The 144,179-nt window shown below is 42.5% G+C and overlaps 2 protein-coding genes across 5 annotated transcripts; both read right to left on the bottom strand.

Moving 5' to 3' along the window:
* Positions 1-15,437: 15,437 nt before the first annotated feature.
* On the bottom strand, positions 15,438-47,375 carry DCLK3 (doublecortin like kinase 3). Of its 4 annotated transcripts, none has more exons than XM_076330883.1 (5): positions 47,288-47,375; positions 31,710-33,598; positions 23,466-23,598; positions 22,370-22,537; positions 15,438-21,496 (listed from the first exon to the last, which is right to left on the bottom strand). In XM_076330883.1, the coding sequence occupies exons 1-5, from the start codon at positions 47,355-47,357 to the stop codon at positions 21,300-21,302; spliced, it is 2,457 nt and encodes an 818-aa protein (XP_076186998.1). In that variant the 5' UTR covers positions 47,358-47,375; the 3' UTR covers positions 15,438-21,299. The 4 variants fall into 4 exon arrangements, with proteins under 4 accessions (XP_076186998.1, XP_076186999.1, XP_076187001.1 ...); XM_076330884.1 differs by having other exon boundaries at positions 15,438-21,493; XM_076330886.1 differs by lacking the exon at positions 47,288-47,375 and adding an exon at positions 46,118-46,121.
* Positions 47,376-74,493: 27,118 nt separating this feature from the next.
* On the bottom strand, positions 74,494-121,567 carry TRANK1 (tetratricopeptide repeat and ankyrin repeat containing 1). The gene is made up of 23 exons (XM_076330882.1): positions 121,434-121,567; positions 119,713-119,836; positions 118,187-118,337; positions 117,053-117,171; positions 114,446-114,529; positions 110,822-110,960; positions 110,063-110,194; positions 107,851-108,018; positions 105,866-106,024; positions 105,230-105,481; positions 104,198-104,374; positions 99,744-102,623; positions 98,931-99,130; positions 98,325-98,462; positions 94,384-94,524; positions 93,534-93,690; positions 92,878-92,966; positions 88,664-88,767; positions 86,890-87,022; positions 85,839-85,984; positions 79,651-82,727; positions 77,348-77,449; positions 74,494-76,115 (listed from the first exon to the last, which is right to left on the bottom strand). The coding sequence occupies exons 1-23, from the start codon at positions 121,565-121,567 to the stop codon at positions 76,003-76,005; spliced, it is 8,919 nt and encodes a 2,972-aa protein (XP_076186997.1). The 3' UTR covers positions 74,494-76,002.
* Positions 121,568-144,179: the final 22,612 nt, after the last annotated feature.

Below are 144,179 nucleotides of genomic sequence, written 5' to 3'. Positions count from 1 at the left end.
CTCTAGGATCCCATGTGTAGGATGGACGGATGGTCCTTCAGCTGAGACTATAAAACCTGAAACTGCACACTCTGCATGTACACTGAAGACCTCACAGCATTTTTCACTCAAGGTGCTCTTTGCTGCAAGTGTCTTTAGAAAAATCACAGTGCACAGCATTTTCAATAGCACCTTGGGAACCTGAGTCCCACTTTCACACAGTGATGCAATTTGGTGTGTCTAAGCCACTTAGGTGCTTTAAAATACTCCATCAACAGATTTTTTTTTACTTCCAGTTCTAGGAAGAAGCAGAAATTACAGCAACATGGGGATACCTGCACCTGGATAACAAGGCATGATATGAGAGGGATGCAGGAGTCAACAGTGCTCGCAAATAAAGACCTAAGACATCTGTGCTGAGAGGGTGCCTGTCCCAAAATTCATCTTGCCAGAAGGAAATTAACAATGACAAAGTTTGCCTAAGACAACAATCAGATGGATTAAACAGAAACGGGTGGGGAATTCCCAAGAGACTTGAGGAAAGGCATCAGCTTGGAAACAAGTGTGGAAAACACATGAAAATTTGCAGCAGTGGGGAGAAAAGTGGTAACAGCAGCAGGCAAACCTCAGTCCAGCACTGCCAGAAGGTTAGGAGGGTTAGTTATAAGAAGGAATTTAGGCATTTATAGGCATTAATTAACATCTTGTAAGTATCTAGTCCCATGGTTTATCTGTTGTATTGCTAATGCTGATGCTGAATATACAGTTCACCGATTCCTGGTTTATTAGATGCCCATAATGAATCAACAAAATGCTTTGATCCTGATTTGATTTAAACCATGCGAGTCAAGCAGTTTTTCCCCTGTGACACACCAGAAATTTTCCTGACTGCAGGGGAGAACATAAGAGGAGGATCAGGCTTATGGGTCCAAATCCCAAATCCTTCACTCATCTCTGAAAACATGACTCACCCAGCAGTAATGGTCTCCATCATCTAGAAGCTTAGAGCACCATTTCAGTGCTTCATGGAGTGCTTTGAGATAAAAGATGCCATATAAAAATATTTTATGTTTAACACTTTAGCAGGTGTGACATTCCATCTCATAAAAGATAATCAGAGATACATACGGGATAACACATTACAACTTTATCTTATGAATCAACCCCAACAGAGCTTAAGTGCTTATCCAGCAAGTCAGACAGAGCAAAACCAGAAACCACCCAGAGGATTTTTTTTTTTTTTAATTTTATATTTGATTCCCTTTCAAACCCATTTTGTTTTATTGTTCTTTTAAGAGCTGAAAGAAGTCAGATTAGATATTTAAACTCAGCTGCCTTTTCAAATGCGAACAGATAAACTCAGAGCTCAACATTTAAAGCCTACATAAACCTTAAGGGTTTCTGTAGCTTCAAGCAGAACCTTATTGCCATTTATGCTCCATTCAAGGCAAGACAGAGGCAGTCCCAAACCCAAATATGCCTGTATAATAAAGATTGCTATAAGCCAGGCCTTTTCTGAACTTGTGCAATCAGCTGATTCTCTAATAGACACTACTTGGCAGCCTTTTTTTTCCCCACAACAGCTTTATATATACAGATTAAAGGACCCAGTCCTGAAGTTTTTATTCTTATGAACTCATGAGTATGGCTGATCTCAACCCTCATAATTGTGTGTCAAAATTTTTTTCCTTCAGTAAGTTTCTTACCCCCACTGTTTTTTTTCCAGGGGATTTGTAAAGCTAACATTAAAAAAAAGCCCAGGAAGAGAGAAATTTGTATACATAGGCCAGTGTATCAACTGAGTATCAGCCAAGATTTGAAATATGATAGGAGTCAGTAAGATTTGGGGTTTTTTTCTATGTAGGAAACAAACTGCAGGAGAAACCTGGCTCAAAGCAGTACCTGTAGCACAGTGACAGGGAAAGAAGTTGAGGAAGCAGAGGAGTCTCTGGTTTGTCTTCTGAAGCTTCTCCTTGTTCTCCGAGGACGTAACTGGGCTCCAGGTAACGTACCACAGCAAAATTTGTTTATTCCCAAGATTCTTGGGCTAACGAAAACTGTATAATCCCTACAGCTCCTCAGTCTTGGATGCACTTGTGTAAAAAAAGGTGTCTCTCCAAAAGGCTTGCTTCCAAAATTTATTCCTTGTAAGCAACTCAGTGCTGTGCGTGGTCTATAAAACACGCTATCAAATCCACCTTTCAGTGGCCAACAAAAGGAGCAGAGCACCTACCTGCTCACAGATGATGTATGCACACAGATGCTCAACAAAGTCCCTTTTTTTAATACAAAATCAAAACCCTGCCCCTTGTCACTGCAACCTCAGCCCTGTCACAGGGACGTGCCTGACACCTGGCAGCTACCAATGAACTTTCGGGCATTGCAGTGACCTACTTTCAAATAAAATCTGCACAGCAGGTCTAGCAAGCTCACCCTCGTCATTCTCTTGGCCTGAACAGTCAGACCAGGTAGCAAACGCCTGTAGCACAGACACAGATATTTTCTTCATGGTTTCATGGAGTTCTGGCCACTTTCACCTCAAGGCGTGCAACGCAAATTATATTTCACATGTAGCTTTTTTTCCTTAAGCTATGCACATGAACAGCTCCCGTAACTCTTTCAAGAGCATCAGCAGAACATCATTTCTCATTAAAAGTATGTTCTAGACAGGAAATTTCTTTCAAAGCAAACTACTTACCAACAACTCAAACTGGCCCATTTAGTTTCCAGGCCACCAAATCAGTGCAATTATGATTCTGTTCAGTACCCGAATGTCCTTTTACTTATGCCAGTACTACACTCATGCATCCCTCACCTGCGCCCACATAGGCTCCCGCCTCCAGAGGCAGCTTTTAATGCCCACCAAAGGATTTCTCAGCCAACCCTCTGTTTAGAAACCCCAAGACCTAAATCTTGTGCCTTTTACCAAGAAACAGCTAGCAGTACCAAGAAGACAGACAAGATGCTGTAGGACTCACCAGGGAAGACAAAGCAGTGCTAGCCAAGAGCAAACCCTCCTGCCAGCTCAGTGCCCACCTCCAGTGCGGGAAGCAGGTCACCCCACAGGCCAGATGTCTGCAGGACTCGGTCCTTCAGGCACTGCCAGCGCAAGAAGGGCTCCAATTTCTACCTACAGCTGAGAACAGAAATTTTAAAAAAATTAACCTCCATTCTGCTCGTTACGTTCATAGAATTTTGTCTCCCCTTGCTTACATCTTATTTCTGCAACGAGCATTTTCACAAGAACAATGACTACCCGTGAGGAGTTCATCAAGTCTTAGGGCTCATGGTCCACCTCAGGTCACAAATCCCTGCCTCTGACTTCATTGCTTCCACAACAGCCCCATGCAGGGTCTCCACCAGAAATGCTGCCAGTTCAGGATCTTGGGTCCTGCTTTCAGGCACATGCTACAACCAGTAGCAGAGCACAAGGCAGAGACACACAGAAAGGGCAAGCATTATTTGCAGAACTGTTTACAACCTGAACTAGTTTCAGCTTCTGTGGAGCCAGCAGCGCTGTCATTTTGGTAGTTCAAGTTTCTGGGAATAAGACAAATATTTAAAATTAAATTTTTCAGTTGCAACTGAACAGTACGTTCAATCTCAAGAACTGGAAAGTCTTGATCTACTAGAAGAAACAGAGGGTCTACTAGGTCAGATGACCTATTTCCTGTCCAAGCATGATAACACTAATTCCATTTGATTTTAAAATCTAAAAACCCTAACAAAGTATGTTGCTAAAAGGGATTGCCTATGAAAAAAGATCAGAGGGATGCACAGAACATATCCCATCTTACTCTGGCATCATTTTCATTATCCAAACCACTAAACAAAAATGTGCAGAGGGGCTCCCTCATAGCTGGATATTTTATTACCAAATTCAGCTTGCCTGAGCTTTGGAAGAAGACAGGGAGACCTCTTGTGAAAGAACGATGTACTGCAAGCACACACACCACACCACCTTCTTGGTACGTTCCTTCTTTTCCCTTTTTGCATACTAATGGGCTCTTCAGTGAACATACCCGTCTCCTCTTCCTCATTGATTTAGTCTCAGCCACCAGCATCGTGGTGGGAAGAATACATCCAGGTCCTGCAGCTGACAGGGATGCACAGAGCCTCCGCATCCTTGGGAGACCCAGAAGGGTTTGGACCCTGACCAACGGCTTCTAGCATACATTAACTTTGTGCTCAAATAAAAATTTCTGTTTATTTCAACAGACTTGAAATCAGATCCATATATGTTTTCAAAGTGCTTTACAAGCACCTGAAAGTTTACCTTTTACATTTTCTGGCTCTTAAAGAAGGAAGAATGTAAGAATATAAGCAAGTCAGAGCCAGTGGAGGAAAACAAAACTATTGTGACAAGCAACAGACACCAAAAAAAGCCAAAGATGATGCATGGAAACTTATTTTCTCTAAAATGAAAAGCCTTTCTGTATCTTACAGAGCTTTGGCTACATTTGGTTGGTTGCAGAGCTGGGGGTATTACACACTAACAGTAAAAGTGGTTGATGTAGAGCGCAAGAGTATCTGTAAATCTGGCTTCCGTGAGGGATCTATGCACACGCACCCTTAGTAAATAGAACGCTACGATAGCATCAGGTGAGTTGTCTGCGTATTGGTGCTCAAAGAGCGCACATAACCTGACCCAACTCTAAAAACAGCTTCATTGTCATCACCGCCTTCCTCATCAGAAGGCTTTTTATACAGTGCGAGGCTAATTCAACAAGTCTTGCAAAGCAAATACACTCCACCGAGATTGGTGATGATACTTTCTTCCACAGGCTCAAACTCCAGCTTCAGTGCGCACCCCCCGCAGTCAGTGTGGGACAGCTGCCTGCAGTCAGTACCTCAGCACTGCCTCGCTGCAGCCGTGGATGACAGCAGCGGTGGGATGGCTTAAATCCATGACTTGAGGGATCAAGTCTCAAAACTTGGGCTAAAAAAACCCCCAGCAGAATACCTGGCATGGCCCAAAGAATTTCTGTCTCCAGGAACCAGAGGTGGCTGCAATTGTTTCTCTGGCCATTACAAGGGAATAGCTGAGACTCCCTGAGTACAGCCTGAAAATAAAGGAAGAAATAAATTTGCTGTCAGACACTGGCTGTTCATCGGTTAAGAGCAGTGATGAGCCATTAAAGGATGACTCTGCACACAGACACTCCAGTGTTTCATTCTGGTGTCTGTTCATTTTTAATGTAACCCACTACGACAGTAACATTGGTGGTCAATGTTTTCTGTATTGGAACAGCTGCTCCCAGGCAGCAATTTGGAAAGGCCAGCGCTGTCACAGCACCTGCGCTGTGCCCAAAATGAAAGCTAGTGACCATGTATTGGGTTGGCGTCTCCTGTGGTGGGGAGAGAATTACTCACCAGCACCTCAAAGGCCTTTTCTCTGCCAGGTACCTCATCTTCTCATGCCAACGCTGAGGTCTGTGGGGGCAAGCCGAGTGCAAGAACTTGAGGAGGCAGAGTGCAATAAAAATTCAGCATTTGCTCCTAGAGGAGGGAAGACATCAGGGGAAAAAAAGCTGGGGAAAGGGAGGCTGCTAAGATCCCAAGTCCTCCTCTGAGACCCCGCCTGGGGATAAAAACCCCTGTTCAGCTGCCTCCTGCCTACCTCAGCTGCTTCAGCTGCTTGTAAAAGGCTGGTCTAGGACCACGGTGTCCAAGCTCCAGCAGCACAGGGACAAAGCTCCTTGGCTGTGACTCAGAGGAAAGCAAACAGCCCACAGGGCTTAGTAAGATACAGGACAAAATAGCACATTTTCTCTCCAGCATCTCCATTCACCCTCCATCTATTTATTACTCAGAGACGTGACTTAAAGGACCGTCCCCTGTTCACCTCTGTCTGGATCCTCCTTGGTATCTGATGGCACCAAATGGCACCTCTCTGACAACTCTTCTGCTCATGTCGGCAACGGGCACAAATCTTGGTGTTTATCTCCAAAACAGACAAGATGAACAGGAGGTGAAGGCAAACCAGTGGCCAAAATGGCCAAGCCTTCAAATTGCATAAGAACAAGGTGTTGTTTGCTGTCAAAAGGTGTTTGCTACAGACACAGTTTGCACCAGTGGAACCATGCCAGGAAAAAAACAGGGTGTAGGGTTTCCCAACAGGGAAGCCTTGAGGGAGATCTTTGAGAGAAGGAGAGAAGACTGCCTTTGCAACCACATTCAAGGTGTCAGCCCTGTTCCCGCAGAGGCAGCCGAGGGGTCTAATGGGGAGCTGACACACGCTGCTGAGAGGGCTGCGACATCCCCGCTGGGACCTCCCCACCGGGACGGGCGCTGGGCAAGCTCTCCCAGGGCAGCCACTTGGGACTAGGAACGCGACAGGGGCTTCCCAGGGAGGCGGGCAGAGGGAAGACATCTCCTCAGTATTTTTCCCTGGGGACATTAAGAACAAAAATATCAAATTTCCACACCCACTGTCCACAGCAGCTGCGGCACGTGTCCCGAAAGCTATGCCGGCACACCCAGTCACCCAGTCCGCTCTCACACAGAAGTTGGGCATCATCAGAGCCCTCCTCTGGGCCACACTCCCTGCCGAGTGGGTGCAAGAAGATTCCCATTTTAAAACCAGTCTTTTTTTCCCCTGTGGAGGCACTGGAAGAAGATGTCTATATTTAAACCACTTTTTCTGGACTCATTTCAAAGTCAGGGGACTTTTGCGGATCCTGGAGAAAAACAGTTGTTCGTGTCAAAGTTCATTTGCAAATTAATGCTGCAGTCAAACCAAAACCTTTAAGTGAAGCTAATTCCCATGCAGAGAGCAGCACCCTGCAGCGCCCGAGTCACCCCATTTCTGTGCCGAGAGCACCACCCCGTGGCCTTCCCGGCCATGGCTCTCTCCCACAGAAACCATAATAAAACTAAAATAGTTGAAGGGGAAGGAAAAATCAGAAGCCTAGGGTTGTGCAAAGAGCTCTATGGATAAGCTGGGCAAAACCCCTGTGTGTTTATTGTATGAAACCCATCCAGTAAATGAGCAATGAACAAAATCCTGTATTATAGATGTCTTGTGGAAGAGGGAAGAGTCACAGGGCGGGTTTTGCTGGGACCGGCTGAATGTGTAGGGCTGCAGAGGCTTTGAGAGAGAAAGCTCCGGTCCCACTCACAGCAGACACTTCCCACCTCCTCCTCCAGCGCCTCAACCTCCCAGGAGAGCAGCCCTGCTGCTCGTGGGGGGCAAGTACCACCATCTCAAAGGTACTGCATTGCACAGCATCATGCCCCTGCTCCATGCACAGCTCCCCAGGCCATCAGCAAGCCGAGGCAGCTCTGATACCACTGGCCTGGGCAGCGATGGACATCCACCTCCCCATTTCTACCCTCCCTCCACTATCAGTTCACTTCTACACAGGGTGTTTCACAGGCTTACTGCATGTTTCTCTGAAGCTTTGAAGATCTTGAGGCCTAAAACTGAGCATTTAACACATGCTCATCAGTAGTTCTTCGCACATAGCTCCCAGGCTTTGGCTGGAGTTGTGCACTCATTGGGTTCCCTGGGGCACACTCACCAGAGAAGGCTTTCCTGAGCACGGTGGGGTTTCTGTGTGTATCGTCCAGCTATCTGAAGCAGGAATACATTAAATAATTCAGTCCTGGCAAGGGAGACAGCCCTGTGGGAAATAATTTATACAAGTGTTATTGGCTGTTAATGGAAATCTTCGGGGAAAAAAAAGAAAATGCACAACTTCTATTAAGATGAAAAAGGAGCACGTCCATCTAACAAATAATTCCCAGTAGCTATGCCACGAGACCCACATGCAAAGGATGAGAAAGCTCCAGTGCTTTTAGTATACTGCTCTGAGGAGTTCTTATCAGAGCTGAATGGATCAGAGGGAAAATTGAAATGGGTGCAAGAAAGCCACGCTCTGTCTGGCACAGGAGACCTTATCAAGCAAGCAAGTGAACTCACCAGTTACCTGAAGTACTAATAAATAAAAAGACCTCACAACAGTATGAGCATGAAGGAGGAAAGGGTCGGGCAGGGCTACTTTGGGAGCGAGCAGCCTACACCTAACACCTGCGAGCTCAGCCTGGCAAGTGCAGCACGTGCAAGCTCGGGTCACGCGATGCACCTTTAGCTCACCAGGTCATGGGAACCGTGGCAATAACATTCAGTCAGCTTACGCAGTCCTTCGCCTCTCTTTCTCTCCTCTTTTCATTTCTCTTTCCTTTCCTGTCCTTTCCACTTTTATTTTCCTTATGAGTTTAGAAAGAATGGGTTTTATGGTCTGTAAACAGACCAGCTGGCAGGTCATGCAGCCCTAGCTGTGACAAATACTACAAATGTACGACAAATACATCCAGCATGTACTTGTCCTGTTTATCTTCTGGATGTCACTTCGCCTAAATACAGCCACATCATAAGAGGCGGTTTTCTGCTAAAATATCAAAAGTGCTTTAGTAAAGCTAGAATTACCTAAAAGGCTCTTCACTTCAAGAGACACTTCAAGACACTGCAGCGCTGTAAACCTTTATCATTTTAGTTAATAGAAAAATCCTCTCAAGTGTTTTGTACTGTGAGCAGTATAGTTTCTGGGACAAGTCAGCATCACTGGAAAAAATGAGGTAAGTACAAACACATACAATCATTAGAGTCAACACGCACACGCGTGTGTTTGTAACAAAATGTAGCGTCAAGCTTTAGTTTCCTAAAATTGCAAGGGCCCAATTTTATAGGGAGACACTGAAAAGATAAGCCCACACTAATTTGAAACTTAGAGTAATATTACCTGAGTACATGCTTTTTCCAGCTGTTAGCAGCCATTTGATGAACATCATCATAGAAGTTTCATCAGAATACAAAAAAAATAAGGCAGAACCCAAAATCATCTGTCTCATGCCTAAAGCTCTGTGGGAATTTATTCAGATATTTATGTTTTAAAAAAAACATTCCTTTGTCCATAAGAAATGGCTGATCACAAAAGCAGCATTTGCTTTTAAAACACAGTAACATTATTGGATTTTACTTTGACGTAAACGTTCCTGTTGTCACGATATGTAAAGCAACATTTTCAACAGGTTAATACAGTTTCCTAAGCCGTATCATTTCCTACACACACTTTTTCATATTGTCATTTTTCCCCTCTGAAATGCATTTCATGCTGTAACACTTGTCAGCTTGAATCTACAGCCACATCTATTTTTCAAAGCCAAGTTTGCAGATTCTAGCAAAGGATGCAGGCGAGAAGATGGTTTCTCTGCAGCAATTGCAAAAATATTCCTTGCTGCTCACTTCAACTGTGAATTTCCACAAGGATTGCTTTCAGTAGTGAAATTTTGAAGAAAAGCATTGGATTTTTTTTGTTTATAAGCTGCTGTTTACATTCTGCTTGTACCTCCCCTAACACAACAAGAGTCCATCCTGAAGGGTCTCTGGATGCTGCCACACAGAAGGTATTTTAAGTAGTCTTTGTAGACCTCCTTTTTCTTAAAGCTCATAGTACTGATCTAAGTAAAGTACTTAAAATCTTCTTAAAAAGTACCACTAAATCTCAATTCTCAAAAGTATTTATCCAGCAGTAATGTCCCAAGCTATAAAGGTTTGTATATGCTGCAGCCACACATAAAGGAATGAGACTGGTGCAAAGGGGGAGGCAAGACCCAACCTGGAAAGTGCTTGTAGCTTACACACAGCACTGAAATGAGGTGTAGGCAGTGAAGTAAGATGAAACATACTCTTAAGCACTGTTGGCTTGATCAGCTCAAGCCATTGTTAATACCTGAGAAAATGACAGTAAGCCTACTGGAGAACAGACCTGAGGATGTCAAAACTTCTACCCATCTCCCAAGTATTTTCTAGCTGAAGGCATGAGCCAGCCCCATCACATCACTAGAGAGGTGACTGTGGAGGGAACAACATTCAGGTGCAGAAGGAGAAAGGGAATAACCTGTTCTCCAAACCCATTCTGGCCATGAGCAGAAACAATGAGCTAAGGTTTTGGCAAGAGAGACTCACTTGGAAAGAGAGGAATTAGGAAACACTTTCCGACAGTAAGAAGGGCAAAATACTATTACAGATTGCCTGAAAAGCATACGAGATCTTTTTCTTCAAGCTTTTAAGGAACAGGCTAGCCAGTGTCCATCAGGAATGCCACAGGCATCTTACCTTGGAAGAAGATGGAGTGGTGACCTCCTGAAATGCCTTCTAGTCCCCTGGAGAGTCACAGAAAATGTCTAGGGGAGACCGCGGCAGATAAGCAAGCTCTTAGCTACCCCTTTGAGCCTGGGGTTTTCCCTTGGTATCGCTTGCTGCCTCAGGTATCCCATTTGTGACTTTTTTCCCCTTCTCCACATCCTCATAGTAGACAGCCTGGACCTGCAGCACATGGGCTCACAGCTCATGGTGCTGCATCGCGTGAGTGTGCAGTGTACAGCCCGGGCTGCGGGAAGTGCAAAGGAGGGAGCTGAGTACATCAGTCCCAGACTCGTTGCCCAAAGTCTGGTGGATCTGTTCAGTAAAGAAGTCCTCTGACCTGAGCTCACCACTGTACCTGGCTGGCTAGGAAAAGTGAGTAATAATCATATCTGTTCACTGTATCCATGATACAGCTTAGGAAACTGTATTAACCTGTTGAAAATGTTGCTTTACATATCGTGACAACAGGAATGTTTATGTCAAAGTAAAATCCAATAATGCTTATAATGTGCATTACTATATGTGGTTATAACTAAAAATTGCCGCTTATCATTCAGTCTCCAACAGCCCTTAAACTCATGTGTCCCAGTCAGAAGATATTTCATCTTTTGAGTACCATCTACTGGCACTTTAGATACTAACTACCATTCAACACCACAGTAAGAAATGTTTATGTTGGTGCATGTCAGCCTTAAGCAGGTTACAGGCTGGCTTCCTGCAAGATGTGAAGGCAAGCTGTCATTCTCTAGCAAAACAAAAGTCCAGATGAGAGAGTCTGAACCCGTGCTTATGCACAGAGCAGCCTCCCTCAGTCCCTTGCTACTCTCCTTGCTATTACTACTGCTCCTTGCTAGTACTAGGGATTTTCTCTTTGCATTTCTCCTGTTGAAACAAACCCAGTCACAAAGACTGGCTTTTTAACTCCAGGTTAATTCAAGCCTCTTTGAAGATACTTTGCAGCAATGTCAAAATAGTTCTTGTGTCCCTGGCTGCTTTTAAAACCACCATTGACAGCCGCCCTTGCCTTTCCCTGACTGAGGATTTCCTCTTGCACTGTTTTTCTCCACTGCATAATGCTCCTCCCCAGGCTAACCTTTTTTAAACTGAACTTACTTGAGGGAATCTACCCAATTAGACATTTAAATCAATTAGGCTGATTGACAGCAGGATTATGTCTAGCATATTCTTAATTGTGAACGCAAACACTCAGCTGGAATAAATACCTGCCTCATAAGGACTTGCTGGGGCTTAATTAGTTCATGTTTGTGAAGAGCTTTGAACACATGAAACGCTGTACAAGCACTAAGCGCTATTCTCACCATTCCTAGTAGCTGAGGCTTCAGAGTTGGACATTGCTAAGGCGAGGTGGAAGGATTTCAAGGACAGAAGGTGACCCTGACCCAAGGCCGCTGGGGACCGCAGCTGCAGGAGCGAGAGGACAGACCGATGTCAGGCAGGGCTTTGCTCTAAATAAACATCGCTGCTGTTCTGCGCTCATGAAGCCTCTCTTGTTCCTCAGCAGGATGGCAGCAGCCCCTGACCGCCAGACCTCCGCACCAGCCCTTTTCCCCACACCAGACTCAGCCCCAGATCAGCTTGGCTGGCAGGGCAGGAGTCAATCCTGGATCCCCGCCGTCCTGCACCCCACGCTCTGGTATTCCTCACAGGAAGGAATTCAGGTTGCTGTGCTTTTATAGAAGGCCTTTTGCAAAGCCATTCACTGAGGCATCAAGGCACTAATGACTAATAAACAAACAAGAGCTAAAGTTCATTAAGGTCTCTGAGGATCCTCAGAAGCATCACTGTTATTATTACTAGCTAACACAGATGTAGGAAAGCTTCATGTTAACAAGAAACATCCACACACCTCAACAATGCAAAGGATCTCTTTCCAAAGAAGCATATATAAAGTAAGCATCACCTTGAAAACCTAAGTATCTGTGCTTATATGGGGTTAAATATAGAACCTGTTCTGCAAGTTGTATTTTTCACCAAAAAAGACCACACCTGAAAACCAGTAAAATAACTAAGTATAATAGCTAATATACCAATGAAAATAAAGAATGCTTTTTTCAGCCCACACAGAACTGTCCTATTCAAAATTGCAAATGTGTATGCATATGTGAACTGAAAAGCTTCTAGTTTGGGACTCACAAAATATAGTTTGGACTGGCATAAAAAAAATTCCCCAGAATCCAAACCATTGTGGCCTGCAAATAAGGAGGCTTACACTTAAAAAACAAAGCTGTCGCATCCTTACCCTTCCTCTATCAGTCCATTTGACATTAAAACCAAACTGAACGACAGCAAATCCAGGTTCCTGGTGATTTACCTTGCCAGAATGAAGCTGCTGAATTCTTCGTCTATTCTCCTCCCAGAATCCCTCATACAGGATCTGTCCAAGAGTTCATCCAAAGTATCCTCCTGCTAAAGGCTGATTAGTTGTTGGTACAATTCATAGCAGTCCCATCACTGATTCGTTGAAACAGTGATCTGATGACACTATTTTTGATAGCACGTTTTGAATAATAATTCTTTTCTCTGCTACGTGGAAAAGTAGTAACACTGGCAGATAGCTCCAAGGACTAACACTACAGAAGAGCCAGCACAGAATACAGCATTTATATCATCAAAACAGACATGCACACCCCACCCCCCCAGAAGCTGCTAACCTGAAAAGCCTCAAGCAATAGTTATGTGCAACTAAAGGGCAAAAGTCTCCCGCAGCGTACACCAGCTCAAACCCATTGAAACACACAGGAACGCCCTCAGGAACACCAGCAGATCTTTTAATTTCAAAATATACGTTTTGGAAGATAGTAAGTGAAGGAATCTTTGCTGGTGGCAAGTACGTAGGAGCCAAGTTTAATGTCATAGATATCTGTTTCTGTTTTCCTTAAAAACTGGATTAACAACCAGAAGAAAATATTTTAAATGGAGGGTGGGATTTTCAAAGCTAATTACTGCAAAAGCATAAATTGTACCCTTATTTCACAGAAAGTGATAATCTAAAACCCTTGTGGATGGCTTTTAAGATCCCACCCTCAGAGCTTAAAATAAATAAAAGAAATATTTCATCATAAAAGAAATACAGGATCATTTTCAGTGACCATCACATTCAGTGGTCTGTTTTGGCAATTAGAGAACCAATGCATTTTCCTGGTCATTAAGGGTCTTATCTGCATATCTTTGTTCAAGTTTTCCTCATATTTCCTGCAACCTTTCCCCAGGTGAACTGTGTATCTAAACACAGGTTTTGGAATATTCTAATTTTACAACCTTGCCAGTCATTTGCCATTAATTTATGTGAGGCTTCATCTGTCAGGAGGGGTTTATTACTGTTACCTTCAAGCATCCAGCTCTGACTATTTGTCCCTTGAACATTAACTGTGTGAGTTATGAAAACTTTTAAAAATAAACTTCCATAAAATTCTTGTGTGGCTGAATGATTACTCAGAGTTATTTAAATGGTGGAGAAGTTTTGCTTTTATTTCTTTTAAGGGATTCTCATCCTGTCCCGCTGTTAGGGAATTAGGATCCAGGTGGGGTACAGCTAGCAGTTGCTGTAGTGTCTGCTTGGAATCAGTTATCCCCAGACACACAAAAATAACTGGAGAACCATCACAAGAATGTTAGACACCAGCAAGAGAAAAGACATTTTTTATTTCACTCATAAAGCTTTGTTAGACTTGTCCACAGCATTGATTTACTTAAGAAAATAAAACATTTGGGAAAAAGTTAAGTTTTTCTTCAGCTTTTCCTCCTCTTGGTTTTTTTTTCCCCACACTTTTTTCTTTCATAATCTTTTTTCTTTTAAAAGGTGAGGGGCTACTTTACATGGTGTCTCTCTCCCTTTCTTTGTTTAAAGTACATAGAAATAATACCCTACCAGGACACGTGCTGGCCTTCAGCCGAACAGCCAACATGCTCGCGTTTTTAAGGACACAACAATACGCTTCCATTTGAAATACTGGTCAGTAATACGTTTCACCCATCAGTCACCATGTGAACATTATTGTGGCCAGTATGCTTCCAGCCAAGCTGAAATGAATAAAATCTATTCAACCCGTTTAGTTCCATCCTTAGACTAGGCACATAGGTTTCTTCTGAGCCTGTTACATGATAAGTTTATATGCCGAAGCATTACAATGTCATTAAAGCTGTCAACATTGCAAGCTGGGTAGTTGCAAATGCTTAGGATCACAAAATTGCACTCTTTTTAAAAATCCAGCAATAAGGTTTGCTTGACAACTTACCATAACAGTTAATGATCATACACTTCCATTTTCTGGAGAAATTGTCTTCATTGCTAAAATCCTTGACATTAAGCATTATCTAAAACGTTTTACGCTGAAATTCTTCATGAGAAATGCCTTCTTACAATACAATGGTTGTCACTGAAATCTAGAAATCTTTACCAACTAACACAGCAATGACAACGCAGGAATAACCTTTTGTTTATGATGGGTCACATTTTTCTAGTGATTAGAAGGAGCACCCCTTTATTCAGTCCTGCACCCTTTATCCAATACAGCAATCTCAAACCCTTTCAGAAGTTGACTGTTGTAGCACCTACTTATCCCTGGCAATGTACTGCACGGCTGGGTGTTCTCACTAGGTCAAATATTCTTACTGCTTGAATTGCAGCACTTACTACAGGAATAATCTTGTGTTTCTCTAAATTTTTACATGGTTCCAGCTCTTCGTTTCAGTTTCTGAACTCAGAAAACAAAATATATTTCCAGTGACTAATGGAACTAATCCAGTCCTAAGATTATTAGCTTTACTTTTTCTGTTTTTCCAATTGCTACATTATCAGAACAGCTCTAATTTCAAAAGATAAAATTCTGCAGGAATACAGCATCTGTTTATAACACAAGGCAACAGAGTGAATCAGCAAACTGGATGATACAAAGGGTCATGTCTTCTTTTCCAAAGAAATAGCATGTAGCAGTGACAACTTTAATGACCCATTTTAAAAAAAAAAACATTGCCGGACTCTGACTTCAACTCCTAGTAACACGGGAAACACAGCTGAATCCCACTCCCAACAGCAAAGCATTAAATTAGTTTTAATTAGCCGCCTATACATACCATTAAAATGCACTGCAATAAATGCATGTGATTATCATAGAAGTCAGTCATTCTGCAGTTATTCTAAGAGTAGTGGGGAGGCTGTGGTCTCTTAGGTACCAATACATAATAAATGAGAGCCTGTACTGATTCTCACTGGCAGCCACTTTATCACACATGCTCACATCCAGAGAAGGTGGTTTCTCTGAAAACACCATCAATAGATTAGATTTTTATCTAATTAGATTTTTATTTCCACTGCTTCAGCTGATACTGCAGGCCTGCAGGAAAACACTATTTTTAATAACAGAACTGAAATATACAGAAGCTACTAAGAAACTGTGTCCTTTGAAAAAGCCACTTTTGCAATCTTCTCAATTTCAACTAGAATGCCTGTTTCCACAAACAAAGCAAATCTTTTTCCAAATAAACTTGAATTTTACAGAATAAGAATTAATGATGGAAGAATTCAGTTCTGTGTGCATTAAGCTTCAATGAAACTAGCTCTGCTTGTCATGATTGCTCTGACATCATAGCGGACATGATTAACGCAGTAGAGGGACAAAAACAGTGTTAGAATGAATCTCAGCTCCAGTTTTGCAAAGAATTGTGTTGATTTTAATGGCATTACATACAGCAGCAAAGGAAAACACATCTGTAAGTATTCAGAGGACTGCAGCATTAGAATGGGTCCTTCTAAGTGTAAATGAAGGTACACACAACACTTAATGAAATTGCAAACCTTTTAAAACAAGCATTTCCCAAATAGATAAATTGTCAGGGAAAAAACAAACAAACCAACCACAACTCAAAATACTTGGCCACGCAATTGTTTCCCAATTTATTGGAAAGAATATTGAAATATAACATCCACTATATAGTTTGCCTTTATCAGCAGGGGGAACAACCACTTTTCTGCTGAAGTCCATAATGTATTTTAATTTAGAAAATTACACCTTCAGCCCAGTTGCAAATAAACCATACTGTAGAACAAACAGTGCCAATATACGCTGTTAGCCCAGTTAAAGTGCCCATATTCCTTTCAGGAGCAAGAATGTCAACAGTAAAGAGTTGTACTGGTGGACTCAAGAGAGGACAGAAAAATGCATGCCCAGCAACATAAAAAGTATTTTCCATACATTGCTTAAATTAAAAGAAATCTAGGCGACAGAAGAAATGACAGGAGGAAGATTTCAGACTGAAGCTTACTTGTCTTTGGGAAGACCAGTTTATAAGCACAGCAAATTAACTATTTTCTCAAGCAGACTGAATACTGCCCCAAATCCAGATACTTGCAGAAAAGCAAGCAGTCAAGTCCAGAAATTTCACCTTCACAGTAGGACCATAACCCAAAAGACTCAAGCTCAGAGGATAACATTCCACTACCCCTCTTTTACCCTACAGCCAAAAATTGTAATAACTGAGATACAACAAGATGCACCTATCATGCCAGTCAGAACAGTATACCGAGATGGCAAATTTAATGGTTTCCGAGTTCAGCTATTCCACAGAGTAGCTAAACAAATCTTAGACGAAGAAGAGGGGTCCCTGAGTAAGAGAAATTAGAGTGTCTGTGTCTCAGAGGAAATAGTCTCTGCTGTAGTGCTAAGTTTCCGTCTCTTGGGCACACATTTTTAAATATTAGGTGACTGAAGTACAGACTGGGACCAAATTCTCATTGTTCATTTTAAGGCAGTTAAGTACTACGCAATGCGAAATGCTAGTATCTTTTGCACACTTTCAGATGCCTAAATACTTTCAAAAAAAATTGCTCATTTCCTGCACTGACCACATTCCTATTTCCCATTTCTGATAATTATTTCATACGTGGCCAGCATGCCCTGAAGAAAAACATATTAATATGTGAAGATTTCACCACCTTTCAGTAATGAGTCATCTGAGGGGAGAAGATAGGTAGATGACAGTAGGCAGATGATAGGTGATAGAAAATAGGTAGGTGAGGTCTAGGATCAATGAAATGTAATAACATACATGGAAGCGAGGAAGTTGACCTTGGTGGACAAATGGAGGGGGACATCCAGGGACCGCTTTATCTTTAGAGAGTGGAAAGCGTATCACTGAAGAGAGTTACTACTTAGTTTGTCAGTCACAGGCAGCCACTAAAAGCCTGGACTTAATATTCAGAAACTCCTAACACAGTCAAGGAAAGTTTATAATGCACAAAGCTAGTAACACTGGCTTTCAAGGATGCTCAAAATGCTTTATAGGACTCTTCGTCTGATCTCTGGGAGTAGCACATCCTTACGTAGACCCCAGCTATTGTGCAGTAACCACTTTTGTCACTACTGTAGTTGAAAGCCTTGACTGTGATTTTAAGTGCTGACCCAGTAATAAAAAAAAACCCAAAACCAACTCTTACTATGAGGCGTGTGTGTCACTAGGAAATGAAATATTGAGGCCCCAATTCTAAATGTTTGGTTCTTGGTGCCTCAAAAGTCTGAGAAGTCTTACAGTTAGGGCATGAAAATAAAAGTGTGCTTAAAAACTGTAACAAGCTAGAGAATAGCCAAGTCTTTGGTTAAAGATAACAGATGTCGGGGTCTCTGGTTTCTAAAGAGAAAAATTTTGGAATAATCAATACCAGATAGTAATGAAATAACCCTGGAATAACTAGAACTTGGTCAGGATCTCTGGTTGTGAGACAGGAATCGACCAACACCTTCAAGAGGCATGAAAGGATTCCTACTCAGCTGATCTGCAAAAGCTTTCAGGAAACAAACAGGTTCTTCCTTTCTGTTGCCTTAGACCTAGCAAATTCTCTGTAAGTGGATCTTTTCTATTCAGGTCTGCAATATGAATTCATACTTTGCACTTAGCTTTTTGGGGTTCTTTGTTTTTCTGGGTGGTACATTCTGACTTTCTTCATTGTTAGTATCTAAAGAGCTAGTGACACTGTGACTAGTTTTACTTTCAGTGAAGTATAACGCCATATGAGAGTCTAAATCACAAGGATTTAATGAAGGGCAAGGAGGGATATTTCTTCTTCCTAACGAATCAGCAAGAACTTGCTCTCTGTGAGACTTTAATCTTCCCCAGCTTTGAGCTTCCTCAGACTTCCTGTAGACAAAGGAACTGATCAAGAAATGCAAGCATAAGGGGAAGATGACTCCAGAACACAAGGAGACAGTAATCATTAGAAAAATCTCAGGAAAGGAAATAAGAACAGCAAAAATCCTCACCCCTAGAGTGTGAATGTGGTTCATGTATTAGAAACTGTCTTACAGGGCGTAAAGATCAGGTCTGCGTTAGAATGTCATGCAGTGGGAAGAGAAAAGCTTGAGAAAAGGCAGTAGGAGATGAGGGGATACTGGAGATCTTTGAGACCAATATGGTATTTTCACCGGTTTTTGTCTGAGTCCTCTCTAATCTTACTAACTTTCAACATCAGCAAGCAATGCTTGAGGCTGAGCTCACCAAAATCATGTGTTCTCATTGTTTCAAGCAACTTAAACCATGACTGGGGACCTGCACTCCTTAGAGCAGCACAGAGGCAGAGCAAGAACACTGGAAGCAATGAGAGAAAAGAAGGAATATCTAAGCAGGAGAGAGAAAGAAAGAGGCAAAAACCCTGAGAAGCACCTGGAAGCTTTTTCAGCCTCCAACCTGAAGAAGGAGGGCCTAATGCCACATGTCTATTAGCAACACCAACAAACCAGTCCCCCAGCGCTGCCACAGCAGTGTCTGTACTTACAGATGCAATGCAGTGACAGCACACAACACAGTCCATGTTTAGTCTGTCTGGGAACCAGAGAACTTGAGAGAAAAACAAAATCTTTGAAAAAATAATTACTTTTATATTCATTACAAGCAAATTCTCTATCTTCAGCACTATGAATAAGGCTGTAGACAGGTTCTTAAAGGTGAAAAAGGCAACTCAACACAATCTCCAAACTGTCAGATTCATTGCTGATAAAGTATTCTTTTTGTCTCTTCAAACTTTATTCCTAAACAACTATATTAAAAATAAGATAATTACAATATATAATATTACAAGCCAGAAGCTATTTTTCCACAGCTTCCTATCCGCAATAGATTTAAACTAACAGAGGAGAAGTTATTACTAGTACTCAAAGACCACATAATGCATTTAGAATATGAGGTTACACATAGGCTTAACTCAGGAAAGCGCTTAAATCCATTCTTGTTTTCAGGAAAAGGAAAGTCTTCCTGACCCAGGGCCTCTAAAGCAGAGGTATGACATATCGTATACATAGTACTTGGGCATACAGTAAAGATTTGACTGGTTTGTTTCACAAATTCTTGAACTCCACAGCAAGTCTTATTCCAATATGTATTAAAAATAAGCCAGTTCAATTCAAAGTGCAATTCTCCTTTAAGAGCCAAGTCGTCTCTACTTTCATACATCATTCTTGCAGCAAAACTGTCTGTCAACTGTCATAAGTTGAAACAGAAACATGGTGACAGTACCCCACAGTTTTTGGTAATTCAGAAAGTTCGCACAAAATATTAGCACTCACCAAGAATAATATTCTGGTTCATATAGTTATGAAAATGTTCTACTGATTCTGAAATGCTTCTGACATTTCTCATTATGAAATACATAGGCAGAGCAGCAGCACTGCAATTGTAAAATACCCTCATTCATTTCTACAAGCTATGAATTCAATACTAATACCACTGATATTTTAACATCAATATTATTTACTAGCACATGGAACTCGCGGACAAAGCATTATAAAACAGACAACTCAAGTGCTTTTTGGATTTGATTAGTTAACCAAAAATTCTGAGATTCAAAAGCTGTTCTAGGTCACAGCCCTTCTCAGGACTGTATTTCCTCCCCCAAGGATTTCTTTAAAACTGCATCCAATCAAATTATAAAAAACATATGCATCTGACCCTTCCTCTGGGAGACCCTTCCATACAACAACAACAAGTTGTTGTTTTCCCCGAGCTGAATTTTAGTGTAATTTCATCCCATTGCCCATTCTCATGGAAGCAAGGAGAAAGAGTCCCCAGGGAAGGCAACAGGGGAAAAAAACCAAATGATTGCTAAACTACGCTGAAAAAGTATATGAAATTCAGCTGTGAAGTGTGTTGATGAAAAAGGCACCATGAAGGTAAGGGTTAATTTAAGTCACAAAAGCAGCTTCCCAGCTTTCTCTTCTCCATCAGCACGGAAGAGTCACAGATGCACATGGACTGTGCATCTTAGGATGGCTCCTAAGAAAAAAAATCAGTATGAAAAAATGCTTGGGTTATCATTCCATAAATACACCTTTGGGAAAAGAACCAAAGTTCCCTTCGAATTGCTTAACTTCCTACTTCCCAGAGTAGGAAGAAAAGCACTTTGAAAGTTTTTATTAGTCTTGAAAAGCTATCAGCCATGCTATCTTCCCACTTCTCATAAAGAAATGAAACTACCATACTACACAGCACTACCATAGTTTAACAGAAACGTTGTACAGTCTATTGTCCTGTCTACGAGAACATCCAATGAAAGATGTTGCCAAGGGAGATATCATAAAATATTTGATTTAGTCTATAAGGATTTTTCTTCCCTCACAACTTAATAAATAGTATCTTGCTGTTTATTTAACGTATCCTAAAGAATGTATTTGCTTTTTTTTATTCATTTACCTTCTCCATTGCTAGCAAGAATTGGTGAAAAGACAGTTTAGAGAATTAGCGCAGGATGTGTATGCAGACAGCTATTTTGAAAACATTATAAACACAGAACTCCTGGAAGGTATCATACAAAAAGAGACAAGAGAAGTCATCACTAGTGTCAGCCACAGAAGCAAACATTTGTCGTCTAAAAGATATACATTTTGTAACGTAAAAGCCCAAATCAGTATTTAAAGAAAAATAATAGATACCCTCCAGAAAATATCTAGTCCTCACTGCTGTCAACAGAGAGACTCCTAAGTAACATCAGAAGGAAGTGGATGCGAATTTGATCTCTGTCCTTCTTCAGAGTCTCAGAATCAAAAAAAAAAAAAGGCATGGCAATGGCCAGCAACAGCTATACACTAAAGGCCCAATTCATTTAGAAAAGAAAACATAAATTATTTGTTAATCAATAAAAAGACGACTAAACGAGCTTGAAGAGATTTCATGTGTCCTCATCTGCAGCCTCCTTTCGGCGCTGGGCCCGAAAATGACGCTCAATATTTATTGTCACTTCCCTCTGCAAATTTCTGCTGTTTGTTTTTCCAGCTGTTCTGATCCAAGGGTGCTGAAGTACTTGTCGTGCTGTGTAGCGCTTCTGGGGATCCACTATCAACAGCCTGGTTATGAGGTCTTTTGCTGCTATTATGAAAGAAAGAAAAGGAGAGAGGGGAAAAGAACAGTGACGTGATGATGCTGACAGTTAAACCTACAAACGTCCTTATTTTTTCTTATTAGTTTTACCATAATGACTTTTGTGACTACCCCAGGAGGTACTCTAACAACTGGATTTAGAACTAGTGACAGGAGATGTTAAACCTCCAGCATATCTTTTACTGATATCATTCTCCCCTTCAGAAAGAGAGGAGAAAGTGAAGGGAATTTAATCATGAAAGCATGCCAAAGGCATCAGGCTAGGTGTTCAGATTCACAGGAATTAACATTGGGTATCTCATCACTCAAGGAGCATAAAAGTCGTAGAACGCTGTTGAGCATGTTCTTTAAAAGACTGCATAGGGAGAGTGGGGTTTTAGGGTTTCCAATCTTCAAGAGTGCACAAAAGACACCATACTAGCCTGCAAGAAGGAGAAAACTACTATGTGCAGCCCCCATTGATCTCAACAGAAAATCCACACTGCATTCTGCAGAGCAAGGATTTCATTCTCAGCTTTTGAGATTTTTGCATACATCTTTACAACCTAACATAACCCTGGAGATTATTTTGGTACCTTTTTCTAGAGATACAATTCATGTAAGCAAGGTGAGGAAAATCCTTGCTCTTGCCTCAGAAAGGGAGCAGTCCATTAAATCAGTCAGACCTAATATTCAGATCACAGTCATCAATACTACCAGAGGACTAAATTCACATTTAAAGCAAACACAGAATCGCACAAAAGAGACCTGTAAGGCACCCCCAAGTTCATTGAGCTCACTGTCCTGAAAAAAAGGGAGTTCTTCACACTCCAGGGAAGAAGTCTGTCATTTCTCAGATCTGCTATACATACTGAATCTTACCTGCAGAAATATTGTCCCAGTATGGGGAAAGGAACTCATAGTGACCCAGCTGTATGATCTGAAACAGCTCTTCTTGATCACGTTCCTGACTGCGAAAAGGGGGAAAACCGCAGAGCAGAATGTAAAGGATCACACCAGCTGCCCACATATCTACTTCGAGCCCATAGCCTAAGGAAGAAAAGACAAACCAAAAGTCCTGTTTTAGAAAGACAACTCACAACTGGTAGGGAACTGTTTCTTTTTCATTCTGTTTTCCAAGAAACACAGAAGCTTTGCTCAGTTTCTCAAAAAGATGAGGTCAGCAGAAGAATAAGTGGCTGGTACACCACGCTTACAAGCTGAGCTGCTCTGCTTGTTAATAACTACAGCTCTCACAAAGTGCCTCTCTTCTACAACATGTTTCACAAACACTGTCTCAACAAGGCCAGTGCCAGCTGGAGACTAATTGAGAAAACACAGCATATATTTCTAAAATAGTCCTCCTCAGATTCCCTTCAAAAAAGCACTAAGAGAGTGCCAAGTTTCCATTGAAACTGGATATAACTGGAGATGTGCAACCCAGCTCCACAGGACAAAAACCAGAAATAGCTTTGCTTGAGTCATCAACAAAACTGACTCCTTCTCAGGTCTGAATCTTTTTGGATATGAAATCTCAAAAATGTCTTCTGATGGGAAACATGTTTTGGCTTGTTACATAAGTTTAACATACATGTTCACAATTTTTTTGCATCATTAGGGGCCTTGGAAAGTCGTTTGGGTTACAGTCATGAAATGGGGCTGACTACCCTCAGGTTGCAACACGAACTTTTGTTCATTTCCCCACTTCAGTATTTACCATCTATGATATTTTATGGCTTGTCTGCTAGGAAATCAGTGTTATATTACCATAGACATTAATAATGCAAACGTGACTGATGTCATGCTTATGTTTGTCAAAAGCTAAAAGGTTTCGTTTCCATTCCCAGATTACACTGCTAGCCAACCTCCTACCCTGCAAAGACGTATCAGTAGGTTGAAACATTCTGGAATAATTCCATGATTAGAAAGTTCAGAGTAATTGTATGATTTACGACAAACTATAAATATATACGCTTACCCTTCTCAGCAAGTATTTCAGGGGCAACATACGTTGGTGTTCCACACACAGTAAATATGGGTTTCGTAACCTGCTTTGCAAGGCCAAAGTCTGCTAGTTTCAGTGTAGTAGATTTATCTGCATTATGCTGAACCTATACACAATGAAAAATACATATATTTAGTCCAGATGCATTTTTAAGACAGCAAAAGATAAAGGAAGTCATTAATAATAAACAGGAAGAAGTTCTAATAATAGTGCCTTCAAGTAAAGCAACATGAAATGGAAACAGTATTTTGACAAACAGTATTCAGAAAGTGTTTTTCCCCCCCATATACTAAGAGGATGCATATATTTAAGAGGACAAGCAATAACTGAAAAAGAAAACTTTGCTCTACAAACTCTGGCACACTGTAATTTCCAAGAAATTAAAAGGAGGAAGACAAAAAATAACCAACAGTCAATTAAATGTTATTATTTCCTCTTGGGAAAGTAAACTCTTCCCCTGGAAAAGCAAAGAATGCTGTGGGCGTCTTTATGCTTAAATGCGATATTCCCAGGTAAGCTACTGACTTTACTGTGCCACTTGAAAAGCCTATCTCCATCCTACCAGTCTAACAAAAAAAAACCAAACCTGATAACAAACAAACAAAAGCTTTACTTTCTTAACAAATTACTCTGCTACTCTACCTGCTGCCCTGAAAATAAATGTGTCACAGTCATCACATAGTAAGAGTTGGAGAAATGGATCCATGCAGAATGTTCTCCTAAATGGGTCTTTTTAGCAGTTCCCATCTCCTACATCCACCTGGAAAGTAATCAAAACACTTCCTCCCATTCTAATTTTGCATGCATGAGTCTTTAGCATTAATTTGTAATGCAGTTAATAAAACATTATTTTAAGAAACAAAATATGTCAATGACAGACAGTGGGATCGAGTGCACCCTCAGCAAGTTTGAAGATGACACCAAGCTGAGTGGTGTGGTCGACATGCCAGAGGGACGGGATGCCATCCAGAGGGACCTGGACAAGCTCGAGAAGTGGGCCTGTGGGAACCTCATGAGGTTCAACAAGGCCAAGTGCAAGGTCCTGCACCTGGGTCAGGGCAACCCCCGGGATCAATACAGGCTGGGGGATGAAGGGATTGAGAGCAGCCCTGTGGAAAAGGACTTGGGGGTGCTGGTGGATGAAAAGCTGGACGTGAGCCTGCAATGTGCGCTCGCAGCCCAGAAGGCCAGTCGTACCCTGGGCTGCATCAAAAGTAGCGTGGCCAGCAGGTCGAGGGAGGTGATTCTGCCCCTCTACTCTGCTCTGGTGAGACCCCACCTGGAGTACTGCGTCCAGCTCTGGAGCCCTCGGCATAAGACAGACACAGACCTGTTGGAGCAGGTCCAGAGGAGGGCCACGAAAATGATCAGGGGGGTGGAACACCTTTCCTGTGAAGAAAGGCTGAGAGAGTTGGGGTTGTTGAGCCTAGAGAAGAGAAGGCTTTGGGGAGACCTTATTGCAGCCTATCAGTACTTAAAGGGGGCTTATAAGAAAGATAGGGACAAACTTTTTAGTAGGGCCTGCAGCAATAGGACAAGGGGGAATGGTTTTAAACTAAAGGGGGGTAGATTTAGACTAGATATAAGGAAGAAAGTTTTTACGCTGAGGGTGGTGAAACACTGGAAGAGGTTGCCCAGAGAGGTGGTGGATGCCCCATCCCTGGAAACATTCCAGGTCAGGTTGGACGGGGCTCTGAGCAACCTGATCTAGTTGAAGATGTCCCTGCCCACGGCAGGGGGGTTGGACTAGATGACCCTTAGAGGTCCCTTCCAACCCAAACTATGATCCTATATTCAAAGGCCAAGTCATGAAGAATGTAGCAGTATAATTAAACACATCAGTATTCTTAATACTGGTGACTGATGTTCAAATATTCTTTAAGAGGTAAAAAATGTCATGAATTTGCTTTAAATGAAAAATGGTCTGTCTCTGGAACTATGGGGAACAGATCAGCAGCTAAAATGTGTACAAGAAAGCCAAGGAAGTCTGGACTCCAGTTTTGAATGGACAAACTGGAGTATAATGCGACAGGTATACTCCAGGCTTTAACACCTGTCCTGGTTTCAGCAGGGATAGAGTTAATTTCCTTCCTGGTAGCTGGTACAGTGCTGTGTTTTGGATTTAGGGTGAGAACAATGTTGATAACACACCGATGTTTTAGTTGTTGCTAGGTAGTGTTTACACTAGTCAAGGACTTTTCAGCTTCCCATGCTCTACGGACTGAAAAGGCTGAAGGTGCACAAGAAGCTGGGAGGGGGCACAGCCAGGACAGCTGACCCCAACTGGCCAAAGGGATATTCCATACCATGTGACGTCATGCTCAGCATGTAAAGCTGGGGGAAGAAGAAGGAAAGGGGGGACATTTGGAATGATGGCATTTGTCTTCCCAAGTAACCGTTACAGTTGATGGAGCCCTGCTTTCCTGGAGATGGCTGAACACCTGCCTGCCGATGGGAAATGGTGAATGAATTCCTTGTTTTGCTTTGCTTGCATGCACGGCTTTTGCTTTACCTATTGAACTGTCTTTATCTCAACCCATGAGTTTTCTCACCTTTACTCTTCCGATTCTCTCCCCCATCCCACTGGGGGGGAGTGAACGAGCGGCTGTATGGCGCTTAGTTGCCGGCTGGGGTTAAACCACGACAACACCTCATACTTTGCCATCAGGCAGTGCTTGAGAAAGCTGAAAATTCGAGATGGTCTCTATTACAAGACAACTAAAGGCACAGATGGGACAAAATTTGCTCTGCTATATTACAACTGACTAATCCCCGTTTATCATCTTTATAGAAACTGTAAGCACTCATCCAATTCTGATTAAGCAAAAAGTTTGGTTTTTTCTTTTTTTAAAAAAAAATATTACATTACAAAATAATACAATATAGCCTACTAATCCCTTTTTATCTTCTTTATAGAAAATATAAGCACTCTTCTAGTTTTGATTAAGCAAAACATTTTGGGTTTTTTTTCTTGTTTTCTAAGAAAAAATATTTTTCAGTATGAAATTGAAAATAAAGTTTACTACAACCACTCAGTCAAAACTTCTGCAGGAGAAAGCTAAAATGCCATAGCCATTTTCTCTATTACATTAGTCAACTTCATGATGATTTTTTGCCATGATGCACTGTGGACACAACAGCTGACAAAAATGAAAAATAAATTACAAAGGTAACAATTACTTTCTAGAGCAGCATCTATCCACAGGATTTATATTCTAACAATAGGGGTAATAGTGGTAGAATGCTACAAAAACTCACAATTGAAATGCTCAATTTTATATGTGCTATGAAAATATGAGCATGAATATATTTTCCTATTGTATAAATAAAGCTTTTAAAATTACATAAGAAAATTACGTCATGTGGAAGTTCAACTAATACCCTGCATGCTACTGTACTAAGACAAATAATACTGAAATGTTTATATAAATTTTTAGAAACCAGCAGGGGGGTGGGGAGGGGGGAGAACACACTGATCTTAATCCCAATCCCAAGATCAGCAGGAAAGGTCTTGCTTTGTAAAACACACTGTTAATACTTTTTCTTTTATCAGGATGCCAGACTCCTAATCTCTCATCACAGCACAAGGTGGCAACACTGCACCATCTGTTCTTCCAGGACAAAACCACTGAGCTTTCATTTTACTTAACAACCGAACAGGTAGGAACAGCATGCACCGTGGCTACATTTTCACAGCTTTGTGACAATCATTTCAAAGACAGCATGTAACCCGTCAGCACGCCTGAAAACCTCAGCCCAGAACTCCTCAGCATCTTCACTAACACTATGCTCAGAACAACTCAAAGTCAGCTCGGGAAGAGTGAGCTTTCCCTTCACCCCCAACTTCGTACTCTCCAGTCTACCTTTCTGGTCACTTGGCATCACCTTGAGCATGCAAACATGCTTCACTGTAGAAACAAAAGCTTTTCAGGTTGCTTTTATTCTTTCCTGAGGCCAGACTACTTACTTATAGCAGTATCACAGAAATGTACAACCTGCTGAAGAGAAATCTAGCCTCTGACATCTACTGTATGTGCTCTGTGAAATGGTGAGAAAAAAGCAAAAATGGTAACATTAGATGAACATACTAGCTTTACTGTGACACCTAAAAGGCAGCTGTTTCTGCATTCAAGACTACAAAGAATGGTTCCAAAAGTCCATTTAAAAGTGCTGCCTTGTCTTACCTGCCTATAGAGTTAACTGAGATAAGGAAGACCAGTATTCAGTACATTTTCTATAGACAGCAAATTTAGGCCATATAGCTACTTGTGTCCTTCAACTGCAAGGGCAGCCAGTATCTGGTAGTCTTGGACTAAAGGCAGTCAGAATTGCTCACTACTCACTCAAATGCAGATGCCATAGCAGGATATTACAATATTGTCTGAGGATTTCTAGCTATCCCAGACATACACCCAGAAGATTATAATACACTAATACAAAGCCAAGTTCATCTTCAAAGAAGGGATAAACTGATCTTTTCCTTTTCTCCTGCCTGTTGATGATTCCCAGCTCTTCATGCTCTTGTTTGTTTTCATATCTACCTTGTGAAATCCATCAGGGTGTTTAAGAAGATGATTTATAGCATTAATATTTCTCTGTATGCACATATATATGGTAGCACAGATTCTTCATATAGCTATCATGAAAGCAAGCTAGCCCATGGGACATTTTGTATATTAGAAATAGATAGAGCTAAAGAAAAAGCACCGCTTACACGTTTGAGTTTCAGACATCCCTTGCTGCTAGCTAGCTAGCTAGAAGAATCTCAATGAAAAATCTTACAGAAAATTCCCTGTGTAGGTTTATCATACTGAAAGCTCTTGACAGGTAACTCGTTAAACAGGATTTTAACTCATATGCACTGGGAAACCTCTGACCATGCTTTGTGTATATGTAAATAGTGTCACAAAAGCAAAGTTAAAGGACAGAAAGGCTATACTTGAAGTTCTCATACATATATGAAAGCTTGAGAGAGAGAGAAAGCGGGGGGGGAAGGAAAAAACCTCAAAAGCATAAAAAGCTATAATACATGTTAGTTATAAAGCTGAGCCTTAAACAATTACCACATTAGCATGTTTGGGAAGTGTACAAGGAGATGAGTTTACAATCACAAATACACACACACAAAAGGCGGCAAGGATGTGGCTTTGGATCTCTTACAGCTATAACCTGGAAAAACAACACTACACTTTGAAATTAATTTCTCACCCAAAAGTCAAGAAATGCCAGCACCTGTAGAATTAAACAGTCCCTTAGCTAAAAACCTTGCCAGCAAATTCTGCTCCTCCAGGTAGCATTAAAGAAGTGACTGGCTTCTTTTGTGGGACCAAATACACCACATTGCTCATCCTTGGTAGCAAAGGTTTTCTTGCTGAACACCTAGTCCTAAATGAGGTGATTCTGTTAGCAGATGGGAGGGAGTCAGAGCAGCTGTCTTCACAGCAGCTGCCAAACAGATTTTGTTTTTGTAGCGCAAGTCATCACCCTTCTGCCTCACAGCTATGCTGCAAGGAGTCTAATCATTGTGAACAGACACAGTAGTGAAAGAGGGAGGGGGAAAACAAAAAAGGATGATAGTGGACTGTTACAGAAGTTTATAACTAGAGGACAGTTCCACAAGAGGAACAGTAGTGCAGTGAACTAATAATTAAACCAGGTTTCCAACTCTGTCCTGTGTCAATAATTTTCAATTCACTAGACATCAAAGTGTATTTCCACCTTTTCCTCTGTAGGGACAGAAGCAGTTTCCCTTCTTTCCCCAGCTGCTTATTTTCATGAAACTTAGGGAAATATTTTTTCCCCGGTCTGCTGCTTCTCTGTCAGCTCTGATGGAAACTAGCCAGTAGGTTCAAAAGTCACTATGAGCAGGGTTAGGTTCTCACACAAAGCAGGTTTACAGTGGACAAACACATTTCCTTAGTAAAACAGACTAAGGATCTTTTCTCTTCCATTCCCCATTTGCTGGAAAGGGTTAGGAAGTATGGAAAAACAGCTGACAAGAAAGGACAGGATTCACTTGACCAAAAGACGACACCAGAGTAGGACAAACAAGTAAACAGCCTAAAAGTACGTACCTATTTCTGTTCTCTGTGTACAAAGAAAGTCTAGGGAGACTAATTCAGACAAACATCCGCAGTGTAGGAATCTGAAGCGAGAGGTATCCCACAACCAAGGACATCCCTGCAGGATGCCAGCACTTCCAGCACTGTGCTTCCTCTCCAGAAGACTGCCCCCAGCCCCTGACCCAGCACCAGCAGACGAAGCCATGAAATTTGCTTCAACACTGTTTGGTATTGTTCAGCACTGGCTGACGTTAAGATTAGTGGCAGCTCTCTTTCCTACTCTGCTGCTACTGCTCCAGTCACTCTGAAGAGTCAGAGGCAGCACATTGAAAAGTCAGAAACTTGCTCAAATGTCCTGTATTTATAGGGATGCTTATTAGATAGCACGTGAGCAATCCAACACTATCAAGAGCGTATAAATTCATTTGGCTTGTTGAACAGACTAACTTTTCAAAAGGATGCTTTATGTAAATGATATTAATACAGGTGTTCATGGCCAATTAGCAGCAAGGTGAAACTGGAACAGGTACAATTTTCTTTCGCATAGTGTTTGGGTAACACTGCTCTCATATGACAAAATAGCTACAGGCTGGGGGCTAGTCTGTCCTTGAAAAATATTTTCTGGCTGTCAGAATGCACAACAGGATTATTTCAGTGCTACAAAACTTTGCCACTGCCAGCAATCTCTGCTTTGGAGTGCTGTGAACTGAATGTGAAAACAAACAGAATGGACCTGTATCATGCCTCTTTGCTTACCTGTATCACTGCGATAATTACATATTATAGAGGGAAATGAAGCATCTGGTCTCAGGTGTTTCACACGCACTAGCTTATTTTCAGCAAATAGGAGGGACCAGAGCCTGGTTCATAATGGAAAAATCACCTTCTGGAAGAAAGCCCTGCAGTTTTAAGTGAGGTTTTGGTCTAATGGCAAAAATGAGACATGAAGGCAGGGCCCAGATGCATACTTCTTCTTGCAAACCAGCCACTTGCACTCACTGTCTTTTATTTACACACAGACCACATATCAAGGATTTTCATCAGATTAAGCAGGATGCATAGCAGGACCTACTATAGATGCTATTGGTTAGTCAAAAGGTTTGGGAGCAAACCTTTCAGGCCCAGCCTTGTTCAACCTCTGCACGTCCTACAGGCTACACTGCTGCTTTCCTCCAGAAATTCAAATCAATTGCTTCCCAAAATTAATTCCCTTAAAGAACTGAACGGCACATAGGACTAAATCATCTATTACCTGGCCAACTATGATCTTCCACCAGCAGATCAAATCCGATATGTTAGAGAGTGGCAAATATTTGGTATCTATCTATCTGCCAGGAAATTTGGAACCCTAGTACAGGAGTGTAAAACACGATTAGCAAGAGAGAGTTGCTTACTGTTACTGCTCTACAATGGGTGTCTTGTCAAGTGTCAATACTGCAAATATTTCTACGCATATTCACACATGTGAGTAACTCTATTGACTTCAGTGTTGGATGCAAAGAATGTAGTCTCAGAAATATGACGGAAAAAAGAACTTTTCTCTTTGGCATGAAGTTAGTATTTGAGCTGACTTTAGTGCTGTATTTCACCAAAACACTCACATTTTACTGTCAGATTATTTCAATCAACCACATCGTACTTCTGCTCCTAAGAAAATAAATTGTCACAAGAAAGAAATCACTACAGTAGAGGACTAGCACAGCGCTCTGCAGGATGTGTGACTGCAGTGGACAAGAAGTCCACCAAATAAATAAGCTAAATTAGCAATTTTAATAAATTTTGGTCTGCAAGCAAGATGCCTTATGATTCAGTGCATGCTTCATACAAAAAAAATTCATCCTTGCATACCTAAAAGTCAGATGCTAAGTAACAGGCCTGATTTCCAGAAAAATACAAATGCTCACTACCGTTGAAAGCCATGTCATTTTTATTTGAATTTCTATCTGCAAGCACTGCTATCTGCAATGCACAGCAGATCTACAGGAAGTAAACTGTAATGGTAAATTCACTTCAAAATTGTACCCATTTTTCCAAACAGTCCTGCCGTAGCACATTATCTCTGCACAGTATTTGCTTAAAAATATTCAAAGATCCATAACTAAAAGGAAAATAAATTCAACTCCTGCACACATGCAATGTGTTTGCCAATACTTACCAAAAGATTCTCTGGTTTGAGGTCCCTGTGGACAATGTTCTTGCTGTGAATATAAACCAGTGCTTCACACAGGTCAGTGATCATGACAGCAGCATCATGCTCTGTGAACTTCACACTTTCTATGATTGCATCAAATAAGTCCCCTCCTGGGACATACTCCAGGATTAGGTATATCTCAGCTTCTGTCTCATACACTTCAATTAAGCTTACTATATTGGGATGAGAAAGACTCCTAATGATCAGAATTTCACTTTCCATCATGTCCTCTTTCCCCTTCAGCTTGGATTTATCAACAATTTTCATGGCATAGATCTGATTGGAGTCGCAGTGGCGACATTCCTTCACCACTGCAAAGTTCCCATCCCCAATAGTTCTGCCAATCTCATACTGTTTTTCCACATCAGTTCTGTTTTTAATGGCATGCCTCCGGCTTGTGTTTTCCAATCCCTGAGCCTTGTTTTCTTCTTTATTCACTCTGCGCTCCCCTGTTTTTTCTCGTCGTGTCACGTCACTCTCTCTACGCATGATATTCCCCTCTCTTCTGGCACCCTCCTCTTTAGCCCTTTGTCCCTCTCTGCCCTCCCTATGTGTTTTAGATGATTTCTCAGCATCCCTCGGAGTGTCTTTCTTTAGCCAACCACTTTGGTTCATTATGCAGCTACTTCCATTCTCTTCCTTCGCTTCATGAGTTAGCTGCAGCCCTTCTACAGCATTCTTCTTGATTTTTACTACTTCCTTCCCACGGTTTTCATGTTTCTCCACATCCCTTTCCTTCTCAATGCTCCTTTTTTGCTTCTCCAGCCCTTCATTAACATTCCTATGTAGGGGCTTCCATGTCCTCCTACAGCCATTATCTTTCCAACCAACTTCTTCACCTTCCAGACAAGTTTCTGAAGATTTTTGGCGATTCCTGATTTTTGCGTTTCTTTCTACATGGTACCTCTGACATGAGCCTCTGTTCAGGTCTCTGTTCTCAAATGAGGCCTCAGCCCGCCTTTCCCTTTGTAGCTTTTGTCTGGCCTGCCTTTCCTGTTCACACTTCTCACACCTCACCACCTCCTCTGAACTCTCTTCTAATCCCTCCTCAGGACTCCTCTCATGGTTAAGGTACCTCTCGCTTTCCTGGGTTTTTCTAGAAGGCTTCACTCCTTGTTCACCACCCCAGCTCTCTCTAGTCCACTTTTTTTTGGTTCTCATTTTTTCTTCTTGTTTTGTCTTGGCTTGACTTCTTCCTTCATGTCCAGCTACCAGTTTGGGAGACATGCCATCACTGCAGTTCTTGGTAATTTCTGTCTCATCAAAGCCACTGTCCACTTTCGAAGCCTTGTCATACAGTCTGCTCTTCAGTTTTTGGGACTGCTCCTCATTCTGCTGAACAGCAGCACTGGCAGCATAAGGATTTTCAGGATAAAGTTCTTGTAATACCACTTCCAGGTTCTTCAAAGTGAGGGGCTCCCTCCCCATAGCTATGAATGCATCACCTTCCCTGAAGAAGTCAGAAACACTTCGGATTTCTCTGCCTCTCAGATTGTAAAGCTTTCTCACACGGTCATTCTTCCAGCGTGGAAATCCCAGAGCTTCTGAAATGTCGGCCATCAGCTGTTCAAAGGTCTGAACTGATCTCCTGTTGAGAAGCAAGGTTATCCTTCTGAGTGTGTGTCCGCCAGGTTTCACCACTGTAATAATCCTTGGCTTCACAGGACTGTGCTCTGAATGTATCGTGTGAAAACCGTTACGGGGATTAAAAAACGGGGACCTGTGATTGCTTTCACTCAAACATGTTTTTCCATAGTTTCCACGACCAACAGGAGGACAAGTCCCGTGTAGTTTCCTCTCTTTTACTTTTGAGCTTGCATGGTGTGACGAATGGTCAAACAAGCCTCGGCGTCCTAAAGGAAACAAAGAGTGGGCATATTATTCATTTTGCACCATCAGATCTTTCTGAGTAACAGTTTTCTACATATCAGACTACGTGACCTCAGAGAGTAAGGGTACATGCATTCAATGCTTATAAAGAACTTTAACTGCCATAAAGGAGTAACTCCACATACATGCAACTACAAACATTTTCAAGTTTGTGAGAAAATGTAAATGCACATTGTGACAGAGAAATGCTATTAAAAAAATAATAATATTGAAAACAAATAGATCCTTCTCCTAAATCCTCCCATCTTCCAGAAATCCTCAACAAAACTGGGTTACTTGTGCCAGGATTGCATCCAGATTGTTTAGCAGCCTCTTATGAATCTACCTACCATGAACTCACTCAATTCCTTTCTGAACCCAATTACAGTTTTGGCCTCTGTAAACTCTGTGGCAACAAGTTCCACAATTACATTGCATGAAGTAAAAGTTACATTGCATGAAGTAAAAGTTAATTACTTCTGGTTTAAAATTGCTACCAGATGGCTATGTGTGTGCAACCTTATATTCTTATAAATAATTATCTCCTCCTCACTTTCCCTGGACCGTTCATTTAGTTTCTAGACTTCTATAACAAATTAAGTAAATGAGATTCTTTTTAAAAAGTATTACTTTTGCTATAATTTTACAGCAATTTTATAGTACATTTAATAGTAATGTAATTTAATTTTTTCCCTTAAAGAAAGGCCATCTTAGTTTTGTTTGATAATTGGAGTCCTAGTTTTCCAATATTTTGGTTTGACTTTTTTACTCTAAAAACTATGCAAAATCACACAAAGTCCTGAATATCCTCTAGGGACATTATCAATTTTCCCTCCGATAGTTCATCTTAGAACACCAACCAAAGAAAACAGCACCATTCGTTATGTGTAATTCTGAAAAGGAAGAACTGAAAACATAACACGTGGTTATGGACAAGCCAAGCTATAACATAATTCACTGTCTATAAACACAACAGCTAAGAATAAAAATGTCCCCTTAAAGTACTCTGATTTCTTGTACTTATTCAGATTAAAACTTGATTACAATGCAATTCTTTTCAGCCTCAAGAAATAAACTTTCAGAATGAGATCACAGAGTGCTTCCAACTCCATTTAATAGTCTTGCGGTTCAGTTGGGAACAAACATTCAATGTGTATGAACTAACAGGATCAAGACAAAAGAAAGCAGCCAGAATGATTACTGAACCATTACAAGGAAATTCGCATACACAAATGGCTTATCTCCCAGAAAATCCCACCCATTTTCATACATTACATAGTCACAGTGCAGTGGGCACATCCACAAAGGAAAATCTGCACATGTGAGCGTTCCTCTTGGTTCTAGGGTTAACAGACGCATGTTCAAGAGTTCTGGCAAGTTAGCCTACTACATTTTGGTTTTCAACTGCCAAAAAGCCATTTCCAGTATTTCAAGCTATGTGGTTTTATTTGTCCTTTTCATCAAGGCATAATAGAGCAAAGAGGAAATACGCCTCCTCACCTACCATAACAAACAAAAGGGAAAATTACAAGAATTGCTGCAGCATTCACTCACTCTGCCTCAAAAAATAGCGGATCCAAAATGCTGGGGGTTGAGTGGGGAAAGCACACGAGGAGACACTGCTACAGACCTCCACTCTGCTGTTGGCTTTGTTCGATGTACGATGATGGACTCTTCTTAGTTGTAATATTCTCACCAGCTAAGTGCTGTGTGCCCCCCCAGCACGTTCTTTAACTCTTGGCTTAATTTTCTTCCTCTGCCAAATGAGATAGATACTTCTTCTCCAAATAAATATTACAAAGAAGCTCAGCTGCCAGCATGCTTACTGAAGACGTAAGCATTATATAAAGAGCTACGTGTGACTAATGCTTGGTGGTTGTACAAGTTATTTCTGTCTTCATTCTGCTTGATCTCTTGTTATCAAAAGATGACTACATACGTGCTAGTGACTTTTCAGCAATCAGATATTTACATTCCACCCAGAATAAAGCCTACTGTGAATGGGGGGGGGGGGAGGGGGGGAGGAGGGCGGGAATTAATATGTAATAATAGTTCTCTGAAATCTAAATCAACCCCAGAACATGTTGGTTACCAGGAACTGCCGAAGCTCTGAATTTAATCAACAGTTCCCACTGTCATCAAAAGCTGTCATCAAAGCACTACCTTGCTTATGGGAACAGCGCATGACTTTTTTACTGCTTATAATCTTGGTACAACATAAAACCAATGTTGCACTAATAATGACTTTTCCCACAGATTATGTTTCTCCCAGCTATGCTGCTATTATCGCACCTTTCTGTAAACCATTCATTTTACGTGCCTGGCTGCACTGTTGATTGTTTCAATTATCCCAACATCCGTTATGTTTCCTTTCTTCACTAAATTGGCTAAGCTTTAAACAGAAACCAAGTGTATTTTTTAATTCTATAAATTCTAAGAGCAGTTTTATGTAGTTATTAAGACAATCCAGGAAAGTGTTTTTGTGCTTTTTAAACTGGCTGAATTCCTAGCCAAAACCAGTTTGACACAAGCCACAAGTTAATATATAATCATTTTAGGAATAAGAATGATACCACATATTTTTCTAAAATGAAAAAGGAAGTTACATGAATGCTTAAATCAATGCATAAAGGAATCTCCTAATGTTTTCTGAGAAAAGGGGAAGAGTCAAATTTTGTCAAAGTGGTGGTCACAATGACTAATCCATACATTACATAAAATAATAAAATCAATTTCAATTGCCTGTTACAACTATTGCAGTCATAATTTCTGTTATTTTCCAGTTATGCTATATTTATTTTAACTGATACACGTTAAGCAAGCCTCAATCTGTCAGGAAAGTGCACACGCTTAAAGCAGTAACAAGTATTTCTAGAAAGCCTTCAAAGGTCATACACATACACAAATCCTATAGCGACAATTTATATTGCTTCAAAATCTTCTTTCCATATTTATATATAAGTGGGAGAGGAAGGAAGAGGGAGGTGGGATCAGAAACACACTTCAATGAGTCTGAGTACTGGTGAATTATACATCAGAGAATAAAATGTGTTTTTTCTTTTACTGTGTTACTGAGAGCTAATGGTTATCAAATACACATATTTCTTCTAAGCGTTAATACGGATGGATGCATGCATGCATCTGTCTATTTTTTTCTGTATACACATCTATCTATATGTGCTTGTGTATCACCAAGTATCAATATATAGGATGATGCAAAAGATTAAGAAGGCAGAAAACCATAAGGGAGCAGCATGGCCGAGGAGGCTGCTGGGGACTGCTGCTGTGGAAGGGCAGGGGTAAGGCAGCATGGCTGGTCAAGGGCACCACGCGTGCCACCTAAGCTGCGCACGTGGGCACAGAGAAAAGAAAACTGGGACTCACAGAGCGATACAGAGCTCCAGATGATGAAGACATGATGGGCTTGTAGGGTAAATGATCACACCAAATCCCTAGAGAAGCAGGGAGGATGGGACAAACAGGGATTTGGGGGCTTGAACAGGTAGTAGGAACATGAAGTTTAGTAGCTACTGCCCAGAGCACAAGTGCTTCCTGGAGAGAAAGTGGTTGCTGCAGGGAGCACAGTTTCTGTGGTTCATTTTTAAAAGCCAATTCACAAACCATTTGTGATAGTCACAGTCAATCCCACTGAGGGAGGAAAGGCATAGGGGGGAAACCACAAAAATTCCTCTAGAAGACCTTTCCTTGTAGGGTTTTGGCTCATACTCTGAACCTGGAGTAAAATAAAATGAATTCAGAAGACTTAAGCTCTGAATAAGGTGTGTATACAGAGCTTCTACCAATCTATATCTTAAGGAATTGCCTGGCTAAACCCCCTACAACAGCAGAGTAGTGGGGTTTGCCAGAGGTCACCTATTCTTGCAATTAAAAATGTATTGCTGCCATTTCTCCTTCAAAACTTATCCCTTCCCTTGATCAGTCTATAAGTTTTTGTTCATTAATTAAAATATTTCCACTCATCTTGCATTCCTTCTTGGCTCTCCTGCTTGAGATCACAGTTTCAGTAATTAACTGAATGGTTTACCCAGCAGCTAATTCTGCTATCAAGTCATAGGTTGCAGCGGAATTAAATTTTTATGAGGAGTATTACAACGCAATTTAAAACAGAAGGCAACACTGAAATAGGATCTAGTTATGGCATTGCTTTCTGTGAATAAGATGGTGTTATTTAAGCCCTGCAGTTTATTTAGAGGGCCTTGGGTCAATATGAAAGCCTCCACTTACAAAAGCAACCGTGAAAACTCCCCAAAACATTAGCAGCATTCTTCACCCAAGTGAAGTTGCACATGACAGAAATTGTGTATCTGGGAGTCATTTTGATATATTGGTCCCAGTACAGCATAAAGAAAATACTGTTTCAAATGGGAAGGGAAAGAACAGCACTAAAAATGTCTCTCTTTTCCTCAAGCCCCAGCAATTCCTGCTGAGGGCATGCAAAACAAAGACCATAGGGGAAAAAAAATTAATCTTAATTGGAGCCCAAAACATTTAATTCATGTCGAAGTATCAACAAGTGTCTTAAAGTACTTGAGGGTGAAGAATGTCTCTGGCCTTTAACTCGGAGCAGCCAAGTATGTAGTTCACACAGGTTACCAGTGTGCATCAGCAGTTGGCTCCAGGATGCAATCTGAGTCCTCTAGAAGTATGCCTTCTTGCTGTAAATTATTAAATGTTGCAACTTTCAGGGCTAGTGCATACTGTTAGTGCCCAAGACTGAAGTAGTAGTACAAGTCTCAATGTACTAAATTAGTTACACAGAAACAAAATATGATCACAGGCATCCTTTTACAGCAAGTAAATTTTACATGGGCATTATTTACAGCCCTACTGTTGCAAACACCACTGGTGAATTTTTCTCTAAAGAGCCATAGCTGTAGCACCCTCTCTTTCCCTCCCTCCCGCCCATCCTTGCCTCCCTGCCATGCTTTACAGCATTTTAGGGCAGAGATTTTGTTTGAGTCAGGACTTGTGGTTATTTCAGCAACAACAAAAGGCAGTCACACTGTGCCAGTTTTGTCCAGATAAAATCCTGAGTAGAAAAAGAAAGTCAGATTTCACAAGGACTGGATCGAGACAGTATCAAACGTAGCAGGACAGTCCCTGCTAGTTCCAGCCTGAGCAAGCTCCAAAGGCTCACGCAGCTCAGAGGTATGGTGGACTTTGAGGACCCCAGCATGCTTCAAGCCAAGCTTCAAAAATGTCTTTTCCCCTGTAATAGCTACTTTACTAACTGCTAGACAAGGGTCAAGCACCAGAATTGAGAAGACAGCTTGTCTCTCCGTTCTCTTGGCAATCCCATGGCACTCCTCTGTGTAGAAGCTGTTTAAGTCAGACAAAAGCAGACAGAGCAGATCACGAAGGAAAGGAACATCTGAAAATGGGGCATTCAGAGGTATGCAAGCCATTTCGGTAGGTCAGTGTCTGGATGCTTTCAAAAACCCCACCAGCTATCAGGCCGAGACAGTAACGTTAATAAGAAAAAGTGGAAGTTGAACAGTTGAATCAAAAGTCTGGGACCGAGTAAAGGTGGCTGGGCTTCTCACACAGAGACTGAGAGTCAATAAGGGAAACCAAGGAGACTGGAAATGGCTTATCAGAAGGGAGACTGGAAGAAAACATGGAGCACGTGGATTTTGCTACCCAAGGAAACTAAGACTATAGACAAACATGTACAGAGACAGACAGACAGGACTAGGGAGAAGGGGGTCACTCTGTCCTCCCACGTGTTATGGAAGACAAATTGGCCCAGCAAAGAGACAGGATTAGAAATTTCTTATAAAACAGGGTATGGCAAAGGAATTAAAAATGGAAGTTGACTGGGGAAATGCCAAGGAGAGACACAATGCAGTAGGAGCTGGGAGAGCGAGCTGGAACTTGCAATGAGAGAAGAGGAGGACTGAGAATAGGAGAGGGAACTGGAAGGGGCATTGCTTTTCTGGTATCACCACCCAGAAGCCAGCCAGTGTGTAGCAGGGCCAGACCCTGAAACTGAAAAAGGAAACCTAGTGAAGAATTGGACTGGGAGGATAAGAGAAAAGAAGTTATAAGAGGGACTGGGACAGACTGCAGGGAAGGGAGCAAATAGGGCCATAATCAGACACTGTCTGACAGCAATTCCTATGAACTTTAATACTGGCTGATAGCAATGTCTATGAACTTTGCTGACACAGTGGAAGCAGATGGACACTGTAATAGGGAAACAGTAAAATGTGAAGGTGAGAATAACAGCAGGTTGGGAAGTCAGGTTGGATGCTGAACTTAGGCAAAGGGACGGGATTGGGAGTGAGCAACGGAACTGTCCTCACATGGTCTGCCCCCTTGCAGTTCTTCATAAAGGACATCTACCTGCTTTTGTTGTCACTTACCATATTAGTTCACCTTGATTTTTTTTTTTAAAGAACAGGAAAAACTACATGAACACAAACAGGTGACTACATTAAGAGAACATTACCAAGGTCATCATTAAGACAGGACAAAATTAAAGTTGTCAGCATGACTTGAATTCACCTCCTCCTTGCATACAAGATAGTTCAGAAGTACATACAGTTTTTCCTGTATCTACTCCAGGGTACAGTGGATCCTCTTTTACAGATAAACTGGAATCAGGACTGTGCCGTAAAAAAAAAATCTGTTGTCCATAGAGACCTTAACCTCTGTAATTAGAAGAGCTGAAAAGTATGTATTGAGAGAACACAGGAAGAATAGTTTCTCTGCGTAAGGCAGCGCAGCCCCGAAGAACTGGATTTTCTCTCAACCAATTCCATAGAGTTTCAAAGCAATCGACTTAATCTAGATTTCTCAGAGAGGATCACATTCTGGTGGCCAAAACAATATCCTGAGACCTGATCCGCAGACCTGCTCAGTGCTCACAGCTGCAAGAGAATAGACTGGAAGAGGTACTTCAGACACAAGGTAATATAACAGAACATAAAGATAATGCTAAGTCATCCCAAAATTCAGTACCTGGGCATCTCAAGTTGCATTATTCCCCGAATTAAAGTACTTTTGGCTTTATTTTTTGTACCTTGACTCCCACTGAATGCAGTTCAGGCCCTCTCTTTACAGGTATCACAGAGATGCTAATCCATGTTTGTTGCTGTAGCAATAACCATGACAGAAAAGCCCACAAGTTAATAAGCCTGTATTAACAGCAGGGTTCAAAAAGCATGCAGTGAAAGGCACAAACAGCCAGGGTAAACAGTAGGTAGACGCTCATTAGGTAAGCTTTGTCCATCATATGCACTGATGGAGCCAGAGACCCTGGGGGGAAAAAAGCAGCATCTGATAGCGTAATTAATGTTTATATCTTAACGCACAGGAACACGGGTTGCAGGGACAGCACTGCTAATCCATAGTCATAAAGGCTTGACTTTGTAACCTGAATGTTCGATTATAAGTACCTGGACTCATAGAAATAAATTTTTTTAATACACTGAACAAATACATTGAACAAATCATATGTGTTCAGAATACATTTCATGGTAAGGCAGTTATAAAATATACTATGCAATAAAATATTACTGTGAATCATATGGTATTGTAACCATGGTTTACTAAACCAAATAAAATAAGCACAATCTAAGTATTTTTAGAAGACCAAAGTGTATTTTATCCAATTACATTAAAATATTAACTCATCATGGTATTTGCACAAATTCTTATCTGCATTAGATACTGGTGCAGAAGGAAAGCAAAACCATGTTCAATATTACAAATACTGTTTATCAGCTGGAAGCTTTCAAGAACAGTTTTGATACTGTCATAATGAAAAAAGAATAAAAAGGGAATCAGTTTAATTTCTATAACATAATTTCTGCTACCCTAATGGGCATCTCCAGTCATACTTATGTCAGCACATCCATGTCCAATTTGCACGAGTGTAATGGAGATCAATCGCTGACCCAGTCTAACCCAATTTGTAGAAAACTAAAATCACTCAGCAGCTCAGGCACTATTCTAAGTTCAGCAAATAAAAACTAATCTGGGCTCATCTACAAAAAGGAAAAAAAAAAACCAGAATAATATCTCTATCTTATAAATATACAGTTTTAGCCCTAGAAGGTCCTATAAAATTAATATGATGGGATTCCAAGTTCATTATCTTTCACAATTTCACATCAAGCATGCTTAAATTCACATGCAATATTATTTTTCCTTTAACTGTCAGCCCTGCAAACTCAGCTGTCTGTCAAGTTGGGTTCCTTCTCTCTCACTCGTCACCAACAGAACTAAAGTTTCTCCCGGCCAAATATGTCTGGTCCCATTAAGTAAGTGCCAAAGTGTCAGCTGCAAGGAAAGAAAACGTCCTTAGTGGCTACTGCTAGAGTGCAAGAGTATGGGAGACGTGCACCTCTACCCACTCCCTGCCCTCATAAGGGCAGGCAAGAAGACTTCAAAATTTTGCATCATACACCGTATCTTCAACATATCTGCTTTTTATTTAAAGAATAAAATAAACATTCATTATGTCATGCAAACTAGAAACTAGAGATCTCCAAATCTTTCAGTCCCATAAACGCCCATTCTCATTCTTCCCCAGTCTTTCACTCCAGAAAGAAAGAAGGCAGCACTCTACTCCCTTCTCCCTGCTGATTTCCCTCACCCCCTTTTCGCTGCCAGTTTTGGGACATAGACCTCTTGAGTTTATGGGAGATCCTAGAGGGCAAAGAGTACCAGAGCAGCTAAAAAGCAGGCAAATGTTGTAGCAAAGGAGTTCCTAAGATGAGAAGGACTGTCTGGAGGGACAGCCTGGGTAGAAAACCTTGCAGCTGGCTGGACTTCAGCCGAGGGAGGGAGCCTGAGGGATGCCCACATTGGATCCCTCACTATGGCTAGATGAGCTCTGGATTTTTCCGTTCTGAGGATGGATGGTGCCTCTGTGTCACCCCCAGCCCCAGTGTGGGTGCCATCCTGCAGCAAAACGCATGTAGGAGGCTCAGCATGCAGCAGCATGTGACCGTATTTACTGTATGAGAACCACAAGGCATAAATGACATTTAGCAGCCACCTTTCCTTCTTTCTCCTCAAAGAAGATAAACTCAGGGTTTTCTTTGCCTCTTCCCCCCACACCCCCTTCTCCTTCACTAAATGTTCAGAGCCCCTTTGCAGCCTGCCCTGGCCCTTTCCTGTCCAGCTCCCCCTAGGATGGAGCAGCAGGGGCCAGACTGCTGCAGGGCAGCCTGGTTTGCTCTTTCAGTGTTACACTCCCTTTTCCAACCTGGCAGAAGCAGTTGGGCAAAAATTACCTTCCCAGGCACTCACCTCCTTCCCCTGCAGGCCACCCCACTGTATAGTTTCAGATTCTCTAAATCAAGCCATTTGTAATTAAAAAATAAAATATTTACAGCAAACACAGATGGCTATTGCCATGTGTTAGTGTTAAACTGAGCTGAATCACCCCCAGAGCAGCAGATGAAGGTAAAGATTTCATGTAGTCTGGTAATGAGTCACAAGTGCCATCATTTTTACCTTTTTTTTTTTTTTTTTTAAGAGCAGAACCCCACTTTCATTATCTTCTTTCTGACATTTTAAGGATAGCAAATTAAAAAGCAAGCATAAAGAAAGCCCTTTAAAGAAGTATACAGATGCATAATCTGTAAAGACTAAGTGAAATGTAAGACTGCACGTGAAATGAATCAGTGCCTTTGGAGGTGTGAGGCTCAGTTTAAGTTGTTACCCTGCATAAAACCAAAAAAAGAATATTATGAAACTGCTCATTTATTTCATTTCTTTCAAAGATGACAGGCTGTGTATTTTATTGGGAACAGCCATGGCTGCTTTCTGCAGTTTGACAGCTTTAGGGTCTGCCCTAGTAACCAGGGAAGTGACCTCTGCAGTCCAGGACCTTCCACCAAGAATCTTTCAGGAGAGGGCAGAACTGACAGAGGGAAACAAAAACATCTTAGACAACTGCGATATTTGCCAGGATGCATCTGGCAAAGCCCTCTGTGTGTTTCTCAAGGCTCAGTGTACAGGGAGTTTCACTTTCACGTTGATGCTCTTGACTCCTGAACTACCATATATTTCAAATTAATTATTCATGTTTCATCACAAAGTAAGCTTTCACTGCTTTTTAATCCTGTTAGCCAATGTTGCCTCAGTCAAAGGAGCAGGATTCTTTTTCTTCTTGTGGGAGATTTTATTTGCGTTGCTTCCTAAATCTCAACTTGATGACTAATCGGTTGCAACTGAGCAAACAGTGAAAATAAGAGAGCTTGCAGAGGTGTCACTTGAGGGTTTAATTTGGCTTCCAGGTCCTTTATTACCAATAACCTTGTTGTATAACTAAAGGAAAGACCCAGCTAGAGTCTGATTCTCCATCTGGTTTGCAAAAGGGGCAACTACCCAAAAGTTTGGAAATTTAGCACATTTAAGAGAGGTTAACTCGCATATAAATGTAGAATTCCCAACCTCATTATTACAGAACCGCTTTTTCAGAAGAGACTCATATATTAAAGTCAACATCGCAAAATAAATTGTTTTGCAGAACTTATAAAAGATAATGGGTTTCTCAGGGAAAACTCTAAGCCAGTGTTAATTAGACTTAAAAGCATGATGACAAGCAGAAAGATCAGGATTTTCACACCACCAGACATTTCTCAGCATTTCCATTAACTACATTATTTGGGGTGACAAGAAAACTAAAAAATTGGAGTATATGAGCAGGCTAGCAATACCAATTGAGTGGGAGATGGTGTTTTCAGAATGATTACTGAGAGCTTCTTCTAAGAATACATGACATAAATAATTGGTTTGCATTCTTACAATAATTAGACTGAGCAAACTATACTAGCAACAGAGGGAAGATGTAAACATGCCTGACTTTCATTTGCAGTGAAGGCAAACTACTGCTAGGTAAGATGAACAATTTGCATTACCAAAACTCCAAATTTACATTACTCATTTACAATCAAGGCAGTAGCTCCCCCTCTTTTTTTCATTGTTTCCAGTAACTGGTGAACACTCCAAAAGGACAGACCCCGTACCCTGAAAATGAGAAAAACCTGGAAAAAGAGTATACTGTTAAGAAGAGAAGTGCCACATTCACCTCTTTCAACTATTACATTTTCAGCTCTGATCCAAGTGGCACTGAAGCTAATTAAAATATTCACATTACCTTCAGTGAGATCTGGATCAGATCTAACTGAGGCTAAAGTCACCATAATGTTCTGATGGTAAATATATTTACAAGAAAATCTATGTAACACTGATTTCAAATGTTGTTAAATGTTTAGGAATCATCAAGTCAAAGGAAAAGAGGAAAAGCAGTGACAAAAACCAACTCAATTCACCCTAGAGCTGTTGGAAAAGAAGCAAGGACCACCAGCTTCCCTGATTTCTACAGAACTATAGCTGTTTCTGCAGAAAACAAACTAGGCTAAGTAATCTTAGAAATAGGGAAATGAATCCCACACAACTTCCCTTAGTCACCACATGCTGAAAGTCCTGCAGATGCCAAAATTGTGAAGCTCTGCAGAACATGACTAGAAAAAGCAGCAGTGCAGACAGATACAAAGCACATACTGACACTACCAGATAAAGATACATTCAAAACTCAGGTTAGCATGCCCAAGGTAATTAACTTGAGTATAAAAAAACCCAATAAAGACAAGGTAACTTTAGCACAGCTCCAATTCAGAGGCTTGAACAGTTGCCAATATCTTGAATTAAAACCAAGTTATCTTGTCTTTGCTGGCAGTTTAAGTCCAATTAACCAATTCAGGTTAACGAACCACAGATGGAGATTTACAAGAAGCTAGCTCTCAGGTGATGTGTCCTAACATCCTACAAGAATTTTCATGGAAAAAGACATGCCATTTCAGGAGATCCACACCCATTACGCTACAAGAAAGAAACTCTAACTCTGCAGGATCAGTTTTATCCAGAGCGCTGCAGGACGGCTTCCTGAGATATAAAATGCAGCCACCTCTTGAGAAGAGCATGACAGAGTTGCTATAATAACTGCACTTCTACTATACAAAGTAGCTGTAATATGATTTGTAAGCTTGGTTTCTACTTGCTGACTGTTTTGGGACTTTGTGCTGGTTCTCAACATTTCAAAGAGTCAAAACTGCATTTAGACAGTATAAAAAACACAAGAAGCATCAAGAGGAAAAAGGTGGACTAAAGAAAAAGGAGACAAGGAGGTGGGAAGACAAACTTGCATGTAAACATGCATATACGTACATTTTCATTTCTATATAAAACTAGTAGCAAAAGCATGCATGATGAACTATCAGGTTTGGTGACAAACTCCTAGATTATCCCCTCGCACAACATAGGTTGCGATCTAAATGAAGGAAGAAACCAGAATTTTGTTATACTGTTGCGAGGGGCTTGTTTGTTTTTTTTTAAAAAGGAAACCTTTCAGTACACACTGTAACAAAAGTTTCAGTTTATGGGACAGCGTCTCACAACCTGAAAACTTGTTCCACTAGCTCAAACCAGTGGCCCGTCGAGTCCTGCTGACACTGAGTACTTACTGAATGTCCCCTGAGGAAGGCAGAAAATAACGCTGCGCCATGAAGAGTTACGGAGTAGTTTTCCTATAAATATCTGTTCTGTTATTAAATAGGAGCAAACATAACCAATGTAACTACAGAAGTCAGGGGATAAAAGGGCCCAGCCAGCATTCTTCCCCAGAGAGGTTTGGCTACCACATGTCACAGCATCCACATCTGACACAACAGCCCTCCCCACCCTTTGAGCCTGTGCCTGTAACTCGCGTAGCTCCAGCTGTAGTAATTTCCCCACTGAGGGAAAATTCACAACCCTTAAGTGCATTTTAACACACAGTTGTGCAGCAGCCTAAGATCTTTACATCGTGTGCTATTTACTTTTTTGCAGAGCATCGGTGCTCTCTGAGCAGCCCACGAGCATTCATTCCAAGTGAACTATACTCACACCGACTATTAAGAATGCAAGTTACTTCTAATCTTCAATTTTTATTGCAGTACAGATGACACTGTGCGTGCCTTTCAGAATAGTAAACACTGACTTCACATTCAGACTTCAAAGCTTGCTCTTGTCTCTGGCACGGCTGCTGAGGTGGTCCCTCAGCCTGGGGAAAGGAGGACAGATAGCCTGACCCCCAGCACCCCTGTGGGAAGCAGCAGAGACTTGCCCTCCATGTAGTAGTAGCCTCTTGTTCCGCTTCCCAAAGGCTGGCAACGAATCCACTTCATTAATTTCCACTACGATACAAAGCCGGGAGGGCGGAGGGGGGGTTCTCTTTAATCAAAAATAAAAGTAATTGGAGGAGCACGGTGGAATAACCACCCCAACTTCGCATCTTTGTGGACCCCCCTTTTTAAAAGCCTTCCTTCCCTCCCAAAGCCCTCGCCTCAATCCCACCGCCAAGCGGGAATCGCTCCCTCCTCCGTCCCTCTCAAGCCCCCATTTCAAGCCCAAACGCCACCGAAAGCTCCCCCCGCTCACCGCAACCCCACAGACCCGCCAGGACCCGGGGAGGAAGTTTCGCCGCCGCCGAAGCCGCCTCACGCCCCCCGGAGCCGGGGCACGGCGCCCCCAGCTCGCCCCCCTCCTCCCAAAAGGACCCCTCCAGCCGACCGCCTGCCGGGCAGGGGGGCCGGTGATGGGGCGCAGGGGCTGCCCCCCGGGAAGGGGGGGGGGTGAGGGAAGGGGGCACTCACCCGCGCAGTGGCCGTAGGGGCAGCAGGAGCCCGCCGCGGGGTGCAGCGGGGGCGGCGCGGCGGCCGGCATGATGTGGAGGCTCGAGCCGGGGGCCGCCCGCACCGCGCCCCACCGCACGCGCGGTCTTTCCGCGCCGCCTCCCGGCTGCGAGGGCAGTGAGAGGGAGGGGACCCGGCGGGGGGGCGGCGCCGCCTAACGGTCACACCAGCGGTCACACCTCCACACCCCTCCCCGGCGCAGGCGGGCGGGGAGCGGTCCGCCCTCCCGGGGCAGCCCCGCGGGACGGCGCCTCCCCGCCGCCATCTCCTCAGGCGGCCGGCTGGCCGCCCGCCCCCGGGCACGCTCCCCTCCCGCTTCCCCCGGCGCCGCAACCGCTTCCCGCCTTTCCCCGGGCTCCCCTCCTGTCAGCTCCCAGCGGAGACGTCGTGCTCGGCCCCAGCCACGGAGAAGTCCCCGTTTCCCCCCTCAGCCGGACGCCCACCCGCCCGGGAGTTTGTTCTGTGGCGGGGCTTCACGCATCCCCGCGGCCGTTCCTCGCGTGGCGGGACGCCAGGCACAGCAGCAAGGCCACTCATGCGTGCAGATACTTTTGTTGTAGCCCCTCACATGCCAAGTAGACTTGGTAAGTCATTTAATTTGGCTTGGGCTAAAAAAGACAAGTGCTAAGCGATGCAAATAAAGCGTACGTTGGACGCAACCTGAAACAACAGGTTGCCCAACATCTTCATAAAGTCTGAGAAGGCGAGAAGGAGCAAGGAGTTAATTTTATCTCCCCGTGCCGCAGCATCCAGGCTGCCCATGGGATGCTGGCAACGCGTCTGGCACACGTAGTCATAGGGGCACATTTGAAAAAGATGTGAGAGTGAAGTGACGAGCCACAAAGCTGGTTTAAGGATTGCATAAAAAGAAGTTGGACCGCTTACCATACTAAGAAGGAGATGCAATTTGATAACAGCACGTACATACCTTCATAGGGGAAAACACTAGGAAATAAAGGTCCCTTTAATCTTGTAGAGGAAAAGAAGAACAGAGAGTCGACATCTGGAAGCTGAAGTTGGACAAATTCAAATTAGAAATTTTATCCATGGGATTGAGTAATCATTAGGACAAATTACAGAGGGAAGTTGGGTTTTCTTCTTCCCTGGAAATCTTCAAATAAAACAAGATGTCTCTGTGGAAAATATACTGTATCCCAATAGAAGTAGTTGGACTTACCATAGGTATAATTGGATAAAATTTAGTGGCTGGGGATATCTACTAGGTCAGACTAAAAGACTTAGTGCTCCATCATTCTGGCCTCAAATTGTATGAACAGGACAAAGCAGAACATGTTAAATATTAACATGTTTTATAAACAAATATAAACACCTTATACTCTGGTTTCTGTCATTTACTGAAAGTTTCCTCCTGCTGCCCCATTTAACTAAGTTTTCTTCTATAATTTTACTCCCACGGTTTTTCATCATTTTTGAGGCAATACAATCTGACACAAACACCTTTGTAAATGTAGATGTTAATCAATATTTATCCTGAAATGTGTTTCACTGTGCTTTTAAAGAGTAATAGGATGGACAGAAAGCTCAAATATCTTTTCTGGCTTTTTGACACAGAGATGAATGATGAATGAAGCCATGTAAAATAAAAGCGTAGACAAAAACTGTCATGTAAACTAGTCAAAACCCAGGTTGTCAAAACCTGCAATGCATTATAATAATAAGTTAGCAAGTTGCTATCTAAAAATTTGGCATAATTCAATTTTCATTCAAAATCTTCCAGTTTCTTTAAAATCTCAAATACTCTCTAATTCCTTTTTTTTTTTTTTTATTTTTGCCTTACCCCATTGTCTAGAGCTTGTTAATCCTACAGTCATCATTATCTGTTTGCCCTGAGTGTCAAAGTTATTTTCAAATAATAGGTCTTCAGGATTAGAACTGCCTGGAGGAGCATAACTAAAGTGTTGCTTTTCAGTCATTTTTTACACGTGCAGCTTGTATGGTATAACAGGCTACCTCTTCTATCACACTCAACGCCCATGTGAAATCTTGGCTTCACTAAAGTCAATGAGAGATTTCTTCTGCTATTCCCCACACAGTTCTTTAAACAGTGCTACAAGTAATTTCTGCAGTTCTTGGCATCTCAATGACTTAACACTCTCTTAAGAATTCAGGGACTGCGTTCAGTTCCTGGCTCTGGGACTCCTCCGTCAGGTTGTTCCACATTTCTCTGTGTGATCTTTTCCACCTGTAAAATGTGGATAATGACACCAGTTGAAGGGATTTGCTGTCTATAGATGCAAAATCCTTAGAAGAGCTAAGTATCAATCCTAATTACCTGGTATTACTCCCTGCAGTTGGTTTCCGAAATAAGAATGTAACGTGACTCAAAAGTCAACACTCATCGGTAGTACTCACATCTCTTATCGTAGAATGAAAAACAGATGAAGAGTGAATACAGACTTCTGAAGACATCTCATTTCTACTTGCCTCTGGAAATTTGTCACCTCTCTCTTCAACAGTCAGTGAAGCTGATTTCCGTTTAATCCACTTTTTAACCAGCCGGTGATCTCAACCACCCCATTCCTCTACTAAACCATCTGCAGCTTCCTTACAATGTCTTAATAAGCACAAACAAGAACCGCAAGATTTGCTTCTCAATAATAGCCTTTTAACCTGTAAGAATGCTTAATTTCACAGACTGAAATTACAGGCTAATGAGTGGCAGAAAGTTGTCAAATACATGTCTCCGTGTGTTGCACACCCAGGTCATACATGGTATCTACATATGCCTATGACTGACGACAGGTACGTTGGTACACCCTTGGAAATGGGTGTTCTTTTAGGAAGAAATCCTGCTTTCTTTTGACCTTGTTCTAAACCCAGTGATTTCCTTCTGTCTTAGAGATCACCTATTCTTTCCCTCCCTTTTCCCCTCCCTTGAGACCCAGGATTCTGCTGGCACCTGTTCTGTTTCAAGGGCTGTACTTAAATTAAAGGAGATCTGTAAAACAAAAAACCCTACTGATCCTCTTGAGGAATTATTCTCTCTAGATGATCATGCTCAGAGATTGCATTTGGTGTGTTTCTAATCATGTTCTTAGGAAAATATCAATAAATTAAGCTACTTTAAGCTTAATCAGTTTATTCACAAAGTCTGATGAGAGCTGTCTTCCTAATGTCCAGAAATCTAATCTAGAATATTGAAGAAATCAGCATAAAAGTAGCAGTTTCATAATGTGGTTTCAATAATAAAAATGTTAGCTTGTCATTTATATGTGAAAGTCATTCATACACAGTGGTTTTCCAGCTTGCTAATAGTCCTCGAGGAGGCAAATTAGGTTTGAACTCTCGAAGCCCAGCGCTATAACGTAATCTGTCCATAGTCTGTAAAGAAAAGTGCATGTATCCTTTTCAGATGAAGCTGAATACCCCACGGCACTGGGATATTCCAAACACCCAGGAGCCGATGGCTGCTTTGAGCACATTAAACTTTGTCATATCATGTGGCGTAGAGTAGCTCTCGCTGACACAGAGCTTGAAATACATACATGTGTGACAGGCATCCTGACGCTGCTGCTACTGGCAGAACTAACAGGGATGATTTCATATTTGCAAAAATATCTATATTGTAAATAAGACAGCAGTTAATATGTCTCCCTTTAAAAAGAGAAACCCAATGCATTTAGTATAAAAATAAAGACAAAAAATCTGACCTTTACAGAGGACTAAAAATAAGACTGAGTTCTCTCCAAACCATGTTTCTATCTCATGTTCTATGGCTTGAGTATATGAAATATAAGGGGCAAAAGATGAAGGAATTAATCTGAATAAAGGTGATAGTAGCTCACAGTCAGCTGCTGTTAGAACTCCAGAAGCAATTTTTTCAGACCTCCTCAAGAAGAAATCAAAAGCCATCAGTAAAATAAGAAAAATTACAGGCATTATTCAAACCACAAAAAGACAAATGCCAAACTATATGTGAACAATACAGGTTTTACCCTCCACCCTCAAAAATAAATAAATAAATAAATAAATAAATAAAAAATCAAAGAATTTACATCCATGCTACTCCTTAGATATATGCTAAATGTAATGAAGAAAATAGCTCCCAATAGAAACCAAGTCCTAATACCTGAGTGGAACCAAGACAATGTATCATTTTGACAGAACAGTGATAACACAGTCATTTACACAACGGCACTGAACAAATTCACAAGATTAAGAAAAAAGATCAGGATCCAAGACTTCCTCAGCCTCAGTCAGCAGACCAGCAGATACTCAAAGCAAAAACCAGACTTTGGCAACTTCTTAGTACCTAACCAAGAATGATGATAATGAACATAATTCTGTACTTCTTTCCAGAATTAACTTTTTGTTTAAAGGGCATATTTGGAAAAAAAGCACTGTAGGTTCACCAAAGTGAGTTGTGTTATCTCCCTCTAACATACTGCCTTATTTCAGTTTCTAAGTCATGAATATACTTAATCAGAAAAATAAAGATGGATGGGAAAAACAGACCAGTAAACCAGAAATATCAGTGCCAGTCTGACACAGTCTTTTACCTCAAGGTCATTTAATCTAACACAGGTCAGTACTGATGAACATGTCTGACTTCTGAGTGCCACCAGAGGAAAGCAGCTGCTTCTGACAAGGCAAGAGAGGCATCACTGATTTTCTGGGCACCTCTTCAGGTAACTTGATGGGCAATATATGTTTCTCTCCCCATGTTCAGCAGCTGGGCTTGATAACTAAATTCAATTCCTCACTTCCGTATTGAATGAAAAGGCTGGAACAGGGAGGTATTTCTGTTTCCAGGAGTAGGTGGACTGGACTCAAATTGCCCAACCTCTGTGCATCTTTGGGAAATGTGGCCACAGCCTGTCATGTTCATACACACAAAAGGGAGGGACTTACTGAGATACAGCAGTCAGTCTTCTGTGTAATATGGCTGTAGATCTTTCTTAAATTAATTCTCACTTAAATTAAAGCTTATCCTTTGAAATAAGGACTTGTCACATAAACAATGCTCTGGCTTATGGTTGGTGGGAAAAGCAAGAATTTGAAAACTGCAGATTCGATCTGAGAAACCTCCCAAATAATACAAAATGTGGGCTTTTGCATCATCGTAAGAAACATCCCATCTTCTGTGCCTTCATTAAGGACACTTGAAAACTGTCTCTTGCGCAAGGTCCAGTCTAACTGATGATGCTTCTTATTCTTAGGAAAGATGGATAAGGAATCCATATTTTCCTCCTCACTCTTGAATACATTCCACTGCAGTTAAAATTCAGACAGCAAACAGGGCACTATCACCATTGCTTTCTGCTTGTTTGCAATATCAATTTTTCCTTTCTTCCCCAGGACAGAACTTGTTGCTTCCCCATGCTTTTGCAGTGCTGACCATGGCAGAGTTTCTGGTCGCCTTCTCAGTCTCTCCGTAAGAAGCATGCATGACATGGAGGGAACTCAGGCACACAGGGATTCAGCATTTCACCACCCCTCCCCAAGGAGAATTCATGGGGTAAGCCTACACAGACGGTGATCTCATGGACGCAGACCTCAGTGGGACTCCTCGGCAATCACGTTAGGCAGGCCAAACCATCTGGGAAGACAGGCTATGGGACCAGCCTGCTCTTACTGTATCCTCATGAGAGCTGAAAAGAGCCAGACCTCTATACAGAAATATGAAGCCCCTGTAACAGGAGGTAATCTGTTCCTTTGTACCCAATAGGGAGGAGAATCCAGAGCATGTAACTTACCTTCACTCGTACTATCCTAACCCCCAAAAGATTGCCTTGCAATCCCAGTTATTCAATCCATTATTGTCAGAGTACAATAATACTGAGAGGCAATGATGTAAAGTGGCATATCTTTGCACCTGAAATTATACGAATGCATTGCGACAAACAGATCTAACAGTCTGGTGAGCTGGGTCCAAAATTACACTTTAATTAATTGTGGTTTGTCAGTTATAATAGGAAAAAAGGACAAGCTTAAACCACATGGAATAAGAATGTTTCTAATGGATTACAACCCACACAAGGAGAAGTTAACATATTTTTGTTTGTATGACTCATAACCCCTTTCATATCCACAGGAACCTGCATTTAGCTATTTAGTTCAGAAGAATAGGGAAATAAAGACCATTTGTGATCCAAGTCATAACAGAAAAAGAAAAGTCCTACAAGAGAGAAAAGTATATTAAAGAAAAGAATGTGGTGGGGAAAAAAATTGTATCACTTTGACAAGGCCAAGAGACAAGCCAAGCCTGTGCATGGTAAATGCATGGAGTGTTCACGCATTTACGCTAAAGACAATGTAAACACAAATATAGTTAATGAGAATATAATTCTCATGAGAGGTCACAGCAGCATGACAATTCATGTGTCTGAAAAGCATGTGACAAAGCAGAATCCTTGAAATAAATTACTCTTTTCTCCCCCTTTTTTTCCCTTGTCTCAACAAAGATTTTAACAACCTTGCATAAAAGTGAATGAATACCACTCAGCCATATCCCAAGACAGTGTTTTTCAAGTGGTTTGCACAGTTTTCTATATTTATTAAGTATTTATAATGTTTCCTTAAAACTTTGAGTTTTGTAACACCATATTAAAAATGCAACATTTTATTTGGGACCTTAGGATGCAGCAGGGGAGTCCAGGGAAGAGATTCTGATGGGGAGGCAGGAGACTGAGCTCTATTCTCAGCTTAGACACTGATCTGCTGTGGAGCCAGGCGCAAGTCACCTCATTTTGTGGCGCCTGTCTTTCCTTTTCCACTCTTTGCCTAATTAGCTATGATATTTTGGGTGAAAGGCATAGCAGGGAACTGGGGACAGGTTTATCTCCTACAGCATGTAGATACAAAAAATAGTACCTTCAGGCTCCACTTTCAGCTAGGACCTCTTGGTATTACTGAAGTATAAATAATAATATTACATTGCAAAGCACCCTCTAACATTTAGAGAAAGATGATGTGTAAAAACAGTCACCAGCTGTTCTTTTTCTGCATGCTTAGGACAACTGGTGCCACTCCATAACTTTTGGGAGCCCTGGTTAGAATTAGCTATTTATACTGGACTTTAATGGACAAGACACCAAATCAGCAAGAGAACCAAAACAGGAGAACCTGTTCTGGCAATTGTTTTTTTTAAATTGATTTCACAATATAACAATGATTTTTTGAAGCCTCAGCTATAGTTATATGAGAATTTGTATTACCATAAAAAAATGCTCAGCCCTCCTGATTGAGAAAGAGTATCTTGAAAGTATCAACCTTACAGGTTGAAGAAGGAGCAGACAAATACAAAATACTGGCATTAACTGTTTCAAGCCTGACTTCCCAAGGAAGAGACTTTTGAGGCTGTGATTTTTTCCACCTGTCTTATTTGGCACTTTCACTCTCCTCAACCAATAATTTTGAAACCACTGGCTAATTTCTACCAAAATTGACAGGAAGGTAGACATTTGAAATATTTGAAAGCTGTCTTGTATACATTTTGTGAAAACTTAAAGCTGGCTGGCACACAACAAGCCAAATTATTTTCCCTTATGAGAGGGCAAAGCAACTAGGATGTAGCTGCTCTTCACATATGTAACTGCTTACAGCCAACTGGCTTGGGTAACGATTACATGGGTCATCATCCATGGGTAGCTTCATGTTAGCCCTGGCCCTGTTTCTCAGGGCGAGCATCGACAGCTGCTGCATCAACAGCACATGGTGGAGAGCTGACATTATTCAAATTGGAGGAACGCATAAGGGGGGGGGAAGATAAAAGGCTGGAGGCAAAGGACAATTCATAGGAAACCAGGATTGCTTAGTCTCACTGCTCACAGAACAACTTGCTTAAATCTCACTGATTTTAAGATAGGGACCACACCACAGCACAGACACTCTATCAATTTTAGAAGAACACAGTAAAATGAGCACGTGGTGTTAACTTTGTCCCCTCAGAGAAGCATTTTAAAAGTCTTGCCACCTTTTTTTGATAGCACTTTCTTTTGCTTCCTGTGCCAATACGCAGTATTACATTATTTACAAGCTTTTGAGCTCTTTATGTATTAATTTCATTGCTTTCCTGACTTAGCCTTGCAAAACAAGAGTGCAAAAGATGCACATAACTGGGCAAGGTGAAAAATCATGAGAAAGTGTGTGGTTTTCCACTGGCCCTAATGAACTTTGCTCAACCCCAGAGAACACAGGGGAAGCTGAAGTACTGAAAATGCTTCTATATAGCTGCCGATCTACCCATACCCAAGTAAAGGAAAAAGATATAAAAGGCAAGAGCAGGCAGTTAAGTGCTTTATTAGGATTTTGATGGAGATGGTGTTTTAGCACACAGTCACATGGCAGCAAGCCAATTTTTTTCTGGTTTTGCTCTTCTCCTCGTGGTGTGATGAAAGTGGATAAAAAGTTGAGGGGTCTCCCAAACCACGGCTCCTCAGCCAAGAGGACTGTGCCTAGTATAGCCTTTCCTCTGCCATGTGTCCTTCAGACACAGTAATAAGCTCCTTGAGAGGGAGAGGGAAACAGTCTCCTTTCCCTGCTCCTGCCCACATACATTACACGTCAAATGGTATGGGCACAATCCCGCAACCCCCCTCCCAGCTCAGTCAGATCAGAGCTGCCCCTACCTCAGAGACATCTTGTTGGAACAGAACATGGCATAAGATTTTCTGGACAAGAAGTTTTCTGTCCCTCCTTCCCTGGCCCAGATTTGTGGTCCCAGCTTATTCTCTAGTGCTCTATCCAATGCTATTTGTAAGGTCTTGTTTCCACAGGAGGCTCGAACTCAAATGGTTAATGTAGGTGCACTGTCGCAGAGATGATCTGTTACAGGGTTAACTTAGCCGTTCTGCAAGAGATGAAGAATACCTTTCTACCAGGCCTCCACACAAATTTCATTCCTAAACAGCTAGGCTAAGCTTTTAAACTGCTCTGAACTAAAACACCTAAGACTAGATGAATTTTGCTCATGCTGAAAGGGATGAAATTTTTCTGTACATGCTGAATAATGAGGAATAGTGCATTGATATGAATGTTTTTTCAGTCTCCTCAGGCAGAAGACATGGATGAAGTATTAAATTTACAGACAATGCTATTTATTGTTACGCTACAGATGGCTACAACCTTTTATTTATACTTTTCTCATTCAGCAGTGTTCCTCACAGTCTCCATCTAAACCAAGGAAAACTAGGTTTGACATTTCAATGGTGAAAAGGTGACAAAAGAAAAATAGGTGGCAATTTCCTTCCCTCTGAGAAAATTCAGAGTCTCTTCAAAGCCATCTTAAATCCATTGCAGATCACTTCACAAAATCCCATGTGGCACTTCACGCAAAGGCACCACAAAACAGTGGGGGCCAGCTGCCTGTGTCACTTCATCTAGTCAAGCAGTAGTTTGTCTTGAAAACATGCTATGTCACACAAAAATTTAAGTTCACTTCAAAAATGTCCCCTGCAAACACCACTTTTGCCTCCCTTAAATGATCCTTAAATCCCTCTCAAATAAGGAAGCAGGAGCGAAACAGTTCAAAGTAAGAAAATGGTTTCTAATCCCTCTAAACTTGTTAGGAACGGGCCTGCGATGGAGTATTTCCTTGCAGCCTGGGAGCCTGGGGATGATATTTTGCTACCCAGGCAACTTATTCACATCATCGGTAAAGCCCTGTGGAGAGCATCTGCAAACTAATCTGAATGAAAAACCCTGCATCTCACCAGCTATGTCTTTTATTTACTTAACAAAATACAAATACAGCATCTGTCTGATGGTTTTTGTAAAGAAAGGAGTGAAGTTTACAGTGAAAACTTGATTGAAGTTTTTAGCCAATGCTTTATCCTCCCGTGACTGTGCTGAATCATAGAATCATAGAATCATAGAATAGGTTGGGTTAGAAGGGACCTCTAAAGGTCATCTAGTCCAACCCCCCTGCCGTGGGCAGGGACATCTTCAACTAGATCAGGTTGCTCAGAGCCCCGTCCAACCTGACCTGGAATGTTTCCAGGGATGGGGCATCCACCACCTCTCTGGGCAACCTCTTCCAGTGTTTCACCACCCTCAGCGTAAAAAATTTCTTCCTTATATCTAGTCTAAATCTACCCCCCTTTAGTTTAAAACCATTCCCCCTTGTCCTATTGCTGCAGGCCCTACTAAAAAGTTTGTCCCTATCTTTCTTATAAGCCCCCTTTAAGTACTGATAGGCTGCAATAAGGTCTCCCCAAAGCCTTCTCTTCTCTAGGCTGAACAACCCCAACTCTCTCAGCCTTTCTTCACAGGAGAGGTGTTCCACCCCCCGATCATTTTCGTGGCCCTCCTCTGGACCCGCTCCAACAGGTCCGTGTCTTTCTTATGCCGAGGGCTCCAGAGCTGGACGCAGTACTCCAGGTGGGGTCTCACCAGAGCAGAGTAGGGGGGCAGAATCACCTCCCTCGACCTGCTGGCCACGCTTCTTTTGATGCAGCCCAGGGTACGATTGGCCTTCTGGGCTGCGAGCGCACATTGCAGGCTCACGTCCAGCTTTTCATCCACCAGCACCCCCAAGTCCTTCTTGGCAGGGCTGCTCTCAATCCCTTCATCCCCCAGCCTGTATTGATACTGGGGGTTGCCCTAACCCAGGTGCAGGACCTTGTACTTGACCTTGTTGAACCTCATGAGGTTCCCACAGGCCCACTTCTCCAGCTTGTCCAGGTCACTCTGGATGGCATCCCGTCCCTCTGGCATGTTGACATTAGGCTTGCCAATGTGACGCCCATCTACAAGAAGGGCCGGAAGGAGGATCCAGGGAACTACAGGCCTGTCAGCCTGACCTCGGTGCCGGGGAAGATGATGGAGCGGTTCATCTTGAGGGCGCTCACAAGGCATGAGCGGGACAACCAGGGGATCCGGCCTAGCCAGCACGGATTCATGAAAGGCAGGTCCTGCTTGACCAACCTGATCTCCTTCTATGACCAGGTGACCCGCCTAGTGGATGAGGGAAAGGCTGTGGATGTGGTCTACCTGGACTTCAGCAAGGCCTTTGACACTGTCTCCCACAGCATTCTCCTAGAGAAGCTGGCGGCTCACGGCTTAGACAGGTGGACTCTGCGCTGGGTCAAAAACTGGCTGGACAGCCGGGCCCAGAGAGTTGTGGTGAATGGAGTTACATCCAGTTGGCGGCCGGTCACAAGCAGTGCTCCCCAGGGCTCAGTACTGGGGCCGGTCTTGTTTAATATCTTTATTGATGATCTGGATGAGGGGATTGAGTGCATCCTCAGTAAGTTTGCAGATGACACCAAGCTGGGCGGGAGTGTTGATCTGCTCGAGGGTAGGAAGGCTCTGCAGAGGGACCTGGACAGGCTGGATCAATGGGCGGAGGCCAACTGTATGAGGTTCAACAAGGACAAGTGCCGGGTCCTGCACTTCGGCCACAACAACCCCATGCAGCGCTACAGGCTTGGGGAAGAGTGGCTGGAAAGCTGCCCAGCAGAGAAGGACCTGGGGTGTTGATCGACAGCCAGCTGAACATGAGCCGGCAGTGTGCCCAGGCGGCCAAGAAGGCCAATGGCATCCTGGCCTGTATCAGAAATAGTGTGGCCAGCAGGAGTAGGGAAGTGATCGTGCCCCTGTACTCGGCACTAGTGAGGCCGCACCTCGAATACTGTGTTCAGTTTTGGGCCCCTCACTACAAGAAGGACGTCGAGGTGCTGGAGCGTGTCCAGAGAAGGGCAACGAGGCTGGTGAGGGGTCTGGAGAACAAGTCTTATGAGGAGCGGCTGAGGGAACTGGGACTGTTCAGCCTGGAGAAAAGGAGGCTGAGGGGAGACCTCATCGCTCTCTACAACTACCTGAAAGGAGGTTGTAGCGAGGTGGGTGTTGGTCTTTTCTCCGAAGTAACAAGTGATAGGACGAGAGGAAATGGCCTCAAGTTGCGGCAGGGGAGGTTTAGATTGGATGTAAGGAAAAATTTCTTTACTGAAAGAGTGGTGAAACATTGGAACAGGCTGTCCAGGGAAGTGGTGGAGTCCCCATCCCTGAAGGTTTTTAAAAGACGTGTAGATGAGGCGCTTAGGGACATGGTTTAGTGGGCATGGTGGTGTTGGGTTGACGGTTGGACTCGATGATCTTAGAGGTCTTTTCCAACCTCAATGATTCTATGATTCTATGATTCTATGACCGCACCACTCAGCTTGGTATCATCTTCAAACTTGCTGAGGGTGCACTCGATCCCACTGTCTATGTCATTGATGAAGATATTAAACAGTACTGGTCCCAATATGGACCCTGCGGGATGCCCCTCATCACCAATCTCCACCTGGACATTGAGCCATTGACCACTACCCTCTGGATGCGACCATCTAACCAATTCCTCACCCACCAGACAGTCCACCCATCAAATCCATACCTCTCCAGTTGAGAGAGAAGGATGTTGTGGGGGACTGTGTCAAAGGCCTTACAGAGGTCCAGATAGACGACATCTGCAGCCCTTCCTGTGTCCACTCCCTCATAGAAGGCCACTAGGTTAGTCAGGCAGGACTTGCCCTTGGTGAAGCCATGCTGGTTGTCTTGAATCACCTCCCTGTCCTCCATGTGCCTTAGCATAGCTTCCAGGAGGATGTGTTCCATGATCTTCCCAGGCACAGAGGTGAGGCTGACTGGCCTGTAGTTCCCCGGGTCTTCCTTTTTTCCCTTTTTAAAAATGGGGGTTATGTTTCCCCTTTTCCAGTCAGTGGGAACTTCATCGGACTGCCACAACTTCTCTAATACGATGGGTAGTGGCTTAGCAACTTCATCCGCCAGTTCCTTCAGGACCCACAGATGGATCTTATCAGGTCCCATGGACTTGTGCACCTTCAGGTGCCTCAGATGGTCTCGAACCTGATGTTCTCCCACAGTGGGCGGCTCTTCATTCTCCCAGTCCCCACCTTTGCCTTCTGTGGCTTGAGCGATGAGGCTCGAGCACTTGCTGGTGAAGACCGAGGCAAAAAAGTCATTGACTACTTCCGCCTTCTCTGTGTCCTGGGTAACCAGGTCTCCCGTTTAGTTCTGGAGAGGGCCCACATTTTCCCTCATCTTCCTTTTATCCCCTATGTACCTATAGAATCTTTTCTTGTTGCCCTTGATGTCCCTGGCCAGATTTAATTCTCTCAGGGCTTTAGCTTTCCTAACCTGATCCCTGGCTGCTCGGACAATTTCTCCGTATTCCTCCCAGGCTACCTGTCCTTGCTTCCACACTCTGTAGGCTTCCTTTTTGTGTTTGGGTTTGTCCAGGAGCTCCTTGTTCATCCATGCAGACCTCCTGGTGTTTTTACCGGACTTCCTCTTTGTTGGGATGCATCGCTCCTGAGCTTGAAGGAGGTGATCCTTGAATATTACCCAGCCTTCTTGGGCCCTTCTTCCCGCCAGGGCTTTGTCCCATGGCACTCTACCAAGCAGATCCCTGAAGAGGCCAAAGTCTGCTCTCCTGAAGTCCAGGGTAGTGAGCTTGCTGTGCACCCTCCTCGGTGCCCTAAGGATCTTGAATTCCACCATTTTGTGGTCACTGCAACCCAGGCTGCCCTTGAGCTTCACATTCCCCACCAGCCCCTCCTTGTTGGTGAGAACAAGGTCCAGCATAGCACCTCTCCTCGTTGGCTCCTCTACCACTTGGAGAAGGAAGTTATCATCGACGCATTCCAGGAACCTCCCGGATTGCTTATGCCCTGCCGTGTTGCCCCTCCAACAGACGTCGGGGTAGTTGAAGTCCCCCATGAGGACAAGGGCTTGTGAGCGTGAGGCTGCTCCTGTCTGTCTATAGAGGGCCTCATCCACTCGGTCTTCCTGGTCAGGTGGCCTGTAGCAGACCCCCACCATAATGTCACCTGTCCCTGCCTTCCCTTTAATTCTGACCCACAAGCTCTCGGTCAGCTCCTCATCCATCCCCAGGCAGAGCTCCATGCACTCCAGATGGTCATTGACATAGAGGGCGACACCCCCTCCTCGTCTCCCCTGCCTGCCCTTCCTAAAGAGCCTGTATCCCTTCGCCCCAACACTCCAATCATAGGAGCCATCCCACCAAGTCTCCGTGATGCCAATAAGGTCATAGCCCTGCAGGCATGTGCACGTCTCCAACCCCTCTTGTTTATTCCCCATGCTACGTGCGTTTGCATAGAGGCATTTAAGTTGGGCCCCCGATGAAGCTGTCTTACTGGCTGGAGTTCCTTTGTGCTGCTCTTCAGGCACCCTCCTGCTGACCTGTGTTCCTTCTCCAGGCTCTGGGCATCTCTTGCTGGCCCTGGCATCAAACTGGTAGGAGTGGGATGGATTGAGGTTCCCCTCCCCCGGCATCTCTAGTTTAAAGCCCTCTTCACCAGCTTGGCAAGCCTATGACCGAAGATGCTCTTCCCCTCCTCTGACAGATGGACCCCGTCAGCCCCCAGTAGACCAGGTTTCTCAAAGTGAGTCCCATGGTCTAAGTAGCTAAACCCCTGGCTGGGGCACCAGTCCCGTAACCATTTGTTGACTCGCCAGATTCGACTGGCCCTTTCAAACCCCTTCCCTTTGACCGGCAGGATTGATGAAAAAACTACCTGCGCTCCCGAGTCCCTTACCGCCGCTCCCAGGGCTCTGTAGTCCTTCTTGATAGTCCTCAGACTGCTCCTGGCTGTGTCACTGGTGCCCACGTGAAACAGCAGCAGCGGATAATAGTCAATGGACTGTACAAGGCTTGGAAGCCTCTCGGTGACATCCCTGATGCAAGCCCCCGGTAAGCAGCACACCTCTCTAGAGAGTGCATCTGGTCAGCAAATGGGTGCCTCCATACCGCTCAGAAGAAAGTCACCTACTGCTATCACCCATCGCCTTTTCTTAGTGGTGCTGGTTGTTATACGGGGGGCAGATCGGGCTGCATTACTTAGCTCCAGCGCTTCTCCTGGTGTGACAGGACTTTCCTCTTCGGCCTGCAGAGTGGTGAAGCGGTTCTGCAAGGGCACCTCAGGCTTCGGGGGAAGACTCTTCCTCCTGCTGGTCCTTGCCTTTGCAACTGTCCATTCTTCTGCATTATTGCCCGCCCCCCCCCCCCCCGGCTCCCTTCTGCATGTGCCAGTGGGGGGAGTTTTTGGCTGTTTGGCTGTGGGCTGCAGGTCCGCTGCAGACTGCACTTGGAACCAGCTATCTAGCTCCTTCTCTGCCTCCCTGATGTTACGCAGTCTTCTCAGATCACCTTAAGACTGTCAAACACACTCCAAGGATGCATTTCCCTTACGTGAAGCTGGTGCTGAAATATGGCATACCTTAGACCTTTGCATGAAACTGAAGATGTGATTCAAAACACCATCTTTGTATCAGGGAGTAATTAGAATTATCTGTTGAGTTTTGCCATCAAAGATGAATAGAAGAGCGAGTCAGCCTTAACTCAAGATGTAAAAACTCTTAGTGTGTTTGCTGAAACCAACCAAATGAGATGCTTTTATGGATAACTTTGCTCATTTTAGGGACAAACCTAGAGACTCTACTCTTTAAAGAGAAAATAGGCATTCCCTGTATAAATTCTACCCACTTCAAGTAATTGATTGAGGCTATCTGGAGTTTCAGACATTTTTAAATACTGAATGTATTAAATACATAGGTCATACATGTGCCAACGCATGCATTGGTCATACGTCAATACTGTCCAGTGCGTGACAAATTCCCCAAAATCAGAGCTGAGGAAATAAATTCAGTCTGTGCAGAACTATCTTTAACATTATGTTCTGAAACGAGTGCAGGCTAGCTGTTCCCCTGCCCTTTCTACTGGAAGATTTAAGGAGGCTACACCCATTATTTCACTCTACTCAGTGCTTCATGCCCTGTCGTGAGTGTGAACTGCACTTGAAAATCAAGACTATAACAAAAAATTGCCTCTCCAGCAAGTTGATAAGGTAAACAGCAGCACCATATGAGCAAATTCTTGGTTTCTGTTTTAAACTTTTTTTTTTAAGGCAGGAATGAAAATTCATTTATTTTAGACATTTTAAAAAATAAATGTTTTAATCAAATTTCTGTGTTACAGTAATACATGCACCTATATTCCAAGGTCATAGAAAATATCTGGAGGCAAGATTACCAGCTTAGCAGTTTTGAGTGTTCAGTGAGCACTCCAAAGGAGGACAATTTAGAGGAATCACACTGTGGTAAATACTGAAAGTTTTCAATAAGAATTCTTTCAGGGTATTTATCTGAGCCTAGGTTTTTCTAAGGCCACTTTTTGAGGTGAGGTTTTAGAGGAAAGCTGAATCTCTCTGTTATAAAGTCAACGTGTGGGTGCTGTTAATAACTCCAGTAGGTTGGGGATGATTGCACGTGACTTACAGCTTTGTTTATTCACTGCATATTTTTTTAAATGACATGGCATAAATCCAATGGGAAACAATTAGTATCCATGTGCTGAGAAACAAAGCAGTACCAGTTCTTTTACTCTTAGACTCTCAGAGTAGTGACCAAGATATAGATTTAAGAAAGAACTAAAAGCCACAGAAGTGAGACTTAAGTTCACCAAACCAAGATCACATTCTTGAGCATCTCCCCTTCCCCTTAGCCACCTCTAAATGCTGTCAGCACCTTTATCCAGAAGCTGTTTAGTGTAAAATGCAGAACCATTGAGAGGTGTGCAGGCTTCATAACTGAGTGATCCTAGAGGTAGGCTGCAGGGTCTTGGTCCCTGTACCCCCTCCCTGTCTCAACCAGTAAGTCTCTTAATGACTGCATGAAAGGGCCAGGTCCAAGAGGGAACCTTGCCTCCAGCTTGGATTTGTGTTGTGGTCTCAAGGTGGGAGCTGTTGGTCTGAATATCCTGGGTGAGGAAGAGGCTGACTGCTCCCATTTTGTGTCCAAATGCTCCCACTATTTCAGTGTTATCTTCAGGATGGAGCTTCAGGAGACGCTTTAGAGAGATGGATCCCATGTAGACACCAGGGCACCTCAGACAGAGGTTCATCCTTCTCTCCGTTATTTCCACATGCCTAGCTTGAGGCAGCTGTATGTTTTAGCTGACATCACAAATCAGTGTAATGGCTGCACTGGATTGCATCCTGAAGAGTCTTATTCTCTACATGAACTGCACATATTTCTGAACAGAGGATTTGGGATTTCATTGTGGAACCAAGCACCTAGTATTTGAGTGCCTAACACATTCACTGGACACATTGGCTTTAGTGTGCTTTCACTAAATAGAAAAGAGAGAGAGAAAGATGCTTGTTTGAGGTCACCACATCATTTGAGGTCATCTATTAGTTGTTCATTACTCAGCTGATACCAGAAAGAAAACCTAAAAAAATTAAATTCAAAAATGCAGTTATCATCAAATGCACACAAAGCCTACAAGAGCTCAAATAGAAAGGTAACATATGGGTAAGGCTGAAAAAGCTAATTTTAACATTATTTAGTTCAGCAAAGAACACATCCTGATTCAAAATGTGGCTTTATTCTTATCTCACATTTGTTATACTTAGTTATTTTTCTGAAGATTGATTCTCACTTTTAGCAATTATTAAGACATGCTGTTTTGCAAGTAACTGAGGTGTTTTACTAAATCTGGTACTTTTCCTTTGGTAACTAGAAGAATGTATAATTAGGTAACTTAATTTTTATACTGTATTCTATTAGAAAAAGGCAGATAATGCTTCTTAGTTCTAAGGGGATTCCTTTTTATTCATGATTTGAGTTAAGCTAATTTGGATGGATATTTCAATTACATTTAAAAAGGCAAAAACTTGATATGCTTTAATCAATTAAATATAATTATATGGAATACTATGAATAATAACAAAACATTTATTGAATTATATTTGAAGTTAAAACTGTTTGAGTAAGGAATTCTTCCTGGCCATCTGTCCTTCAAGATACCTAGAAGCAGAGGAGGTTAACTCCTCCTCTACTAGGTTTTGTCATTAGGTTGTTAATTTTCTTTATCCAGGTTCCAACTCCCAATCAACTTGTCAAGTTCTTGCATTGAATTTAGTTTTTCATGCAGCAAAAAGTAAGAGTATCTACATATAATTTATCACTTCAGCAAATTCTATGCACAAAATCACTAGAGGTGATTTCACCTATTTCATTGACTGGACTTTTGTGACTGACAAATACAGACTTTTTCCTAGATGTAATTTACAATAATTTAATAAATAAATCTAATCTGCAATATACGTTTTCATGGCAATATTCAGGTCATAAGCTGTAAACACATTTTAGTAGAAAATATGCATGACAATGGGCCCAGTTGCATTTCTTTTTTGAAGCCACCATTGATTTATTCTGTCTTTTCACACCAAGGCAGAAAAATAAACCCTCAAACTTACATTTTAGTTTCTTTGTTAATCTACTCCTAAGTTAGTCTGGAAATGGGTCAGTTAATGCTCTTTCATTCTGCTTAAGATATTTTTCTTATAAATGAAGCGAAAGGATTCTCTATCTTTGTTTATAAACCTTTTTGCTCAAGGCTTTTTATCTCTTCATATCAATCAGCCAAGACTAATATGTGTGACAGAAAGTAGGACAGAGATCCCCAAAGAGGGACAAAAAAATGAGATGCCAAATAAGCTGGAAAAGATGCAGGGTCATTTCCCTTTCAGCTTCAGTGAAATACCTTGCTTTATGAGTCAGCATTGAAGACACAAATTGTTTGCAATTATAAAAATAGTGAGATGATGAACGCCAGACATTTGCAGAACGTATTTTGCTACCCCAGTTTAGCAAGGCAGAAACAAACAGGACCGATTGGTCTGAGATATCACAGTTAAAAAGCATAAACCCAGGAGCTGAATCCATGTTTTGGATACCTAATCAGGCAGCCAGAACACCAGGCCCTTGTGTGACAGAGGCAGAATCACCTCACAAATAAAAACAGCCAAGAAGTCTAACGCTTCAGAAGCTTAGCTTAAGAAATCCTCATAAGCACGGAGACACACTCTCCTAGCCACAGAAATAAGCACTTTCTAGAACCTGAGAAAGAAAGCAAGAAGTTCGTTGCCCTACAGCCTTCACCAGCGGTTCAACACTATTGACGTCCAGTCAAACTGCCAAGAGAACATCTCTTTTTTGATTTCTGACTGGATGGAACAGGTCAGAATGGTTCAGAAAGTCCACCTCAGCTTGTACATTGAGACCTGACTGCCCTGCACTAAGACTTGAAGAATCTGACTCTGGTTTTGCTTGTTTTCCTTTTATACCAGTGAAATTCATCTGATTTTTACCAATTTACTCCAGTTTCCCACAAGTATAAATAAGATTAAAATGTTTCTGGAAGGGCTTATGCTGGGTGCAAGTATACTCACATAGTTATTTCCAGTGCATGGACAGCAGAACTTACAAATCTCTCTGAGCTCATGTTTAAACATTTCATCCAAATACGTATCTTCATGTAACCATGATTTTGACCTTGCTTTAAAACAGCAGTCCTTTTTTGAGGAAATGTGGAAAGCTAATTAATCTATATTGCAACAAATTATCAGACATGCTTTTTTCCCATTTAAAACAACTGTTGAGGGGGAAAAACTAAGATTTTGCAGGTGATTCTCTCCCTGCCATTCTCAGATGAGAAAATTCATTTTCCAGGAAAGCTTTAAAGTCATCAGTTCTAATGAAAGTGACAGGTAAATTAAGCCTGATCAAGGAAAGTAAATGACACTGTATTCCAGGGGAAGGCTGGGTCAGGCACGTATAGAACTGTCCATGTTAATGCCAGGCAGCTAGTCTGAGTCTGAACAACACATATAGGGACTGGGAGCAGAAGATGCTAGTAGCACGGGGTCCAGCCCTACAAGTCAATATTCTTGTGCACCTAAAGCTTGTCACATACTCTCTATTCCCGAATTTTTCCATCTCTAAATAGGAATGGTCAATACACATCCACTGGGGTATCATAAAGCTCAGCTGCCTAATGTTTGTAAAGCATTTTGACAGTCCCAGATGGAAGCTGCTCCATAATTATGGAGAGTTGCCTCTTCCTCCTTGATGCTGCTGCACTTTTTAATCCACCCTTTTATCGACTGGTATTTCATGCACCCTCCCTTGCAGCCGAAGCAGTGAGCGAACAGAAATGACAAAGTGCGCTTCCAAACTTCCCTCCCACTCACCTCTCCTCCATCTGTTGGAGAGAGAAATTTTATTTGCTGCAGAAGTGCTGTCTGGCTAAAAATGTGAGCACTTTTTACAGCATGATCCCACTCTCTCCTCCACACACACCCACTGCCCAAGTGCTTCATTTTGAAATATGACATCGCTTCTTAGCTAACACCCTGTGTAAGAAGAGGCTTCTACAGCACATTTTATTAGGTGCTGACTAAAAAGCTGCTATAAAACCCACATGGTGTTCACTGCTGATCATCTCCACCCTACCTCTTAGAAACGGAATGGAACAGAGGATGTCGGACAACAAAGACTATTTTTCTTTCTCTTTTCCCTGTCACAAACAGTCCAATTCAGTCATATGCCTCACTATTTCCAAATTTTGAGGTTTAATCCTGAGTCTCATGACCAATTGGTATTTCTCTTTAATACCTGGCTCCTGGAAGCAAATGCTCACTTCAAATTTTCTGTTTCTTTGAAAGAAAGCAGTGAGTCAAGCACCCCTGGCTAGGGAGGAAAATTAGGTTTAGCTGAAGACACTCTAAAACAGGAAACAAAGTTCAGTAAACAAAGGTACATAGAAAGCATCAAAACTCATTAAACACACAATATAATCCTTTGGTTTTAAGCCAGTGTGCAACACTTCTAAATCTGTGGAACTGGCACTATGAGGAGTGGGGAAAGCTAGTGGTCATGAATACAAGATTGTCCACCACGTGTAACTAAAGGGAATATAAAAACCTTCGTTCAGACAGTATTCTAGTCCAGATCTCACGGACTGGGCTTGAGGTACTGTTTAAAGAGAAAGCACAAGAGTAATTAGATGAACAAGGAAGATACTGCCTCATTTATCATTGAGGTAAAACCTCCCAATTTCGTTCTTATTCTGAATATTGCAGCTTTCATAAAGAGAAAGGTTTGTACAGTTTGGGACTTTTCTGAGTTCGATTGGTCAAAGGAAGTATCTTTCCCAAGTATGTATAATGGTCTATCTATCAATTGATCTAGGTAGATAGATAAATTTATCCCACATTTTCAGCTGATTTTTTAGCAATCTTTGCAGAATGAGTACAAAATGGGGATGGCTGGAAGATGAATGTCAGACAAGAAGTGGCATTTTCTCTTCTCTCTCACCCCAATTTTGGTTAGCAGGAATATGGAGATGGAGGTCCATACTACAGCTTTGAACCAGGAAAGATTGTGTCCTTTGTTCTAGAAGGACGCAATTTCTTCAGATTGTGCTCTAGCAATTCCTATCAAAAGGCTTCAACCAGAAAAGCAGACGCATCACTGATGCCAACTAAAGGCCCACGCAATATATTACCAGGTGATTACAGTTCATATTAAAAGCTCGTTACATCTAGAAGGGAATGTTTTCTGGTTGGGGAATGGCAGCCAGTCCCAAGTGGTGGCTCCAGCCTTGGACAAGCTTGAGTCAATCCTGACAGCTGCTCAAGAGAGTTGTAGGTCCTCCTGGCCAAAGCTCCCCAAAACACTACTTACTGAAGATTCGGCATCTTTATCTTGATGACTCACAAGCCACAAGAGCTTCAAAAAGATCCTCCAGCAAAAATAAGCAGAGAGAGCTATTTCTGAACTAGACAACACAAAATGGGCAAGGTGAGGGCATGAAGAAAGACTTATGTCCTTAGGGCTGGTGGTGGAAATAGGCAAAATTCTCCTCTCTCTACACCCATATTCACAGTTCAGTAACAAACAGCGATCTAGTGTTAATACCCAACACAAAAATATTCCACACAACAGCCAAAGTCTTTCCTTCCTCCCTGCAACAAGATTGCTGCAGAGCACGGAGCTATAAATACCCCAGCTCACAGGTACAGTTTGTTGTACTACAAGTTTATTCCCTTTTTAAACATCAATGACTCCTCCAGCCAAAGTAGAGTGGTGAGAAACTGTGAATGTAACATTGGGAAATTCCTTCCCATTAGCTGGTGTTTAATCTTATCTGAACAGCATCGGATTGAACAGCAGACACATTCAGAATGACAGGGTCAAGAAAAAGGGAGAGTTGCCCAGGCATGTTACTCACAGAGGCAAGCAGAGCGTCTTGGAAGCTGACAGTTTTTTTATTACTTACTTATTCACTTCAGCTTGATCCCTCTGTTCTTCATGCAGGTCTCCAGCCAAGAGTTCCTTGTTAACTGCTCAAAGTGCATCTTTAAGGAAACTTGACCATGTTTTATCCAGGAACTGTGGAAAATGTGATTCTGCATGATTTGTTAAAACAAAGTATTTATATGCTTTATATCTGTCTGATAATCATGGTTCAAATAAATACAACAGCACTGATAACTTACTCCATCACTTTTAAGTGAAAAATTATCATATAAGGTTGCAAAGCACCAGTTGTCCTAAAATTTCCCAACTCTAAAAATCAATGGAGTTATGTAGGCAATATTACTATCGGCATTTAATGGACACAAGGGCAGGAGTAGCCTCATCACCATGGGGCTGGGCTGTGAAACAGCATTCCTTGCCTTGAAGGTAATGTCACTTTGAACTTGACCCTGCAAAGGAGCAGACTGACTCCTTTCTGAGAGCAGACTGACTGACAGGCAGAAGGGAAAGGGCTTCAGGAGAAAATGGGTGGGATTAGCAATTGGCAATTGGCCAAAACCAAAACCAAGATACCTGTCTGCACCACCCTTGGTCTGAGCCAGTATCTCCATTATACACCCAGAACTGCCGTATTTTGACAAGGTTGAGCAGCTCTGCACATTACCTACCTGTCAGTCCCACCAGGTTCCAGAAAATGCATCTTTCTCATCTTCTGCCTTAGCCCAGTAAAGTACTCCCCCAAGGTTCTTGCACACCATGGGCATCCCCATAAAACATAGAATGGTCACTATGGACTAGCCTCTGAATCAGAGCGTTCTCCCAGGGAACAGGAGATCCAGGTTTAACTCCACATCTCCAACAGCTTAGCAGAGGATGAGCCTGGCTACCAGGCTGCTGGCATTTCCACCTCTCCTGCTGAAGCTGTTTCACTGCGCAATGACTTCAGCAGTCACTTCTCAGAGACAGGGGGCTCAGCCCTGCCCTGGTGACCAAGCACCACTAACACTGGAGCTGCAGGTCCCCTTCCAAGGGCTGGTTGCTTTTTTTAAATGTAGGACTACTAGTGTTGACACCTGCAACTGCAATGCATGTCTTCCCTTCCTGAATGGGTCCCTCTTCCACCCTCTCTCTGGCCCAGAAAAATCCTGAATTAAGTCGCCTTCAGCAGCAACTGTAGTGAATGTTCCTCTAAGCAAATCAGCACATGGCTCAGAGCATCCTCCCGGGAGGGGCGAGTTTGAAACCTGGCCGTCTCAGCAGCCTAGAGAAGTAGTCCAGCCACGTGGCTGTTGCATAAGTACCCATCATCACGTCCTCCTCCAAGTAAACTTTTCTCTGTCTGTCTCCCGGTGAAAATAAAGAACTCTGATCTGTTCTTTTGACAGAGAGACTACTGAAGGTTTCCAGGCTGCACACTTCACACGCTCTCCTACTCCAGGACTCCCCCAGTCTGAGCTCCAAAGATACAGAGGGTCTGAAACTCACCTTTCTGCGTGTCTTTTGCAGACAAACACCATTTCAGACCACCTGTACCTCTCAGCTCAGTGCACTTTTGCTCCACATACCACATTGAGGTACCCAGCTTTCTCCATAGGAAATAGGCACCTCATCCACTTCTGCTTCAGGGTCCTTTTAGGCAGCTCCATGTTCAAGGACTCTTCTCTTTTTGGGGACCCTGTCCAAGACTACTTGAAATGTAAACTTCCTGAGGGAAAGGCTGTATAATGCATGTAGCGCGCTCCAAACTACAGAGATACTTTCACTGGGACATCACTAACACTGGAGTAACTCAAAGCTCAGCGTATCTAAGCTGACAAGGCAAGCCAGCAGCAAATCTCCCTAAAATGTTTTGCTCTAACCTGTCTATTTCTAGGGAAGCAGCCAACTTTTAAACAGCTCAAATGTTCTACCCCTGATTGTTCGAAGGTAAAAATCTCATCCTGCGATTTCATAAAGCATGTCTAGCACAAGACAAGCAAATGTTACAATGAATAGTTCACAGGGAAGCACACAGCACTGAACTGGTGTGACGTAGCTTCAGTAAAGACCTACTCACCCCTTCACAAAAGGGAATTACAAGGATTTACTTCAGCAAGATTTAATGAAAACTACTTTCTGGCATCACTATTATTTATTTTCCTGCAGAATGTCTTAGAGGTAAACCTAATTCTGTCAATTGTTTGCTAAAATTTCAGCACTGGTATACACAGGACAATTTAGAAACCAGTTGATCAGAAGCCCAATGAAAGTAACTTAGAAGCGTCTGGAGTATTGATAATATTTAAAGCGCTAGCAATTGCATCTTTCTTTAAACCATGAAACTTTGTGTGCAGACTAAATGGAAGATGGGCTGTAGGTAGATACGTCTTCTACCAATTTCTTCCCAAACACTATTTCCACAGACCAAGCAGCACAGAACGATTGCAACAGATTCCAAAGACACCGCAAGCCATCCTCTCGCAACAAGGCAGGATCAACACAGCAAAGACGACGATATGAATACACACCATCTACGCACATATACATACCACGCTCAGATCACAGGCTGAAAGCGGTATCAGAAGTCCACGTCAGAAAACTGAAATAAATGCTCTAATTCTCGCAGAGTATTTGTTTGTAATGGCTATTGATCTGAAAATTCATCTGCTTTGGTGTTTAAGTATCTGACTCTAAGTGTTTCACATTGACCTTGTTTGAGTATTTGTACAGTCATAAAATCTTGGCATATAAATGTAGTAATAAAACCTACAAAATAAAGCATGTAAACTCTCCCACTCCCCACCACACCAGCTCTTACAAATGGGCATTAGGGAAGACACTCAAAATTTCTGACACCTACTACACCAAGATAAACAAGTAAAGAGTACGGGTGTTGCCTGGTACTTTGCTAATACATTTCTGAGTTACACGCTAACTGAAAGCCCGGACAACAGATGTGCCATCCATCTAAAGCACTGCAAGACCCGGAGACACTTCAGTAAGTGCAGGTGTGAAGGTTTTCGTGAAAACTGAATGCTCCAACAACAAAGGTAGAAGCTCGGCAGCAACGGCTGTGGTCCCCTTTCATATAAGGAAGGGTGCTTCATAATTGGTTTTCAGCAAATAATGTCACGGGGATTGCTGGCAGGAAAACCTTTTATTTTATTTACACTGAGATAAGACAATTTCTTCCCTCCTAAGTTTTCAGTGAGCATAAAGGCAAAAGGTTTCCCTTTAGGAATGAAAGCAAATACTTAAAAACCAGCAAGAGTTTAAATGTTTTGCTGAGTCAGAGTTTGTAACTGCTAATTGTTAGGAAAGTGTTTTGGAATAAAACTGTGGGCAATATTACGAAACAATGCTTTTAAGAGGAATAAAGGAAAAAGGTGGAACCCATCACTTACCACACAGTCCTTTGTATTAATATGAGGTTCAAGCAAGGAAGAGATTTTTTTCTTGAGGAGTTTGAAATTTGGAGAATTGTCACCTTTTAGACCACACCCCTGTCTTCCAACTACAGTAAATAGTTCCTTCTTCTTTTTCATTTAGGTGTCATTTTTCTATCTCCAGGGAGAGAGATTTTAAGTCACCGGTTCCTGTGCTTTTGAAGCCTTTTCTAAACTCTTTTCAACTCAACATGACTTAGACAGGCAGAAGTGGGTGGATTAGCTTGACAGCCTGCATCCACTACTCAGCTCCAAGGGTTTCAGTGCAATCCGCACCTCGCACGTACCAAGGCACCTGTCATGGCTCCTAAGCCCTTTGAGTCAAAGGCGTTAGCTGGTGCCAGAACGCTGGAGCTTCCATCAAGGGTGAGAAAGATTTTTAAATGAACAAAAAAACCCCCTCAAGGGTGTATCTGGACAACCCCTTTTCGCTAATTAAACATTCAAATAGGATTAATGCACACAGATCATTATTATCTGAAGAGACTGCCATGGAAAAGAAAGGTTTATGTTTATTTATGCATACCATCATAGGGGAAAAAACCCTTTAAGCACCAATATTGGACTGGAGATCCAACTAGACTGCCCATCTCCGCGTGAACATTACTGAAAACTTGGCCTAATATAGCTCTGAAACCACTGAACTGCCATTAATTTTGGCTAGCAGTCAGTATTTCACATGCTATTGAAATAAGCTCCACCTGGGAGTGCTGATTCAAAGTCGGAGAATGACCAGTGGTTTGTATTGAACCATACCGAGGATGATGGGTCCCTGCACCAAGGAAATGTACCCGAGATGAAGTTCTTGATGCAATGTAACTTCTGTTCTTACTTCTCCTTCTTTGTTTTCTCTTTGCTTGGTGTTTTGCAATAATGTTTTTGAAGCTTGATTCTTCCCATAAAGAGAAAGAAAAATATGATCACTAGATCTTTAAACTGTGGCCAGCAAGGATTTTCAAATTGCAATTGTCCTTAAAAACCTTAGGTAGCATTTACTGCCACAAATGTAAATACTGAAGTCAAGAAGCTAATCGGGAAGTTTCTTGGAGTAATCTCAAATGCAAAATATACATCATTATAGAAAAAAAAGCCAAAGAAGTTACACTGATGATCCAACTTTCTTAGTTCTTGAGTTCTATAGAGTGCAAATGACTAGCATTACACTTCATCAATGTACGTTTTTAAACTATCTCCTAGACACTTGCTTAAGCAATAAGGCTTCTTTAAGAAGCAGCGCTTAGTAAAGAGTCTTCTGGCAGACAACAGCAATTACAATGCAATAGATAACTATTACTGCTGCCCACGTTGCTCCATTCTACAGTAGCATTTCATTTTTACCCATGTAAAATGTCCCACTTCCACGACATTGAGCATAATAACAAGTCATTAAGTTTTTGGCAAAAGATAATTGCTGAAACAATTTGTTACATATACAAAGTGGCTCCCTTTTCAAGACAAAATATTTCAACAACAAATGCATTAGTTTAAAGTGTTGCTAAAGGAGACTACAGTATGTTGGAGACATTGAAACCCCAGAAGTAAAACAGCGTCAGTATGAACTGATACTCTGGACTCAAGTTGTATATCTCACTCACGCAGTCAGTCACATACAGCTTTCAGAAAGCATTCAAAAAACAAGACAAGATCAAGTGATTTTAAAAATCTTACAGGTTTTATAAAAACATTATCATACATTACAAAAAGCCTTTTATCAATTAAAACTTACAAAACACTTAAAATGTGTAATACTCTTTTAAAGAAAGATTATCTATATTTCAATATGTACAGGTGTGGCGGTGCGCTCCCCCCGCTCCCCGCATAAGCACTGACCACCGGTGGGGGTTGTGATGGCTGCATCCAGCTTATGCTGGACTTTGGGGACAGATGGCAACACCGCAGCCAAGGGCTGTCTGGCGTAGGGACCCAGACGTCCTGCTGGTATGCAAATATGACTATAAGTCCATCATCTTACTCCATAAACAGTGGGCAGCCCAGGGCCCGTTGAGCTCTCCTGCACGGCAGCGGGCTGCACGCCGGGATCTCCCCTTGAGTAGGGACGCCTCTCCAGGTTACTCCTTGAGGTTGAGAGATTCCTTGCCGCAACAGATCCTCGGTAAGTGACTAATAGCATGCTAAACTTTAAATCTTAGCTAAGTGATAGAAAAGATTGATTGCGCATATATAATCCTTTAGACATAAACTGTTGACCAAGTCTGGGACTCGGATTGGATCCAGCCGCACCTGGACTCCTCCCTGAGAAGGAGTTTAGAAAGCAAGGGGGTCACTTCTGAATGTCACAACTCAACGGGGGGTCTCCCTGACAGTTTTGTCTGACCCTGTCCTCTACGCAGTAGATAATCAAGTGTACCTTGCTATCGAATCTTGTTAAACCACTGGTGCATTTACCACTGAACTTTGCTAACTCGTTTTATATCAATAAAGTATACAGTTGCTTCTCTCTTACGAGTGAAGTGCACTCTCACTCTATCCGTGACAACAGGTAACAGTTTATATCAAAACTTGATCAAATAGAAGACAATCCATAACTTTCATACCTATCCAATTAGAAGTATGTACACTGTCAAAAATATGAATGTGTTTAGAAATTACTGATCTTGTCTATAAAAATAGAAAAGAGAGATACTGTAACTACCTCACCTGACGACTGAAAAATTTCCAAACATAACAAGACTCAGAACACAGCAGGCTTACAATGGTAATCTAAAAACACCGATTAAAACCTCTTAAAATCAGAGAAACTATGCTTCTATTTTTCTGAGTATTCCAGCTCAGAAGAATGGTGATGTAAATTAACAGGGAAGAAGAAAAAGACGACTGAGTGGAAAAACACCCCTGAGATAAGGCAGAGACATTATTATTTTTTCCTACTTGTTTGTTTCTTTGGCTTTTTGTTACTTTCAAGCTACCACATAAGTTTAAAAGGAAATCCGTCCCATCATATTTTAACAATTATATCATCACCACATAGGTAATTATGCTGACATAATACAAGTGATAAAAAAACAATAGCATAAGTTGCTCTTTTTCTTCAGACTCTTCCCATTTCTGACCCCACCCCTCTATTTTTTTTTAACAATATTTTTATTCTAAAATTAGATTGTTAAGAGGATAGAAGAGCCACCTGCATATTTTTTCTAATTACCATTTCCCACATTTTCCTTTTTTTCTTAAGAGTTTTTTAGAGACAAGTTCTTCAAAAGCCATGCTTTCATCTTCTACTTCATTTTCCAAGTCTCTATCATGCACAAAGCCTATATTAAAAACAAGAAATTAATGCAGAATGGAAAACCTCAACACCTTTCCCTCTTAATAGTATGACAAGCTATGTCATTGATATTTTATATGTCAGCAATATACCTTCATACGTGTATAATTATGTTTAAGAAGTATTGGGCTTAATACGACAATGTGCTTAAGAGCTTTGCTAGGAAGCAGAGCTTCCACTAAGCCACTTGCTGCACTAGTAATTAATTTTTACACTGAAAATCTGTTTCTATTGGTATTGCTTTTGACTTTTTTAAGAAGTATGTATCTCCTCTCTCAAGGTTCAGTTTCAGCAGACAATACATTTGCTTACTGACTTCAAAGACAGACTATAATGTTGCTTGTGAGACTGTGAGAGCACTCCCATGTAGTCTTATTAACTATATCTTTCTTGGAATAGGAAGGTGTAACACAAGGCTTTATCACAATCAAATTTTCTAAAATAGAGCTACTTTACTGCTTTACATATAGTGCAATTTGTAAGCCTGATCACTTCGTTGCTGACTTTTTATGCAATTGTTGCAATCCTGCCACCTAAATATGTGCTTAAACCTAAACATACAGGTAGGCACAATGAAGTCTTAAACTTGTCCTCAGAGGTCTGTGATGCAACAGACTGCATCAATGTATGTTACTTTTGGTGTGAAACCACGTGAAATGGAAGTGAAAACAAAAGAAAACCAACCGCATACACTATTTTTCCACAGAACTCTTAAGAGCAAGCTAATGATTAGTTTTGTTAGGAAGCTGGTTTCCAAGAACTTGGTCCCACACTGCCCGTAAATGCACTGCTGCAGCGGTGTTAAGAAACAGCACTTTCTTATGGGTGAAGACAGCTTCTCTTCTGCCCCCCCCGCCCAAGTTTATATCCTGCACTTGACGCATAGTTACGTGTGCATCTGCGTGTGCCTGCGTGCACAAACACACATACTTTACGCAGGCTGGGATCCACGGAGGGCCAGGGGAGGAGGCTTGCTCCATTCTGGCCACCCAGTAACCAGCTGTGAGGCTCATGCTCTGTTTTTGAAGAGTCACTGAGGAAAGACTGGTTAACTCATGTTTTCCAGAGTGCCCCTATGGAGGTGCCCGTTTCTTGTTGCCTAGAGGGTAAGTGAATATCCACAGCACTGCTGACTTGGAGACTAACGTGATGCTAAGAGACCATTACCGAGCAGCGTCCTCTAGGGGGCACAGAAACCTGCGTAATTTGAAAACATACCTTCTTCTTTTATCCTATGAGAGTCCATTTTCTTCAGCCACTTATGAGCCTCATCAATGGTGGCAACCAATTTGTTGGCATGTTTGGTTATTATTTCTTCAGCTGAAATGGAGCACAATTAACATTCTGTAAGAACACTAGCTGAGAGATGGACAGCAGCTAAAAGCCAAGCACAAAATGAAGTTACACAGAGCTGTGCTGTATGATGATGCTGCGAAGCAAGAAGTCTCAGTCACCAGTGATCTCATGTGCAGGCAAATTCACTACTGGGGATAAGGATGCTGTATGTATTACTCCCCATTCCAATCAACATTACTAGCACTATCAGAGGAGAAGCTCTCCATCCTTGTGCTGTCCCTTTTAAGGTATACCTGAAACTCCTGAAAACATTCTGGTTTATCTATTTTTGGGTATTAAAGTTCCTGGCTTTCATTATCCCTCTGAAATTATACAAGCCAAAGTAAAACATGGACCCGAGATGTTGCAGCCCTTGCTTAACTGCACCATTAAGGACTTGAAAAATGTTTGTTATAAAGTGAGGGAAAAGTAATCTCAAAGGCAAATCATTTCTGTAAATATATTTTCACTGAGTGGAAGAACAAGGTAACATTCATCAAGCAACTGTCATAACAAAATCAAGTGTTACCTAATTAAGCCTACTACGTATATCATATTCATCACTATCATGGTTCATTGAGCAGAAAGCCAACTAAATAATAAGCAAAACTTTATGGTCTTCATCCATATGTAAAAGCTTTCCACTAGGAGTAAAGATAAAGCTTACACACAAAGACCACAACCTAACTTTTAGTTACAAATTTAACGTCTTTCACTGATCGCAGCTGATGAAAATATCAAATATTACAGTTTTTCATTACTGTCAGACATCACAGGCAAGTGACAACTTGACAGGGTTGGTGGATTTCTACAACTAAAGCCAGTAACAATGTTTTGATTTAAGATGTCACTTTTCCACAGCAAATATCCCGAACAATTTTGCGCCTGGGCCACTCATTCATTGATTCAATTTTGCTTGCAAAAATCAGCATAGAATAATGCTTTAAGCATATGAGCGGGGAAAAAAAATCAAATATCAAAATATGTATCTCTTAAGTATGATAATTTACTGGACTTTATAATACCAGGGTTGCCTTTGAGTGCCTGACACCCCACAGGTTTGTAGTTAAGTATCCAGTTTTGTTCAGCCCTAGCAAAATTACAAGTTCAAGGGCAGACTAATCAGAGATATCCTTAACCAAAGACTCCAAGAACTCCTAACACTCTACCCCTGCATATCCAAATTACTATGGCTGGCAGAACTAAATAAGTAGGTGTGCTGGTTTTGGCTGGGATAGAGTTAATTTTCTTCATAGTAGCTGGTATGGGACTATGTTTTGGATTTGTGCTGGAAACAGCATTGATAACACAGGGATGTTTTCGTTACTGCTGAGCAGTGCTTACACAGAGTCAAGGCCTCTTCTGCCTCTCACATCACCCCACCAGCGAGCAGGCCGGGGGTGCAGTTGGGAGTGGACACGGCTGGGACAGCTGACCCCAGCTGACCCCAACTGACCCCAACTGACCAAAGGGATATTCCATACCATATAACGACATGCTCAGCATATAAACCTGGGGGAAGAAGAAGGAAGGGGGGGACATTCGGACTGATGGCGTTTGTCTTCCCAAGTAACCATTACGCATGATGGAGCCCTGCTTTCCTGGAGATGGCTGAACACCTGCCTGCTGATGGGAAGCAGTGAATGAATTCCTTGTTTTGCTTTGCTTGCGTGCGCGGCTTTTGCTTTACCTATTAAACTGTCTTTATCTCAACCCATGAGTTTTCTCACTTTTACTCTTCCAATTCTCTCCCCCATCCCACCAGAGGGGAGTGAGCAAGCAGCTGTGTGGTGCTTAGTTGCCAGCTGGGGTTAAATCACAACAGTAGGAAATAGTAAAAAAATCAGTAAACATCACCTAGTCTAATGTAACAGGCTGCTGTAAGACTGCATAAATTCAGAGAACAGTGCATCTGATCATGTAGTTAAAATTCACTTTACTAAAATTCACCACTGTTCACTTTACCTGTACTATCTGATGTATTACTTTGTGTTTGGAAGAGGTGAGAATATATTTTTTAATATTTTCAACTGTCTCAGTTCTTCTTTTCCTTAGCTACCTGAATTACCTGGAAATACCTTTCCTCTTGACCACATTAAGATTTTCAAATGGAGCTTTGTCAGGTCTAGAAGTTTGGCCACAAATGACATATTAAATTGTTTAAAAGAAAATTGGAAAGGTCCTACCTTTAGCCCAGGCTTTTTTCTCATAGATTTCCTCTACTGCATCTGAAATCTTCTTAATATTCTCTTTGATTTTTCTCTGGCATAAGTTGGAACCTTCTTTATATGCTAAATGGTCTCGGGTGTACGTCTTTTCCTTAATGGCCTTTGCTACTTCCAGTCCATCATATATTACTGGATCTATCTTTCTTCTGAAAAAGTCAGCGTAGTATTTGTAGGCAGCATTATTATTTCTGTGTTCATCTGTGCTTCTGTGCTCTATGTAAGCCTCACTGGCCACAGAAATTGCATTTCCTTCTGCATGCAACTTTTCTTCCCCACTGATCTCTGTTGGTGTCACAGCTTCAAAAGTGTCTGCCTCCATGTTTTCTGACTGGCTGAAATAGTTCTCAGAGCTCTGGATAAATCTGACTCCACAGAGGTCACACTGGGTTTGGTCAATATCTGCTTTTTTGAAGATCTCTGATAAAAATTCCTCTCCTTCCATTGCAACAGGCTCAGCTTTGGAGCAGGCCTTCCTTTTCCACTTCATGCACAGAGAAACGAAATGGAAGACACGATGCAGCTGGCGTTGAGCAGATGCTTTCTGTTCTTGCTTCTGTTGCTTGCTGAGTGCAATGACTTCCAGGGGATCCTTTTGGTCCTCTAAGCAATGAACCCTTTCAAATTCCTTTTCTACCTCATCAGTGTATTCCATCTTATCCAAAGAGGTCATAAACCTGTCAAGGTTTATGCTTTCATACAGGATGCCCCGTATGGGTGGATGCCCCTGAGTGTACGCAGAGTCCCACTTCCATCGGCAGTCAACCAAGTACTCTGTATCTCGCTCTGTCAGAAGCTCTTGGAGGCCTGCAGCAATTTCTCTTACATGTGTAGCATCACTCACTTGTTCCACAACCCTTAGCAATCTTTCAGGCACTTTAGAGGGAGAGTCTTTTCTCATTGATTTCAGCATCACCTTGATTTCAGGAAAGTGGTGGCATAAGAGGGATCTATATTTAGAATTCTGCACCTGGTCAGCATTCAGTAACATCACTAAGCACAGCACTACAGTCCGCTCAGCCTCCCCTGAAGTTATGCAGTCAGGATCCTCGAAAGCATCCAGAAGGACATTGAACTTTCCATGAACTCCACACAACACTTCTGCTAGATAACAGAGATGAAATCTGAAATTCTGTACAGCTATATACGCGTCCTTTGGTCTATACTCCTGTATAATAGAAAATGTGTCTCTAAGTTCTTTGTTATGGTACTTGCTTCTGAACAAAAACTCCCAGTAATGAATGAGAGCAATGTAACTCTTTGGAAAGCAGAGAGTAATGTTCTTGGAGAGACGCATCAGGACAGCACAACAGAGAATATACTGGAATTCCAACAACATCACCGTATTTCCTATGCTTGGAATCAGGTATCTTGTGCATTTCTTGACCAGGACATTCATAAAACGGAAAAAAAACCTTTTACAGTTTTCCGGGTTCTTATGAACATAGAATTGCTCAAGTGAATTTTCAAGAAGTCGAATGAAGCACAAGTGTGTTCTCCCTGCTTTTTCAGCATTTTTGTCAGGTAGCAACATACCATGTCTGCCCTCTATTCCTTTGGTCTTTCCTCCTTGGCCTTTACTCTTTGGGGAGTTTCTTCCCTTTGACAAAGCAAAGTTTAGCTCTTTGTTATAATCATCCTCTTCCTTAAAAAGAAGTTTCTCAAATTCTTCAGGATATCCCGAAGATAAGATGAAAACTTGCATGGCACTTAGCCACAAGTCAGTTGATTCTCTTCTGGCTGCAGTGTCTTCATTTTTAAACTTAAATGTGATGTACTCCTTTAACACCGCTCTACAGGGTTTGGAAATAATGTTACTGAATTCCAGTATTTCTTTGCATGCCTTTGGGTTCTCAGACAGTATTCTCAGATGAAAATGATTAGGAAAAAACATTTCTAGGAGAGCTTTACACGATGCATATTTGTCAGCAGTCAAAATGTCATCAAAGCTTTTGCACTGATTCAGTAGCTCTTTAGGGAAAGTGTGTGTGGCTTCCAACAGCAGTCCGTTTATTGCCACCAGATGCATTTTACACTGAAATATTGTCTTTGCTTCATGGCGCAACAAGGGCTTATGGTAATCCTCACAGGTTTTATCTTCACAGTTCAAGCCAACAATGAACTTCATACAAATATCAGGGTAATGCTTGTTCAGTAACTCATGGGTGATAGAGCACAACCTGCTTAACAAGTGCTGCTTCAAAGCTGATTTTACCTCCTCTGTGCTTACTGAGAAATCACCTTTTGTTTTCCTTTCTTTTAGACTTGGCTTGTCTGACAAAAACTTGAGAATGGGTTCAGCTTCATTTTGAGACACCTGGCAACTGTCACCTGTTGGGACAATCCCAAAATAGGCAAAGCATGACTTCACCATATCTTTCTCCGCGTTGGTGGCTGCTTTCTTCAAGCCCCTAACCAGACTCAGAAGAGCCATTAAGCCGCGCATTGCCATAAAGAGGATGTTCTGGCTAGGAGCGCTGCAGCGAGATAATGCAAAGAGAGCTTCAACTGCACCAGCAGAATGATTCAGAGATAGGAACTGACAGTATGCGCTGCTCAGCTTTGCAAAGTCTCCCTTCAGAGCTCCCTGCAAAAACACAGCCTCAGCAATGCCAGACTTCTGCTCAGTTTGTTCACAAAGTTCGAGGGCTTCTCTTAGGATGACCTCCATGTCCACCGGGTCTGATTCTGAACAGCGAGTCACACTGGCACGTGCGGCAGCAAGCAAACACGATGCACGAAACTCTTTTATAGCTGTGAGGTTGGCTGCTTCCAGAGCAAACCCGTGTTGTTTCATTAACTTCGCAGCTTCTTCCTCTCGACCTTCCCTTTTCAGTAAGTCTGCTGTTTGGCGCAAGCATCCACGTGACTTCAGAAACTCAAGCTGATCCTCTATATCAAGTTTTGAGAGGACCTGCATCATTTCCTCAGTTCTGTTCATACTTAGGTACTTTGCAGCTGCTTCCAAATACAACTGATTTGCTGTACATGAGAGTTTGGAAACCATTTGTCCTTTTGTATTTAACATCTCTTCATATCTGAAATAATAGATACATCAATTTACTACCATAGATGACTAACCTAGGCAAAAAAATACTGCATTTTTAAAAAGCCTCCAAAACATTAAACAAATAGCTGCCCCCAGAAGCCATTCCTTCAAAAAGGCCAACTATTTCAAGTGATATGTCTGTCGTGAAAAACAATCACATCATCTTAAAAGATCTACAGAAAGAATTTAGTTACAACATAAGGCTGTCTGAAGCAAGATCATTAAAACTTCTGGTACAAACAAGATCACAAGGTTTACAGCATTAGTGACTCTCCATGTTGTCAAATCACTGTACAAATTATTTTAATCACATTTTGCTAGTGATAATCTTCTGTTTATTAAAGTAAGCCTCAATATAGAATGGTTGTTTACATGAACAGAAGCCAGAATGAAATAAATCAGAATTTCAATGAATTCTGCACAGGCCAATATAGATAATATTCTGTAAAATTTACATAAACTGCTCAGTTTAGAGAACTCTCTCAATTCTGTCCTATGTATCTACATATACTTTACTGCTTATTGAGTGCCTGAGCGAAGTACCTGGTTGCATCTTTCAAAACATGCACTTTAAAACACTTGGTTATTAATTATTATTGGCTGATGTGAAATTATTAAGATATCCCCTAAGCCGGTCTTGCAAAAGTATTCTCTCTTGCATGCTGAGAATGAGTAATTTTTTCCTGATGGGTGAGTAAATTATCATTAACCTTTCATTATCATCTTTTTCATGATAAACGTGGGAGTGCAGATTTTTGTACCTATGCTGATGAATTTACATGAATGATTTGGGGAGGCTGATTTTAAAAATGGTTAGTTGGTAAGGTGACTTTAATGCTTGAACTTTTTGATCAAACTATCTCTACATATTAAAAAATCTTAGTCCTTCAAAAAACAGTTGCCATTATTAAAGGTACATCACAAAGGATTTCAGTGAAGGTGTGTAAAAAAATTGAACGATACAATGGACTGTTAAAGACTCCACTGAGAGCAACGGGTGGCGGGACATTCAAACACTGGGACACACACTTAGCAAAGGCCACCTGGTTAGTCAGCACTAGGGGGGTCTGCCAATCGAGCTGGCCCTGCCCAGTCAAAACTTTTACGTACTGTAGAAGGGGATAAAGTCCCTGTAGTGCACATAAAAAATATGCTGGGGAAGACAGTCTGGGTTATTCCTGCCTCGGGCAGAGGCAGACCCATCCGTGGGATTGCTTTTGCTCAAGGACCTGGGTGCACTTGGTGGGTGACACGGAAGGATGAGGAAGTCCGATGTGTACCTCAGGGGGATTTGATTTTGGGTGAGAATAGGCAATGATCTGAATTATGTGATGTTAAGTGCTACGTAATATTATATGCCATACTAATAATATTACAATAAGAATCACCCAGATTAATGAAGAATAAACTTCGATGAAATCAAGGAAAGCACAGCGATGATGGTACCAGAACTGACTTCAGCATGAAACAATCCAACACCGCATACCATCTCCAACTTTCCTGCCCTAGAAGATTATTACGACAGATGGAGCCCGAAGTCATGGACTAAATGATCTCACCGAACATTTTAGAGGGATGGCCCATAGAGTAATGGAATGATATCTCTGTGTGTGTATATATATATTAAAAAACAGGAAAAGGGGTGGTGATTAATGGAAATGTATTAGAAAGTGTGGGACTTGGGCATGACGTAGATGGTATAGAATAAGGGGTGGATACTGTCCTGGTTTCAGCAGGGATAGAGTTAATTTCCCCCTAGTAGCTGGTACAGTGCTGTGTTCTGGATTTAGGATGAGAACAATGTTGATAACACACTGATGTTTTAGTTGTTGCTAGGTAGTGCTTACACTAGTCAAGGACTTTTCAGCTTCCCATGCTCTACCGACTGAGAAGGCTGGAGGTGCACAAGAAGCTGGGAGGGGGCACAGCCAAACTGGCCAAAGGGACATTCCGTACCATGTGACATCATGCTCAGTACATAAACTGGGGAAAGCTGGCCGGGGGGGCCACTGCTCGGGGACTGGCTGGGCATCGGTCAGCGGGTGGTGAGCAATTGCACTGTGCATCACTTGCTTTGTATATTATTATTATTATTGTTATTTTATTCCAATTATTAAACTGTTTTTATCTCACCCCACGAGTTTTTCTCACTTCTACTCTTCCAATTCTCTCCTCCATCCCACCCGGGGGGGGGGGGGGGGGGGGGCGGGGGAGTGAGCGAGCGGCTGTGTGGTGCTCAGTTGCTGACTGAGGTTAAACCACCACAGTACATCACAAAGGATTTCAGTGAAGGTGTGTAACTGTAGGCCTTGCTAGAATTCTAATTGGTGTATATATTCGTTAAAAGTCATCAATCAATTTAGGTGTAATGAAAGGTGTGGCCAATAAATGAACTGTTTACGGAAGAATGGGCTAATGAGGTCACAGGGATGTTGCCAGATGCATAGTTCTGTCAAAAAGATACTAATAATATCAGTTTATCAAGCACAGTGCGAGACAGTTCTTAACTGCCCTGAGCCCACACAGGGGAGGTGGTATGGAAAAGTTCACCTCAGAGACTGGGACCAAGAATCTGTCAGAAAGGCAGCGCAAGCCAGTGATTTAAATTACTATTCTTTGCTCTAAGTTAGAGATTTTGAGAGACAAATAGTTCATTTGCCACAACGACTACTGCAATATATACCACACGTCTAATGGTTATACTCCTACAGAAGACAGTGACTAAGTGGCTAAATCCATTACTATTTCACTCTTAAAAGAGAAGTATTTAATACTTCTAGTTAAATGTTTTTGTCATATTTACCGTTAGAACCTAGTTCAGAGGACTGGCTGAAGGAGAACTTCCACGACTAGTAATACAGACTGGAAAAAATTCCCAGGAAAATGAAGCTAGTCACTGCTCCAGCTGTGAATGCAGTAGAATGCTTTCACTGTGTTATCATTACCCAAGTGAGAATTCTGACAAAGTTAATTTAACTTCCTATAAAACAAAGTCACCAGCCAAAACTCTTGTGAAAATTTTATGGTGAACCAGCTGTATTATGTTGAATTTGGAAATGGAAAAGATAATTATATTCCAGTACCATCTTGGAAGACATACCTTTCAACTGCCTTTGCTGCTTCTTCATAGAGTTCTTCCTGACAGTACATTTTAATTGCCAGATCAAACTCCTCAATTTGTTCATAACATTCAGATGCTTCTTTGTAGCACTGGCTTTTCTGATAGTAAACTGCAGCATCTTTCATCTGCAATGCGGAAGTCAGTAATTAAACTGAAGTGCTCTAAACAGTCAAATCTACATGAATAGAATAAATTTAGTAATTCCATCATGTAGGTGTCTCATTGAGAAGCACACTTTAATAAAATGTAATTAAAGTATCTGAATGTAATCAAATACATATTAAAGTAACCATCATTAAAACTGAACAGATTTTTAAAAAACCTTCAAAATATTTGTGTCCGAAAAACTAGAACATAGAATTAAAGCTATTACACAGGATTTCCAAAGTACTTTTTATTCACCCAGCTCTGCCTGTTCTTAAAAACCACCACACACACTTCTGTTGACTTGCAAATTTCTCAGAATCAACAGGATTAAATTAAAACAGTTATGGATGCAGAATGGGAACCCTAACCTTGTATCTTAAACTTTAAATATTTGGGAACAATTACTTTACATTCTTTTAGTGGAAATGCACTGCAAATAAAAAATGTTAAATATCCTCATACACTTAGAAAATTATTGTTAGTACATTACTTAATCCTTGCAAGTTTCAAGGTTCCATTTAGATGGCTATAATCAGTGAAGTTTCAATATCATCAGAGTATTGAATGAAGTAACAGCTTAAGTTTCATGAAACCAGTCATTAATTAGCTTTCAACTGCAAAGCAGAAATGACTGATGGTGACATTTGAGGAAAGCCAAAGAAATAAACTTAGACTGCATAATTGCATCATTGGCCTCTTCATTCCTCTTCTGGCTATTCTGTGACAAATGCTTCCTCTTGAACGGCCCAGCTTAAAGAGCTGTTTTAGTTCAGCTACTACCATGTCACAGAAAAATACTATTATCTTATGAGTAATACGAGCGGGAAAAAAGCTGTAGGAAAAGGAAAGTGATAAGAAGAGGATAGTTTAGAGGATTTAATACCTTTCCTAACTTTTTACACAGTTCTGCACAAAGCCGGAACTCCTTTGATTGAAACAGACATTTTAGTGACAGTTTTGGTTCTCCACATTCCAAGTAAGTTTTAGCCAATGTCATATATTCCATCTGTTTTTCCCTGTAGAAAGTAAGAGAAAATAACCGCTTACATCCAAATTAAGTTTAGGATCACATGATCTGTCACTGAACCCAACCAACACTGACATCATGTGTTCTTCTTCATACATAACCTGATGAGGTATTACCTTACAATTAGTTATATTTTGGGCTGACACTGTTCTGTCCCGAAGTCTGCTCCAGAATCTCATTGTTCTGGCAGTAAAAAGCTTTTTTTTTTTTTTTTTAATTCTCAAACTACGTATACTAGTGTGGTTTTGTGCTGCTTCTCTTCTCTAGCTTAACTTGCTCTTTCTTCCCTTCTGCTGTTTAGCCCCAATGCCATTAAAGATAATAATCAAATTTGTTCTCAGCCTTTGTTCTGTATAACTAAACAAGCCCAGCCTTTCTGGTATCATCGCAGCATGTCTATTTTCTTCCCAGACCTAGTCTGAATTCATCATTCTTGAGCCTGGAGGATCAGTACCGTACAGAGAATTTCATATTATAGAGCACACAGGAATCTTACTTATGTTTTGTATACCAGCATTAATACCTCTACTAAAAAAAAGTGCCACTTTCATAGCTTCATTATTACATATGTACTGTCAACTTAACACATCCTAGTTTCTTCTCCTCAAATTTTATCCAGTTGACAAGCACCCCAGCTTACAGCCAACTGAAAAAAAGTTTTTTCAGTCCCATCAACAAATTCTCTATGATCACGAAATTTCATGAGTATCCTTATACTTCTAGCCAGGGCCACTAATATAAAACAGGTAATTAAAACGTAAAACCTTGATTAACTCCAGTCATAACATTTCTCCAGACCTTCCCCTTCTCCCTTCAGTGTTAGCTTCCTCTGCTCTAGTCATTCCTTACCCACTCTGCTATCACTGCTAGTTTTCAGCCTCCCCAGCATGAACACGAATTAATTCACCTAGGTCTAGAGTCCTCCCCATGAAGTTTTTTCCTGTCTTATTTGAGACAAGTCCCAAACAGTTTTGCAGCTTCTTCAGGAAACTGCAAACTTTCTCCCATCAAACCATTGAGCAAATATTTTGCCCAGCTGACAGCATGAACTAAATGATTCATCTCAAAATCTGTCCCTTTAGAACTCCCATTTGGTTCAGACCTAGTTCTGCTTGTTTAGTTTAGATTGACTCTTAACACTAATTCTACCTCAAAGCTCACTTTTTGTTAGCAGCTTTTCTTCCCCAATGTACAAGACCATTCCTTCTTCTTTGTTCAGTTAATCCCACTGCATATTCACTTGAGTTGAGCACTGCTGATAGCATATGCTCTTCTAACTGTATCTAAGAATATAAAACCTCTTGAGGTAATGCAAATCCTGTTGCTTTTCTCTCACATAACCAGCAAGCCCTTTCAATGGCCACATTCGGTTTGGACAGCCGAAGGCGTACAACTGCTTTCACTACTCCCCAAAGGGAGCAATGCCCCAGATCCTGTTGGAGCTGTGCTAGACTTTCCAATTTCTTAAATCTCTTTTGCCACCCACAGACGAAGATGCGAAGACACCTCGCCCACGTGGTTCTCCTATGTCTCCAGTCCAGTCCCACACTGTGGTGGGAATCTCCCCCTCCACACACCCATGAGGTCTGGCACCGCAGAATGACGCTCACTGATCTGCATTTACACTTACCTGGGGCTGCTTTTCTTTGAGTGCACTTTGAGAACGGCATCGTGTGCTAGGGCCAGTTTTGACTTCTCAGCTGCTCCTCCCTTTTGGTAACACTTGGCTGCCACCTGGGGTGAAATCATACACAGCATTCACACATGTGCATCCAGCCCATGGCTTATCACATAAAAGCAATACTTAATTTTACAGTCACTGCAATGGAAAACAGAAAGACTGGCAGGGTGCCTGGAAGAAGGAAAAGGTAAAACATTGCAGTATATTTTTAGGACAAAAAGAAAAGCTTTAAAGTCAGTCCACATGTGACTATCACAATTAGAATTTTAATTACAATGTTTTACATGGAAGTAGTAAAAGCAAAATTCCTGGTAGGCTGATAGAACAAATAGCATATGCAATTTGAATGATGGCCTAAACCATTAATTGGTAAGTCACCAGGCATCTGCCACATAAATTCTATTAACAAAAGTTAGGAAAACCAATGTGTGCAAAGTTAAATTGAAAAACATGGAACATTTATTCATGCTTTTACCATACCAGGCCCTTTCTGTGATAAGCTAAAGAGAAGCATCAGGAGTTACCATGCTCCTAGCAAGGTTTGCTTCATTATCACCTCGCTCATTCTGCAACACCATTATTTCTTTATTCTATCCATTAATTTAGTATTTGCTTCTGTTTGGAAATTGCACATTGCAAGCCACTCTTAGAACTGCCAAATTCACTAGATAATTTCTTCTTAATGTAGCAATAATAAGCAAAGATCAGGGTTATAAAGAAAACAGAATAGCAGATAATATAGCTAATACATTTCCGATTTCAAGATGAAATTTTCTCAGCTGTGTGTTTTTTGTCTAAACACTTTCCTGTCCGTTTAGGAAATTGCCTTTTTTTTTCAAGGGGAGATAAAGACTGTATAGTGGCAGCTGATTATTTTAATTTTTGCCTTGTTATAAATATCTATTTTCCATACAAAAAATGGTATGTTGCTATCAGCAAAAAATAAAAGCCTTCCTTCTGCCATGATCAAAAAAAGTATCCAAAATTTTATTTCATAGAATCATAGATTATCTCAAGTTGTAAGGGACCCATAAGGATCATCGAGTCCAACTCCCTGCTCCTCGCAGGACTACCTAAAACTAAACCACATGACTAAGAGCGTCGTCCAGATGCTCCTTGAACTCTGACAGGCTTGGTGCCATGACTCTGGGGAGCCTGTTCCAATAACCAACCACCCTTTTAGTGAAGAACCTTCTCCAGTCCAGTCTGAACTTCTCCTGACACAGCTTCATTCCATTTCCTTGTGTCCTGTCGCTGGTCACCAGAGAGATCAGCCCCTCCACCTCCACTGCCCCCCTTGAGGAAGCTGTAAACTGCGATGAGGTCACCGCTCAGCCTTCTCTTCTCCAAGCTGAACAAACCAAGTGACCTCAGCTGCTCCTCGTAAGTCTTGCCCTTGAGACCTGGTCACCCTCCTCTGGACACACTCTAATAGTTTGATGTCCTTCTCATACTGAGGCACCCAAAACTGCACACAGTACTTGAGGTAGGGCCGCACCAGTGCAGTGTAGAGCGGAACAATCACCTCCCTCAACTGGCTAGCTATGCTGTGCTTGATGCACCCCAGGACACGGTTGGCCCTTTTTGCTGCCAGGGCACACTGTTGATTCATATTCAACTTGCCATCAACCCAAACCCTCCGATCTCTTTCCACAGGGCTGCTCTCCAGCCTCTCATCCCACAGTTTGTACATATAACCAGGATTACCCCGTCCCAGGTGCAGAATCCAGCACTTGCTCTCGTTAAATTTCATAGGGCTGGTGATTGTTGCCAAGATCTCTAGTCTATCCAGATCTCTCTGTAAAGCCTCTCTACCGTTGAGGGAGTCCACAGCTCCTTCTAGTTTAGTATCATCAGCAAACTTACTTAATGTATATTTGATTCCTGCGTCCAGATTATTTATAGAAACATTAAAGAGCACTGGCCCTAAAATTGAGCCCTGGGGAACCCCACTGGTGACTGGCTGCCAGCCTGATGTAACCCCATTTACTGTAACTCTTTGAGCCCAACCCATCAGCCAATTGCTCACTCAATGTATTATGGACTTGTCTAGCTGTGTGCTGGACATTTTGTCCAGATGGATACTGTGAGAGGCAGTATCAAAAGCTTTGCTAAAATCCAAAACCACCACATCTACTGGCTTCCCTTGGTCAACTAGATGGGTGACCTTGTCATAAAAGGAAATTAAGCTGGTTAAGTAGGACCTTCCCCTCGTGAACCCGTGCTGGCTATGACCCATGACTGCATTGCCTCTCAAGTGTTTTTCAGTAACTCCCAGAATAACCTTCTCCATAATTTTACCAGGCACTGAAGTGAGACTGACAGGCCTGTAATTACCAGTGTCTTCCTTCTTACCCTTCTTGAAAATTGGGACAACATTTGCCAGCTTCCAGTTGACTGGGACCTCTCCAGACTCCCAAGACCATTGAAAAATAATTGAGAGAGGTCCTGCAATAAAATTGGCCAGGTCTTTCAGTACCCTGGGATGAATCCCATTGGGCCCCATAGATTTATGTACATCCAGCTGGAGCAGCAAGTCTCAAACAAGTTCAGAGTCAGCTGGGAGTTTATCGTCCCCCCTCAGTCTCGATCTTCCAACACAGGGTTCCAGGGGTCTCAGGGCCCATCATTGGTGTCAAAGACAGAGGCGAAGAAGGCATTAAACGTCTCTGCTTTGTCTACGTCCTTATTTGTGAGGTGACTGACCTCATCAAGTAATGGACCAATGTTATCTCTGACCCTCCTTTCGCTGTTAACGTATTTAAAAAAGCCCTTTTTGTTGTCCTTCACAGTGCTGGCCAGCCCGAACTCTAACAGAGCTTTGGCTGCACAAATTTTCTCCCTACGGAGAGAAAATTCACTGTGGCAAACAGCATCTCTGTAGTCCTCCCATGTCACCTGTCCTTGCTTCCAATGTCCATACACTTTCCTTTTCCACCTAAGTTCCAGAACAAGATCCCTGCTCAGCTAAGCCAGCCTTCTGCCCCTCTTGCTTGACTTCTGACACTTTGGAATTGCCTGCTCCTGTGCTCTTAAGAGATGGCTCTTAAAAAGTGACCAGCATTCATGGACCCCAATATCTTCAAAAGCAGATTCCCAGGGGACCTTACTAACTAGCTTCTTCAGCAGCCCGAAGTCTGCTCTCCCCATATCCAGGGTTGAAGTTTTGCTGGCAGTTTTTCTCCTATCACCAACTATTTGAAACTCAACTACTTGGTGGACAGCAACCAAGACAGCCACCAATCACCATTTCACCCACAAGTCCCTCTCTGTTTACAAACAACAAATCTAGGGGGGCACCTTTGCTAATCGGCTCCCTTAGTACCTGTACCAAGAAGTTATCTTCAATGTGCTTCAGAGATTTACAGGACCTGTTTGTGTCTGCTGTATGATATTCCCAATTGATGTCTGGGAAGTTAAAATCACCCATAAGGACAAGGGCAGTTGATCTAGAGATATCCCTTAATTCCTTGTAGAATAATTCATTGCTGTCATTGTCCTGGCTGGGTTTTGCTTCCATTCCATTAACTGTCATCCCATACCTGGATTGCATTAACTATCAATTTAGGAAATAAAAGACTGTAAAATCTCCATGTTCTTTAAATAGTAAGGGAACAAAACCATAATTTTGCTTCTCTTTCTGCGGTTTTCTTAGTGCTCCCTTGGTTCTTACATGCTGTTCCTTAATGTGTGTTTTGTATCCATCCCTAATTACTGTCCAAAAAACCATAAAAGGGCTCTGAGATCATCACCCAAATCATTGTACTTCCAAGAAATGTTTTTGTTTTCCTACAGTAACGTGTAATGATATCGTCAAGCACGTGGTTTAGATTCACAAATCACAGTTGATTCCAGTTGTTGCTAATAATTGTTTTTTGCAACCATCCTTCATTTGTGCACATTAAAATGTTTTTCCCCTCACTGGACTGCAAATTTCTGGGTAGTGCATTTAAGATTCCAGGTAATAGGCCTGCTCTCCCTACTTACTTCTTGCAAGTCGTTTACAAGTAGTCTGTAGACACCTACACAACTACAAACCACAAACTAAGATACACTGCTACAGAGCAACTGAAGGTTTACAGATAATTTTATAGATGCAAAGAAAAAAAAAAAGGTTTCAAAATAGACAAGAATCCTTATTTCAGATAAACATATGCTCCTACCTCCCAGAACTGATGTTTAGCATAGTAGTCTCCCTGTGCAATCCATTCTTCTGGAGTTGAAGTTTTAGCAAACATGCTGTCATCTAAGTCTAGAAGGTCAAGGGTAATCATTTTATGTTAGAATGGACAAAGAACAGAAACCACTTGTCATGTACCAAAACTAAGCATTAACATCTCATAAGGTTCCAAACTCTTTATGATTTGTGCTCACACCAGTAATGGTAACTATAAGTTATTTATCACTTTCAATCAGCACTGAAAATCAACAAGTTGGGTTTGGTTTTGAAAGACCTTTAAAAATCATGCTTGGGTTTTGGACAAAACTTTGAGTAAATCCATTGTCTTTACAGAAAGCAAATTCTTTCATTTGATAAATCTCTTTTAGCTGCGGTGGTTTTCCGTGAACAGCCTTCATTACTGTGCATGCTAATGAATTAGCAATGAAGTTATGTATTAACATATACAACTGATCTTTAGAGCCAAAAGGGCCATAAGACCCACTGAAATCCGTGGAAATTTGCAAGGGCAGTTATCAATGCATACTGTTAGAGGGACCAAGGAATTTAACCTTTTTTATTACACAGCCTAAAAGCAAGAAAGCATGAGTAGGCTGTCCTGTCTGACAGTCTTTCAAGAAAGTTTTAGGATAACTTTACCTTCCTTTTCATCTGCTTTGACAACCTGAACAAATTCTCTTTCGATGAAATACTTAAAAGCTGGAGCCCGTTTATCACTGTCTTCATCGAAGATCCAAAGATTGACCCTGGCTCTTGTAATGGCAGTATACAATTGCTTTAGTTCTCCATTCAGCATCTGAAGCAGAACCAAAAAAAAAAAAAAAGACAACACACCAAAATAAAATAAATGAAATGCCAGATGAGCTAAATTGTTAGAAAGAAACATACTTTGCAGTTATAAGAAAACAACGAATATATATAGAATGAATAACAAATAAGAAAGTATCTTTAAGTAAGTCTAAATAGTAAATATGTGATTTTTCAATAACATAAGCCATTGTCCAGCTAATTTGTATGCAACTACTGCTACAGCAAATCTAGCAGCTGCAGGTGTGACAGTCCATTTTCCTTCTGATCACTTGCACATATAATTACTGATTTTTTACCATACAATCCTGAAAATATCTGACTCACTAGATTCTAAGAAGTTTCTTTAATTTTAAGGTAGTGACACCAATCTGAAACCAGATTAAAGTAATAATAAATATTGACAAGCTGATTTGCTATTTGCTTTAACCATAGCTCTTCTGTAAATATACCTAAAAGTCTATTACAGATACTTTTTATTGTCTTATCAAATTAATTTGCACAATCTTCTCTTTCAAAATCAAGGTTATATTATACAAACATGAACAACCACCAAAAAGATAAAGCAACCTTGATAAACATGGAACTACAGGATGAAAGTATTTCTTGAAGACATTTCCCTACTTCTAAGATTTAAGAATTTAGTTTATCCTTCCCATTCCCAATGTTATGAAAAACTTACCTTGTACATTTCTACATTAAAAGGAGTTCTTTTCTGCACACCAGTAGCATCCTCTAAAGGCATTTCGATTAGCAATTTGCCTCCTACTTGCACATCCGAATCAGGAGTATAAGAAGAAACGATCTTCCATTCTTTGCTAGCCTAAAATGTCAAGAGCATGAGGTTACTTGTATGCAGCAATCACTACTGCCCACGTATGCAAATAAGGTCATATGTTGTGACGGACCAACACACCCCCACAACTGAAGAAGGCTCAGAGGAGATGGGCGGGAAAAAAAAGTATTATCTCAGGGAAGAATGAAAAGACTGACCACCAATTTTCATCAAGAAAGCTGAACTTCATCTCAATACAAGTGGTACTGGAGGGTAACCTTTGTGTGAGATACACAGCTGTACCAGGCAGTCATCAGGTTGAATAAACAACTTTCCCTGAAATAGCTAGTAGAGAGTAATGTCCTCCTGAGCCAGCCAGACCAACATGAGGGAAGCGAATACATGGCTCGGCCTAGGGCGTGTAAAAACTGAGCAACAAACAAAACAAACCTTGCAAGAGTGCAAGAGAAGCCAGCTTGAGCTGGCTTCAAGCTATGTATTACTTCCCAGGGACTGGGGATGCCCAGCATCATGATGGTGGAGCATATAGGGACTGCTAATGGGAATCATGTTTGTATTGTGATTTTGCTGTATACTGCCATTGTTATATTATGCTTGTCTTGTGATTTCAAGATACTGCTGTATTACTCATCTAAATCCAGATCACATGCAACGCCTAATGTAAATAAGTAAATTTGATATTAAACATGAAAACCTCCTTGGGTGGACTACAAATTTTCAGCTAAACCTGGAGATACACCCCTACAATGGATAACCCATCTATGGGGAAAAGGAGCAAATCAGGTTACCCTCACTATGGATGAGGCTTAAGGTTTAGTCCTAGGACTGAGGATTCTCCTACAAACCCCAATACCACAACAGGCAGAGTCACTGTGGGGGTGTGCTGTCTGCTGGGCCAGGCTGCTGTCTGCCAGCCCAGGGCAGGGTGAAAGGTAAATGATGGTGGGATAACGCTCGTGAGCTGCAAACCGTCATGCTAAAATCTGATATCTAAGACATGTTGGATAGATCCGAGCCTGTAGGTCAGGACAGGCAGCCACCAAGCTCAGTGAGTTGTAGGCCAGCTGGCCCACAACTCACCGAACCTCGTCCCTGTAGCACCAAGGAGACTTGGAGCAAGGAGGATCCATACAAGCAGAGGGAAGTGGCTGCTGTCCTTTGGATGGTGCGCTGAAGAGGCAGTTCTCTGAACAGGACCCGGATCATTCACCTTGGCAGGAAAAGGCAATGGATTAAGGAAAGGGCCATTTGGCACATCATCTTTGGCATGCAAAGATGCAAAGATTACATCATCACTGCTTATGTAAACCATGATGGGGGGAGTGGGCAGGCATGGCCATGGACAAAACAAAAACGTTGAAGCCATGAAGGCGGACCCACCAGTATCCCATACAGGCATATATTCTCACCCTCACTGTGCACAGGCAAGAGGGCTGGTCATTCATGCAATGAATGTATTAAGCTCACTGTGCAACACCAGTAATTGCTAGTGCTGGTCTGAGCCAGGGAGTGGAATGTCACTGGCCAACACACTCACCTTGGAAGAAGGCTCAGAGATGAGCAAAAAAATACTCATGTGGAATATCTAAGAAAGCGTGGTCAGACAATATTGGCCTTTGACATATGACGTGAGAAATTTCTATAAATGTGCACAAACATGCTTAAACATATGTTAAGTGTGGCAGCAGATTGGTGGCGTGCACTCTCATGCCATGTAACCAATGCCAAAATGCCAGGGCCTGATCACACCGTTCCACAGGTTCCTGATCCCACACAAAACTAACAACCCAGAAAATCATAAGCATATTTTAAGTTGTTATGTTTTCCCCCTTTTTGGTATTTAATGGAAACCTGATTACATAGTGCCAAGTTTCTGGCACAAAATGAAAAATATTCATAATAAGGCTGAAATAGCACTCTTTTTTAATTTTTATATATATATACACACACACATAGTTCAGAGCTTTAAGCAATCTGATACAGGTTAACTGTCTTCTTAATGGGAAAAAATGAAGGAAGGTTTTCTTGCAAAATGTATTTTGAAGTTAAGATTGCAATAAATCATCAGTCAAAACACTCCTAAGCCCGTCATGGATTACAAAATGACAACCAGCTAATGGTACCAGTTTGGTCAACAGCTTGCTGGGTTTGGGGGGTTTGGGGTTTTTCCCCTTTTTGAGTCTTCATTCAAACATGCTTCATGAAACAAGACTCATTTCAAATCTCATTTTCAAGCCCAACAGAAAGAAAACTGAACACATTACAAACAGCACACAGCCACATTTGCTGTGTTTACAACAGTTCAGAAATTCAGCTTTTCAAAACTAGGAAACCTCAGGGTAAGTTGCTTTCTTGCCTGTTTGTTTAACTGCTCAAATCAACTCAATTACTCATGACTCACAGGAAAACGGAACAATTGTATGGGAACATTTCTCCAGACCTGACATACATTAGTCTAGCTGAATTAGAATGCTTCAACACACTCAACTCCAGATTCTGCTATTAGTTCATTGTTTTTCTGAGCACAACTCGCATCACCAAAAACATATCAACTTCGAGAAATCTATCATGACAGCCACTATAACACTGTCCCCGAATCTCAGTAAGCCAGATTCAAGGTCATTCACCTCAAGTTCCTTCCTTCTGCCCTCATCACAATGTCTACTAGCCTCTATGAAAAGTCACCAGTAAGCTGCCCTGTTTTCCTTTATACATCTGTGGTTTTCATCTGCTGAAAGCCACATCTGAGACACAATTTTGAGGGCTAGAGGCAGAAGGCATCTGCAACAGAGATGTTCACACTGAATGTTTAATTGCAAGGCAACTCTGTTGTGGGCATTCTCGAGTCTCTGCAGGCATGTTCAGTAAGGATGCTGCCTACTGCCTGGCTGGGGTGGGGAGGGGGGGCTCGGTGATGCTCCAGCAACAACAGCGAGGCTTCTGTGGTTGACAGTTTTTTGCGAGGAGCCTCAAGAACCACACCCCTGCCAGGTCTGGAGTTACAGGAAACCCTGAAGGGGCAGGGTCTGAGCTCCCTGGAGAACCACTAAGGGGGAAAAGGAAGTACATAAAAAACACAAAACAAAACACCTCCAGGAAAAAAGCCTTCTTCAACCGAGGCCATTCTATGGGCGATGGTCTCTGCTATAGAGACCATCCTGTTTCCTGACAACTCCTAAGCTAGACCAGAATGAGTTTTCTGGAGCTAAGCTGTGGATGGCTACAGATCACACCCTCTCCCCTCCCCCCAAACACATACACACACCCTTTCATTCTAAACATAATTGTTTTACTAAGCTTTTAATTAAAAAAAAAATCTGTTTCATTTTGTCTGGGGCTGACAAATGATTTCAAGTCTATGAGCTAGCACACCAAAAAAATCACACTGTGAACAGAGTGGTGATGCAAAGCAGGGGGTCTAAGGTTTTTTTTTGGAACCCAGAACCCCACTGTAAGATAAAGGGTATGCGAGGGTGATGGAGTGTCCCTCCATCAACTGCTGTGACCTGAACAGGGAGCAAGTATTAGGGACATGCTGTAAGCTAGCGCAGTAGTCTTGGCATGTAGCAGAAGTATGTGTGTGTGTGCGCGCGCTGTTGTGTGAACCCCAAGGCTCTCCCTTCAACTGCAACATCCAGTCTGAAGGAAATGCAGCACTAAGGGAAGAGGCGTTAATTCATAATCCTATGAGTTCCGTTTTCTACTGTGATGAAACCAACCATCTTCAGAGAAAACAATGAATCCTTCCCCCGCTGGAAAGCCAATTGGACCACTTGTAAAATCAAGACATTAACAAAAAATGCAGAAAATGGGTAAGAGTTAAATACCTCTGAGTCTGTGAAAAAGTTGTAAAGGAGTACATCATCAAATTCCAACCCCTTTGCTTCATAAACTGTCAGTACAAGTGCTAAACTGAGTTCCTCGGGTATCTTTTCCTTTGCAGTTTCATTTGCCACTAATACCACCTGTCACAAAATACATTAATGAAAAGAGCATATTAGGAAGCAAAAAAAGGTAACAGCCTCATAGAGAGAGCACACAAACATCACGATAATGGAAGAGCTTTCTCAAAACCAGACACCGTTTAACACAGACATTCCAGCACACTCTGCAAAAAAGGTCACAAAGCCGCCACTATAAGACTGACAAATGCATGGTATGAGAAGACAGTCATAGATCTGGTGTAAGAAAATTTGGAGTTAGAAAGGAATGGGGCAGGAAACACCTGATGCAAAAAAGGACAGAAAGAGCCAGACGTGTGTTAAGAAGAAACAGAAACCAACACAATAAAGGTTTCTAAGTTTAAAAAGCATAATTTATCAGTGAGATACAAGAGCTTAAAAAAGAAAGTTGTGGGCAGTCCATTTAAAATGATAATTTAGCAACAGAGCTGGAAGAATCTGCAAAAAGCCGTATACCTAAGAAAAGCAAACCTGATGTGCTCCAAATTCAATGGGTTGTGTTTTCCTTTTGTTGCCCCTCAGCAGAATTGCTAGGTCACTAATACTGCAGGACTCCAAGACCGTAGGTTTTGGTCCATCAAAGAGACCGCAGTCCTTAGGAAGCCTATCAAAAGATTCTGGGAAATAATGCTGAAGCAAATCAACCACTCCAGATGCTAAATGGAGAATACCTGTAATAAGCAGAATACAGATTTTAAACTTCAGCCTCACTGTCTCATACTCTCTCGCAAACACACTTTTCAAAAATTTTGTTAGAATTTTGAAATCAAGAAATATCATGACAAAAACACTAGTCAGAGAAGAGAGAAGCTGTAAAGTCCACTTTATGTTTCTGCCATTTTGAGTGGACTTCATTCTTGGGCCTGTAAAGATCAGAAAGCATGCTACAAGGGCTTAGCAGCGTCCTCACAAAATGAAGGTCATAAATGAGAAACAAGTAAGAAAAGCAGAAGTAGTACACCAATGCTGCAAAGTCTAGCGATTTGGGGGAATGGGACAACAGAAATCGGTATGATTATTTGTTAAGTTTTCCTTCAAACAAATACATTCAAAACATGCAGTAAGCGCGAGTGTTCAAAAAATGACAATTTAAAAAATGTTCATTCTTGATTTTCCATTTGAGATGTCAAAATACAGAATTCGCATGTCAGAAAAAGCTGACCATCTGATCTCTTAAAAAAACAGGCCGCTTAAAGATGCTTTGAACTGGCCAGTAGAAAACTTCAATCATTAGTGACACCTGAAGAGCACAGGTTCAAATCATAAATAAATTTGTTACTCTACCTGAATGGGACCTGTAGTTCTGGTACAACTGATATATCCTTTTTGGTTTTCTAACACGCTGCTTCTTGTTCATGGAGTTCTTGCTTGCATAATGAAACAGTGACCTCAGATCACTAAAACGAAAAGCAACTCCTTTCATTATGCTCTGGGCAGTGTCACCAGTTAGAAACATGGCATTAGGGTCATTGATGCATTTCATTAACAGTGCTAGCTCAGCTTGGGTGAAGTCCTGTATCTCATCACCATAAAACTCATGGATGGACCACGGCAGCTCCCTGAGCTTTGAGAGTCTTTGAGATAAATTATACAGCAAATCTTCTTCATCAAAATAACCTCTCTGCGATCGTATCTGCTGATAAAGACAAAAGAGGTGATAGATTTCACTCCTGTCTTCTGTGAAGTTCGGTGATCTCTTTCGGCCTAGCTTTTTGTACTGCTCTTCAGTAAGTTTACCCCCAGAGCAACTCAGTGCCTCAAAAGAGCCTTTCAGAAATGATTTTATTTCTTTCCAAACCAGTGCTGGATTGTACAAGCTTTTACCTTTTATCATTTTTGGCCATATTTCATTTGCAAATACATCATAAGTCACAAAAGTCCGAGCATCACTTTCCCTAGAGTACGCATCTGCAGCTCCTTCATCATCACGATATTCTGCTTCAACATTACCTTCTTCATCCTCGTCTTGCCAATTTGGTACCACCAAGTCTTCCTGAGGACTCCAACCAACAATGGTTCTTTTAAGGCTTCCATCTTCGTTTCTCGGAAAAAATGGGTCAGGCATGGATGCATCCAGTAACAGCAACAACTGCTTGGAGGTGACAAACAGTGGAAAATTTTCATCTTTAACGTCTTGTAGCTTGTGAACATTTCGCTCCAGAGGCTTGAAGTGACTGGTTACCTTAGAAGACTTGCTAAGTTCAATGAAATTCTTCTGAACTTCTTGGCACAAGACAGGATTTTTTGTCACGAACATCTGGTGCAGGTGCTCCAGCCTGTTCGATGCTTCTGCGCTACACTTTTGGTCTTCTTCATGGTCGTCACATGAATTCATTTCTGCACCAGCTGTGCCCGCAGGAACGTTTTCATCCTCGCTGTCCTGGTCATGCTCGTCGCTCACCTGCTCCTCACTCGAATCATCACTGTCCTGTTTTAGTTCACTCTCTTCATTCTCTAACCTAGCCTTTTCAACCTTACTGCACTGTCTTTGCTGCCACGTTTGCCTCTGCAGCAAAGGACCATTTGCCAAGGTGGATTTTTCCCAGTACGAATAGAATTTCTTCCAAAGCCTATACAAGCAGCAAGTCGTCTTCCCTGTCCCACTTCGCCCAATTAAAATGATTGGTTCCATGGGCTTTGGATTGAGATCAATTACTGCATACTCCAACTCCCCAACTCGGAAAGGGTATTCCACACAAGAATGTACATCATTTATAATGTTAAGCGCCATGTTAGTACTGAAGCTGTGAAATTTCATTATATTGTATTCCAATTCTGCTGCACTGGCTGGAGGGAAATACTCAGGTATGGTACGTTCTTCTGATTTTTCTGCCTCTGGGTCTTCAACATAACAACGTGGAATGCGCTTCTGTGTTGTCACATTGTGGTTCTGATGTCCTTCGTTTATGCCCTTGAGCTTTTTCCTCAAGATGCAGGATAACCCACGATTGTAGGAAATACATATATTATCTAAGACACGGTTCAGCTTGCAGTGGTCGAGAACAATGGCCCAAATTCTGATTATTTCCGTGTAAACTCTGCCTGATTTTTCTGGAAGACTTTTTGTCTGTTCCGTCTCCATAATCTTTTCCGCACTCTCACTACAACGAGGAGAAAAGTCGATCGCAAGTTCCCATAGCATTCTTGCACCTTTGCCCAACTTGGCTTCATACAGCTGGATATCAGCTTTCAAGTGCTTCAGTGGCTTCTGAAGGCCCCTAGTCCATTCCCCATTGCCAAGCTGCTTAATTGTCATTATAGTTCTAGCTTTCAGAAAATGAGGCACAGCTTTGCTGCCCAATGTCTTCAGTATTTCAGGCGTGCACTCTATTTCCCAGGTCATGTTATCAAACTCCTGCACATACGCCTCAATATCCAGAATCTTCCCCTTCTCTTCCTGTGGTTCTTCCTTCTCTCCATTAGGCAGAGCCATACTAAATTCCCCTGCTCCCTTCTTTTTCTCCCAATTATCCCCTTTTCCTTCAGGATAAGCTATGCTTCCACAAGGTTGCAAGGACTCACTTTTTCCTTCTTCCAAATTAGTCTGAGCTGAAGATGGCTTTTGTACCAGAGGATGATCCTTTCTTAGGGTATCACCCAACTTCAGTTGTTGAATTAAAGCTGTGATTGCCTGCACTAGACTTTCCTGCAGTGTCAAAGGGCTATTTATTCTTTCTGTTTCCTGCTTCGCCAACTGATCTTTCTTTGTCTTTACAGAACATGGGGGTTTTAAATCATTATGTGCTGCGTTGCCAGATGGTGCCTTTAATGAGGACCCAGATGAAGAACGCCCTGTGCTCTTTGGCTGTGAAATCTCAGAGACTGAAATGGGCTTAGATGTTTTAACCAGCTGCCCTGCTATATCCTGCCGGTACTTCTTTTTCTCCAGTGCAGCAGTATTCCAGGCAAGTAGCAGTGGGTCATTTTTTTTAATTCTATGCTTCACATCTCTTCCTAATTTGTTTTTTATATTAAAGTTAACATCAAATTTTGCCAATGAATCTATTATTCTCTTAGCCTGTTTTGAAAATCCTCTCTGGAAAATAACATGCATCACTGTATTTCCATTGTTGTCTTGTATGTTTGGATTAAGATATGGAAAGTCAGAAGGTCTTGAAGCAAAGAGATCAAGTAGATAGTTCAGGATGTTTAAACCAGTGCCATCTGAAAGCAAGAGAACATACAAAAAAATCACTTGCTTTACAAGGCTGCTTTGTAGGCCAACAATTTTTAATACTGTTTTTCTGCAGCTATTAAGTGAAAATCAATTTGCTTTCAAAAGAAAAGAAAAATCTACGTTTCATGTTTGTAAAACATGCTTATTTGAAATGGCTCAAAACTGAGCTTTTCTAACATCCAGGGAAAACAAAGCAAGGGCAGCAAAGCTTTAAAAATCCCTAGTGCTGCAATTGTGCCTGTAGCATCAGTCAGTTTCATTCCTTTTTTAACCTCCTGGTGCAGACAGATTCGTTCATCTTCCAACATCAGCCCTGACTGGTACCCAAGCATTAGGCTGGTGACTCTGGTCACCTGGACAAGCAGCAGCTCTGGGTACTGCTCTGGGGTCATTTGAGTCATTTTAATATGCCACCCAGAAGTAACCTGTTGCAGATAACTTTGGTTTACTAAAATAATCTGTGGCAAATCCCAATTATTTCCTGGTATCTGAGGCCCCTAGAGCAATTTCCTACAAAATAAGATTAGTCCAATATATCTCTGGGGAAAAAAAAACCAAAAAGAGATATTCTACAGCTTTCTGGATTTAATCCAGATAATGTATGTGATTTAAACCAGATAATATATGCGAAACATTTATTTCCTAACCGCAAAATAGTAACACACCAAAATCATTATAAAGAAATTCCACCTCAAAAACTTTACACACTGAAAAATACTTAAGAGAAGATATTGTCATTGAACTTCTTAACCTTTTGATTTAAAATTTACAACTGGCAGTATCTATGCTTTTAATCTCTCTAAAGCTATTAAATGAAATGTGTGTGCTTTAAAAATGCGTAAGTTCAGTATTTTAAATTATTTTAATCCTTCAACTCAAAAATGTATTTTTTCTTAATTTAAAATCAAACCTGACTTTGGGGCTTAATTTGATAGTTTACCTGAATTTCTTACATTTTTATGTAAGCCCTACAGTCCTCTCACTGACTCCTCTTCTGAACAAAACTTTGCTTGATTGAGAACTGAACAAAAACTGGGAAACAGATTTCAGATGTCACTGTAGGATTTCCTTCAAAGTCTGCTGCCATTGCTCTGCCTTTACCTTTGTTTCTTCCTAGATCCTTCCCGTTTACTTCATTCCCACCTAGTACATATTTTACAGGGTTTCAGAGAGGAGCCTTCCCTTCTAAATCAGCTTGATTAAACAAGAGTACGTTCACAAAACAGTAACTGATGGAGACATTACAGCTGCTTGATTCCCCTGGTCACCTGAGCTGCCATTAACTCTCCTCACAGTCCCAGCCACTGCAACCAGAAAGCAGAACACATCAGCTTAACAAAGATTGGTGCGTATCCTCTGGCCTGCAAATTCTGGGGGCTGAGACACAGTCAAACATCCTGATCTGCTGCCTCTGCTATCACATCAGTAAACAGCAGCAGAAGGGGCAGTGGGCCAGACAGGTAAGAAATAGGGAAGTTTTCAACAGTTGCTGTGAAAACGGATGGTGCACATCTGCTAGAGCCCTTTGTGTCCCCTAGGCCCGAGCACACAAAAGCCTTACCTCTATTATTGAAACAGATGGAAACTGCAGCATGCAAAGGAGTATCTCCTTGTGCAATGGAGACATTTTGAGGATCTGCACCTTTGGTCAGCAGCAAATATACAAGTTCAAAATAATTATTTTTGAGGCATATTTGCAATGGTATTTCAGAGTTGGTTCCAATCCCATCTGGCAGAGCTGGTGTGAAAGGACACAAAAATATCAGGGGTTAAATCTGATATGCCAGATCTGCAAAATACAGAAAGTTCTAAACAGATGAAGGTACGCCGACTGCTGAGCAGGCCACTTTTTTTTTTTTGTCAGCTTTTTACATGTATCTGTTAAAGAGTTATTGACTAAGAAAATCTTCAGAATCTCCTCTTATCTCCCATTGTTGTGATAGGAAGACAGAAAGGCCAGAACATATCTTCTTCAAGTAAGTCAGTCACTGACCAAAACAAGAAGCCTCCTTGCACCTCTGGCACTCACAAGGCCGCAGCAGGACGGTGTGTCCATAATTTATAGCTAACATCAAGTTATAAGATGAAATGAAAAATGCTAGAGTAATCCTAGGAATAAGTCTCATGCAAAACAAGAAAAATTATGATGCCCACACTAGCCAAAAAAAAAAAAGGCATCTGGTCATGCCTTTGAAATCACTGAAGTAGTCAATTACTTGTAACATAACAACAGACTGAACCCAAAAACTGTGGCATACAATTTCTACCAGGATAATATTGTGGCTGAAGACAGATAAATTAAAAACCAAAGAAACTACAAGCAAAGGAGCAACAATAATCTTTGGCCTCTTTCCTTTTACCAGCCCTGAGAGCCAAATTTAATTTGAAAAACATCTTTCATCCGATGTAGCCTTACTAGCTTCCCCATGTCGCACGCAGTGGATACAGCCAACAGACTGCACTCCAACAAGCTGCTGCACTTACACAGAGCCACAAAAAACATGTGTTGGTATTTCTGAAACTATGTTGCTCCAAACATGCCAAATCAAATATCGGATCTATTATAACACATTAATATTGCACAGTTTTTCACCTCCTCGTTCAATCAAGCATCTTATGAGGTGCACTTGCTTATCCGATCTGTCACACCGTTGGATAACGTTGCCAATGTCAACATCTGAAAGACTGCAGTTTTTGAAGAGTCCTCCACCTGAGGTGTTTTCCCCACTGGCTTTCCCTGTTAGCAGCAGCAAAACTTTCTGCCACATTTGCTTCTCCAGCAACTGTTTTATGAAGTTGTTAGCACAGGCATGGGAGATGTTGCAAACCACCCCTTCAGGGATTTCTGCAAGACAGTCAAGACAACGTAACTTACTCAAACCACATAATAAAATCAATCTCGCTGTAAACTAATTTCAGAATAATGAACTCATTAAATTGAAAGTACAGAACAGCAAAATGCAACACTTGCATCTTTCTGTCCTGATGCTGACAGCCAAGTAAGTTTGAACATTTTGATTCATCATACTGAAATTTTGTGCATATCCCGGTGGTTCTACGTGCAAAACACAACGGCAAAAATAAGTAAAAGCACATTGTTCCAGTACTATCAGTTGCAGAAACAGGGAAGGGAAGGAAGGGTAAGAGAGCAAAAACAGTACGTTAGCATCAAACACATTTTTCACAGAGATTAAGTTTCGTGAAGGGGAGAAATGGGAACTCGCTGTACCTTTCAGAGAAGACAGCAGTTTCAGAAACCGCTTAACTGCATCTTCCTTCAATACATTTTTATGATGTGCTCCATTTTCAAGCTTGTAGAACTGGACGAACTGTTCAAGAACATCCAGGAGAGAATCTGTATCAGCTATGGCTCTGCTTTCATTCCCCCCTGTAAAACATTACAGAAATTGAAAATCCAGTTCCTTGCTGGCATGTTTTCAGGGCAAGACTGTAATATGTTATATCTCAGGGCTCTGAGAAATGTGTAGTGGCAGGTTAAAATCAGATGGCTGAAACTCTTACTGCCAAAGCCAGTCCTGTGACAGACTTCATATCCCAAGGGATATTTGATACACTCATCGAATACACTCTTTACCATAATACACTAAGCTGAAAATTGTAATAGTTCACAAGTTGATCTGCATGCAGGCAGGACACTGCTGCCTCACAGTGATATCATTATTCAGAATTTTTAGAGTAGATGACTAAAAACAGTCTTATTGGACTGTGAAAAATAAGTCCTGGACATAACAAGACTTATTTTTCAATAGGAGTCTAAACCATGGCTTGAAAAGATCAGCTGAGTTTCCTCAGTTTCTGAACCTCCTGAGTTTCTGAACCTGAGAGTCCTGCAGAAACATCTTGCCTCACCGGCCAGTCTGTCAGTTCTCATGCGGATACCCACAAGAGCTGCTCCAAATGGCCTCCTACGACTGAATCCTCTGCTGGAAATGTCTGTGGCCCACTACAGTCTCTTTCAGAGCTAGAATGTAAGTAGCAGCCAAGCTGTAGTGCCATGCTGCCACGAAGATGCATCCTGCAGAGACCCTCCAGTCCTGAGGATAGACAGCTCCCATCTCCTGCCCCAACTAATATCTCTCCGACCACACTGCGGTACAGGCGGCTCAGGCTTGCTCCGTTTGTTAGGGCAGACAAGAAACTACATAAGGGTTAGCCACTCTCGATACTGTCACACTGGGGTGGTATTGCACAATTCGTATGTTTTCTCATTCTCATTTATTGGCGTGGAAGAGGAAATTCCCATTATTTGCGCAATCACACCTGATACATTAGTTTTCAGAATGGAAAATGATAACAAACCAGACAAATCAGAATCCTTTTCAGAACTGACAGGCTATTATAAAAAAGCAGACTGGAAACCAGTTTATCACCCCAGTTCATGAAATTTCATATTAGCACTGGGACAATTAAGATTTGTGTCTTTCTGTATGACAACAGGTCCTTTGCAAACTGCCTAGAAATATCATTAATAATTTTTTTAAACATTCTTTGAAATTTCCCAATACTCCAAGAGTGTAACTAAATTTTAGTTCCCCTGCTTTGGTTATGAGAGGCTCTCATAGTTTTAGTCTGATAGTCTGCTCTGCTACTCTTTTCCCTTAACATGTGCAGAGGCTAAAATTTTCCAAGTAATACAGGAGTTTTAGCTGCGTATCACCGACATAGATCAAAGATGGCCAAAACTTTGTGAACAAAGAGCTCTTACTAAAATGCTATTTTGTTTTTAAAAATGTCAGCAACTTTTCACTCACATTTTCAACACTTCAGAGCTTCCCTTTATCAATATTTTTTGTTATTAAAAGCATTTTAAATATGCCACCAATACTTTAACAAAATGTTTCATTTTCCAAAAGCTAAAGTGAAAGTAAAAGGTTAAAACTGAAAAAGCATCAAAAAGAAGCAGTTTCTATGGCGGTGGGAGCCTCATGTTAAGGGTGAGGAAAAAAACCAGTGGCTTATAGTAACTTAGAGCAACTTGTAGTTACTTATTGCATGATATACTAAGAACATGTTGGACAGCAGTCACCTTCAGGCAAGGACAAAATGTTCATCATTGACTGATAGGAGATCAGGGTGACAGCTCATAGGAGAAGTTACATAAAAATCACCTATTATTACCAATTACAAATAAAACAATTTTGTATCTAAGGGATATAATTTTAAAACAGGAAAAGCACACAGTCCATGTAGTACCTCTCTGTTTCTCAGTGGAAGTGTGTTTCTCAATGTGATTGCTGACTGCTTTTACAGCATCGAAGTTTTTGTTCTTTTTCAAGATATCTATGACATATCTTGACCGTGCATCTGGAACAGTGGGATCAACCCCAAAATCCAGGAGCATGATCACATCTTCTGTTTGGCCTAAAACATTAAATGAATAAACATTAGAGGAAGAATAATTCTCATTGTTCAGGGGTTTTGTTCTGTTTTCCTTTGTATTTTTAATTTCCTGGCACAATTTCTAGCATAATTTTAATTTAAAAAACAAAAACCTGAATTTTTCCAGTGTCATAAGAATGAGGTATCATTAGGTATTTTTCCCCAAAAGAAACCCCTTCAAAAAAATTAAAACTCTATCTTCATTATTATTAATCAGGAAATGGGAGCACAGAAACACAAAGTGACGAGGTGCCTCAAGCACCTCACAGGCCAGAGGCAGTACGTGGAATTCACCTCCTCCCTTATGCCCCAACCCTGTTCTCCAGGCTCTAGGCAAACTGCTCTGTACATAAAGAAAAAAACTAAGGGATTTGGCTACTGTTTGGAAGGTGACTCAATAAACCAGAATATTTCACATATTCGGGCATGAATATACATAGCTAGGCACCGAGTTTCTTTCCTATGCAACATAAAACAGGATCTTCTTGGTAACAAGCCTTGTAACAAAGATACCTAGTTTGACTAACGATAGGTACCATTGCTTGCAACAGAAACTACTATCCTCTATAGCATTTCACCAGTATTACAGATCACACATAAACACAATAAATATAATGGTGATTTAAAGCCGTGACACAGTATCTAATATTCTGGAAGATGACATGCTCCCTTCTTAGTATGTCACAATGCACTACCAGGGGAAACTTTACAGCCTTGCAAGCAGCTGCCTGTACTCCTCTTGCCTCAAAGAGGCACATTTGCTATAAGCCATGCCCTCAGAACAGCTGGGAGAGTGCAGGAGCACCAAACCACCAAGTCACGCAGGAGAAGACTGAGCAACGGTGAGCAAATAAGTGTTAGACCACCACGCTTCCCCCAGGCGCACCACCATAGCACACAGCTTCTGTTACTGCATGTGCCAAAGGCAAAACCTAGATGAGGAAAAAATGATGCAGGCTAACACAAATGTCTTGCTTTGTTTGTCTAAGCTTTACTGTTCAAGCTATTTTAGGGATTATTTATTGTTAACAGATGGGTACAAGGGTTTATTTTTATATATATATTTATAAATATACTCTATATATAATATATATACTATATAAATATAAATAAATAAACTTTATTAAATAAATATATAAAAATACATACTCTATAGATAATATACACACTATATAAATATAAACTTAAATACATATAAAATATATACTCTGTATAATATCTATACTATATAAATGTAATTATAAATAAATAAACTTTATTTAATAAAGATAGACAGATAGACAGATAGACAGATAGACAGATAGATAGATAGATAGATAGATATACGGTCTCTTCTGGAAATGCGAGTCATTTAGCAACAGATGGAACTGCTGCAAAAGACATGTTACACCTTTCCAGAAAATGAAATTATTTAGATATGGGTTGTGCGCATTTCATTCGTACTGTTAACGAGAGCCACCAGAATGTCATCGCATTTAATGACCTAAAAGTCTGTTGTTACCTTGGCACTGATGCTTATTTCCTGTTGCCACCTAGTGGGCAGAGTAAGAAATACAAGAAAAAAAGCCAGGCCAAGTTAACACGAAAGAAATCCCACAGAAAACGTGAAGGAAAGCATTTCATTTTCCTCCTCTGACTTACACTGCTACTTAGGTTCTAAATCTTCACCTATTTAAAAGAATAGGATAGGTTTCCAGGTGGTCTAATATGATTTTAAGGCACATCAAACTTTAAAAGGTACCTTCTATGATTCTAAAAACTGAAGCATACTTGTGGGAAAATTATAACCAGTCAAACCAAAGAGCAAAGAGAATGGTCACAAATCAGGTATACAATTTTAAAAGGGAATTGTTGAAATGCTTAAATATTAGTTACCATTACAAAGTCTACATTCAGATAACAGAACTTTCTCATTTTCTTCCTTAGCATGAAATAGTAAACAACGGGGTCTGAAATTTTCTTCCAATATCCATTTTTCCATATGAAAACAAAACACCACACACACACAAAAAAGAATTGTATTTACTGCGTTTCTGGGAATATTCACTGGAAGATGCCACAATATGCAGGAGAGTGCATCCATCTCTGTCTTGCTCGTTGATCCTATCCTTCAAGTCTGGCCTCTGAGTCAGTAACCACCTGAAGAGATGGTTCTTTCCTGAAATGATCAAAAAGCCCACTTGTTATAAATGGTAAACAGAGATACAGCAGAAACAGATCCTGTTTTTTTCCCCTATGGAGTGGCAAGATGCATCTGTATGAAACCTTTTCTCAAACACGGGGAGTAGGAGAGGGAAGAAATATGTAAACGAAATCATGGCAAAAGCCAGCTGCAATGTGGGAGACATGATGCTATGTTCTCGCTGACTCGCAGCATGCGCAACTGTGACGTTGACTCACGACTCTTTAGCATGTATAGAAACTGTTGCTCCAGACTGAGGTTGCAGGAAAAAAATACTGTATTTTCTTCAAAGCTGATATATTCAGGTTCTGAAAGACCCACATCAATCACACTTTCGCTTCAAACCGCGAAAGAGAACAACCACATTAGTGGTTGTACCACTGGTACAACCATTGTACCACTGGTTTGTACCAGAGTCAGGCAGAGGTGATCAAAGAGAGTGTTTACAACATTTTTAAAATAGTGCCTTATTGGCACATGCAAGGTTATACCTAGATGATCTGATTTTATTAGTTTAAAAAAAAAAAAATCTAAAAAACCTCTAGCTGTCAGTTCTCTGATGAAGGCCACCATTGTTTTATTTTAGCTGCGGATGTCACTCACTTGCTTTGATACACAGTCTGATAACAGCATGAAGCAGATACACTCCAATGGTTTCAACTTTTGCCCCGATGGAAATTAGCCACTTGACTAACTCCGCTACTTCTTGCATCTTCTCACCATGCCCATACAACTCAGAAGTCTGATAACAAAGAGAACAATTACAACACATTATTTTACATACACAAAAGGCATTTCTTTTTTAATCCTATTTTCATGGGTTTTATGACAAGAATCAGTGGAACAATAACAATCAAGTCATATCCACTATAAAATGAAACATTTACTATACATGTAACAATTCCAGTAGAAGCTCAAAACAAATACTTTTGTCCTATGAAATGCTCATGAATTTTAAAAAGAATCTTGTTCTGCTCTGAAGAGCACTGAACCTGAAGTCTGTTTTATAATACATACTTCTGTATTTCTTCTCTGCAATTGACTGCAACTTTCTGCCTTACATTTGTCTATTAAATGTTACTGTATCTCAGTGCAAATACTGCTGTAACTGGATATTGTGCCTTTGAAGCTTGGATGAGGCAGCTTATGCAGACAGTTACCCCAAAGCAAGAAAAGGCTGGAGAAATACTTGAAATTGGGAAAAGGGAGTTAGAGATTGGGGGAAGGAGGTTTAGGGAACTCGGGTAACCAGTCCTTTTACAGCTCAGGAACCTCGTGGATGGAGAGCAGGACAAAGCCCAGCTCAGGAAGCATCTGGTGTTATTAAGACAACAATGATAATATGACTGCTCACGCAAAGAAAAGCTGTTAAGCCTTAGGAGACAGATTTTTGGCCAGATAAATTCCTAGAAGGTGATCTCATAAAAGTATGGAATTTACAGGGAAGTTTACGGACCAAGATTGAAAGCACACAGCCTGAGCAGAAGGCGGCTGAACTGAAAAAGGATGTTCCAGCAAGGACTTAATGAACATGAAGCACAGTCTACAAGGGGTACAGCAATATGGGGAACTCTGGAGGTGGGCAGAGGAAGCTCAGACAGAAATTGAGACAATATGCCAGAAGGATCAGGACATGAGGGGGTGCTCGGAAACAGTGTTCAGACATAATTTCTCCATTTGTGCCAGTCATCTTCTTAAATAGCAGTCTTCACACATGCTTCCAACATCCACAAATACATCTTTTTTTCTAACACCTCATGCCAAATTTTGACTGGCAAGAATTACTGTTTGTGCACAGTTACAAAATCAAAATACAACAAATTACAGGGAGTATGTAGTGTCAGCAGGGAAAGTTTGAGCTGTCAGAAAGCCACATTTTCTAATTTTTGCAAAAGAGAAGCAGTTCTTAGGGATCTTTCATCTTGATTTTTTCAGTCTTCCACATGTACAACAAAGCCACTAGAATAGCTAAGACTGGTGGGGCCAATTCAGCAACTAATGACATTTTGTAAAGGCAACCCACTTTTATCCTCCTCTCTCAATGAGGCACTTTGATTTGCTTGCCTAGGAAGCAAGGTTTTTTGCTAAGACACCCTACATGTGTCCTCTACTGCACTGCCATGCTTTACTGTCAGTGTGAGGAGCATGTTCACCCCTTGCAGGACTGCTTTGCTGCTATGCCCCAGGCCAGGCTGCTGCTAAGAGCTGTAAACCACAACAGCAGCAGTGGGCACCTTTGCTTGGGAGCTGCTTTAATCGGAGGCTCTCATGCCTTGTCCGCACCACAGCTAGGCTGCTCTAGCACCACAGCCCTGCTGCTGCCAGGCCATGGACCCGGCTGTTCCAGGACCGAACCCTGACCCACCCTCCCTTCCCTCAAAAAACTGAGCAAACACACGAGGGATGATGACGGGTAGCATGAAGTCCCATATGGGCTACTCTGCTGGCACTAACACAGCATACCTGCCTAATGATAGCTAACCAAGGCATGCTTGCATATATTCATGCACTAATTCTTCTGCTATCACTATAAACAAGCCTATGAATAGATGTTGATTTATTTCCTTTGCATTACCCTTTTTTTTTCAGAATTACTCCCACTCACTCTGTCAGGCACCTAACTGAAATACACTTACGGAAAAAGCCCCAACTTGAAATTATTATGACAAAAGTACCACAAGCGCTGTAACAGCCACATGGCAAATTCTGGCATATTCCATCAATATGCCCTAAACTGTTAATTTGCCAGCCAGTAAATGCCAAGCAAATGTACTGTGTAGCCTACAGTTAACATCTAAAGCTTCCGTCAGGAAAACCACAGTGCTGTAAGAAATGTAGTATACTTCAGCATAAAGCGTAATGGAATTTCTCAATGAGTGTGTAACCGTATCTTTTAAAAGTAGGTTACATACAGCAGAACTATAGTTAATTAACTCATACACACAAAGAAATGGAAGAATAAAACAAAAAAATGCATACGGAGAAGAATTTTTTTAATGGTCCATAAGAAATGCTTTACTTAACTGCAATTGAAACAGGCTGGGCATCCACTGTGTGGTAACAGACACATACACTGTGAGATGCCTTTAGAAAGTTGGCATGTTACTGCTACGGACACCGGCTGTTCCTGAGTGGCAGAGCTAGTCAAGTCCCAGCAGCTCCTGGCTCACAGTCGGCCTCCAGCTACACCCTGGTTCGCAAGGGGCCAGAAGCAATGGCTGCACACCCCTTAATGCATTCAAAGCATTTTGGCGGGATACCATGCACAAAGGCAGGGGCAAGCAGCAGCGAGCCCTACAAGGCCACCTAGCTCACACAGCGATGTGGGCAGAGCCTCTGGGGTGTACCAGCATGCATGGCACGGCACATGCACCAGGCAGGCACAGCCAGCCAGCAGCAGTCAATGTATGCATGAGCATGGCAGTTTATGACAGCTGCAAGATTTTATTTTATCCTGCCAGCATGGAAAGCTTTGGAAGTTCTCAAATGCTGCAGAACATGAGGAATCACAAGATAGAGAAAAGACCAAGTTTCAGAAGAGCAACATAAAGATCAAATTCTGCTGTCTTCAAATGTCATCATCTCAGTGAAAGGCATTAGGAATTGTGGCTACTTGGTCTACGACTGCATGTTTCCATCTTGCCAAAATCCTCCAAGTCATCTGTAAAGTGTCAAAGCCTTTGAGGAGAAAGTTTAGCAGGTGCTGCCTAGGTATAAAGCAATCTACCAAAATTTGGGGCGTTGAGGGAAGGGAAAATTCCAACACTGCACCCAGCTGAACTCCCTGTAATCACATTTGGCATCATGAAGCAGTCCAGAGACAGGCTAGCAAAAGTATAATAATACCCTATCCCAAGGATATCATAAATTGTTCTGGTTGGAAAACATATCCAACTTAACTGATGTTAGACATTTTTCAGCATTAAATTCTCAGGTTCCAAGCATGACATGAATAGCTTGCTGTACTTGAGAGGAAGATGATTTCTTTTGACCAAATTAAAGGAAACATTAAATTACATACAGAAGTTACACAAATTAAGGATTTTTTAATGTTCAAATGAAAAGGGACAAAATAGATGATTTAATATAATCAAAGTCCATGTATTATTTTCCATTTTATTTTTCTTTGATCTGTTTTAGCGTTGCACACAAGATGGAAAATCTCTCACTGAAGTGAACTGGAATAAAAGAAATAGACACAAGAAAAAAAAAAAGATGCTACTTTACCTCAAAGAGATTCTTCAGTGATAACTGGTTGACTCTGAGATTGGTGGGCAACTCCTTCTTCTCGGACAACAACAACAGACAAGACTGGAAAAAAAAATGTTAGTGATCTTATAAGCATACTTAGAAACTTTGTTTTTCACGGCCTCATCAGATCTTGTAGGAAAGCAAATGAAGGCTAACAACATTTCAGATCTTTTTTTAAGATTGTAACAGATTACTGAATCTTCCTTTCCATTTATCAACTGAACTAATGTAATATACAGTGGACTGTGGGAAGCTATGATCGATGAAAGTTTCCTCAGAAATAAAAACCATGTAGAAAGGTCAGGCCCCAGGGAGTCTCTCCAATACACCTTGGAAGTGACCCTTCGCTTTAGGAATGGACCTTTACATTCATGGGGATAAGACTCCCCAGCTACACCAATATCCTGAGCAGAAAGCAAGAAATGCATACTGTATCTTCTTCCGTTTTCTCAGTTTCCCTAAAAACTTTACCTTCTCCTTGAAAACCCACCTAGCTTCACCAGAGGATAAGGGAAGAACTACGGATGTCATCTACCTGGACTTCTATAAGGCCTTTGATACAGTCCCCCACAACATTCTTAGCTCTAAAGTGTAGAGATATGGGTTTGATGGATGGACTGTTGGATAGATAAGGAATTGGCTGGATGGCTGCATCCAAAGAGTTATAGTCAATGGCTCAGTGTCCAAGTGGAAACCAGTAACGAGTGGTGTCCCTCAAGGGTCAGTACTGGGACCAGTACTGTTTAAGATCTTCATCAACAACATAGTGGGATAGCATGGTGCAACTCAATCATTCAGCAAGTTTGCAGATGGCACCATGCCGAGTGGTGCAGTTGATACACTTGAGGGAAGGGATGCCATCCAGAGGGATCTTGAGAGGCTTGAGGAGCGGGCCCATGCAAACCTCATGAAGTTCAACAAGGCCAAGTGCAAGGTCCTGCACCTGGGTCAGGGCAATCCCCAGTATCAATACAGGCTGGGGGATGAAGGGATTGAGAGCAGCCCTGTGGAAAAGGACTTAGGGATACTGGTGGATGAAAAACGGGATATGAGCCGGCAATGTGCGCTTCCAGCCCAGAAAGCCAACCGCACCCTGGGCTGCCTAAAAAGAAGTGTGGCCAGCAGGTCGAGGGAGGTGACTCTCCCCCTCTACTCTGCTCTGGTGAGACCCCACTTGGAGTACTGCATCCAGCTCTGGGGTCCCCAGTACAAGAAGGACATGGACGTGTTGGAGTGGGTCCAGAGGAGGGCCACAAAAATGATCAGAGGGCTGGAACACCTCTCCTGTGAAAAAAAGCTGAGAGAGTTGGGGCTGTTCAGCCTGGAGGAGAAGGCTCCAGGGAGACCTTATTGCAGCCTTTCAATATATAAAGGGGGCCTATAAGAAAGACTTTTTAACAAGGCATGTAGTGACAGGACAAGGGGCAATGGTTTTAACCTGAAAGAGGGTACGTTTAAATTGGACATAAGGAAGAAATTTTTTACGATACAGGTGGTGATACACTGGAACAGGTTGCCCGGAGAAGATGTGGATGCCCCATCATTGGAAGTGTTCAAGGTCAGGTTGGATGGGGCTTTAAGCAACCTGATCCAGTGAAAGATGTCCCTGCCCACGGCAGGGGGGTTGGATGCGGAATGTAGGGCTGTGGTCAGTCCATAGCAGTCCCTCTCTGTCACTCCCTCCTCCTTATGCTTCTCCCCTGCTCCAGTGTGGGTCCTCCATGGGCTGCGGTTCCTGTCAGGAGCCTGCTCCTGCATGGTCTCTCCACAGGCCGCAGGAACCCCTGCTCCACGCCTGGAACACCTCCTCCCCCTCCTTCCTCTCCTTCTCCAACCCTGGTGCTCACAGGGCTGTTTCTCACTTTTTCCCCCTCACTCTGCCAGGCAGCATTTTGTCCTTTCTTAAACATGCTTTCCCCCAGGGGCCACCCTCTTGGCTGAGGGGCTCAGCTGTGCCCTGCAGTGGGTCTGCTGGAACCGTCAGGAACCAGCCGTGTCTGGCACAGGGCAGCCCCAGCCTCTCCTCACAGAGGCCCCTGCAGCCCCCACTGCCAGCACCTCGCCACCAACACCCAAGTAATCACGACAATGATCAATTTTTTTATACAGTCACCACAGAAAAGAGGATTAAAATAATTTCAGGTGATTCACCTTCTGATTTTTCTAAATGATCTGGTTTTGTTTAATAACCACGGACTTCCACTGAGATGCTCCTTTATTTGTGGACAGCTTCAGAAGTTCAGCTTGCCATACAGAAGGAAAAGTAAAAGGGACCAAAAATAAACATGTATTCTTTCCCTCTGATTTCTTTCAAGAGTAATGACACCAGATGGCACCATAATTATAACAGAGACAACAGCAAGAGCAAGCGGGATTTCAAGTTCATTGTATCCCTTCGAGAAATGAATTTCAGAAATTATTTATCACTAAAAGTATTTTTCACGTCTTAAAAATCAAGACGTTTGAAGTAGGGAACAATAAATCTCCATTGTTTTGGATTTTAAAGGTAACACGAGCTTACCCTGAAGAGGTAAGACATGAGCACCTACTGCGCAGCAGTACGTAACACAGCGACAGACTTACCCGCCACTTCCCTTTCTGGGCCAACCTTTCTATCACTGCTTGCCAAATCAGTGCATCAAACCCTGCGCTGAAAATATAATCATATGCAGGGGGAAAAGTTCGTGGAAAGACTCGTTCATCTGCAAGAATAAGCAATTGAGAAAACTATTTAGTATACACAGCACTTTTAAAGTTGGGGTCTTAACTAAATTACTTCATTGCACAGTGACAATTTAGCACCAATTAACACCCAGGAGAATGCCAAATGGGGGCTTAAATATCCCTGGCCACACAACTGATAGAGCACCTTGTTATCAGTGGCCAGTTTTCATTAAACAAGGGAAAAAAAAATTAATCCCTGCCCTCAAGAAACACCTCTAAGCCCCAAGATATTGTGAACCTTGTGGTGGTTCTTCCACTTGTGGGTGAGCCCAGCTACAGATGCTGCTAAAGCTAATCAAGGTCCTTAATATAGGGCTGCAAGTTCAAGTAAGTGCAGCAGGGGCACAACCCAAAATCTCCTGGCACGTCTGCAGGCCCCACCAGACAAAGCCTGTGGACTGGACAAAAAAGCAAGTAGAGGAGGAGAGACTGAGGAGAGGGCAGGGAGACATAGGGTGGACATAGCTCAAAAAAACCCACGCACGGCCACAGAAAGGTCAAATTCCCTCTTTTCATTACTGCCCATTACTAGCTGAGGGAAAGTCCCCCACACTGGAATACACTGCACTGTAAACTCAAGTTTAAGCTGAGTAACTCCTAATTATTTTCAAATCTACCCAGCTAAAAGAAAAGCAGAGTGGTTTGGACAAAAAACACTAAAGCCTTAAGGGTCTGGAGCTCCAAATCTCCAAACTTGTTTCCCCTGACTCTGAATTTCGACCTTTTCTAACTATTCCACCTTTGACATGTTCTTGTGAGACAACACACTCCCCTGCACAGTGTTTTGGGATTGTTGGCATCTGCTGTACACAAACTGGACCAAGTTCACCACATCCTTTTGATTAGGCCACTCAACATATTCATAATCCTCAAACAGACCTGTGGCACTAAGGAACAAATGAATGATCTCATGAAGGACACCCTACCAAGGACTTGTGTTGTCATCACTACTGAAAGGCTCTTAGAAAAATTAAGCTCTTAATTTGAGTTTACCGTTGACACTTATGAAGATTCCTGCTATAAAATCAGCAACTTGAGTTTGATCTGCAGAAGCATTCAGGAGAATCAAACCTTTATGAAACATAGAAATCGCCTCATAAGAGTCTGATAAATTGATCAATGAGTGGCCAGCTCTATAATAAGCCTGAGAAAAAAACGGAGAACAAAAAAGACCATTGTTGGGAAAATATTCAGAGATCTTTACTACAAAACAAAATGTTATCATTTTTTCCTAAATTCTTTAATTATGCTACAAAAATGACATACAGTACTATTTATACAGCTTCTTACACACAGATCCAAAAAAAGTGCAATAAACATCCCTTGACATTCACAATATGCTGATGTCGTCACAGATACTATGGAAGTGTGATAAATCCAGGAATACAAAACTTGGAAAATAACTACAGGATGAAAGACATACTGTTAGCAACTATATTTTAACCTCCTCTGGACGGGATTTTTTTTTTTGTCACAAGGTCCAGAATATGTGTTTATGTCCCCATGTCACTGCACTTTGCAGTATTTACCACAATGCATATATTCTTCAGCCAATGGCACCTGAACATGTTTATATTCACCACTGAACGAGGTTGTACTGGCTCAGAGTCACAGTGGAGTCACTTTGTTCAAACCAGACAACTGGCAGGCTGCAATACAGCGCAAGCCGAATTGATATTTGCATGCAATTTTACCATATCTAAATCAAATACCTTCTACTAACGTCTCTGGGAGTCTGTAGTGGTTAGTCCAGAAGACTATTTATTGTACATAAAAGCCAATCCAAGTGTATGCCTCCCTATCATAAATACTGTACAACCGCTACTTATTCCTAACAGATGAGTATTTGAATCAATGTGTACTTAATCACAAGCGTATGTGGAGTGTGTTGTTCTGTCCACTGGAAATACAGTATGACCTTGATCACCACGTACTGTTCCCAGGAACTGTAGGCTTATTAACATGTAAAGAACATTAGGGCACACTGCTCAAGGGAGCCTTCAAAGCAAAGTCCCCATCCCAGACCTGACTCCTGTCAGTGACTGATGAAACTGTACCATGAGCCAGGCTCTGTAAGACCGCAAGTGATCACAGAGCTGGTGAACCTCACCGTGGACAGGATCTGCACAGCGTTCTGTGGCCTGACCAGAGACCTGGCTGGTGCTGCATCATCCCCATGTCTTCCAGCATCACAAAGGCACGTAAGATTTTATTACTTGCTATCACCTTGTCTAGGATATTAATAAAATAGTTATCTTCTTGAAAGTGTTGGTGCCTCTCTTGTTGGGACCCAGAAAGAACCAGCATCTCCTGGTGCAAAAGAGAGCTGCTTCATTTTATTAAAAGTACTATCACAGCAGTAATTCTGATGCTCATGTACAGCATCAGACACTGATTCTGGAATTTTATGCTATATTTGCTTATCACACCTCAAAACCAAAACACAATAAAAAGCAGATATTGACACTTGTTTTAAAAAGTAAGGCATGCAAAAACTGCCAGCTTAAACATCTGAATACCTTAACATACTCCGGATCCCAGTGTAAGCTCTGGTAGGCTGAAAACACCGCTTCTCTCCATTTACCAAGATTGTACAAGGCAGTTGATTTGTTGCAGTGTAACACAGCTATGTCCCTGGAACACCTAAAAATATGTTTTTAGCATAACTGTTTATTTGCTTGAAAAAGGATGCATCGTACTTTATAGTTAGCAACAAGAAAAAAAAAGTCTACATATTACCCACCTAACAAAATTAGAGGTAAAAATGGAGTTGTAGAAAATAAAGATCATTTGAACATCAGCTATAAAATCTCTTAGTGACATCCTAAATGATACCCTAGTGATACCCTTAGTGATATCCTGGTCTCTTCTGAAGCAGAAAGCCAACCCACTGGACTAACGCAGTATGAGGATTTAGAAAGAGTTTAGACCATCTCAACACACCTAGATATGGCTCAGTGCAAGCCAGTGGCCAAGAACGGGAGAAAAGAGACACACGAATGGAAGCTGCTAGATGGAAAGAATGCTAAACACATTTTTGGTCATCAAAAAACAACCTAAACACGTTTCACTGTATCACCAGTTGATGAAGTCAACAGAATTAGCCACATTTACACCAGCTAAGAAACAAAGAAATGTATTTTAGAGAACAGAATATATTAAAGTATTTAAAGCATCTGCTGTATCCAAGAGATTTCTGGAAAGAGCTGCACACAAATTACAGGACTAAGTCCACCGGGTCCTGGGGAGCCTGGAAAGCCTGGCTTGCCTGCACTCTAACAAATAGTATGTGCCACGGAGCTGCATCCTTCATCATATTCCTATCTACTAATTTACGCTCAAGAAAGTTGTTTCAACTGCACTGAATGCGTTCAGAGCACACTCTTGCATGCAAGCAAACCCTGAAGAGGCAACCTATGGCAAGGGGAAAGGAGATACTCAGGAGCAGATCCCTGTGGTATGACGAAGCCCCACTGCCTGCGAGGGGCAGGTGCTGGAGGTAGCCTGCTCGGCTCTGTCCTCGCTCGGTCCTACTCCCTGCATATGCTCCAGACTTATTTTACTACTTAGTCTAAATGGCTAATAGTCAAAATAAATGAATGGCTGGTGTTAAGTTAGGTTAACAGCAGTGTTAATACACGGTAGTAATGAATATTTAATAGTTAACATAATACTCAACTATTTAATCATTAATAACATTAGCAACTGATGTTAACTGATGAAAGCACTTAAACATTTGGAAAAAAATACCCAAAGAACTCTTCTGCTGAAAAATTATTTTTTAACAAATCTGAGAATACTAAGAAAGACCAAATAACAAGAACAAAGTAACCTGTATGAATCATTTTACAGATAGGCAGATGACCCATGTAACAACAGGCCATAGACATGACCAGTACCTGGCAGAATCACAGCAAGATTAATCATGTCAGCTAAGAAACAGAAGTAATTTAACAGAAACCAACACGGTTTGTGGAAAATTAATTTGAGCTTTAATTACACTAATTTATAATTGATGCTTATATAAAATATTGAGATTACAGTCACTAACTAATCTCTCACATATATGTCAGGAACAGCAATTCCTCTTTAATTATAAAACGGGTACACTAAAGAGAGTGACAAAAGATACAAGAAAACCAGGTGTCAGGGCAAGAAACACAGTTCTGAGTTAACTGTAGTACTGCACAAATTTCAGACTTGTCTTACAGTTTACATCTTGTAATTCAAGAATACTTACGGGACCCATTGCATTAAATAACCGAGCATATGTAGAGCTTGATCATACTTTCTGATGGCCAAAGAGTAATTTCCATTTTTAAAATCCTGGTTCCCAGCTTGTCTCATAAGCTGTGCATATTCCATGGCATCCATGCTAATTAAGAGCAAAAAAAAATTAATCAAACAAAAGCATTTATTTATGAGACACTTCTTTCCCTAAAATCCACTTAAATTTTCACCTTAGTTTTTGCGTATTTGAAAAGGAGGACAAAAGAGCACATCGTTTTTGTTTGCCGCAGTTAGAATAGTAAAATATAACTCAGGTGATAGCCTCATCTTTGCTGTTGATGCCTCAACTTCCCATCTATTTTTTAATCAACCTCAGCTAACCAGATCTACCAGTGGTATGCATTTTTTTCAGTTTTTCTCCTCAAGTCTTAAACCGTATTTTTTAAATTAAGATTCCAAATTATTTAAATGTGCGCACACACACTAAATGCAGGAAGAAGTATCTGAGAGAACAGAGTTCATATGCTTAGGAAATACATGAAGCTATACATCTCAATTAATTAAACACAAAACTCATTTACTTTTTATTTATCTTTATGTCTTTTTTGTCCAGCCTCTCTGGCTAGATATTCAATAATCCAATGTATACAAAACCACACTGAAACTTGATTACTGCATGAAAATACTGTAACATAAGTATATTAATAGTGCATGAGGACCTTGAATCAGATTTAAAAGTTACTACAATGAATATAGCAAGCACCCAAGGAAAACAAAAGTTGAAACAGGCATCAACTGCAACCGACTGAAAAAATACTTCATCATTAAAATTGTAAAATCAGGTTCATTACATAAAACTACTCATATGGTCAAGCAGCTAGATAAAGGAAACAAACACAAGAGGAGAAACAGCTACATGTATGTTGAGAAACAGCACATCAAAATCACAGGCAAGAGAAAAATCCAATGCTAAAGCCTTGAGTAGAATCATTCTTCACATATGGATTTTATGATTAAAAGCCATTTCCATTACCTGCAAAAACTTGTAGGAATCTCACAAACCTTAGTACTATTAAATGAGATTAATTCACCAAAAAGGAATGCACAGATTTAGTTATTATCTGGGTATTAGCAGGCCTGGAACAAAACCAGCAACAATCTGTAACTTCACAACCTGCTAACATAATCTGCAAGGTCTCTTCACAACAGAGCAAACTAGATATTTTTAAGTATATGAACCTACAGACAAACCAAGAAATACTACCGACATATTTTCTCTATAGTACTCCTCATGATGAACCTGGAACGTTGAGAATGAGTACTGTATTGTGAACACAGAGGTATGAAGAGGCACGCTGCGGATGGCACTGCGCCTCCCTCGTTTCTCCAAGCGCAAGAGGCGCTCGGCAGGATGACATCTGCACTAAGCAGACAGGGGAGCAGCAGCCCACAACTCTGAAGAGGCAACAGCAGAAGAACCAGGTGCAACCGCAAAGCTCGGATCCAGACTGCTTCAGGCTGGCTGGGAAAAGGCCTGTCGGAAGCTGTGTCTTATTTAGTTAAACAAATAAACACTCTGTGATGATGTCTGCAATCCAAGCACCACCTCACTAATTCCAGGGAAGCACCAAGAACAGATGAAATTCCTGGCTATAAACTAAACTGAAGAAAAATAGGTCCCATCTACATGGGGGAGGTACAATGGCCAGTCACGCTAGAGGAGTAATTATGACATTTACCCTAGGCAAATTAAATCATCACTTCATTGAGCAATGTGCATACAGTATATGTTTTAACAATACTACTTATCCAGTCAGTAAATCAAGTGTACTTATAGCATAAACAGGACTTTTTTTATACTGCACGGTATGAGCACTATTGAGGCAAAGAAAAGGAAAAAAATAGAGCAACAGTGCAAAGAATAAAAAGCAAGTGCTAAAAGATGGTTCTGCCTCGTATTTTTGTAATTCTTTCAGCTTTCAACTTTTTAGCATCAGAAGGTTAGATAAATTATTTTCACCAAGAATAATACCGAAACAGTTCAACTACACAGGAGCTTCTTCATGTAGGAATACACACAAACCTGTGGTTTTCTAAATCATAGTTGAATTTCAAGCTTTTTCTTTTTTTTTAAGGTGGCTATGCTTCTACTTAGGGTGACATTTTTACCCAGATGTCGTGGTTTAACCTCAGTCAGCAACTGAGCACCACACAGCCGCTCGCTCACTCCTCCCCCCCACCCCCCTGGTGGGATGGGGGAGAGAATTGGAAGAGTAGAAGTGAGAAAAACTCATGGGTTGAGATAAAAACAGTTTAACAATTGAAATAAAATAATAATAATAATAATAATAATAATAATAATAATAATAATGTAATAATAATAATAATAATACACAAAGCAAGTGATGCACAGTGCAATTGCTCACCACCTGCCGACTGATGCCCAGCCAGTCCCCGAGCAGCGGCCCCCCCGGCCAGCTTTCCCCAGTTTATGTACTGAGCATGACATCACATGGTATGGAATGTCCCTTTGGCCAGTTTGGCTGTGCCCCCTCCCAGCTTCTTGTGCACCTCCAGCCTTCTCAGTCAGTAGAGCATGGAAAGCTGAAAAGTCCTTGACTAGTGTAAGCATTACCTAGCAACAACTAAAACATCGGTGCCTTATCAACTTTGTTCTCATCCTAAATCCAAAACACAGCACTGTACCAGCTGCTAGGAAGGAAATTAACTCTATCCCTGCCAAAACCAGGACACCAGAATTGTATTTACCTTACTTTTCCTTGGAATCTATTTAAAGTACAATTACAGATAAAAGGTATTTACAAGACGTTTAAAGGATTATTTTTCCCACAATACAGCAAAAGACCCCCAATTGCAACATACGTTTTAAAAGGACTTTCAAACGTGTCCTGTGCTGAGAAATTTTGGAACTGAGCTCCCTGTTTCAGATCAGGAGGCAGCATCCCCTCCCTGCTCTGGGTAGCAGGACCTCCAGTAGAACATAAATTCCCATCCTTTTCCAGCACTGGAGTTTCCCAGCCAGAACTCCAAACTGTAAGTCATTTAAGTAACTGGGATGTCTGCTGCGGGCTTTAGCAACTACACACAAGTTTGCAGACCCAAGAGATACACAGGCATGAAAATCTGACATCTAAGTTAATGATCCAAAAGAATCACTGTGCTGACTAGCACAGCATGTCTTGCTATTGCCTAACACCTTCCGGAAGCATAAACAATTTTAACTCAAAACCAGTGGACTAACTGAAGACATATTATATAAAGTCTACTGAGCGCGGTGAGCATTAAACAAAAATGTTGTCTATTACTCTGGCTTAACTGGCATAGGTAAAGGTCACAACTGCATCTGAATGTAACTAATGAAAGATTTTGTTGCGGTGAGTGCTGTGGGTTAACCCCGGCAGGCAGCTAAGCACTCTCTTCCCCCCCAGCCCCCAGTGGGATGGGGGAAGAGGAAAGGAAGAGTAAAAGCAGGAAATCTTGTGTGTCAAGATAAAAATCGGTTAATAAGCAAAAGAGAAGTGGAAGAAGAGAGAAAGAAAATAAAACAAGTGATGCAAAGGCAATCATTCACCACCTCCCACACGTAGCCCGATGCCCAGCCAGTTCCCAAGCTAGGGATGGCTAATCTCCCTAAGCCCCCTCCTCTCCCTTTTTATTGCTGAGCATGACATTACATGGCATGGACTATCCCTTCCGTCAGTTTGGGTCACCTGCCCAGTTGTGTCCCCTCCCAACCTCTTGTGCACCCCAATCTATTCAGAGAAACAGAGAAGGCCCCAACGCTGTGCAAATACTGCTCAGCAGCAGCTAAAACATTAGTGTGTTATCAGCGTTGTTTTGGTCACAAATTTAAAACACAGCACCATACGAGCTACTATGAAGAAAATTAGCTCCATCCCAAACAGACACAGTTGAGTGAGACAGGTTCCCCTTGTAAAGTGGGGATTTCTCCTAAGCTATGGAGTCCATGAAACACATAAATGTGCAGGGACACCTTAAGGTCTGGGAGACCCTTCCCAGTGCATTGTTGAGACCTTGTCCTTCAAAGAAAAAAACAAACAAACAAAATCCAGACAAGATGGTCTACTCTGCTCACTTTTTTTTTATGGCTCCTGAAGCCACCAGCATGACCATGACAGCAAAATGAAGCATATTAATTTCTACTCAAAGAAGTAAAACAAAAGATTGTACAGTTAAGTCAGAAACAATCAGCTCCAACTCATACTGCTGCCAGTGGGCAAAATTCCCATTTACTTCACATGTTGCCAACTCTTATGTTATTGTGATGGTCTGTGTCCCACTGAACTGCTTCAGTCAGACTGTCCTCAGAAGCAGGGCAGTTTTGGGGGGTTTACAAGGCTAAGTTTTGATTCCTCTCGCTTCAGCAGATAAGCTTGAAAATACAAACAGAGACTGCCCAGAAAACCCATTTGTCATTCTTGAAAAATACTGTGTTCCTTACGTCAGCTATCAGTCTCAAGAGGCCAGCTTGTGCTTTCTGAACATCTGAAGTTGGCAATACTAAAAACTTTACATATCTGAGAGTGAACCCAAGCAGTTGGTTTGTTCTGTCTGCACCTAGTTTACACATTTTAAAAGAGAAACTGTGTGACAATGTTTATTCACAGAGAACAAGTGGAAGGTCTACACAGCCATGCTTTTAATTATTGTTGATACTGAGAGATAAGATTTGAAGTTCTGTCCCTATGGCATTATTCAGTGGTAGAATAACATTTTTATTCTTGAGGCACAGTAGCTATCTATAATGCAAGCAACAAATGAAGTATAGCAATCTGGGGAGCTCTGCATCTGAATTAAAATAGTGGTGAAAAATGAGCATCCTCCTATTTCCAGGAAATCTGACTTCTAAAGACGGTGCATTCCTCATTCCTATTAAGCAGAGAAATAAATAATCTTTCCTTCTTCCCCCTTAACCTAACAGGCAGACATTACCAAATGGCAACAGGTAGGGAGAGAAAAAGCCCAAAACGCATCTAAACTGTAATTGAGTGACAACTAAATACATTTCATCAGCATTCTAATAATTCATGTTTTCTCATCAGTAAACCTCTGGGCTCTCATTAGCTCTTGCCAAATAAAAGCACACTGGCTCCGAAAGCATGATGCCACCAAGAAGGAATTGCCGTGTGTCGTGGTTTAACCTCAGTTGGCAACTGAGCACCACACAGCCGCTCGCTCACTCCTCCCCCCCACCCCCCAGGTGGGATGGGGGAGAGAATTGGAAGAGTAGAAGTGAGAAAAACTCATGGGTTGAGATAAAAACAGTTTAATAATTGAAATAAAATAACAATAATAATAATGTAATAATAATAATAATAATACACAAAGCAAGTGATGCACAGTGCAATTGCTCACCACCCGCCGACCGAAGCCCAGCCAGTCCCCGAGCAGCGGCCTGCCCCGGGGCCAGCTTTCCCCAGTTTATGTACTGAGCATGACATCACATGGTATGGAATGTCCCTTTGGCCAGTTTGGGTCAGCTGTCCTGGCTGTGCCCCCTCCCAACTTCTTGTGCACCTCCAGCCTTCTCAGTCCATAGAGCATGGAAAGCTGAAAAGTCCTTGGCTAGTGTAAGCACTACCTAGCAACAACTAAAACATCGGTGTGTTATCAACATTGTTCTCATCCTAAATCCAAAACACAGCACTGTACCAGCTACTAGGAAGGAAATTAACTCTATCCCTGCCGAAACCTGGACACCGTGTCACCCCGACCTGTTACATCAGAGGGACCCCCCAGCCAAATGCCCACCACTGCCACCCTCCGTCCAGGCAGTCCTGCAGTCACCCAGCAAAAGGACACTGCATATAGGCCTTCCAAATGCCACGTTCGGTATGTCCTGGTATAGACGTATGTGAATGTCAGGGCAGGCCCAAGAAAAGAGAGGAAAAATACAGGATGAGAAGGCTCTAGCAGGCCATAACTTGGAAGAGGCAATGCTCTGCCTGCTAGCCAGTTTTATTTGCTTCCCTGACAACCACAACAACAGCTATCAAAGACATATTTACAGAACACAGCCTCCTTTGAATGCATATAAGCATAACCCTGACAGTGAAACGCAGAAAAAACTGTACTTCTTTCAGGAGTTTTGCTTTTCCATCAAATGCTGAAATGGCAAATGAAAAAATCTTGAAATCGCCTGTACTTTCAGAGGAGGCCCTGGAGAAACGGCAGAGACAAAAATACAAGTTCTGCAATCGGGATGAACAGGTTATACTGACCAGGACATAAGTAGACACGTGAGGAAATTTAATGCATAAGAGGGGAAAGAAGTTGAGATATAAACATGGCCATCCTCGTGGATCTGTTTAGTCTGGAAAAAGTTGTAATTTGTGATTACCTGAACATTTTAATGAAATGTTCAGCCAGTATCTCATGAAGAATGTGTTCAGCCCTTGTAAAATATGTCAATGTCCTGGTTTCGGCTGGGATAAAGTTAATTTTCTTCCTAGTAGCTGGCATAGTGCTGTGTTTTGGATTTAGCATGAGAATAATGTGATAACACACCGATGTTTTAGTTGTTGCCAAGTAGTGCTTACACTAGTCAAGGACGTTTCAGCTTCTCATGTCCTGCCAGCGAGAAGCTGGGAGGGGGCACAGCCAGGACAGCTGATCCCAACTGGCCAAAGGGACATTCCATATACCATGTGACGTCATGTTCAGTATAGAAACTGGGGGGAGTTGGGCGGGGGTGGCGACTGCTGCTCAGTAACTGGCTGGGCATCGGTCGGCAGGTGGTGAGCAATTGCATTGTGCATCACTTATTTTGTACATTCTTTTATCATTATTATTATTATTTTCCCTTCCTTTTCTGTCCTATTAAACTGTCTTTATCTCAACCCATGAATTTTACTTTTTTTTCCTGATTTTCTCCCCCATGCCACTGCAGGCGGGAGGGAGTGAGCGAACGGCTGTCTGGTGTTTAGCTGCCTGCCGGAATAAACCACAACAGTCCTTTTGGCACCCAACATGGGGCACGAATGGTTGAGATAATGACAGATCTGACCAGAGCGTGTTGAGGCCAATTTGTTATAAACATTCATCATATTGGTTTAATAGTCGCTGGTCACAATGTTGATTTATTTACTCTCAGAGTCGCCATGCTTGCTCTCAGAGTTGTGTTCTGTAACACCTTACTTGCTGTGTATGTTCCTGCTGTGCTGTTCATCACCTCTGGGAGCTGGATCAAGGATATCACTTTGCTGCACTGTGTAACACTGGTTTATGATATCATAAAATTATTGGTCGTGAGATTAATCTGGTATTTGTACTCGGCATTGCCGTCATCTCTGTACCTCGGGAGCCACCTTTTGGAAACTATTAATAATTACACTCTTTACCTTTTCTCCTCAGGGAACCAATCTATTGGGGAGATGGGGGGGACACTTTCCCCTGCTCCTTCACCTTCCCTTTCTCCTTCAGGCTAGTTACAACAGCTCTTGAGAATTTTGAATATCCCTGGGATGTTTAAACCAGCATGTTCCTATTGCTATTCGTGAATGTGGTTCAGGTCTTGTTTAAAGTTAAACAACTATTTAAGAATACCACCCAGAGATAATACACCCGTGAAAGGCACTGCGGCTACTCAAACCCTGGTGACAGGCACTGCGGCTGAACCAGAGAACAAATCTGTGCTGGTATCAGTCGCCCACACACACAAGAAGAAATACACAAGAAAATCAGCTCGTTTAGCAAGGGATGAAGATGAACCAGGGCCATCATGAGAACAGGAGGAGGAAGAGGCAGAACCCATAAACGAGGTGGTAACCACCCAATCTCTATCCCTGAGTGAGCTGCAAGATATGTGAAAAGATTTCAGTCATTGTCCAGGCAAGCACATTGTCACCTGGTTGCTCTGATACTGGGATAACAGGGCCAGTAGCCTGGAATTAGAGGGTAGGGGGCATTGACAAAGCAATTGGAAAAGGGGCACAAGTCCTCAGCCTCTGGAGGCGACTCCTGTCAAGCGTGAAGGAAGGGTATCCCTTCAAGGAAGATGTTATATGTCAACCAGGCAAGTGGACCACCATGGAGAGGGGTATCCAGTACCTGAGGGAATTAGCCATGCTGGAGGTGACTTATGATGACCTGGACAACGAGCAGTTATCCAAAGATCCACACGAAGTCACGTGCACACGACCCATGTGGTGGAAGTTTGTAAGGAGCGCACCATCATCATATGCCAACTCATTGGCAGTAATGACCTGGAAAGGCAGAGAGGAACAAACAGTAGATGAATTGGCTGGCCAACTCTGGCAATACGAAGAAAGAAAAAAATGCCCTGACATTCACATACGTCTATACCTCATCTTGGCTGTGGAGAAACAGGTCCAGCAACTCAAAGACGATATGTCCTACTCCCCACCTGTACGGACCAGTATCTCGGACATTAGGAGTAAGCGTTCCTCTGCACAAGAGAGAGGATACAGTGGGTACACACCACAAGCCAAAATAGTCCAAATCCTTCTGAAAGCCGGTTTTGCCACAAAACAAGGTAAAGTCAAGGGACTGCACAGGAGATCGAGTTTTTAGGAATAAAATGGCAAGATGGACGTCCTCAAATCCCAATGGATGTGATCAACAAAATAACAGCCACGTCTCCACCAACTAGCAAAAAGGAAACACAAGCTTTCTTAGGCCTTGTGGGTTTTTGGAGAATGCATATTCCAAATTACAGTCTGATTGTAAGCCCTCTTTATCAAGTGACCTGGAAGAAGAACGATTTCAAATGGGGCCCTGAGCAATGACAAGCCTTTGAACAAATTAAAGAGGAGATAGTTCATGCAGTAGCCCTTGGGCCAGTCTGGGCAGGACAAGATGTAAAAAATGTGCTCTGCACCGCAGCCGGGGAGAATGGCCCTACCTGGCGCCTCTGGCAGAAAGCACCATGGGAGACTCCAGGTCTATATACTGAGCACGACATCAGATGGTATGGAATATCCCTTTGGCCAGTTGGGGTCAGCTGTCCTGGCTGTGCCCCCTCCCAGCTTCTCACTGGCAGGGCATGAAAAGCTGAAAAGTCCTTGCTGGTGTAAGCACTACTCAGCAACAACTAAAACATCGGTGTGTTATCAACATTATTCTCATACTAAATCCAAAACACAGTGCTATACCAGCTACTAGGAAGAAAACTAACTCTATCCCAGCCAAAACCAGGACAGCATCCACCCCTTATTCCATACCATCTATGTCATGCCCAGGTCCCACACTTTCCAATACATCCCAATTAATCATCACCACTTTTTCTGTCTTTTGATATACACACACAGATATCATTCCCTTAGTCTATGGGCCATCCCTATAAAATGTTCGTTGAGTTCATTTAGTCCATGACCTTGGGTTCCATCTGTTGCAACAGTCCTTCAGGGCAGGAGAGATGGTGTGTGGTGTTGGATTGTTGCATGCTGAAGCCAGTTTTGGTTCCATTATTGCTGCGCTTGTCCAGTTCTATCATTGCTGCACTTTGCACTTTGCTCAGTTTTCATCAAAATTCATCAAAATTCATCAAAATTCATTCTTCGTTAATCTGAGTGATTTTTACTGTAATACCGTTGATATGGCATATAGCCACCACAGAAGTGATGACATACAGTATTATATAGCAATGAACATCATACAATTCAAATCATTGCCTATTCTCACGCAAAATCAAATCCACTTGAGGTACGCATAGGATGTTCCCATCTTTCGGCATTACCCACCAAATGCACCCAGGTCCTTGAGGAAAAGCAATCCCACAGATGTGTTTGCCTTTGCCCGAGGCAGGAATAACCCAGACTGTCTTCCCCAGCATATTTTTTATGTGCACTACAGGGACTTTATCCCCTTCTACAGTACGTAACAGTTCTGACTGGGCAGGGCCAGCTCGATTGGCAGACCCCCTAGTGCTGACTAACCAGGTGGTCTTTGCTAAATGTGTGTCCCAATGTTTGAACATCCCACCACCCATTGCTCTCAGTGTAGTCTTTAACAGTCCATTGTATCGTTCGATTTTCCCAGAGGCTGGTGCATGATAGAGGATGTGATACACCCACTCAATGCCGTGCTCTTTGGCCCAGGTGTCTATGAGGTGGTTTTGGAAATGAGTCCAAATTAGCCATGCTGGAGGTGACTTATGATGACCTGGACAACGAGCAGTTATCCAAAGATCCACACGAAGTCACATGCACACGACCCATGTGGTGGAAGTTTGTAAGGAGCGCACCATCATCATATGCCAACTCATTGGCAGTAATGACCTGGAAAGGCAGAGAGGAACAAACAGTAGATGAATTGGCTGGCCAACTCTGGCAATACGAAGAAAGAAAAAAATGCCATGTTGCCATGGGTCCCATGTCACCAGAGGACTTGCTTTTCAAGGCCCAGGATAGTGTTCCGGACAGTGGCATGGGGCACGGGATATGCTTCCCCCCATCCGGTGGTTGCCTCCACCATTGTAAGCACATGGTGCTTGCCTTGGGGGGTTTGTGGGAGTGTGATATAATCAATCTGGCAGGCCTCCCCATATTTATATTTTAGCCATCATCCTCCATACCACAGAGGCCTTAACCGCTTGGCTTGCTTGATTGCAGCGCATGTTTCACATTCATGGATAATCTGTGCAATAGTGTCCATGGTCAAGTCCACCCCTCGATCACAAGCCCATCTATATGTTGCACCTCTTCCTTGACGGCCTGAGGTGTCATGGGCCCACCGAGCTATAAATAATTCACCCTTATGTTGCCAGTCCAGATCTACCTGAGCCACTTCAGTCTTAGCAGCCTGATCCACCTGCTGGTTGTTTTGATGTTCTTCAGTGGCCCAACTCTTGGGTACGTGAGCATGTATGTGACGGACTTTTAGAACCAGGTTTGCTACCTGGGCAGCAATATCTTGCCACAATGCAGCAGCCCAGATGGGTTTGCCTCTGCGCTGCTAGTTGCTCTGTTTTCATTGCTGTAATCACCCCCGCAGGGCATCTGCCACCATCCATGAGTCAGTATAGAGACAGAGCACTGGCCACTTCTCTCGGTCAGCAATGTCTAAAGCCAGCTGGATGGCCTTTACTTCTGCAAATTGGCTCGATTCACCTTCTCCTTCAGCAGTTTCTGCGACTTGTTGCATGGGACTCCATACAGCAGCTTTCCACCTCCAATGCTTTCCCACAAGACAACAGGACCCATCAGTGAACAGGGCATATTGCTTCTCATTTTCTGGTAGTTTATTATACAGTGGGACCTCTTCAGCACACATGACCTCCTCCTCTGCCGATATTCCAAAATCTTTGCCTTCTGGCCAGTCCATGACCACTTCCAAGATTCCTGGGTGACTGGGGTTTCCTATTTGAGCCCATTGTGTGATCAGTGTGACCCACTCACTCCACGTAGCATCAGTTGCATGATGTGTAGAGGAGACCCTCCCTTTGAACATCCAGCCCAGCACCGGCAGTCAGGGTGCCAGGAGGAGCTGTGCTTCAGCACCAATCACTTCCGAAGCAGCTCAAACCCCTCCACGTGCTGCCAATATCTCTTTTTCAGTTGGAGTATAGCAGGCCTCGGATCCTCTGTATCCCTGACTCCAAAACCCTAGGGGTTGACCTGGAGTCTCCCCTGGTGCTTTCTGCCAGAGGCGCCAGGTAGGGCCATTCTCCCCAGCTGCGGTGCAGAGCACATTTTTTTACATCTTGTCTTGCCCAGACTGGCCCAAGGGCTACTGCATGAACTATCTCCTCTTTAATTTGTTCAAAGGCTTGTCGTTGCTCAGGGTCCCATTTGAAATCGTTCTTCTTCCAGGTCACTTGATAAAGAGGGCTTACAATCAGACTGTAATTTGGAATATGCATTCTCCAAAAACCCACAAGGCCTAAGAAAGCTTGTGTTTCCTTTTTGCTAGTTGGTGGAGACATGGCTGTTATTTTGTTGATCACATCCATTGGGATTTGAGGACGTCCATCTTGCCATTTTATTCCTAAAAACTCGATCTCCTGTGCAGGTCCCTTGACTTTACCTTGTTTTATGGCAAAACCGGCTTTCAGAAGGATTTGGACTATTTTCTTCCCTTTTTTGAAAACTTCTCCTACTGTGTTGCCCCACATGATGATGCATCAATGTATTGCAGGTGTTCCAGAGCTTCACCCTGTTCCAGTGAAGCCTGGATCAGTCCATGGCAAATGGTAGGGCTGTGTTTCCACCCCTGGGGCAGTCAGTTCCAGGTGTACTGAACACCCCTCCAAGTGAAAGCAAACTGTGGCCTGCACTCTGCCGCCACAGGGATTGAGAACTCATTAGCGATATCAGTTGTGGCATACCACTTGGCTGCCTTTGACTCCAGTTCATACTGAAGTTCTAGCATGTCCGGCACGGCAGCACTCAGCAGCGGCGTGATTTCATTCAGGCCACGGTAGTCTACTGTTAGTCTCCACTCTCCATTAGACTTTCGCACTGGCCATATGGGACTGTTAAAGGGTGAGTGAGTCTTGCTGATCACTCCTTGGCTCTCCAGTCGATGAATCAGCTTATGGATGGGAATCAGGGCGTCTCGGTTGGTGCGGTATTGCTGCTGATGCACCATTGTGGTGGCAACTGGCACCTGTTGGTCTTCGGACCTTCAGCAACCCCACAACAGAAGGGTCCTCCAAGAGACCAGGCAAGGTGGACAGCTGTTTAATTTCTTCCATCTCCAAGGCAGCTATACCAAAAGCCCACCTGTACCCTTTTGGGTCCTTGAAATACCCTCTCCTGATGTAGTCTATGGCAAGGATGCACAGAGCCTCTGGGCCAGTCACAATGGGGTGCAAAAGCATGGGGTGCCACTCATTCCCACTTAGGCTCACTTCGGCCTCCAATACAGTTAGCTGTTGGGATCCCCCCGTCACTCCAGAAACACAGATGGGTTCTGCCCCTTTATAGCTTGATGGCATTAGGGTACACTGTGCACCAGTGTCCACTAGAGCGTTACACTCCCGTGGGTCTGATGTGCCAGGCCACCGGATCCACACAGTCCAGTAAACCCAGTTGTCCCTTTCCTCCACCTGGCTGGAGGCAGGGCCCCTCTAGTCCTGGTCACAGTATTCGTTACTCGCTTCTTGTAAATGAGAATCAGAAGTCCCTTCATTAATATCAGAAGCAAGATCTGCCCTTCTACTTTGTCTGGGGAATTGCCCACTGGAAACTGGAGCAGCAATTTTCCTAGAAGAACCCCCTTTTGTGATTGTTTTTCCTTGCAACTCACATACCCGTGCCTCTAGGGTTGAGGTAGATTTTCCATCCCACTTCCTCATGTCCTCTCTGTGGTCATGCAGGTAAAACCACAGGATGGCCCGTGGTGCATACCCACTGTATCCTCTCTCTTGAGCAGAGGAACGCTTACTCCTAATGTCCGAGATACTGGTCCGTACAGGTGGGGAGTAGGACATATCGTCTTTGAGTTGCTGGACCTGTTTCTCCACAGCCAAGATGAGGGAGGAAGAGAGACTTTCTTCGTATTGCCAGAGTTGGCCAGCCAATTCATCTACTGTTTGTTCCTCTCTGCCTTTCCAGGTCATTACTGCCAATGAGTTGGCATATGATGATGGTGCGCTCCTTACAAACTTCCACCACATGGGTCATATGCACCTGACTTTGTGTAGATCTTTGGATAACTGCTCGTTGTCCAGGTCATCATAAGTCACCTCCAGCATGGCTAATTCCCTCAGGTACTGGATACCCCTCTCCATGGTGGTCCACTTGCCTGGTTGACATATAACATCTTCCTTGAAGGGATACCCTTCCTTCACGCTTGACAGGAGTCGCCTCCAGAGGCTGAGGACTTGTGCCCCTTTTCCAATTGCTTTGTCAATGCCCCCTACCCTCTAATTCCAGGCTACTGGCCCTGTTATCCCAGTATCAGAGCAACCAGGTGACAATGTGCTTGCCTGGACAATGACTGAAATCTTTTCACATATCTCGCAGCTCACTCAGGGATAGAGATTGGGTGGTTACCACCTCGTTTATGAGTTCTTTCTCTCCCTCCGAGGAAGAGGAGGAACCCTCCCACCAAGTTCTTCCTCAGGGGGAAGCTGGGAATTATTCTTCTTCCTCCTCCTGTTCTCATGATGGCCCTGTTTTAGAGTAGTCTGCCTCCTTGCTGATGGGGCAGTATGCTTCTTCCACCTGCTCCCTCTTAGGAGAAGCTGCTTCATCCCTTACTAAACGACCTGACTTCCACTTCCAATATTTCTTCTTGTGTATAGGGGCGACTGATCCCGGCATGTGTTGGTTCTCTGGTTCAGCTGCAGTGCCTGTTGTGGGGGTTGGAGTAGACGCAGGATCTGTCATGGGGTTGGAGTAGCTGCAGGGCCTGTCATTTTGTCATCAGATCCAGAGACCTTCTCTTCCCCTTGAGGGTACTGAATAGTGTTGAACAGGGCTTGGTAGGCATGGGCCAGGCCCCAGCACCTTGCAGTGATTTGTGTCTCTCTGGAGTTGCCAGGGTGACAGCATACTTTCTCCAAATATTCTACTAATTTTTCAGGATTCTGCACTTGTTCAGGGGTGAAGTTCCAAAACACTGGGGGTGCCCACTGTCCTAGGTACTTGCCCATGCTATCCCACACACCCTGCCACTCATAACTATCCAGCCTTGGGGCAGATCTCTGGGTGGTATTCTTAAATAGTTGTTTAACTTTAAACAAGACCTGAAACACATTCAGGAGAAGGAGGAACAGGAACAGGTTTGAACATCCCAAGGATGTTCAAAATTTTCAAGAGCTAGTGTAACTAGCCTGGAGGAGAAAGGGAAGGTGAAGGAAGGTGTCTCCCCTGTAAATTGGCTCTCTGAGGAGAAAACGTAAAAAATGTAATTATTAATAGTTTCCGAGAGATGGCTCCCGAAGTACGGAGATGACGGCAATGCCGAGTACAAATACCAGATTAGTCTCACGACCAATAATTTTATGATACCATAAGCCAGTGTTACAAAGTACAGCAAAATGATAACCTTGATCCAGCTCCCAGAGGTGATGAACAGCACAACGGGGAACATACACAGCAAGTAAGGTGTTACAGAACACAACTCAGAGCAAGCCCGGCAACTCTGAGAGTAAATTAATCAACATTGTGACCAGCGACTATCAAACTAATATAATGAATGTTTATAACAAATTTGTTCTAATGCGCTCTGGTCAGATTTGTCGTTACCTCAACCCATCATGCACCACGTTGGGTGCCAAAAAGGACTGTGGTGGTTTAACCCCAGCTGACAACTAAGCACCACACAGCTGCTGGCTCACTGCCCCCCTACCTCCAGTGGGATGGGGGAGAGAATCAGAAGAGTAAAAGTGAGAACACTTGTGGGTTGAGATAAGAACAGTTTAATACCTGAAATAAAATAATAATACAATAATAATAAATTGTAATGAAAAGAAAAATAACAAAGAGAGAAATAAAACCCAAGAAAGACAAGTGATGCAAATGAAAAACAATTGCTCACCACCAACTGACCGATGCCCAGCCAGTTCCCGAGCAGCGGCCCCCTGGCCAGCTTTCCCCTAGTTTATATGCTGAGCATGATGTCACATGGTATGGAATGTCCTTTTGGCCAGTTTGGGTCAGCTGTCCTGGCTGTGCCCCCTCCCAACTTCTTGTGCACCTCCAGCCTTCTCAGTCCATAGAGCATGGGAAGCTGAAAAGTCCTTGACTAGTGTAAGCACTGCTCAGCAGTAACTAAAACATCAGTGTGTTATCAACATTATTCTCAAAAATCCAAAACACAGCACTGTACCAGCTACTAGGAAGAAAATTAACTCTATCCCAGCCGAAACCAGAACAAGGTATTAAATGGCTGCTGGTAAACCGAGCGAGATGGAATATCCCAGGCTGCTCTTCATTTCATACCAGGCTTTCCCCTGGAAACGTGCTCTGTAGTAAACTGGTGATTGTAGGGCACAGACATTGTCAGAAACAAGACATACATCCTTATCAATATTTGGCAAATGGACCCCAAGGTATGATTAGCACAGACATCTCAATGGCCTGTTAATACCTCAAACGCTATGTACAAACCAGATAAGGAAGAGATGTGTGCAAGGTCTGGGTGAAACAAGGGGAGCAAGTGGAATACAAACACAAGAAAACTCAAGCTCTGGCCTAGGACCCTGCTCTGGGCAGGGCTGGCCTGAATGACCTCCTGAGGTCCTCCTTCTCCAGATTACCACTGTACATTGGTTTCTATTTACACAAACTGTTATAAAGCAATTATTACTCATAACTAAGCCCAGCTGCCTGACATCTCCAGCTAGCCACATACCAAACTCACGCAGCTGACACTGCTTAGCAGCTCAGTTCCTCTTCAGATGCATGACCAGCAAACAAGACCACAGAAACAGGACCCAAACCCGGCCAGAAGTACTGGGCCAGCCCTGCTGACTTGCAGTAATCCAAGTAAAACCTCAAGACAAGGACGCTACTAAAATGTTACAAATAAATCCTCTGGAGTAGGGATTTGTGGTTGACTTGCACACAGGAAAGGTACTAGACCAGGAAGCAACACAGCAAGGAAATGGAAATCAAAAGCACATCCCCAAGAACAAGACACTTTCCAGGAAACAAGATGGGTGCACACACCCCAGGACACCAGCTCTGTACCTGCTTTATACCGTGAGCGCTCCCTGTGAAACCCAAGTTTTACATCCATGAACAGGGCAACAGAAACCTGACAGACTGGCTCCTACAGACCACTTGGGATGTCCTGAGCCTGTCCATAAGGTATCTTCATGTCATTGAAATCACACCCCATTTTGGGAAGCCCCCTAGAAAAAATACAAGGAAAAATAACACTACTGAAAGACAACAAATCACAGTTCTCCCCATTTATAGGCAAGACCTCAACACGTTGCTGATTAATTTGGCAACACAGGTCCTCACACAAGGCCATGACACATCATCCTGGATTTAAGGTGGCATCTCAGAACATCCTTCCTCCTTTCCTCGCAAGCTGAACTCATGCCAAGCACATGTGGACTAGCTTTCATTGAAGATTGTTTCACAGCTTGCACCAGTGACAGTTTGGCCTTGTTCCCCAGCACATCCTGTTTTGCTAAGTGAAACAAAACAAGCTTTTTTGCTTTCAGTTTCAAATGATTCTCCCCTCTTTGTAACCTACCGGTAACAAGTTATACCTAAGAGAACGTATGGTTAAGGCAAGTGTGGAGTTGCATTTTCAAGAAAAACTCTGTATACATACATGTATTTATGATTTCCAGTAGCAGCACTTTTTTAATAAACTAAGAAAGGACTTGCATCTCCCATTTTATACACAGAAAAACTGATGCAAAAACATGTTCAATATTCTATCTACACAGTGTCATTACTGTTTTGCAAAACAAAAAAAACCCCAAAACCTCACAAAACAGTGTAAACAGTTAACCCTGCTTCCTACCCTCTGAAACAACAACAATCTTGAAATCCCTAGTCTAGCTCAGCCATACAAGACCTAACTCAGTCCAAGAGGGAGGTGTTTACACTGCTGCAGTTGTTTGCTCAGCCTAGCAATCTTCCTGTCATCAAACAGAGCTGACCGGGTAAGAAAGGCAATGGCAACAAACAGTCTCAATATTTCCTTTGTATAGATTAGTTCAAGATGATATCGCATCTGGAATGGGGGGGGGGGGGGGGGAACCAAAACAACAAGATTCCCCTAACAGCAAGGTTTTCAAGCTCGTGCAGTTCACAGCCAACCCCTGACAAGTTTAGCTGCATCTCGGTAAAAACACTGGTAGGAAACACTCCCTTTTGCATGTTTTCATGGGAAAGCAAAGCCTCTTCCCACTTGCAATAAACCCACTCCATCAACCCGAAGTTCACTTTCTGTAAATTGGGCAAAAAAATACTAAGACTGATGAGAGATCTTGTTGCTTTTTTTCTTCTGAAGCACGCACTGTGCCCAAACTCCTTTCCAAATGAAAAAGCCCGTTTTATTAAGTGACCACTCCATGACCTCGTACAACAGTTTTGCTTTTCAGGGAAAGGATCCAAAACCACTGAAGACAATGCTTAGCTCAGGGCTGTGCCAAAGGAGTTCTCCTTCTTCTTTTCAAGCACAGACACATCATCACATCTCCCCCAGCTCCTCCGCGCAGGCTGTACCAGGCCAACACACACTCCCAGATGCCTGGCAGGAGCAGGAGTGCACTCTTCCCTTTTTCTCCTCCAACCACCCCGCACATTCCCCGGCAGGCTTCCCAACCAGCACAGCCACCCTCGCTGCCCGCCACCCCGCACGCCAAACCCCGCACCCGCGCTCCCGATCAGGTGAAGCACGACCCCTCTCCTGAACGGCGGGAACCTCCCGCGTAAGTACGCGGGAAGTTCACGCCAGCTCGACCGAGGCGGGAAGCCACCCCCGAGGGGCAACGGCTCCCTTTGCGGTGCACGCAGAGCCGTGCAAGGCACGGAGCCGCGCAGCGCATGAACAACCGCGCAACGCGTGCATGCGGAGCCGCGCAGAGCAGGCAGCGCCGCGCAGCGCGGGGCAGCTCCCGCCGCGGCGTCCAGACACCCCGACCGCGGCGCGATCAGACGCACCCCCAAATCCCGCACGGAGCGGCCGCCGACTCGGCGGCTTTGCCGGGCGGGCGCAGGGCGGCCGATGCCCCCGCTCCCCCAGGCACAGATCCCGGGGGCGGGGGGGGGGGGGAGGGTGGTCGCTGCGCGCGCGCGCGCCTACCTGCCGGTGCCCGGCCGCCGCCGCGCGCCAAGGCCCCCGGGGCGCGCGCCGGCCGCCGCCCCTAAACACGGGCGCCCCGCGGCCCGCCCCCGCTCCGCCCCGCCCCCGCCGCCCGCGTCACCTCGGGAGTGGGGGGCGCGCGCGGGGAATCGAAAGCGAGACCGCCCCGCCCCCGTGGGGTCCGTCCCCGTCCCCCCCCCCCGCCCCCCGGGGCGGGGGTCGCGGACGGGGGGGCGGTTGGGTGGTCCCCGGCAACCATCTCCTGAGAGCGCATTCAGAAAGCGGCAGGGCGGCGTTACGCTCCCGCCGCGGCAGGAGCGTAAATGCCATTTTTTTAAAATGACGTAACGGTGTCTTCAGCACACGTAGAAGATCAGCGTTCGTCCCCGCCTCAGTCACCCCTTCAGCCTGGGGCGCGTCACTGTCACCGGTGATTTCTCAAGACAACCCCCTGCTCAGAGGAAGCTACTGCTCTGGTCTCCCAGGGCTTAAGGAAAGCCCAGGGAGCAAAGGCTTCTCCTGTTGTAACGTAATTGTTTCCTAATTCATCATTTCCCATTGCCTTTTCACACTGGGAAAAGCGGATCGATAAGCCAAAGATTAATACTTTACAAGAGATCGTTCAATAACTCACTTTTCTATGAACCACATTTTTAATTGGGTTTTTCTCTGTCGTCAAGTATCACCGTCTGCGCATCTTCCTCATATAAAAACGAATTTCTGCTAATCGTCCGTCTCCCGCGCTGAGTTTTCACACCAATTGCCCTGCTACCCAGTTAGGCACTGGAGAAACGAAGTAATGCTAACCCTCGCGTGGGTGTGTTTATCACTTCGCTCCAAGCGGGGTGCATCAAAATAATGGGGCAAAGCCACTTAAAAAAAAACCCAGTCAAAAGTACAGCCCCAATTGTTGTTTTGGAGCTGTAACCACGCGAGGTGGGAAAACTGCACGCTCCCCACTGTAATCTTGTTTGCTAAGTGAATTAAAGAGATCAAAGTCCAAGGGTGGGATTTTGCAGTTCTTATTCCGGCAGAAGTGCTTGTGTGAATCAACAGGATATAAATCTTGAGAGGAATGGGTGGCTGATGGGGCCTCACGTATCTGGCATTTCATGTAACCTCCGAACGCCCTATCGTCGCTATTTAGGGGGGTTTCACTTCAGTGCAGGGGAAACCAAGGACCAACCCACCTCAATTCTGGTGCAGAAAGTGGAAAACGCCGCTTTTTGGCTTGGAAGGGACTCCGACCTAAACACAGGCACAACAAACGGTCTTTGCTACATCTGTTTGCAAGCCATGGGTGTGTTTGTCAAACCAGTCACAAGACAGAAAACAAAACTTTTTTTTCTTTTAACTCAGCTGTAAAAATGAAACTTGTCAGCTGGCAAGCCTTTCGCCGGTGTGCAGCGGGGCGTTTCCTTATCGCGCAGAGCAAAATGCTTCGAAAAGCTGCGTCCCTGCCACGCACACACACTGCCAGTAATTACTGAGTCTGCAAATTATTGCGTTTCCTGATTCTAAACGAGTGGAGAAGAAGCAGAAACTGGAAAGGGTGGACCCACCTGGGGAGGCAGTACCGCGTGCCTGAGTGCACAGGCACTCAGACAGGTAAGCAGTTCAGCGTACTACTGGCTGATACGGGCTGCTTCGGCGCAGAAGAAGGAGCACTGGCAGGAGGTGCTCAGAAAGTCCAGCAAGGCAGCACAAAATGATGCATAAAGCCCTTTCTACCTAGCTCCTACACCCCTTCTGTTGCACCTGTAGAGTAGAGGTGTTGGTGTAGGTACATTTGCAAGGGAAAACATTCCTTTTGGATGGGAGAGTGAGTAACAGATCCCTCCGCTGCCTTGTCACTCCACACATGAATCCGCGCATCAGAGCTCCTGATGCAGGTGCATCCATTGCACGGAAGGGATGGGCCTTGGCACAAGGCTGATGCTAGAAATCGTGCTTTTTAGCTCTGCTCCTTTTTCGATGATGGGAAAACCTCACTTTGAGGGGAAGAACACCCTTTGTAACACATCCAGGAAAGAAGAGTTGCAGCAACATCCAAGAAAGGGAGTTGCAGCGCGTGTCACAAGCCCTCGGCCATGCTGAGCTTGATGGAGCTACTCCACCAACAGCTCTTGCTTTCCTGAGTGGCCAGCATCTCCTGGCTCCTGAGAGCAGAGTGCTGAGCCCAGGTCAGATACTACTACGTCTTACCAGAGACCTGCATCTGGTGGAGTGCAGACTCAGCTCCCAACTGAAGGCGTTGCATCTAATTGTGGTGGCAACATGCAACCGACGCTGACACAACCTGAACTGGGAAAACAACATTGTTCTCTCTTCCTCGAGGACCCAAGCAAATTATACCATGTGTCAGGGCCCTGGGGACACCAGGCCTTACGGGCCCTGACCACCCTTGCCTGGGTCACCCCCCAGTCCATGGGCCCGGCAATCGTGGGGCTGTGTCTGACCCTGGTTCCCCTCACCAGGCCTGATCCTGGCCCCCACCTGCAGACTGACATCTCAGCCTGGCCTCAGCCCATCCCCATCCCCATGGAGCTGCCCGATGCCCTGGGCTGGGGGCTTCGCCCGGCTGCCCCCCGAGCCTGCCCAGATCCCTCACTGGGGGAGGTGGGACGGACCCTGGCTGGGGAACCCCCTGCCCGGCCGGTCCCCTGGGTATCCCCATGTCTCCCCATCCCTTGGGGAGCAGCTGGCCCTTGCTGCTCCCTGACACCGTACACGGAAAAACATGTTTTTCCTGGTATGACTGCCCTGCATGAGAGTGTTAGTCAACAAAAATACACCAGCCATAAATGATGTCTCCAGCTGTTACAGCTATGAGGGCAAAAGTGTGTGGTGTAGGCGTGGTTTCGTGGAGGTATCCAAGCTACAGCTTCTATCAGGGTGACTATTTCAGGATGTTTGCTTGACTTCAAAAACATATCCCTGAACTGACGTAGTAATACTCGTGATGAAATTGTGTTTACCCTAGTTTACTTCTGAGGTCAAGAAACTTGTCCCAGAGAAATCAGGTACTTCAGAATAACAGCTTTAAAAGAACATTTAATGGAATCTTAAGCACATAATAAATAAAGGGTAACACAACGCAACTAACAGCAGATACATGCCTATTTTATTATTTTGCTTCTAGTTGCCCTAATGCTGAAAAATCCCTTCACACCTCTCCTGTCTAATGTATCTTGCCTATTACCCTTTCCTGTTACTCCTTTTCCTTAAAGCCTGACTGCTTAACCTTGCCTGTGTCAGCATCGTAGAGGCTAGTAATACTTGTAAACCACCTCAAAGTCTATTAAGGCATTTTGTAGCCGTCCAAGAAGAGGTCTGTATCATTGTATAAGCAGTTGTCAGTGATCCACGCACAATCATTGGTGCTCTTTGCAAGACAAGGGGTTTTGTTCCTCCTGTGTTTGCCACCAGCACACTCCACAGCCATTTTCCGGTGTTATTCTTTATACACTTAAAACAATTGTGGCACAGTATGTCCTGAGCTGGGACTGGAGTCCTGTGACAGCAAGCACTGTGAATCGTATTAGGAAAGCAATATAATCTTTCACACCACAAGGCCTGTTGTGCATGGAAAGACTGCTCTAGGGATGTCTCTTAGCTAGACTTTAACCTGGCTATTGATAGCAGCATTAAAGCTGCAGCAGCATAAAACTCATTTCGTTCCGCACAAATAGTTACCTTCCTTCACTATCTCCTTTTATGGCTGCTAAACAATTTGGAATAACCCAGCCAGTTCAAGACTGTTTACATGAAGCGTAGTCACTCCAGTGACAGCAGTTCAAATAGTCTCATGAGAGCTGGAAACTGAGCCAAGCGAGTGATGAAGAACAGGTAGGGAGAGCAATAGGTGTGACCAGGGTAAAGAAACGTGCTCTTTCTGCACCTGTCATCTCAATCGATTCGTTTTGGAGGCAAAATAGCTGAGCAAGGGGGAGTAGGGGCAAAGGAGGAAAGAGAGAGAGGTGGAGAACGGAGAACATGATGAAGGTTTTGGGAAAGACAGTCCCTGAGGCTT

Source organism: Aptenodytes patagonicus, chromosome 2 (assembly GCF_965638725.1).
Source record: "Aptenodytes patagonicus chromosome 2, bAptPat1.pri.cur, whole genome shotgun sequence".
NCBI classification, from domain to species: domain Eukaryota; kingdom Metazoa; phylum Chordata; class Aves; order Sphenisciformes; family Spheniscidae; genus Aptenodytes; species Aptenodytes patagonicus.
The sequence above is the reverse complement of the archived record's forward strand: the minus strand, read 5'-3'. Positions and strand labels throughout refer to the sequence as shown.

Bases quoted from the DNA above. Each gene is read 5' to 3' on its own strand.
- DCLK3 (XM_076330883.1), bottom strand. From the start codon at position 47,357: ATGCCGGCCGCCGCGCCGCCCCCGCTGCACCCCGCGGCGGGCTCCTGC. The intron at 33,599-47,287 runs GTGAGTGCCCCC...TGTTTCCTTTAG, and splicing joins CCCCTACGGCCACTGCGCGG to GACGCCGAGGCTTGTTTGAC. The intron at 23,599-31,709 runs GTAAGTATTGGC...CATTGTGTATAG, and splicing joins TCAAACCAGAGAATCTTTTG to GTTCAGCATAATGCAGATAA.
- TRANK1 (XM_076330882.1), bottom strand. From the start codon at position 121,567: ATGGATGCCATGGAATATGCACAGCTTATGAGACAAGCTGGGAACCAG. The intron at 105,482-105,865 runs GTACAGCGAGTT...ACTGTCTTGCAG, and splicing joins ACTGCTGTCTTCTCTGAAAG to AAATCCCTGAAGGGGTGGTT. The intron at 76,116-77,347 runs GTATGTTTTCAA...TTTTTAATATAG, and splicing joins TCATAGGATAAAAGAAGAAG to GCTTTGTGCATGATAGAGAC.